We start from the raw sequence: 144,179 nt of genomic DNA, 5'->3' as shown, positions 1-144,179 counted from the left end.
TCTCTGGCCCTCAATGCCGATATCCTGGGTACGCGGGGTCCATGCACCGCTCCCACAAAAACAAAGGAATCCTCGCCCTTTTGCTCAAAGGTCATCATCTTCTTCCTGCAGTCAATAGTAGCTCCATACCTAACCAGCCAATCCATACCCAAGATCATATCAAAGTCCTCCATACTCAATTCAAGCAAATCTACTAACAACTCTCTACCGTCAACTATCACTGGCAATGCTCTAATCCACCTCCTAGATACTACCAGTTCCCCTGTAGGCAAAATAGTCTCAAACCGTGAAGTACAATACTCACTAGGTCTACACGGTCTATCAATCACCTTACTAGAAACAAACGAATGTGTAGCACCAGAGCCAATCAATACAGTAAAAGGAGAGCCAACGCTAGAAAGCTGACCTGTCACTACCGAAGGGCTAGCCTCAGCCTCTGCCTGCATCAGAGTGAACACTCGAGCTGGAGTCAAGTTGTCCACCTTCCCGACATCTCCCTGCTTCCCTGTCGGGCAATATTTCTTGAGGTGTCCCACCACCTCACATACATAACAAGCCTTAGCCCGAAATTCGCCCGAATGGCGTCTTCTGCACCTTGTGCACTCAGGATAAGTCCTCCATGAATCACCGCCTCCCTGACGGCCACCCTGAGTACCCCGACCCCTCCTATCAGGATCAGGAACGGTCGAAGCATCATGGGTCTTCCTCTTTAAATTACTGGGGCCTCCACCCCTACCAGAGCCAGAATATGGAGGCACCGCCCTGCGGCCCTCCCGCCTTGCTGCACTCTCCCTCCAGATCTTATTTTCTGCTTCCTCAGCGGTACGATCCTTCTCTATAGCCTGGGCATAAGTCACCCTCCAGGAACTGTTGTAATCCTCACATATCGGGCTATCATAGCATTAAGCCCTCTAATGAATCTGTCCTGCCTAGCTGCATCAGTAGGCACAAGATCTGGTGTGAATTTCACAAGTCTGTCAAACTTTAGGGCATACTCTGTAACTGTCATGCTGCCCTGAACTAGCCCCACGAACTCATTTATCTTCGCTGCTCTGATGGCAACATTATAATACTTCTAACTGAATAGGTCCTTGAATCCTTCCTAAGTCAAGGAAGTAACATCCCTGGTCTATGATGCCACCTCCCACCAGAGTCGGGCATCCTCTCTCAGCATATACATGGCGCAGGCCACTCTATCATAACCCTCTACCCTCATAAAGTCCAGAATGGTAGTAATCATGATCATCCACTGTTCAGCCTTCAGTGGATCAGGTCCTCCCTCAAAGATCGGGGGCTGCTGCTTCCTGAACCGCTCATACAACGGCTCCCATCTATTCCCAACCTCTACTGGCTGTACAACAGGTACCACTGCAGGTGGCACGATGGGGGCAACACTCCCTGATGGAGCCTACTGCCACAGAATTCAGATCTATTCATCTGGGCTCTATAGCCGAGCCTGCATCTCTGCCATAAGCTGCTGCCAGTTCTCAGGGACTAGCGGAGGAGTCTGGCCCTGGTCATCATCTCTAGTCTCAGACCTACCGGAAGTCGCGTAGACTTTCTTGGACGCATAATTATCCAAGTCAATCTGCAATCAACGACTTGGCAATCAGACTATGATGATAGGGTAATGATCTTTCCATGATCCACCATTAGAACCCCAAACATTCACAAGCAATCAAGATATAGCAATTTATCCAAATATTCATCCACAAGCATATCAATGTTGATAAGCACGCCTCAATATCATCATGCAATAGTCAAGAGCCAAGCCCTATCAGTATCTCATGCTCCCTATTATTCAAGCAGACCTCAACAATCATATCTCATTCAAATCATTTAAGCACATAGTCATATATACACAATTCACCAAACCTTGAGTCGAGCTTGTCTTTTGCTGCGAATGTACATGTCCAGCCAGTCTTCAAGAACCCTTAAACCTAGGACGCTCTGATACCAAGTTGTAACACCCTGGATAGCCAAGACCATTACACTGTGTGTTTATAAAGGTGCAAGACTCGCTAATCAATTCATTTCACCAAAATGTGTTACCAATACTATAGTTGAACTAGGGTTAAAAGATTTCGGTCTCAAAGCTTCATTGTTTTTTTAAATAAACATTCTTTTTTACATGGTGAAATGCCCTGGTTACCCCAGAACTGTTCAGTGAACGGTGAACCAGAAATTTGACCCGCTACCCGAGTCCTTTGGTTAAAAACGTGTTCTAAGTGTTATTAACAGGCTAAGGTGAAAAACCAACAAAAAGAAAGGGATATATTTTATTATATGCATAAAATTGTTTATGGGCCCACAAGAACATTTACAAGTTGTTTACAACTCAAAAAGGTCATTACTGTTTCAAAATTACAGCCCCGCCGACCTAAGGAGCAAAAATAGGGTAAACCCCCTAGTTCCTCGGAGAACTCCTTGGCCATGGTGGTCAAGCGGCAGCATATGTACACATCACCACCTAAGCTCTCCACTCAAGGCTGGGTGAGCTTTTCTTTCCCTTTACCTGCACCACATAGCACCCGTGAGCCAAAGCCCAGCAAGAAAACACAATATTGTACACAAACATTATCAAATGATTATCATTATAATCACACAGAGCTTATAGCTCTAAAATAGATGAGCGAATATCACTTGAGGTTCTAGTAAACCATACTGAGTGACTGACAAGCAAGTCACTAATTTAAATAGAAGAGTGACTGTTGGGTAAGCCACTAGCCTTAAACAGATGAGAGACTGATGGGTAAGTCTCTAAATTAACAGATGAATGACTGATGGGTAAGTCACAGAAGCGCTTAAAGTATTCATCGAACTTGAGGTCGGTCCGGCATTAATGCTCTTTGAGTCATCCAATGCAGATATTGATTAGATCTAATCTTTATTGGCTTGCGTTGAACACGCTAAGGCCGTCCTGACTTATGAGTCAGCATTGTGTGACTAGTGCCCAGTACCACTGCCGAACCTGACTAATGAGTCACATCTTCACAGTTGATACTGACACCTTTGCCAAATCTGACTAATGAGCCAGTACCTTGCACAAGTGAGCAAGATTTGCTAAGCATTCAGTAATCAAACCATATCCACATTTACACAATCAACATGCCTCAAGAATAATCATGCATGTCACATATGGGGTGCAGTTTTCTTACCTCGGGTTCGAGCGAGAAATATAATAAGAACGACCCTTGAGAACGATCAACCTTTTTGTTCCTTAACGGTGACCTGGTCATAACCAATTATGGGATTCCATCAATAAATTGAGTAATAAAATGTTTCCGGACCAAGACATAGCCTCCGGGACATTGAATCCCACTAAACCGGGTAGTAGGATCGATCCCGAGGCCTAAGGTTTGCATCCCTAGGTTGGCCAAAATGACTTTCAAGCGCCGCAGCCCTTCCCCAAAACAGAAACAATCCCCTCATGCCTCTGCTTCAAGCGTCGCGGCCCTTCCCCAAGCGCCGCAGCCCTTCGGCCCCAGTTCAGCCAATACCCTGGTTTTTCTTCCCTTGCGTTTTTCCTTGGAACCAACCTTTCAAACCAAGCTCAAACACCTCTCAAATATCCAATACAACCCCTAAACTTTATCTATATCACACCCTTAGCAAAACCCAAGTTAAATCCCAACCAAAACTTCCTTCAATTCCAACTATCCACAACAAAATCATGAGCTGAAACTAAACAACAAAACAGAGCATACATGCAAACTAATGGCTAGAAACTTACCTCAAATTCAGGTTGTGATGCTCTTCAATGGTGGAACACTCTCCCAAACTCCCAAGGTCTACTTCCCAAGCTAGAATCCTCAACAAGAGCTCAAAAATCACAAAGAGGATGAAGGAGAAGGATGGTACGGGTAAGCTCTTGATCACACTATGTTTTCTCTTCAATTCTACAACTTAACTCAATTTATATCTATCCTAGGGGTAAAAAGACCATTATACCCCTAGGTCAATTAATGATTTCTAAAGGCTCCCAAGGGAAAAAATTTCCTTTCCAACCTATCTCGTTAATCATAATTAACGCTCTCCAATTCCCGCTATTCTCAATAATCACAAACACCAATAATTTATATCCCGTTACCCTTTAATTCCTAGTAATGCTCTAATCATTAAAATCTCCCCGAGACTCATCCTGGGCCTCAAACTTAAACCTGTTATGACTAGACCGATAGTTTGTACTCAAGATCATCTCATGTCGAATAGCTCGAACAAATCCACATTATAATGTGGCCTTATCAATTAATCACAAACATGCACCCAAAATACACAATTACGCCCTCAATGGGCCAAATTACCAAAATGCCGCTGTTATGAAATGTGGACCCACATGCATGTGTTTAACATCATATTGTAATATAATTCACATAAACATGCATATATTCATTTAATGGCATAATTAAGCAAGTATGGCCCTCTCGGCCTACTAATCCCGCTATTAAACCATATCAGAGAATTCGGGGCATTACAACTATCCCCTCCATACAAAAATTTCGTCCTCAAAATTTACTTGAACAGCTCGGGATACTGACTCTGCATATCTGACTCCAGCTCCCAGGTCGCTCCCTTGACCTTGCTGTTCCTCCACAATACCTTAACCAAAGATATCGTCTTATTCCTGAGGACCTTATCCTTTCTGTCAAGTATCTGAACTGGCTACTCCTCAAAGAAGAAATCTGGCTCAAGCTCCAGATCTTCATAACTCAAAATATGGCTCACATCAGATACATACCTTCGAAGAGCTGATACATGAAATACATTATGCACGGCCGACAACGCCGGAGGCAAGGCCAATCTGTAAGCCACCTGACCAATCCTCTCCAGGATCTCAAATGGACCTACAAATCTAGGACTCAGCTTGCCTTTCTTCCCAAATCTTCTCACCCCTTTCCATGGCGAGACTCTAAGGAAGACATAGTCTCCCACTTGGAACTCCACGTTCCTACACTTGGGATTTGCATAGCTCTTCCATCTACTCTGAGAAGTAAGCATCCGAGCTCTAATCTTTTCAATGGCCTCACTGGTCCTCTGAACTGCCTCAGGACCTAAGTATCTCCTTTCACCTGTCTCATCCCAATGAATGGGAGATCTGCATTTCCTACCATACAACATCTCATAAGGTGCAACTCCAATGGTAGACTGATAACTGTTGTTGTAGGAGAACTCTATCAAAGGCAGGTACTTACTCCAAGATCCACCAAAGTCCATCACACATGCTCTCAGCATGTCTTCCAGAATCTGGATCGTCCTCTAAGATTGTCCATCTTTCTGAGGATGATAAGCTGTAGTGAACTTTAGCTATGTCCCCATGGCCTTCTGCAAACTCCCCCAAAACTTGGAAGTAAAAGTAGGGTCCCGATCTGATATGATCGACCTAGGCGCTCCATGGAGGCGCACGATCTCTCTCACATAGAGATCTGTATACTAGTCAACTGTATAAGTAGTCCTCAGTGGCAGAAAGTGAGCTGACTTAGTGTAGCAATCTAATATCACCCAAATAGAATCATGCTGACCAACAGTCCTGGGTAAACCCACCACAAAGTCCATTGTGATGTCTTCCCATTTCCATTCTGGATTATCCAGAGGCTGCAATAACCCTACCGGCCTCTGATGCTCAGCCTCGACTTGTTGACATGTCAAGCACTTAGCCACATACTCCACTACATCCCTGGCCACCAATACAACGATCTCACATCCTGATACATCTTCGTGGTTCCTGGATGCAAAGAGTAAGGTGTAGTATGAGATTCATCTAGAATCTCTCGTCTCAAAGCAGTGTCTAATGGAACACATATCCACCCTTTGTATCTCAACAAGCCTAACTCAGACACTGTATAATCTCTGGATGCTCTAGCCAGAGCATCCTCTCTGATCCTGATCAACTGCGGATCACTCAGATGACCCTCCTTAATTCTTTCCAACAACGTAGACTGTAGCGTAATATTAGCCAACTGCCCCACCAGCAACTCTATACCAGCTCTGGTCATATCATCTGCTAACTCTTTGGCTATCAGCCTCATACCATAAATCTGTCTCGGACCCTTCCGGCTTAAAGCATCAGCTACCACGTTGGCCTTTCCTGGATGATACAAAATCTCACAGTCATAGTCTTTTACTAACTCCAGCCAACGCCTTTGCCTCATATTAAGATCTTTCTAGGTGAAGAAGTATTTCAGGCTCTTGTGGTCTGTATGGATCTCACACTTCTCTCCGTAGAGATAATGCCTCCATATCTTCAAAGCAAAAACCACGGTCGCCAACTCTAAATCATGAGTGGGATATCTCTTTTCATACTCCTTCAACTGACGAGAAGCATAAGCTATTACCTTCTCTGATTGCATCAAAACATAGCCCAAACCCTGATGAGAAGCATCATAGTAAATCAAAAACTTCTCTTGATCTGTTGGAAGACTCAGGACTGGAGATGTAATCAATCTCTGCTTCAGTTCCTAGAAGTTGTTCTCACATTTGTCTGACCACACAAACCTCTGGTTCTTGTGTGTCAGCTCAGTCAAAGCACTAGCAATCTTTGAGAACCCTTCCACGAAACACCTATAATAGCCTGCCAATCCAAGGAAACTTCTAACCTTAGAAGCATTCTTTGGCCTTGCCCAATCTCTGACCGCTTCAATCTTTGCTGGATCTACCTTAATCCCCTCCTTACTGACAATATGCCCAAGAAAGGACACCTGAGATAACCAGAACTCACATTTCTTGAATTTAGTAAACAATATGTGTTCCCTCAGTCTCTGTAAAACCAACCTCAGATGATGCTCATGCTCTGACTCAGTCTAAGAATATACCAGAATATCATCGATGAAGACGATCACAAACTGGTCCAGATAATCCTTGAACACTCTGTTCATCAGATCCATAAAAGCAGTAGGGGCATTAGTCAATCCAAATGACATAACTAAGAACTCATAATGCCCATACCTGGTATGAAAAGCAGTCTTTGGTATGTCTCCTTCCTTGACCCTCAACTGATGATAACCAGAACGAAGGTCGATCTTAGAGAATACCTTCTTACCTTGCAACTGATCAAACAGATCATCTATCCTTGGCAAAGGATACTTGTTCTTAATTGTCAACTTATTCAGTTCTCTATAATCAATACACATTCTCAGAGAACCATCCTTCTTCTTCACAAATAGAACTGGCGCACCCCAAGGTGAGAAGCTAGGTCTGATAAAACCCAAATCTAACAGCTCTTGCAACTGTATTTTAAAAAATTTCAACTCAGCTGGGGCCATTCTATAAGGCGCTCTAGACACTGGCTCCGTCCCTGGTGCCAATTATATAACGAACTCAATTTCCCTGTGCGGTGGCAACCCTTGCAAATCTTTTGGAAATACATCTTGGAATTCACAAACAAGTCTAGTATCCTCTGGTCTCACTGGCATGACCTAAGTGGTATCAACCACACTGGCTAAGAATCCAATGCAACCTTTTTGCAATATATCCCTAGCCCTCAACACCGAAATCATAGGAATGCGAGGTCCATGCACAACACCAACAAACACAAAAGGATCCTCACCTTCAGGCTCAAAGGTGACCATCTTCCTTCTGCAGTAAATGTCTGCCCCATACTTTGCCAACCAATCCATACCCCATATTATATCAAAGTCAGTCATAACCAACTCTATCAAATCCACCGTTAACTCTCTGCCCTCTACCATCACTGGCAAAGATTTGACCCACCTCCTGGATACCACTAACTCTCGATTGGGTAACAAAGTACCAAACCCCACAGCATAAAAATCACAGGGTCTACACAATCTATCAATAACACTACTAGCGACAAAAGAATGTGTAGCACCAGAATCAATTAAGACATTATAAGGGGTTCCAGCACTAAGAAGCTGACCTGTAACAACTGAGGGAGAAGCCTCAGCTTCTGCTTGTGTCAACATGAACACTCGATTTGGGGCCGAGCTGTCTACCTTTCTGGGTTCTTCTTTTCTTACCTGAGGGCAATCTTTCTTAAAATGACTCACTGCTCCACACAAATAGCAGGCCTTTGCCCTACACTCTCCTAAATGACACCTCTTGCATCTAGGGCATTCATGACACGTCTTCCAAGCTTCACTACCCCCTGGACGACCCATTGTAATACCACGGGGCCGCCTGTCAGGACCTGGAACTGGGAAGGTGTCAGGAACCTTCCTCTTCTGATCACTAAGGCCTACACCCCTACCTGAACCCCCAAATGGAGGACCTGTCCTCCTAAAATCCTTTCTGGCTGAACTATCATGCCAGATCCTGTTCTCTGCACTCTCAGCTGTGAGTGCCTTCTCCACCACCTGTGCATAGGTAGTAACCCCAGCCACAGTGGTGATACGAACATCACGGGCTAATCTGGGCTGTAGCCCTTGAAGGAATCTCTCTCTCCTGGTCCCATCAGTGGGCACTAGTTCCATGGCAGATTTCACCAACCAGTCAAACTTCAAGGCATACTCAGTGTCTGACAAACTTCCCTGAAGTAGCCTGATGAATTCCTCAGCTTTAGCTGCCCTGATGGCATCATTGTAGTATTTTTCATTAAACAAGGTCTGAAACTCCTCCCAGCTTAGGGCATTAACATTCTTGGCCTGGGTAATCACCTCCCACCAAATCCAGGCATCCTCCCAAAACATATAAGTGGCACAGGCCCACCACTCATTACCAGTTACCCTCATAAAATCAAGGAGAGTGGTAATCATACTCATCCATTGCTCTGCCTTGGCAGGATCTGCACTGCCCTAAAAAATTGGAGGTTGTTGCTTCCTGAACCTTTCATAAAGAGGTTCCCATTTATTTTCTACCTCAGGTAGCTGCTCTGCTACTGGCATCGACACAAGAGGTGCCTCTGACACACTGGCCACTACAGGCGCTTGTTGTTGCCTCTGGAGACGAAGCTCTTCTCCCTGTTTCAACACTATTGCCTGTAAGTCATTAAACAACTGCTGCCAGTTTGCAGGAGCTGGCTGTGGAATCTGTGACTGGTCATTCTCTTGACCCTGACTGTTATTATTATTTTGGCCCTGATCACTCTGGCGAGCTGAAGTATTGGTTTGCCCTGGATTCATTCTTATCTGTTATACCTTGCTGAAACATTGATCCATACGACCAGTCAGGTAGTAATAACTAAACCTCTTGCCGCCTTGCAGTCCAAGAACAAGCAGACAATTATCATATTCCACAGTCATTCAATTATACAGGCAGATACATGTTTATAGCATTCAACACTTAGCATGTAACACATAATAATTCATAAACAACCATACTGATGAGTATGTTCCAGGAATTTCAGTACTAATTAGCACACGGTTGCAGAGAATATCATATTTCAGGGCACATGTCAACATGGTGTCTCATGCATACAGGTAAAGCATATATACTATATTTAAGCAGTTATACATATAACCACATAAATAGTTACCAAACCATGAGTCGAGCTTGACTTTAGTGATGTGTGTACATGCCCAGCCAGTCTACATGAACCTTAACCTTGGCATGCTCTGATACCAAGTTGTAAGACCCTGGTTACCCCAGAACCATTACGGTGAACGGTGAACCAGAAATTTGACCCGCTACCCAAGTCCTTTGGTTAAAAACGTGTTCTAAGTGTTATTAACAGGCTAAGGTGAAAAACCAACAAAAAGAAAGGGATATATTTTATTATATGCATAAAACTGTTCATGGGCCCCCAAGAACATTTACAAGTTGTTTACAACTCAAAAAGGTCATTACTGTTTCAAAATTACAGCCCCGCCGACCTAAGCGGCAAAAATAGGGTAAACCCCCTAGTTCCTCGGAGAACTCCTTGGCCGTGGTGGTCAAGCGGCTGCATATGCACACATCACAACCTAAGCTCTCCACTCAAGGCTGGGTGAGCTTTTCTTTCCCTTTACCTGCACCACATAGCACCCATGAGCCAAAGCCCTGCAAGAAAACACAATATTGTACACAAACGTTATCAAATGATTATCATTATAATCACACAGAGCTTATAGCTCTTAAATAGATGAGTGAATATCACTTGAGGTTCTAGTAAACCATACTGAGTGACTGACAAGCAAGTCACTAATTTAAATAGAAGAGTGGCTGCTGGGTAAGCCACTAGCCTTAAACAGATGAGAGACTTATGGGTAAGTCTCTAACTTAACAGATGAGTGAATGATGGGTAAGTCACAGAAGCGCTTAAAGTATTCATCGAACTTGAGGTCGGTCCAACATTAATGCTCTTTGAGTCATCCAATGCAGATATTGATTAGATCTAATCTTTATTGGCTTGCGTTGAACACGCTAAGGCCGTCCTGAATTATGAGTCAGCACTATGTGTGTAACGACCCTAATTTGCTAATCGGGCTTAGGGCCTTGATTAGTGTGCCTAGAGCGCAATAAATGATTTATTATGCTTTAATGTGTTAATGGGTGAATTAATGTGGATATATGATAGTGATGCATGTTTAGTGAGTTAAATGTGCATGTGGGCCCGTCTGGATATTAGGGGCATGAATGTGATATATGTTATATATATGTGATATGTCCGTGCAGCAAGATCTGAGACAGTCCTGGGGAGCGGTTAGCCAGAGAGTCACAACGGGGTTGAGATTCCGACTCGGGGCGAGTCGAGGGGTAATTTGGGTATTAGGTGTGTTATGGGATTATCAGGACATGAAAATAAATATTTGGAGATATATCTGAGGATAGAATGTCTAGGCGGTAATACTGGGGGAATTTACCATTTTGCCCTCGGGGACGTTTCAGTACCCCGAGCCTTGAGGTAACCACATAGACTTAAGCTGAATAAAACAAAAAAGGGGAATTAATTGGAAGCTTTGGGGAACCGACTTATATTTCTGTTTCAGCTAAGGATAGCATCTCTTACCATTTTCATCTCTCTCTTTCACTCTCTAAGAAACAACTCAAGGGAATTTGGTGTAAGTTAACTTAAGCAAGGATTTGGGCTGAGGAAACTTGGGATCTTGAGGCTTGGGGAATTGAGGATCAACTTCAAGAATTGAGTTCAGCAAGGGGTAAGTTTTAATTATGGGATTATGCTTAAATTTGCTGCTGGTTTGTAAGAGTTTCATGTTGGTTGAGATTGATCTGTTTTAAGTGCTTTAGTTGAGCTTTGGAGTAGGATTCAATGGGGTTTTGGTGTTGTGATTGAGCTGAAATGATTGTGTTAATTATCTGAGCTTGTTAGATAAGTTTTAAGTGTGTTAGCTTGAGGGAAAAATGCAAGAAAGTGATAGAAATTCTGGGTTCGGTGATGAGGGCCGCGGCCCTAGGAGGGGCGCGCCGCGACCCGTGCGCGCGTGACCATGGGAGGCCGAGAGGATTCAAGTGCGCCGCGGCCCGTGTGGGGGTCAGTGTGGTGCTAGCCTATGTTTTGAGGCTAGTTGCGGCTCTTGAGGGTGGGGCCGCGACCCTTAGTGCCAGTTTGCATTTTTAAGGGTGTTTAGGCTTGGGAATTCAATGGTTAAGGCTCGGGATGGATTTTATCACCCGGATTGATATAATTCAAGGTTCCGGAGGTTAGGGTTGTGGCTCAAAGTTATTCATTGGATTATAACTTGATGACTGGATATTGTTAATGTGTTGTGACTAGGGATTTCGGCGAGGCTCCAGTTAGAGGACTGTGCTCGGGACATCGGTGCTTGGAGAGCTCGAGACTCAGGTAAGAGAATCCTTGTTCCCATAGAGCTTGTGTGCAGGGCTGAGCCCAATGTGTTTGAATGGAATGATATGCAGGGCTGAGCCCAGTGTGTTTGAATGGATTGATATTCAGGGCCGAGCCTAATATGTTAGAGCTGCGGGGTGTAGTCCTTTATTTGATTATGCTAGAATTCTATACTTGCTTGTTATGATATGTGTATTATGATGTGAATGGTCGGCTAGAGCCGGGAATGGTGTAGACCGAGAACGGCGAAGGGCCGGAAATGGTGTTGGGCACGTTGAGTGCAAGGCCAAGAACGGCAAGGGGCTGGGAGCAGCGTTAAGCACATGGAGTGCGAGTTTCCAGGGCGAGTCCCTAGAAGGATACCTGGGATATCCTCACGGCGTGGTCTGCAAATCCAGGGCTTGGTAAATGCCTGGAACGGCTAGGCCGTATGTTTTTAGCCAATTAGTGGCCTATTTATATGGGTGATATATGTGTTGCATATGTTATGTGTGTGTGGGTTCTCTTGCTAGGCTTTGGCTCACAGATGCTCTGTGGTGCAGGTAAGGGTAAAGAGAAGATAAACCAACCATGAGTATAGCAGGCGTGGGGCGGCGTGTACATGTTTGGCCGGCCTGGCTGCCACGGCCAGGGAATTTTGGGAGATGCTTGTAAATAAACTCTTATTTTTTCATCTAGTCGACTTGGTTTAATTAATATGTTGTAAACATTTCTATACTGTATTTTGGGATCCCGAATGTAAACCTTTTATGATTTTCTATGGAAATTATTATTTCTAAGGTTTTCCCTCTGTTTACCGTTTAATTACACTGTTTGATCTAAAACCTCGATTAGTGAGATGAAAGCACATTTTTAAACTCACTTAGTAACGGCTCTAAGGAAGTAGGGCGTTACAATTGGGTATCAGAGTGAGCCAATGTTATTGGTTCTGGAGATTGACCGAACATGTACACACGCAGTCATTGACAGGCTTAACTCGGGGTTGGTTGGTAAGATTGGTTAACATGTCTGAATATGTATTTGAATGCCCTGTTTGCCTGCTTATCTTATATATAGAGCATGATAAATGAGTTAACATATGCATGAGATACTGATAGGGCCTGTCCCTTGACTATTGCATGATGAGATTGAAGTGTGCTGAATAGTGTTGCTAATGCATGTGAATGAATATTGGGATAATGGTTTGCATACTGAGTGTGTGTGGTTAACTGCCTAAATTGAATCCATATGTAATATCTGATTATTGGCCTGTAGGAGGCATAATGAAACATGAGTATACTTAGTTGTGGTATAATTGGGTAGCTAAATGCATGGTATTGTGGATTTGGCTTAATATGCTTTATGTGTGTATGAATATTGTGATTTTTGGACCTGGATGTGGTTTGGTTCGGAGTGTGAACCTCAAGGTAGAAAAGTTTAGTCAGCGGTGGCAGATGAACTCAGATGGTTTGCATCCAAGATGGTTGAGTAGACCTGGCATCGTAATATAGGAGAGTTGTAGATGATGGTTGGGGTTGGAAACTTCCATCTACCCTGAAAGTTTGGAGATGTCCGCTAGCATATGAGTAAATGGTATCGGTTAAGTATAAGGATACAGACAGATAAAGAATGGTAACTGGAAGGCTTAAGAGGCGTTAACCTCTGGTTGGAGAGGAAAGTTTGGGTTGCCTAAGAATTGTTTAGTGGATGGACAAAGCTAACTTTATTTTTGGTTATATGGAGGTGAAAGGCCATAACTAAAGGATTGTGCTAAGTGCTTGTGACAGGAGGATACTAGAAAGTGGTGTTCAGGTTAAGATATTGGCATGTTGGGTTGGAAAGAACCCAAATGGGGATCCGATAAAATAAGTTATAAGGACGAGGAGATTAATTAATCTGTGAGCTTGATTTGAAATGATAAGACAATGACAACCTGTGTTAGTAAGTGTTAGGAGTTGGACACCTCACTTTGGAAATGTATGCAAGTGGTGGTGGTTGGAAATAATGACCCATGTAGGGATTGAATTCTGGAATGTTTCAGGGTGTTAGGGCCGCTCCAGTGTGTTAGATCTTCGGTGATATTTGAGTAGTAGAGAGAGCCATGTTATTTGAGATCTGTGGAATGAGGTAAAGAGCATGAGTGCTACAGGGCAAGGGATGTGGAAGACAATGCTTCTATTGGTAGAATTCAGTAAGGACAAATTCCCAGTTTTTGAGGTAGAAGGACCCCAGACAGTTCTAGGGCACCTGATTTGTGATTGGAAAAGAGCATGATTGAGAAGGTAGTTACCAAGATGGTGACAGGAACTAGGGAGGTTATTTGGGATGCCACCTGAGAGGATGTCGGGCGAAGGCACGACCTCTAAATGAAATAATTCAATATGTTAGGATGGATTTTCCATGGTAAGGGAACGAAAGACTAGAATGCCTCATTACACTCGAAGTTCGAGGCTGATTTCTCGAAGATGAGTATTTAACTGGATGTTTTATGTTTTAATCATGTAACGAGCTGGAGGAACTCAGTGTTGAGAATATTCTGAGAGGGAGTTATATATAGAGAGTTTGCCTCAAGGGTGTTGTGTGAGAAGCTGAGGATAAGAGCATTTATTGAGGAGGAATAAGGAACTTCTGGCAGATGAATTGGGGTACAAGTAATTAAGAAGTTCATAGTGAGAACAATAGAGTTCGTCTTAAGGAAGTCTCAGCATGAGGCAGAGTGAAAGTGGATCTGTTGAGAGACAACCATGGATTATAAGGGATATCATTTCGAGTATTTTAATTAGACTGAATGGAAACTAAGCTAACCAGTGGGTAACCTGTATAGGTACATAAGGAAAGATTGGGGTTATTACAAAGTCGGGCTACAGGTAGATTTGGTATCAGGAATGTTGTGGAAGACGACACTGGCTGACAGAAAGAATTACCTGAAACAATTAAATAATTTTGACCTTGGATTAGTCAGAGCATTATATGGTGAGAATTGTTGGCATCAACGGTTAAGAATGAAAGGTTTGATATTGGGTACAAGATGGGACAATGTCTCCAGGAGTTGATCTAGGACCTTATTATTACCAGCTAGAAATCAAGGAAAAAGGCATTTCGGGAGTTTTTATTTTGTACTGAGAAAGGTGTGAGGAGTTGGTAACAAAGATTCTAGAATGGTTCAAGCTACAGTGGCACAGGTAAGTTCTTAAGTGGAGAATATTAGAACGGTATGGACAAGTCCCCTTCAAGTTCACGAGCAGTGTATAAGGACTACTTCCAGACAAAAATGGAGAGTGAGTGACTGCTATGCTGAAGATGTTAGTACCATGGAAGCAAGGTCACAGGTAAGATTCTACGAAGTGTCAGTTTGGGTTTCGTTGGGGGTACTCAGAGTAGAGCTACAAGAAGAAAGGACAGGTATGAGAAGATTTGGTCTGAAGTCATGAGGAAGTTAATGAAGAAACGTCTGAAGAACAGAAAGCATAACTAGACTGGCAAGTGCGTCGTCTATCGCATAAGTATCTCCGCAGACAACTACATCAGAGATGGGAAGAACAGTAAAACTTGAGGCTAGACGGAATGAATGGTGTCAAATCAGAATTCAGAAGACAAGGTAAGCGTTGATTGGTATCTGGTGATGCAGGAATATGTGTGTGTCATGGTTAAGTATAGAGGGATAGCATAAAGGACCTGATCTATGATGAGTGTATGGAACCGTGTGGGGGTGCACCACAGGTTGGGCACGCCCAGGCTCAGATTGGCGCGAGGATGGGTCGAACCTCGCGGGAGGCGAAAGAATGGAACATGGTTGATATACTTGGAATGTTAAGTTGACAGTTATGCATTGCATAAGGTACTTGAGTGTTGGGTTGTTAGTAAGAAAGATAATCTTGAGACTAAAATTTAGTGGAACGCAGCAGATGGAAAATGTATGTTATAAGTCTTCGACTGTGCGAGGAGGAGATTTAATATGAGGTGGATCTCTTACGTGGAAGGTGTGTGTCAGTTAGAAGAGCGCCACAGGTTACAATGGAATGGAAAGGATAACAATTGAAACTGGTATAGTGTTAGTGTGTGGTAATGGACACATATGTTTTCTTTAGATAATGGAATCCAAAGCTTTGGTTTTGTGGAAACAGGGAAGAGCCCTACGAGTATTATACGAGATAAAGTACAAGAACCAGATAAATGGACCAAAGAGAATTTGGTATGGAGATGGGAATTATAAGTGGGTGTTGTTTCACCTCCTAGGGTTTGTGGTACTGGGAGGTTTTAGCAGATGGCAGAACCTGAGATACTCGAATATTGAAAAGTAAAATAATACGATGATGGATCATAAGAATGGATCACATTAGACGGTAAATAAGGTGTTGGATCAGGGGAGGAGTTGTAACTCATCTGAATAAGATAGCATACCCTGGTTTGTATAAATTGGTAATGAAATAGGGCATTGGTAATGATGAATTGAGACCCTATAGTTTCTAAGCCATGGAAAGGGACCTGAGATCAAGGAAAACAGAGTAGTAGTCTGGAATTACTGATTGATTACAGAAAGGATATCAATCTGAGGGCTAAACAATTATGTTAAGGGTTGAAGCATTGAATGTGCAACTTTTAGAATATCAAAGGAGGTGTATTCTTTGATGAGTCAGTCACGGTATTGGATGCTGGAGTACAGCCAAGGTGACAAGGCATAAGACTTGGTAAGATAAAAGTAAAGAATTAAGAGTTAGTGGACACTGCAGTTCAGTAATAATTCAGAGGAGAAGCGAAGAGGATATTGGAATTCTTAGGGCAGGGGATGTCTGCTTATCTGAAAGTTTATAGGAACCTGTAAACTGTTAACTTTGGAGTGCGGGGTTCCAGAATGGGAGTTGTATATTCCTCCAAGTTATGCAGCGAGGAAGAGTATGATAGTGAGGAAAGAAAAAAAGAGTTATGATTTTCGTTTCGACAAGAGTTCTAAAGTCGTACTAAGGGATGATGATTCATAAATATTTTGACATTGAGAATAATCAATGAAGAGACTGATGTGAACTAAGCAGACACTGGGGTTCTGTAGACTTAATGTATAAGTAAAAGTTAAAGAAAGTATGGTTATCAAACAAGATCTTGTGGAACAAGATTGTTCTCGCCCGTGGGTATTATTAATGACTAAGGGTAAAGGCATTGAACCTTGGGGATTATCATCAGAGGTGTGAGGTATACAGCTTGATATGCTCAAGTAAATTTCAAGAACGAAATTATATTAAGGAGGGGATAGTATAAAGTTTTGCGGGGCAAGACCACTGCCTTGGTGAAAGTGCTGTGGAGAAACAGCAAGATTGAGGAGGCGACATGGAAACTTGAGATAGGGATGAGGGAGTGGTATCCTGAGTTGTTCAAGTAATTTCGAGGACGAAATTCCTGTAAGGAGGGGATAGTTGTAATGACCCGAATTTGCTAATCGGGCTTAGGGCCTTGATTAGTGTGCCTGGAGGGCAATAAATGATTTATTATGATTTAATGTGTTAATGGGTGAATTAATGTGGATATATGATAGTGATGCATGTTTAGCGAGTTAAATGTGCATGTGGGCCCATCCGGATATTAGGGGCATGAATGTGATATATGTTATATATATGTGATATGTCCGCGCAACACGATCCGAGACAGTCCTGGAGAGAGGTTAGCCAGAGAGTCACAACGGGGTTGAGATTCTGACTCGGGGCGAGTCGAGGGGTAACTTGGGTATTAGGTGTGTTATGGGATTATCGGGACATGAAAATAAATATTTGGAGATATATCTGAGGATAGAATGTCTAGGCGGGAATATTGGGGGAATTTACCAATTTGCCCTCGGGGACGTTTTGGTACCCCGAGCCTTGAGGTAACCACATAGACTTAAGCTGAATAAAACAAAAAAGAGGAATTAATTGGAAGCTCTAGGGAGCTGACTTATATATCTATTTCAGCTAAGGATAGCATTTCTTACCATTTTCATCTCTCTCTTTCACTCTCCAAGAAACAACTCAAGGGAATTTGGTGTAAGCTAGCTTAAGCAAGGATTTGGGCTAAGGAAACTTGGGAGCTTGAGGCTTGGGGAATTGAGGATCAACTTCAAGAATTGAGTTCAGCAAGGGGTAAGTTTTAATTATGGGATTATGCTTAAATTTACTGCTGGTTTGTAAGAGTTGCATGTTGGTTGAGTTTGATCTGTTTTAAGTGCTTTAGTTGAGCTTTGGAGTAGGATTCAATGGGATTTTGGTGCTGTGATTGAGCTGAAATGATTGTGTTAATTATCTAAGCTTGTTAGATAAGTTTTAAGTGTGTTAGCTTGAGGGAAAAATGCAAGAAAGTGATAGAAATTTTGGGTTCGGTGATGAGGGCCGCGGCCCGTGCGCGTGCGGCCATGGGAGGCCGAGAGGATTCAAGCACGCCTCGGTGCTTGGTGGGCGCATCGCGGCCCGTGTGGGGGTCAGTGTGGTGCTAGCCTCTATTTTGAGGCTAGCCGCGGCTCTTGAGGGTGGGGCCGCGGCCCTTAGTGCCAATTTGCATTTTTAAGGGTGTTTAGGCTTGGGAATTCAATGGTTAAGTCTCGGGACGGATTTTATCACCCGGATTGATAGAATTCAAGGTTCCGGAGGTTAGGGTTGTGGCTCAAAGTTATTCATTGGATTAGAACTTGATGACTGGATATTGTTAATGTGTTGTGACTAGGGATTTCGGCGAGGCTCCAGTTAGAGGACTGTGCTCGGGACTCAGGTAAGAGAATCCTTGTTCCCATAGAGCTTGTGTGCAGGGCTGAGCCCAACGTGTTTGAATGGACTGATATGCAGGGCTGAGCCCAGTGTGTTTGAATGGACTGATATGCAGGGTTGAGCCCAGTGTGTTTGAATGGATTGATATGCAGGGCCGAGCCCAATATGTTAGAGCTGTGGGGCGTAGCCCTTTATTTGATTATGCTAGAATTCTATACTTGCTTGTTATGCTATGTGTATTATGATGTGAATGGTTGGCTAGAGCCGGGAACGGTGTAGACCGAGAACGGCGAAGGGCCGGAAACGGCGTTGGGCACGTTGAGTTCAAGGTCGAGAACGGCAAGGGGCCGGGAGCAGCGTTAAGCACGTGGAGTGCAAGTTGCCAGGGCGAGTCCCTAGAAGGATACCTGGGATATCCTCATGGCGTGGTCCACAAATCCAGGGCTTGGTAAACGCCTGGAACGGCTAGGACGTATGTGTTTAGCCAATTGGTGGCCTATTTATATGCGTGATATATGTGTTGCATATGTTATCTGTGTGTGGGTTCTCTTGCTGGGCTTCGGCTCATAGATGCTCTGTGGTGTAGGTAAGGGTAAAGAGAAGATAAACCAACCATGAGTATAGCAGGCGTGGGGCGGCATGTAAATGTTTGGCCAGCCTGGCTGCCACGGCCAGGGAATTTTGGGAGATGTTTTTAAATAAACTCTGATTTTATCGTCTAGTCGACTTGGTTTAATTAATATGTTGTAAACATTTCTAAACTGTATTTTGGGATCCCGAATGTAAACCTTTTATGATTTTCTATGGAAATTATTATTTCTAAGGTTTTCCCTCTGTTTACCGTTTAATTACACTGTTTGATCTAAAACCTCGAGTAGCGAGATGAAAGCAAGTTTTTAAACTCACTTAGTAACGGCTCTAAGGAAGTAGGGCGTTACAGTGTGACCAGTGCCCAGTACCACTGCCGAACCTGACTAATGAGTCACAGCTTCACAGTTGATACTGACACCTTTGACAAATCTGACTAATGAGCCAGTACCATGCACAAGTGAGCAAGATTTGCTAAGCATTCAGTAATCAAACCATGTCCACATTTACACAATCAACATGCCTCAAGAATAATCATGCATGTCACATATGGGGTGCAGTTTTCTTACCTCGGGTTCGAGCGAGAAATATAATAAGAACGACCCTTGAGAACGATCAACCTTTTCATTCCTTAACGGTCACCTGGTCATAACCAATTATGGGATTCCATCAATAAATTGAGTAATAAAATGTTTCCGGACCAAGACCTAGCCTCCGGGACATCGAATCCCACTAAACCGGGTAGTAGGATCGATCCCGAGGCCAAAGGTTTGCATCCCTAGGTCAAAGACAGATTTTTGGCCAAAATGAATTTCAAGCGCCGCAGCCCTTCCCCAAGCGCCGCAGCCCTTCCCCAAAACAGAAACAATCCCCTCACGCCTCTGCTTCAAGCGCCGCGACCCTTCCCCAAGCACCACAGCCCTTCGGCCCCAGTTCAGCCAATACCCTGGTTTTTCTTCCCTTGCGTTTTTCCTTGGAACAAACCTTTCAAACCTAGCTCAAACATCTCTCAAATATCCAATACAACCCCTAAACTTGATCTATATCACACCCTTAGCAAAACCCAAGTTAAATCCCAACCAAAACTTCCATAAATTCCAACTATCCACAACAAAATCATGAGCTGAAACTAAACATCAAAACAGGGCATACATGCAAACTAATGGCTAGAAACTTACCTCAAATTCAGGTTGGGATGCTCTTCAATGGTGGAACACTCTCCCAAACTCCCAAGGTCTACTTCCCAAGCTAGAATCCTCAACAAGAGCTCAAAAATCACAAAGAGGATGAAGGAGAAGGATGGTACGGGTAAGCTCTTGATCACACTCTGTTTTCTCTTCAATTCTACAGCTTAACTCAGTTTATATCTATCCTAGGGGTAAAAAGACCATTATACCCCTAGGTCAATTAAAGATTTCTAAAGGCTCCCAAGGGCAAAATTGTCCTTTCCAACCTATCTCGTTAATCATAATTAACGCTCTCCAATTCCCGCTATTCTCAATAATCATAAACACCAATAATTTATATCCCGTTACCCTTTAATTCCTGGTAATGCTCTAATCATTAAAATCTCCCCGAGACTCATCCTGGGCCTCGAACTTAAACCTGTTATGACTAGACCGATAGTTTGTACTCAAGATCGTCTCATGCCGAATAGCTCGAACAAATCCACATTATAATGTGGCCTTATCAATTAATCACAAACATGCACCCAAAATACACAATTACGCCCTCAATGGGCCAAATTACCAAAATGCCCCTGTTATGAAATGTGGACCCACATGCATGCGTTTAACATCATATTATAATATAATTCACATAAACATGCATATATTCATTTATTGGCATAATTAATCAAGTATGGCCCTCCCGGCCTACGAATCCCCCCATTAAACCATATCAGAGAATTCAGGGCATTACACATGGGATCCGAAAAGTAATAAGTTCAAGACTGTTTACAAAAGATTCAAGATTTAGATACAATGATTAGCCACTCTAAGGCAAAATAGACTATTAAATATTTCTCGTCCTGTTCCACTCCTCAGTCGTGGTTGCCGAACAGCTGATTATGTACTTTCGGCCCCGCAGCTCTCCATCTCAGGATTGGTCCAACTTGCCTTTGCCTTTCCTTGCACCACGTAGCACCCATGAGCCAAGGCCCAACAAGAAAACACAATAATAGAGCATAATCATTCAACAGACAATCAGATAACTCATACCGCATAAGCATGTACTCAACAGTTTAAGCATTCATGTTATTCAAGTATTCAGCATACCAAGTATATCATTCCATATCACCAATCAACTCACACATGATAACTATGGTTAACGCCCTTAGGCCGCACCCTCTATTTATCCCACTGACTTCAGCCCTCTTAAATCGAGCTCAGTGAATATTAAGCTGTCCTCAGCTACGAGTGCCCGAGCCACGCCCTGTGCGCAAGTATAATTTATGGCACCCTTAGGCCTTTTATCACATGTCCCATGGCATAATACCGTCTATGACATCATACAGATATAGGGAGCTCTTAGTCCCATCACAAACACATAACCGGGTGCAGCTTTCTTACCTTTGGATTTGCTAGCTTTGTTCAATTTGATCCTCAAGCACGATCCCTCTGGAGCCCTAGCGTACACCTAGTCACAGCCATAGATCAGAATCAACACCAAACCTCAAGTCCAGAACCGAGCCTCGGGACTAATCCCGAGCCATCGGGAAGCCCTAATTGCACCAAACGGGGTGGTGCAATCAAACCCCAAACCCTCGGGCAAAAACCCTTGAAAATTACCCAAAAACCTCTTTCTAGAAACAGGGTAGCGCTACAGCGCTCTAAGGAGAGTGCTACAGCGCTACAAACCGAGCCTAAGGCCCCCAGACCACGTAGCCTAGCGCTACAGTGCCCAATGGCTAGTGTTGTAGCGCTAGTCACAGCACAGCAAACCCTGCATTTTTCCTCCTTCGATTTTTCCCGAGCCAAACCTTACCAAAACTCTTCCAAACTTCAACCAAACATAAAAACAAGCCTATCAAAATCCTCCACTCATCCTAAACATCCCAACCACACATAACTCAATCACATGCACTCCAAATCACAAAATCCACCAAAGCTGAACCTAAAGCTCAAAAACTCAATAAGAACAACAGCTGAAACCACACAACTTAAGCTAGAGTTTCTTACCTTTGATGGATGAGCTTTGCCTAGGTTGTCCTTCTCACTAGCTTGACCTCCACCTCCTCAAAGCTCAGCTTCGATTTCCCTAGAATTCCCCATCAAGACTCAGCTCAAAATCCATAACAATACCAAGTACTAGAAACTGAAAACTACCTTGAACCTTACCTCAAATGAATGGTTTGGTCCTGCTAAATCCTTGCTAATTCTTCAAGCCATACCAAGGACTCTAGCCTCAAGCTTCTACTCTGACTCTCCCTAAGTTGTCGCCCCAAAAGACCTCGAGAATTGATGGAGAAAAAGCTTAAACCGAGAGAGAGAAAAATACACTTCCTATTTCCCTTTTTTTTTTTTGCTTCAGACTTCTAAATCCTTCTACTTATTCCACTAAGGCATAAAGCCTGATAATATCACTTATCCTTTATAAGACAAATGACCATAATACCCTCCCATTATCCCTAAGCCTTTATATCAACTTAGGGGCATTTTGGTCATTACACCCAATTCCTGCTAATTCCTCTAGTGTCTCTAATATTTACCACTTAGTTCCTGACACCTAACAAATCACCAATTATATTCTCCAATATCAAAGTAAACTCCAATATATTCTATAAATTCCCATAAATACGCCCAAGCTCGCCCCCAGCTGGGTATAAATCCCCGCCGTGACTTTTTCGCTAAACTGCTCACTAGGATTGCCTCAAATCACAGATTACAAATATATCCGCATAATAATGTGGTCTCATCAATTTATCACATATATATATACAGTTATGCCCTCAACGGGCCAAAATTACGAATATGCCCTTCTAACCTAATCAGGGCCTACATTCATACTAGTACACATAGTCATGCATCACAGATATTCAAATAATCATATAACATGCGTTTAATCATTAAATCACATATAATCCTGTCATGCCCTCCCGGCACACTAATCAAGGCCCTTAAGCCTTATTAGTAAATTTGGGTCGTTACAGGCTCTCTGACTTGAAAGTGTGCTTCGACCCTAGGGGGGCAAGTCGTGGCTCGCCTCCCCTGAAGCTTAAGGATTGAACCTCTTACTTGGAGGGGGGGGGGGGGGGGGTGGCGCCGCTCATGCCACGACCCGCCAAGGGTTTTTTCCTTAAGTTGGTTTCTAGAATTGGTGAGGCTCGGGGGTTCAAACCTAGTCACTCAGGATAATTTCTACTGCCCAATTTAGCAGAAATCGAGGTCTCGAGGGCTAGTTTTTGTCTCTTAAGTATTTATTTGGCTTAGAAGTTGATGATTACCCATTGGCCATTGTGACTAGGTTTATCACCAAGGCTCAGGACTGAGGATTGTGCTCGAGACCGTTGTGTATCTTCTGCTCAGAATTCAAGGTAAGAAAATTGCACCCTTGTGTGGCTGTGTTTGGACTGAGATTCCCTGCATTTGATTATATGTGTTGGATAACTGTGATGCTATTATGCAAAATATGAAATGATCGGCCTAAGAGAGCCAGGGTTTAGACATGCGCACAGGACGCAGCTCGGCCACTGTGAGGCGGGGTCAGCTAGATAAACATTGGACTCAGCCTAAGCGAGCATGAGCGAGTTGAGTGAACAGAGGGCTCGACCTAAGGGCGCCGACCCCAAGCATTTTCCTATTGATTGAGACCTATTGCTGAACGTATATGTTTATTGTTAATAGTTTGATGCTTTTGACTTGTTGAATTTCTGGATAACTGTCTTTTGATTAATTGGTTGCAATAACTGATTATGTATCTGTTGTTATGGTTTTCTTGCTGGGCCTTGGCTAACGGGTGCTATGTGGTGTAGGTAAAGGGAGGGTAAGTTGGATCAACCATGAGTTGGAGAGCTCTGGGGGTGAGGTGTACATCATCAGCTGCTCGTCCGCCACGGCCGAGGGAAAGTACAGGGATAGAACCTAAAATTTGTGTTTTGCCATTAGAGTGGCTACTGGTTGTATACAACTTTTGAGGATTGTAAATTTGTCTCTTAAACCCTGTTTTTGGGATCCCATGTAACAAACGTCTATTTTAATGAAAATTAACTGTTTATGTTCAAAATCTTTTAAATCTAACCTGGTAATTGACCTTAGGATCACATTACTGTTCAAATGACTTGATTAGCAAGTCCTGTACTATTTGAAAACACACAGTGTAATGATCTTGGTTGTCTAGGGAGTTACAAGACTCGTTGGTCCTCTGGTGCTAGGCATGTTGGTCTTAGTTTGAACGAGTGTGACTTTTACCCAGTCAAGTGTCTTTGGGAGTGTAGGCCGACCACCCTATGAAGAATAGGGTGGGTCAGCCACCCCAAGGGGTTCTTGGGCATGTTTAGCCTGATCACCCCTAGGGGTTGGGGTCAGGCCGAACACCCCTAGGGGGCTAGGGTCAGGCTGACCACCCCTAGGGTGTTTAGGCTTGGTCGACTCCCCTATAGGTCCTGGACCGATCTTTTTTTCTCATCGGTGTTTTTTCAATACTTCATCATTTTCCCCTAATTTGTGATGTCATGTGCCGCTTTCTCATTCACCATGTCATCCCTGGATTTTTAAGGGACAACATTTGCCCCCAAGTTTATTGTAATGTGTTCAACATTACGGTAAACTTGATTTGGCCCAAGAAACATATCGTAGCAGTACTCTAAAAGCTAAGTCCCTTGGAACATTACGTAGTACTTTCATCAACTATCGATAATTTTCTCAGCACTAATTTTTCATGGATAATTTGTAATTCCTAAAAATAACTAGATTTTTAAGGAAACTTAATTTCCTAAAATTCTAGTATATTTTTCAAGGAAATTTAAAGTCCTAAAAATATAATATATTTTTCAAGGAGTTTTGAAATCCTAAAAATATAATATATTTTTCAAGGAGTTTGAATTTTTAACTATACCAGATATTATTCAAGGATTTTGAATTCCTAAAAATATGGTTAGTCTGAGAGGCTATAAGTAGGGTATTCACTTCTCAGTTCTTTGCTCTGTGTACCTAAGCTGTAGGGTTCTCCAAGTATGATTTCTTCAATTCTTCATCAAACTCAGATCTTTACTTGGGTAAGTATTTTCTCCTAATATTTACATCATTTAAATTAAATGTGCTTAGATATAGAAGAATTACTTTGAATCTTTGATGAATCTGTCTGAATCTCCTTATTTTGTTTTATTTTGATCCAAAATAATTGACTTGTTTGAATCAAGTATATGATTTCCCTATGATTTCCTTAGCCTGTACGATTTCCAGGGTTCCAAACCCTACCATAGGAGAGTTCAAGTTTGTAAAACCCTAGGGCGACCATTTCTTTGAGATTCACTATATTGGCGATTTACAGGGTTCCAAACCCTAGCATAGGCGATTTTACAATTGTAAAACTCTGACATAGGCCGACCACTCTTAGGTTCCCTTGGTCTGGCGATTTTTAGGCTTGTAAAACCCTAGGTCGACCATCCTTAAGTTCCCTTGGCCTGGCGATTTCCAGGCTTATAAACATTAGGGTTGGGAAATTTTTAGGGTTTCAGATCCAGGCGTAGCTGATTTCCAGGAATGTACATTCCATCGTGGGTCTACCACCCCTAGGGTTTCCATCATGGGCCGACCACCTCTAGGACTTCCCTTGCATTTCCCTTGCCTTATGCAACTTCCAGGCTTACATACCCCATCATGGGCCGAGCACCTTAGGGTGTACATCATTGGTCGACACCACACTCCCTAGGAAATTTCCAGGGATCCAGGGTCTAGGGGGGTCGGCCCAAGCATAGGTCGACCACCTGGGACCCTAAAAAAAAATTCTCCTCCTTTACTGATCTCTTTGGGGTATTCTTTGTACAATACAATTTATCGGAGACTTGAACCTTAGTCCTTTGGCATTTTTCTGTGGTTTGCATCCCTAGGGTGGTAGGCCGACAACCTATGCCATTTCTTTCACGCTTTGTAAGCTTAGGGCCTAGGTTAACCCTTCTTTGTGACTTCGATCGATTATTCCCTCGATTTCTTTAATTTTTCTCCTTAGTAATAGATATTCACCTAGCTATTTTCTTCATTATGTTGATGTGGTAACTATATTCTTTATTTTTCCTTTGTTGCACTTGTCTAGTTCCTCTTCGTCAGATAAGTCTGTAAGCGAGCGTACTCCCCAGGAGTTCTTGGGAATGGTGGAAAGGATTATCCCTCGGTCCGCTTTATATTTGTTTAGTGAGGAAGACTTCTTGAAAAGGTATAGCCCAATGGTGAGAGTAAAACAGACAACTCGACAACCTTCCGAAGATGATCCTAATATTGCAGGCACATCACTCAGGGCCCTTCTCCTGGCTCTTCTCGGATCTCTTGTAAACATAGTACTCCTCATGGCTCTCCTCTTCTCAGCATATTCTGTCCAGTTAGTGGTACTCCTTGCCACGCCCCTTGAACCGGAATACCATTTGGGTTCCCCATCACTCTTCTTCTCAGTGAGAACATACCGAGGGCTCTCAGGATAACCCAGATTGAGGGAGAACTTGTCGATCAGCTCAAACAGTTTAAAGTTGAGAAGGAGAGGCTAATTGCCGACATGGATCAACTACGGAAGGATGCCCTTGTCGAGAATGAGCAGGAGGTCAAAGCTGTTCGAGACAAGGCTCGATAGGAGTATTCAGAGATAGATTTCTCTTGCTTCTACTTGAATTGGAAGTCCAACAAAGATCTGAACTTGGATTTCCTTCCCCAGAAGACGTGAGAGAAGGAGCTTAGGAAGTGTCTGGCTTGTGAGGCAGTCGAGGCTCTGGGTGGTCTTTCAGATGATAATCCTTGCCCAAGTTAGTCCTCTTTTGGTCTTTTACTCTATTTTTCCTTTCATGTCATTGGTGGGGCACCATGTACATGATAATTTTTACATATGACATTTTATGCCTTTATGCTTTTCTGTTATGAGTACTCGGTGTATTGATTGAATTTTTTTATTTCCAATGCTTACTAAGTATATCAACTCACAACCCTCATTGGTCCAGGATCAGTATACTCTGAACACATGTATTTCACGTGCCATACTAACCTTACTCTTTTATGTTTTTCATGCTAACAACAAAAGTAATGTGAGTAGTATGATACTTCACCAAGTACCATGAACAAAATAGGTTAGGTCGACCACCACATAGGTGATAGGCCGACCACCCTATAGGTTTATGGATTGGCCAACCACCCTATATGGGACATGGCTAGGAGTCTCCTCACCAATGCCTTCTTTGTTTTTGTTGTTTGCATTTTTGGAACGTATGTTGAACAAATGTCCTAGAAAAAATTGAGCTTTCTTAGTACTTAAGGTCACGTCCTCATTGCTTGTGTACACCCCGATCGGTATGTACTATATGCCCCCCAAGTGATCATGGGTTTAAAAGCCTTGGTCACTTGCTACTTGACCATGCCTTTCTTCGAGCGTTTAGACACATAGTACTATCCTTTTCACCCAATGAAGCAAGCAGCAAATGCTTGTCCCTCATTGGTAATCGAGTGATGGTTTCATACTCAGTAGTAATGATACCTATACACATATGAAGACTGTGTAGAAAGTGTCGATCACGATCTACGTAATTCTCGTGTACTCGTTATAATGATTGTAGACAGAAATGTCTAAGTTGGACTCACCAGGTTTAGATGGGCTAATCGACCATGTAACAAGTCTTAGATCAAATTATCAATTGATCCCTCAAAGACCAAATTCAATTATGATATGATGATGGCGACTGGTCCTCAGACCAGTCTCTTTTGCTGATCGTATAGGTCGATAGGTTCCTCAAGAACCAAGATCGAACACGATCAAATAAATTTGCGACACATTCCTCGGACGAGTCTCTTGTTTGGATAGTATGGGTCGATAAGCTCCTTAAGAATCAAGATCGAACATTATCAATAATTTGATGACAAGGACCTAGGACCTGTCTCTCTTGTTGATCGCGTGGGTCGATAGGTTCCTCAAGAACCAGGATCGAACATGATCGAATAGTTTGACAACAAGGTCCTCGGACCAGTCTCTCATTTAGATCTTATGGGTCGATAGGCTCCTCAAGAACCAAGATCAAACAAGAACCATAATTTGATGACAAGGTCCTAGACCTGTCTCTCTTGTTGATCACATGGGTCGATAGGTTCCTCAAGAACAACGATCAAACTTGATCAAATAGTTTGGCGACAAGGTCCTAGAACATGTCTCTTTTTCGGATCGTATGGGTCGATAGGCTCCTCAAGAACCAAGATCGAACATGATCCATCAATTTGGCGACAAGGTCCTTGGACCTGTCTCACTTTTGGATCATATAGGTCGATAGGCTCCTCAAGAACCAAGATCGAACATGACACATTAATTTTGCGACAAGGCCCTAGGACTTGTCTCTCTTTTGGATCGTATGGGTCAATAGGCTCTTCAAGAACCAAGGTCGAACATGATCCATTAATTTGGCGACAAGGTCTTCAAACCTGTCTCTCTTTTGGATCATATGGGTCGATAGGCTCCTCAAGAACCAAGATCGAGCATGTCCATTAATTTGGCGTCAAGGTCCTAGGACCTGTCTCTCTTTTGGATCGTATGGGTCTATAGGCTCCTTAAGAAAAAATATCGAACATGATCCATTAATTTGGCGATAAGGTCTTGGGACCTCTCTCTTGCTGAATGTAATTTAAAGAATTAAGTGAAACATAAGAAATTAAATTCACTCATTCATTGAAGCCCAATTACTATTACATAGATAATTCGAAAATAATACATTTTCCTCCTACTCGGCTATGCTTCTTTCCACCAAGTATTCAACGGGAACATCATTCAGGGAGTTCGTGTCTTTGGCACTGGAAAGCTTGGCTAAGGCATCAGAATTGGCATTCTACTCACTCGAGACTTGTATAATTGAGTATTTCTTGAATTGTATCAACAAGTCCTTCACCTTGTACAGGTACTGCACCATCCTAATTCCCTTGGCTTGATACTCCCGCAGTACCTGGTACACCACTAGCTGGGAATCGCTGAATATCCCCAAGGACTGTGCATGCACATCCCGAGACAAGTGTAATCCTGCTAATAATGCCTCATACTCAGCCTCGTTGTTCGAAGCGTTGAATCCAAATCTGAGAGCAGAATGGATTTGGTGATTCTCCGGAGTGATCAGTATGATTCCCGCGTCTGAGTTGTGTTCATTGGATGCTCCATCAACATATAGCCTCCGTGCATGAGTACCTCCTTCCTTATCGGTATCTCTATTCTCTAATTGGTAGGAAGGGTTTGCAATGTTGGTGCCTTTGATGATGAAGTCTGCCAATGCTTGTCCTTTTATTGCCGTCCTCGAATAATAAGTGATATCAAACTATCCTAGTTCCACTGCCCACTTGATTAATTTTCCCGAGGCCTCTGGTTTCTGAAGAACTTGTCTCAGCAGTTGGTCGATTAGGACTCGGATCGAGTGAGCTTGGAAATATGGACGCAAATTTTGAGAGGCTTTTACTAAAAGATAGGCTATCTTTTTAAGAGGGGGATACCCAGACTCCGCACCTACTAGCCTTTTATTTATATAGTACACAAGGTATTGTACCCTGTTCTCTTCTTTTACCAAAGCAGCGCTGATTTCATGCTTGGTGATTGCCAAATAGATGAATAATACTTCACCATATATTGGCTTCGCTAGGATGGGAGGTTGAACGAGATGCTCCTTCAAGGCTTGGGAAGCTTTCTCACACTCCTCGGTCCATTGGATCTTCTTGCCTCAGTAGGTTAAAGAAGGGGACACACATGTCCGTTGACTTCGATATGAACCTACTTAGTGCAGCTACTCTTCCTGTTAAGGTTTACACTTCCTTGATTGTGGTAGGTGACTTCATGTCGATCAGTTCTTTTATCTTCTCGGGGTTAGCCTCAATTCCATGTGAATAGACTATGTACCCGAGAAACTTACTAGAACCAACTCCAAATGAGCACTTGAGAGGGACTAACTTCATGCTATACTTTCTAAGTATTTCAAAGAATTCCTCCAAGTCTTGAACATTCCCTCCAGCTTCTTTGGACTTGACCAACATGTCATCGACGTATACCTCCATATTTTTTGCAATCAAGTCTCGGAACATGCCATTCACTAAGCGCTGGTAGGTGGCTCCTACCTTCTTCAAGCCGAATGGCATCACATTATAAGAATACTATCCATTGTCTATCTAGAAGCTGGTATGTTCCTCATCGGGAGGGTGCATACTTATTTTATTATACCCAGAATATGCATCCATGAATTAGAGTATTTCATATCTTGCAGTTGCATCGACCAGTTGGTCTATTCTGGGTAGTGGGAAGCTGTCTTTGCATCGACCAGTTGTTCAAATCTGTGAAGTCCACACATGTTCTCCACTTCCTGTTTGGCATTGGGACCAGCACGGGGTTTGATACCCAATCTGGGTAGTAGGCATCCCTTATAAAACTGTTTTCCTTGAGCCTCTCGACCTCCTCCTTAAGGGCTAGAGATCGGTCTTTGTCAAACAGTCTCCTCTTTTGTTGCACTGGTGGGTAGTTCTTGTCCACATTGAGGACATGGCTTATCACGGATGGAGAAATTCCAACCATGTCCTTATGTGACCAGAAAAAGACGTCCTGGTTCTTCTTCAAAAACGCTACCAATCGTGCTTTAATTCCAACCATATCTCGCACTTCTCCCCATACAGATAATGCTGCCAAACATTCAGTGCGAATACCACCGCTGCTAACTCCAAATCATGGGTAGGGTACCGCTGCTCATACTCCTTCAGTTGTCGTGACGCATAAGCTATAAACTTCTCGTTCTGCATCAACACACAGCCCAAACCCAACCTTGACGCATCACAATAGACTACAAACTTTCCTTCCTCCGAAGGAAGACTCAGCACAGGTGTAGTAATAAGTCGCAGCTTCAATTCTTGAAAACTGTTCTCACACTTGTCTGCCAGACGAACTTCAAATTCTTCCGTGTCAATTCTGTCATCGGTGCCACAATTTTTGAGAAGCCTTCCACAAACCGTCTGTAGTAACCCGCTAAACCGAGAAAACACCAAACCTCTGAGGCGTTCCTTGGCCTCGGCCAATCTCTAAATCCCTCCACCTTAGATGGATCCACCTTAATTCCATCTGCACCAAAAATATGTCCAAGGAATGTCACTTCTGGTAGCCAAAACTCACACTTCTTAAACTTGGCTTATGACTGGTGCTCTCTTAACATTTGAAAGACCTTTCGAAGATGGAACTCATGCTCTGGCTCTGATATGGAGTATACTAAAATGTCATCGATGAAGACAATGATGAACTGATCCAAGAAGTCCTTAAACACCCTATTCATTAAGTCCATGAAGGCTGTTGAGGCGTTGGTCAAACCGAACGACATGACTAGAAATTCATAGTGTCCATATCTCGTTCAAAAGGCCATCTTTGGTATATCCTCGTCCTTGATCCTCAGCTGGTGATAACCAGATCAAAGATCAATCTTCGAGAATACCATTCTTCCCTGCAGCTGATCAAATAAGTTGTGAATTCTTGGTAGAGGATACTTATTCTTGATAGTTAACTTGTTCAATTCCCTGTAGTCTATACACATCCTCAGAGTCCCGTCTTTCTTCTTCACAAACAAGACTGGAGCAACCCATGGCGAGTAGCTTGACCTGATGAATCCCAAATCTAGAAGTTCCCGTAACTGTATCTTCAATTCCTTCAGTTCTGCTGGTGCCATTCTATATGGTACCCTTGACACTGGCTCTGTCCCTGGTGCTAACTTGATAACAAACTGAATCTCCCTATGCGGCGGCAATCCTGGTAAATCCTTAGGGAATACATCAAAGAACTCACAAACCAATCTGGTCTCCTTCGGCCCTGCTGGCAACACCCTAGTGATATCCACCACGCTAGCCAAAAAGACTATACATCCTCCCTATAATAAATCTCTAGCTCTCAACGCTAATATCATGGGTACGCGAGGTCCATATACCACTCCCACAAAGACAAAGGGATCCTCGCCCTCTGGCTCAAAGGTCACTATCTTCTTCCTATAGTCAATAGTAGCTCCGTATCTAACCAGCCAATCCATCCCTAAAATCTTGTCAAAGTCCTCCATACCCAACTCAATCAAGTCTACTGATAATTCCCTACCATCAACCATCATTGGCAGTGTTCTAATCCACCTCCTAGAAACTACCAGTTCTCCTGTAGGCAATATAGTCCCAAACCCCGAAGTATAATACTCACTAGGTCTACACAGTCTATCAATCACCTTACTAGAAACAAATGAATGTGTAGCACCAGAGTCAATCAATACAGTAAAAGGAGAGCCAACACTAGAAACCTGACCTGTCACTACCAAGGGACTAGCCTCGGCCTTTGCCTGCGTCAGGGTGAACACTCGAGTTGGAGTCAAGCTGTCCACCTTCTCTGCTTCCCCTTTCTTCATTGTTGGGTAGTATTTCTTGAGGTGTCTTACCACCCCGCACACATAACAGGCTTTAGCCTGACATTTGCCCAGATTGCGTCTTCTGCACCTCGTGCACTCAGGACAGCTCCTCCATGAATCACTGCCTCCCTGATGGCCACTCTGAGTACCTCGACCTCTCCTATCAGGACCAGGCGTGGTCAAAGCATCAGGGGTCTTCCTCTTTAGATCACTGGGGCCTTTGCCCCTACTAGATCCAGAGTATGGAGGCACTGCCTTGCGGCCCTCCCGCCTTGCTGTACTCTCCCTCCAAATCTTGTTCTCCGCTTCTTCAGCGGTAAGAGCCTTCTCAATAGCCAGGACATAACTTGTCCCCCAAGGAACTGTTGTAATCCTCACATCTCAGGCTATCATAGCATTAAGCCCTCTAATACATGTGTCTTGCCTAGCTACTTTAGTAGGCACAAGATCCGGTGCGAACTTCACAAGTTTGTCGAACTTCAGGGCATATTCTATAACCATCATATTGCCCTAAACCAAACCCACAAATTCATTAACCTTCACTGCCCTGATGGCAACATTGTAATACTTGTGGCTGAAAAAATCCTTAAATCCTTCCCAACTCAAAGTAGTAACATCCCTGGTCTGTGATGCCACTTCCCACCAGATGTGGGCATCCTCTCTCAACATATATGCAGCACAGGCCACTACGTCATGACCCTCTACCTTCATAAATTCCAAGATAGCAATGATCATACTCATCTACGGTCCAGCTTTTAGTGGATCTGGTCCCCCTTCAAAAGTTGGAGGATGCTGTCTCCTGAACCGCTCATATAATGACTCCCATCTGTTCCCAACCTCTGCTGGCTGAGCAACTGGTGCCACTACAGAAGGCACAACAAGGGCAGCACTCCCTGATGGAGCCTGCTGACTCAATAAACGGATCTGCCAATCTTGGCTCAGAAGCTGGGCTTGCATGTCTGCCATAATTTGTTGCCAGTTCTCAGGGACTGGCGGAGGGGTCTGGCCCTGGTCATCATCCCTTGCCTCAGACCTACTGTCAGTAAGTTGTATAGATCATCTTGGATGCATAGCTATCCAAGTTAATCTGCAACCAATGACTCGGCGGTCAGACTATGACGACAGGGTAATAATCCTCCATTGGAACTCAATCATTCATAAGCAATCAGGATATAACAATTTATTCAAATATTCATTCACATACACAACAATGCTAATAAGCATGCCTCGATATCATCACACACCAGTTAAGGGCTAGGCCCTGTTAGTATCTTATGCTCAGATATCAGCATTCATATTTCTTTCTAATCATTTAAGCATATAAACATGTATACACAATTACCAAACCCTAAGTCGAGCTTGTCTTTAGCGGCGAATGTACATGTCCAGCCAGTCTTCAGGAACCCTTCAACCTAGGACGCTCTGATACCAAGTTGTAACACCCTGGGTAGCCAAGACCGTTACACTGTGTGTTTATAAAGGTGCAAGACTTGCTAATCAAGTCATTTAATTAGAAACGTGTTACTGAAACTATAATTGAACTAAGGTTGAAAGAATTTTTTCATAAAAGATACATTTCATTTTAATAAACATTTCGTACATGGGATCCCAAAAGAAATAGAGTTTAAAAGACAGTTTACAAAAATTCCAGGTTATATACAGTTACTGGCCTCTCTAAGGGTAAAATAGACATTTAAGGTTCTCATGTCCTGTACCACTCCTCGGTCGTGGCGGCCGATCAGCTGACTATGTACATTCAGCCTCAAAGCTCTCCAACTCAAGACTGGTCCACCTTGCCTTTGCCTTTACCTACACCACGTAGCACCCGTGAGCCAAGGCCCAGCAAGAAAACTATAATGCATAGCATAAGCGACAACCAATAGACATACAATTCACAAATCATCAATCAGATATACAACAGGTCATATTTCTCATATAAACAATGATACCAACCTATAAGCCAATAATTAGTTATTCAGATAACAAACTCGTCACAATTAACATTTTAAACAACAATAAACATATCACACCAAAATCTAGGGTCGAAGACCTTAGGTCGCACCCTCTGATAATCCCACTGTCTTTGGATCGCTTAGGCCGAGCCACGCCCTGTGCGCAAATATTGATTCCTGCACTCATAGGTCGTTTATCATATGTCCCCATGGCATAATACCATCTCATGACATCACATTAAAATATAGGGTGCTCTTAGTCCCAACATAATCACATAACCAGGTGCAGTTTCTTACCTTTGATTACGGGCGCTCTAGTTAATTGAAATGATCCTCGAGCATGATCTTGTCTGAGCCCTAGCATACACTTAGTCACAAATGTAACATGGAACCCTCATTAACATTCAATTCTGCAACCTAACCTCGGGACCATTCCTGAGCCCTCGAGAAGCTCCAATTCCACCAAACGGGGTGGTGGAATCGACCCCTGAGCCTCCAAGCTAAAAACCCTAAGAAAATACCCAAAACCCTCTTCTCGAGGTAGGGTAGCGCTACAACGAAAAAAGGTGGGCACTACAGTGCTACAAACAGAAGCAAAAAAGCACCCAGAACCAAGCATAGCGTTGTAGCACTCTAAGGCTTGTGCTACAGTGCTACAAACATAACCATCAATCCTCTGACTTCTCCCTTCGAATTTCCCCTAGCCAAAACTCCCTAAAACCCCTCCAAACCTCAACTGCACTTCAAAATAGGCCTACCATCCATAACATCTCATTGCACATGGCCCAACAACATCAAATTTGACCACATGCACCATCAAACATAGAAAACAAGAATTGAGCTTGAAAATCAAGAACTCATCAGAAAAACCAGAATCAACCCAGCAACTCAAATGATCAAGCTCAGAAATTCTTACCTTTAGTGGGGATTTTGACCCTAGGTTTCCTTCTAAGCCCTTCCAGCCTTTAGCTCCTAAGTTCCCAAAGCTCAACTCCTTGAATTCTCATCCAAAGTTCAGATTCAAAGATCAACACAACAGAATTCAGCAATCCCAGAAAAAAAAAAAACTAGAAACCTTACCTTAATTGAAGACTAACTCCAGCTGAACCTCCTAGCTTCACCAAGAACAAAGGTCCCTGCTCTAGCCCAAGCTTCCTCTGAGTTACAGCTTTAGAAATCTTCAAGGGAGAGTGAGAGAAAAAGTGATCGATAAGGAGAAAAATGAGTCTTTGTTTTTTCTTCTTTTCTTTTCTTTTAGCTTCCAACATATTCTACAACTTCCACTAAGGTTAAAAGTAGAAATGACCCTTATCCCCTTTTAACCATCAAATGACCATTTTGCCCTCCCATTTAAACCTAAGCCTTTAACCATTCTAAGGGCATTTTGGTCATTCTCTCCCAATTCCCGCTAAATCCTCGAGTCTCCCTAATAATTACCGCTTAAACCTCGTCACTTAACTAATCACCAATTATTTTTCTCAATGTCAAATAGTCTCCAATATATTTCCCAAATTCCCAAAAATACCCCTAGGCTCCCCCGAGCCGGGTATAAATCCCACCGTGACTTTTTCGCTAAACCGCTTACTAAGATAGCCTCGAGTCACAAGCTGTAAATATATCCACATAATAATGTGGTCTAAAAAATTATCCCAAATAATTACGTTTATGCCCTCAACGGGCCAAAATTACAAATATGCCCCTATAAGCTAAGTAGGGCCTACATGCGTACTAATACTCATAGTCATGCATCTCATATATCGATATAATCATATAAGCATGCTTATCACATAATCATGCATTTAATCATTTAAATCACACATAAACCAATTATGCCCTCCCGGCACACTAATCAAGATCCTTAAGCCTTATTAGTAATTTTGGGTCGTTACATAGATTGTGTAGCAAGTGTCGATCATGATCTATGTAATCTCTCGTGTACTCATTATAATGATTGTAGACGGAAGTGCCTGTGTTGGACAACCTGGGTCTAGATGGGCTAATCGAGCCTGTAATGAGTCGTAGATCAAATTATCGATCGGTCCTTCACGGAACATATTCGATTATGATCCGATGATGGCGACTGGTCTTAGGATCAGTCTCTTTTTGGATCCTATGGGTCGATAGGTTCCTCAAGAACCAAGATCAAACATGATCAAATGATGACGACTGGTCCTCGGACTAATCTTTTTTGTTGATGGCATAGGTCAATAGGTTCCTTAAGAACCAAGATCGAACATGATCAAATGAATTGGCGACAAGGTACTTGGACCAGTCTCTCTTTTGGGTCGTATGGGTTGATAGGCTCCTCAAGAACCAAGATCTAACATGATCCATTAATTTGGCGACAAGGTCCTAGGACCTGTCTCTCTTGTTGATCGTGTGGGAGGATAGGTTCCTTAAGAACCAGAATCGAACATGATCAAATAGTTTGGCGACAAGGTCTTAGGACCTGTCTCTTTTTGGATTGTACGGGTCGATAGGCTCCTCAAGAAACAAGAATGAACATGATCCATTAATTTGGCATTAAGGTCCTCGGACCAGTCTCTCTTTTGGATCGTATGAGTCAATAGGCTCCTCAAGAACCCAGATTGAACATGATCCATTAATTTGGGGACAAGGTCCTAGGACCTATCACTCTTTTGGATCGTATGGGTCGATAGACTCCTCAAGAACCAAGATCGAACATGATCCATTAATTTGGCGACAACGTCCTAGGACCTATCCCTTGTTGAATGTAATTTAAAGAATTAAGTGAAACTTAAGAAATTAAATTCATTCATTCAATGAAGCACAATGGTTATTACATAGATAATTAGAAAATAATACATTTGCCTCTAGCTTGGCTATGCTTCTTTCTCCCAAGTATTCAACGGGAACAACATTCAGGGTGTCCGTCTTTGGCACTGGAAAGCTTTGCTAATTGGCATTTTGCTCCCTCGAGACTTGTATAATTGAGTATTTCTTGAACTGTGTCAATCCTTCACCATGTTCAGGTACTGCACAATCCTAAGTCCCTTGGCTTGATACTCCCCCAGTACCTGGTACAACACTAGGTGGGAATCTCTGAATATCCCCAAGGATTGTGCATGCACATCTCGAGACAAGCGTAATCCTGTTAATAATGCCTTGTACTCAGCCTCATTTTTAGAAGCGTTGAATCCAAATTTGAGAGCGCAATGGATTTGGTGATTCTCCGAATTGATCAATATAATTCTTGCACTTGAGTTATGTTCATTGGATGCTCCATCAACATATAGCTTCCATACAGGAGTATCCCCTTCCTTCTTGATATCTCCATTCTCCGATTGGTAGGAATGGTCTTCAAGGTTGGTGCCTCAGACTATGAAGTCTGCCAATGCTTGTCCTTTTATGGCCGTCCTCGAATGATAATTGATATCAAAATATCCTAGTTCCACTGCCAACTTGAGTAATTGTGTCGAGGCCTCTGGTTTTTGAAGAACTTGTCTCAGCGGTTGATCAGTCAGGACTTGGATCAGTGAGCTTGGAAATATGGACGCAACTTTCAAGAGGCGATTACTACACAGTAGGATAGCTTTTTCAAGAGGGGGATACCTAGATTCCACAGCTACTAGCCTTTTACTGATAGATGGTTTTTACCAAAGCAAAGTCGATTGCATGCTTGGTGATTGCCAAATAGATGAATAACACTTCACCATATATTGGCTTCACTAGGATGGGAGGTTAAGCGAGATGCTCCTTTAAGGCTTGGAAAGCTTTCTCGCGCTCCTCGGTCCTTTGGATCTTCTTGTTGTCCCTCAGTAGGTTAAAGAAGAGGACACACTTGTCCGTTGACTTCGATATGAACCTACTTAGTGCAGCTACTCTTCCTGTTAACATTTGTACTTCTATGATTGACGTAGGTGACTTCATGTCGATCAATGCTTCTTGGGGTTAGCCTCGATTAAAAGTGAATTGACTATGTATGCGAGAAACATACCAGAACCAACTCCAAATGAGCATTTGAGAGGGTTTAACTTCATGCAATACCATCTAAGTATTGCAAAGCATTCCTCCTAGTGTCGAACATGCCCTCCAGCTTCTTTGTACTTGACCAACATGTCATCGACATATACCTCCATATTTTTGCTGATCAAGTCTCGGAACATGCCATTGACTAAGCGCTGGTAGGTGGCTCTTGTGTTCTTCAAGCCGAATGGCATCACCTTATAATAGTACAATCCCTTGTCTATCTGGAAGCTGGTATGTTCCTCGTCTGGAGGGTGCATACTTATTTGATTATACCCAGAATATGCATCCATGAATGAAAAAATTTCATGTCCTGCAGTTGCATCAACCAGTCGGTCTATTCTGGGTAGTGGGAAGTAGTCTTTGGGGCAGGCCTTATTTAGATTTGTGAAGTCCACGCATGTCCTCCACTTCCCATTTGGCTTTGGGACCAATCCGAGGTTTGATACCCAATATGGGTAGTAGGCCTCCCTTATAAAACTGTTTTCCTTGAACCACACGACCTCCTCCTTCAAGGCTTGAGATCGATCTTTGTCAAGCAGTCTCCTATTTTGCTGCACTGGTCGGTAGTGTTTGTCCACATTGAGGACATGGCTTATCACGGATGGAGAAATTCCAACCATGTCCTTATGTGACTAGGCAAAGACGACCTGGTTCTTATTCAAAAATTCTACCAACCATGCCTTAATTTCCACATTTAGCTCCTTTCGGACTTTAATTATTTTAGTCGGGTCCTCCTCATCTAGTAGGACTTCGTCAAGATCTTTGACTAGTCCTACCCCTATGACATCATCCCCAAAGTGGGGATCGATTTAATTTCCCCCGCTTTGGGAAACTTTCTATAATAAAAAATCTTTGTTAAAAGGAGCCCTCGGCTCCAGTAGAGTATTTCTTTCAACGACAACTTCCATGTTGACAACCTCATCGGTTCCTTCCTTCTCTTTGCAGCAGGTTACTACAATGGTTGTTAAGCATGGTCCTTTCTTTGCCTTGACCACTGACACATAATAGCATTCTTGTGCCTCCCTTTGATTACTCTTTATGCATCCTTACCCTACGCTTTTGGGGAACTTCAAAGATAGATGCCAGATAGATACTACTGCGTGTAACACCATCAGGAGGGTCTCCTGAGCACTACATTGTAATTCGATGACCAATCTACTACCAAGAACTCTATCATAATAGTCTCATGCCTGGGGGCGTCCCCACCGTGACCGGTAGTCTGATAGCTCCTGCTGGAGCTAGGCATTCTCCTGTGAACCCATATATCACTTGGGAACACTAGGTCAGGTCCTTGACCATGAGCTTCATTTTCATGAGGGATGTTTTGTAGATGATATCTACTGAGCTTCTCATATCCACCAAGCATCTCTTCACTCGGGCATTGGCGATTTAAATGGTAAGGACTAGAGGGGGTACCTCACATGCCTGGCGTCATCCTACGTAAAAGTGAGAGTTTCACTTTCATACTTTGGATTCTTTGCAGACCGCTCCTCGACTGCCATGCACTGGGAAGACTCCCCTACCTCCTGTCTTAGGGTCCTTGCATATCTCTCACGAGCATTGTTACTGTTTCCTGCTATGTGGGCCCCCCCCACATATGGTATCCAGTGTGAAGTCTATGCCCATTGGCTCCAGTGGTGTACTCCTCTGCCTTCAGAATTCTAGATTCCTACTCGGGGTTTTGATCTTGACTCGGTACCTCGAGAGTTTTCCTGATCGGAGAAGAAACTTTATCTCATCCTTCAATTGTTTGTACTCGTTTGTGTGGTGCCCATAATCATTATGGAAATGACAAAACTTATTCTTGTATCCGAGGGCAAGGGTGGTGGCTTTTGGTATTGTACCTCCTGATATGTAGCCAAGTAAATATCAGCCCTTGATGTAGTCAGGACGATATAATTGGTGAACCTAGACTGGTAGGGATGATGCTTAGATTGTTTGTTAGCTGGTGCTGACTTAGCTGTCTTTTCTCCACCCTGATCGGCCCCTGAGGTATTCCTCTTCTTACCGTTGCTCCCATTGTCGCCCAGAGGGTTTACGCCGTTCTTCTTTGCCTTGATAGTGGTCGGATGATTTATGCCTTTTTCTTCTTTCATGATAGCGTCATCTAGCTTCATGTATTTGTTTGCTCGGTCCAGGAACTCCTACAAAGTGTTGATGGGGTTCCTGTGAATGCTATCCCACAAGAGACTATGATAGGTTATTCCTTTCGAGATGGCAATGAACTTCTCTTCATCTCCTATTGTGGATGCTCAGTTTTCCTTTCTTATGAATCTTTGGATGTAGTCCTTCAGGGATTCATCCTTCCCTTGCTTGATGTCAACTAGCTAATTGTCATAAACTGGTTGAATCCGTCTAGCACTGAAGACCTTGCGAAATTCCTTCTTGAATTGCTCCCAGGAAGTGATGGATCCAATTTTGAATTTTCCATACCATTTCTGATCTGAGTCAGAGAGAGTGGTAGGGAATACTCTGCACCTATAATCATACTCCACACCGAGTAACTCCATCTGATCCTCGAACTTTCCAATGTGTCGCACTGGGTCCTCTTTCCCAGTGTATGTTGGGAGTTTCGAGGTCTTGTATTTCAGTGGTGGTTGAGTAGCTTGGGTATCAGTAGTGAAGGGACTCCCACTTCTATGAGCCAGCTCAATATTGAAAGGTTTCTTTGTCATACACTAGACAGACATGACGAGTGCATCTATTTGAGCCTGCACTGCCAGTGGGATGGCTTCTCTAGATGGGGTAGACGTCCTTGGTACCCCCTCCTGAGCGCTGGTCCTCCTGTTGATGACCTCCCTCAAATCCTGAGGTTGTGCATCTTTCTTGAGCCTATCGAACATAATATTGGTGTTGTCCATCAATTCCTTTCCCTTGCGAGACTGAGGGTGTAAGGGTGGTAGGTCTGCCTTGCCCTTGTTAGTGTGACCCTACCCCCAAGCCTCTCCTCCTACATGACTTTGTGATTTTGAGCGGCCATTCCCATTCCTGTCACGCCTCTCAGATGTTTGACCGTCATCTCCTGCGTTATTTTGTTTGTCCCCCTGGGGGGCGGCCTTCGGGATGGTAACACTCTTACTCCAAGAGGAAGTGTTATTCTTCTTAGTCATGGAAGAGGCAGACTTGGATTATGCCTCTTCATCTATCTCTGGGAAAGTGGCTCTGAGAGCGTCATTGGTGTTTGACTCCTCCCCTGGGACTCTCTGTTAGTACTGTCTAGCATTCCTGTTGTTTTGGCCTGAGCCTCCCTCACCGCCTGAGCAACAACTTCAGCATTAGCTCGGGCTAACTGAGTAGCCGTCTCCAAGGCCACAACATCCTCCTGGTGTCTCCGATTAGCATCCTGCTCCCACTGGATCATCCTTTGGACCTGCTCATCTATCCCCCATCGTTGTCGTTCCATAGTTGCCCTCTGGAGGGCAATTTCTGCAGTAAAGGCCTCTTGCCTCACCATAAATTGCGCCATCTCCTCCAGGTGAGCATTCTGTGGATCTTCTGCAACAGGTTGGTCTCCAACCTCCACCTGAGGTTCATTAATGGGATTGGTGAGATCTTGACTAGATTTTGGAGGCATCGTAAAATTGATGAAAGTGTGTTTCTTGATTTTGCACTCTCAATGAAAACACCAAAATGTTGACCTGTGAAATTGGCCAACGGTCGTATGTACAATGTATGACACATTTTGAACGGAATGAATACAAAATATGACAGAGTACAAATATCTTAAACAAACACACATGATTCTATAGTTGTTCAGCCCTGTTCTGATGAACAATAATAACCTAATCCACTTAGTATTTAGTATTGAATCACTCGATTAACAATTACAAACACGAACTGAAGAGTTCACTCATCAAAAATATCGATCCCAAAAAGTCCAAAAAAAGCCAGATCCCCAAGGGAAAAAGAATCTCCAAAGTTCTCTTTATGAAGCCTTGGGTCCTTTATTTATAGTACCCAGGGGCTGTTACATGATCAGTAGTATTGGAGATTGTGCTTTGGTACACGATCACTGTCAATGGAGATACATGTCCACCTCCCAATGATTATGAGATCGTGGGGTCTTTTCTTTGTTTCTCTAGATCGTGGTTGATGATGCATGATTGAAACCTTTAGGAAAAGGCTAAGTCTTGGTTAGTCTATGAGACATAGGTGCTAGGCTCGATGACCCTTTAGAGCTTGGGTGCTAGGCCTGCTGATCTTCTAGGAGCTAGGCCTGATGACCCTCTAGGTTCTAGGCCTGTTGATCTTCTGGGTGCTAGGCCTGATGACCATCTGGGTCCTAGGCCAGATGACCTTCTATGTGCTAGGCTTGTTGATCTCAGATTGAACAAGCGTGAGTTTTACCCAGTGAAGTGTCTTTGGGAGTGTAGGCCGACTACCCTATGAAGGATAGTGTGGTCCGACCACCCCAAGGGTTTCATGGGCATGCTTAGGCCGACCACCCCTAGGGGTTGGGGTTAGGCCGACCACCCGTAGGGGGCCAATGTCAGGCCGACCACCCCTAGCGGGTTTAGGCCTCGTCGACTTCCTATAGGTCCTATACCTATATTTTTTTCTCATCGGTCTTTTTTCAATGCTTCATCATTTTTCCCTGATTTGTGATGCCACGTGTTGCTTTCTCATTCACCACGTCATCCCTATATTTTGAGGGATAACAGGTCCCATTAATACAATACCTACATTCCCGTATTAAGGTGTTTGTTAAGAATTCTTACGACGTGCTTACAACATTAAACTTGGGAGGCTCGGGCATCCTTTCTCGCATCAGGGATGTGTCTTGGCATTCAAGCTAGGCCTTTCCTCCTCCGAAGCACAAGGCAGGTTGTCATTGGGGCGAACCTTGGTGCTTGGGCAAGTTGGACCTAGCTATGTGAGGCCCTTGTTCCATCGGCGCATGCAACATGTGGCCACAAGGATACATACCTTGCCTAGGCATGTTTGGCCTTGCATAGCGAGGCCCTCCTGCCTTTGGAATTTGGGTGCATACATAGGCCTAGCAAGGCCCTTAGCTCTTTGACGACATATAGGCGAGGGTCCCTTGTGCGCGCAGGCGCGGGTGTCTAGGCATGTTGGGCCTTGCATAGCAAAGCCCTCGTGCATTTGGGACTAGGGCACCCATGGAGGAGGCCTAGTGAGGCCCTTAGCTCCTCGGCAGCACGTAGGCATGGGTCCCTTGTGTGCATAGGCATGGGCATCTGTACGAGGACCTCATACCTTTGGGACTTGGCGCATTCGTGGAGGAGGCCTAGCGAGACACTTAACTCCTCTACGACATGTAGGTGAGGGTCCCTTGTGCGCATATGCACGGGCATGTAGGAATGTTGGCCTCGCTTCAAGGCCCTCATGCCTTCGGGACTTGGTCGCATTCGCAGAGGAAATCTAGCGAGGCCCTTAGTTCCTCGGTGACATATAGACGTGGGTCCCTTGCACCCTTAGTAAAGGGTGCCTTGCACCTGGCCTCACATAGTGAGGCCCTTAGTCAGGGGTGCATTGTGCACCCTGTCTCATATGGTGAGGTCCTTAGGCGTCGCAAGGCCAAACTTTGCGACTTGGTGTGGGATGCTTCAAGGGATAATTTCTCGTATTCACAAGAAGATATTAATGAACATAGCATGTTAGGGCAGGTTAAAAACCTGTCATAACAATGATTAAACTTTTTGTTATAATTTTGAGTAAAATATAAATTTTCTTAAATATAGCATGCTGGCAGTGAGAACTTGTCAACGACGTTAGGTCAGAAATTTCAAAGTGTAATGAGAAAATGAAGAACTAAGAACAAACTTAAAAGAAATTCAAAGAAATGTGTAGACCAATAATGGAGAAAGAAGCGTGTATATTGCTTAATAGGGCGAGAGTCTATTTATAGGGGAGCTCTAATGGTTCTTGATACATGGTGGTCCTCTTGGGAATTGTGCCCTGAAAGCATATGTAATAGGCATTGTTTTAATAAACAAATACATAAATTGAATTTGTTATGCATATATATATATTATGGACTATACTATTCTGTTATAATATTAAGTAAATATCAGAAAAATTCCAAGTTCATATATGTGATCTCAATCACGTATTGGTACGGGAGGATTGTGTTTGAGATAAATAAACTTGAATAGTTCGCAGTAAAATAAAGTTATGGAATCTTTAGATTAATTACTGCAAGTACGGTCCACTAGTATTATGAATACATGTGATCTAGATCCGGATCACTAGTGTAGTAGGACACTTTAGTGGAGGTGTTTTATATATTAGAGAATATATAGAACGGGACCAGATATGTTTATTAATACTTAGTTAAATACCGTTTCGAAGTATTAATTAAATATATCAACTGATGATCGTATACAAATAGATCTTAATCTTGAAGTTACTATGAACTGCTGTTTCTGTTATATGAGTTCTTTGATTCACTCGTTAGGGTTTATAAAAAATGATCAAGCTATAAACTTTTGTTTTGGGAACTCATTGATGTAAATGGCTGGGGACATAGTATACAGATAAGAAATCTATATCTTCTCATAAGAGATTGAATAATGGTTCTCTTAAGGGTTGACTTTTGGGACTAAAATGTTATTGAGCTCAAATTCATAATTTGGTTATGAATTAACCTTTACTAGTAAAGTCGATGGTACTTAAGGAAACAAGATATACTAAAAGGGTAAAACAATAATTTTATTCCCAGTTAATTATGAACAATTATTATATGGTTAATTTGTATGTATTGATTATATCAATGGACGCTTTATTATTATAAAGTACTCAGTAAATGAAATGTCTATAATTACAAGAGTGCAGTCTCATATTTATAGTGGAATACTCATGAGATTAATAAATTAAGATTATTTAATTAAAAGTCACAAATTTATTGGAGCTTCGAATTATAGGTCCGTAGGTCCCCATAGCGACTCAATCAACACTATTCAAGGCAAAAGTTGATATAAATGGTCAAATGGTAAAAAGTCATATTTAAGAAGAATTTTGTTCTTCGGGTCAAATATGCAATTATGTGATAATATTGATTAATTAATTACAATTTAATTGTAATTATCAAAATTAATTATTGTGTAATTTTCGAAATTATATAAATAATTAATTTATTATAATTTTTGAAACAATAATAAAATAAATATTAAATTTTCGAAATCAATATTTAATTAAAATTGGTTTTAATTAATTAGTAGAGTTAATTAAATATCTTTATTTGAGTGGGAGATAATAATCTGACAAGTTAAAATTGGATTTGAATTTAAAAGATTAATATTTATTCTAATAATTAATTATATGTGATAATTAATTAAAAAGATAATAGATTCAAATTTGAATTAATTATCAAGTTGTTGGATTTTAGCTGATAAGGTATTTTGAATAAATAATTAAATAATTGTGAAAAAAATCTTGGACCCTATTTTGTAGGGAGCTACACGCACCAAGGAGTCCCAAGGACTCACTTAGGCATGCACAGTAAAGAATCAAGATTGGATTTGTCACTTCTATTTATTTAATTAATTAATTAATGGATAAGTCAAAAGTTAGTTTTGATGTTTACATTATTAAAATAATTAAATAGTAGTTGAGAAAATAAATCCCCTTATTTTACGGGGTACTACACGACATACAGAGTCGTGCAGCTATAGTAATCAGGGAGTGAATTTTTCACTTTTATTTATTTAATTAATTAATTAATGAAAAATTCAAAAAGATAGTTTTGATATTTTCATTGATAAGATAATTAATTAATTAAAAGATAAATTGTAATTGGTTACATATTTATTTTTTCAATTTAAATATTTTCTAAATAAGTTAGACTTTTCAAAAAATAACAAGATACTCAATTATTCGCTGCAAGAAAAGAACGATACTTTCCATCTTTCTCTGAAAAAGATATAGTACCAATCTCAGACCTATTCTCTTAATATCATGTGTTGAGTATATCAAGTTGAATAAGAAATATACCATCCTTGATTCTCTAAGTGCCCACACACTTCTTGAGGTATAGAGAACGTTGTGGAAGATCTTGTTGTGAGTACCTAGGAGAAGCTTGGAGAAGAAGATCATTTATTTTACGAAAAGATAGCAAGGACACTTGATAGGCATCAAGAGGTATGTTCTTCATTATTTTCTTGTGTAATGATTAATGTATATATATTAATGGATTCGCATAATTAAAAGTAGTTTAAATATGTTACAAAAAATTGTGTTGTACAGTAGGCCAACCCATCACACAATTCTGCTGCGTATTAGGAAATTTGTTCCTAACAATTGGTACCAGAGCGGTCATTAATCTCTGCATACATTAAAAACTATGTGGGCATAATATGTATTCTTAAGTTATCATAATATGTGTGAATGGATTGATATATGTATGTTTAAAGTTTATTCTTAAGGGTCATTAATTATATGTGTTTTGGGTTTAGGAATTGTTTTTAATTTTCTAGATGAAAAATGTAAGCCATTTTGGGGCATAGAAATTTTTGTAATTTAATTTTCTGCATTGAAATATTGGAAAAAATTTTGTAAGGCTCGAGCCCTGGGTTCTGTGCCTCGAAGCCCGAGCCCAAGGCTATCGCACGCTGCCATACGGCCCCGTGGCCTATGGCTCCCCAACTGCGCGCCCCTGCGCCTGCATCCACGCACACCCTGCTGGCTCCCTGCTGCAGCCGGCGCACCTTTCAGCCATAGCCCCAGCTACTGGCCCGTGCTCCCTGCGCAATATCCCAGGCCCCGACACCTACTCCAGCGGCGCCAGAACCCCATCGAGCCACTGCCAACCCCTGTCGTGCCCTCCCGCCATGCCTCATGCCCCGTCGGGCCACATAGTCGCCGACCCTAGGGTTTAAAAAACCCTAGGGCTTGCATCTTTGTTATCTATTTAAATTGTGGGCCTAATTTATTTTAAGCCCATAATTAAAATTGTTTTGTTTTGAATTAATTGTTTGAGCCCAAATTCAAAAGTGAGCCTAATAACTTGTTGGGCATTACAGCCCAAGTTAATTATTCTTAAAATTTGTGTAAGATAATTAAAAGTTATTTTAAATAAAAATTAAAATGGATAAATGGTTTAATGAATCAAGACTACTTGTGAAGGACCAAAGTTGAAGATAGAGATATCTTTAGGTTTTATTTAGTTTCTTACATTTTTGTGTATAATTTTGCAAGTGTTGTAATTTTTCTAGAAATACCCAAGACACTCACCCCACATTTATTTATTTAAATGTTTGAATGTGATTAAGTTGTTTAATACTTTATTATGCATTTTTGACATGCCATTCATATTACCCACACAGTATTTAAAATTAGCATGCATCTCATATGAGTATAAACATGTCTTAGGATTGCCCTTTGTGATTATATGCTTTATGTAATGGACCATATAATAATAAATATAGTTTTAACTAGTTCAAGAGCGGAAATAGATTTTAAAAGTTATTTAATTTCTTGTATTTAATAAAATTGTTTTATTAAATAATAAATGATACTCCTAGTAATTATAGAAAATTAAAATTGAATTTTAGGGCATAGTTCTATAATTTTAATTTTGCTTAATTGGATTAATAATTATTAGAATATCATTTGGTAAAAATAGATCACTTTATTTTTACAAACTAATTAAAAAGCATAAGATGTTTTGAGAAAACACATATTTTAAAATAGTGAGTGGGAGAGGGAGTTATGACAATAAGTCCCATGGTCTCCATTATTAGTTAGCACCAAGGTAACATGGAGGGGGCCTCGCGGCACCATTGCTTGTGTTCCCCTAAGGAAGGCTTCAGACTGTGTTATTCTCAAGGCAAACTATTTTAAGAATAGGATGTAATGATGTATTTCAAGTTTGACTAACCCCAAGGCACACTCTTGAGTTAAGTCATTGATCTAAAATAATGGGTTACACTCACAAGGTACATTAGGTTTTCGAGCGGACTAGTGTATTCTTGACCAAACAAGTGGTTGTTTATATGTCAAAAAAGAAATGTTGATTAGAGTTTTCACTTATAAATTTGAGAACTTGTCTCAAAATTAATTTGGAATTAGTCTAACCTACCCTAAGGCTGGTCCATTCATGTTCAAATTAATTAATCGTGGAATTAGTTATTTTTTTTTTATGTGTTCTATAATTGTTGCATTCATGCATCACGTTTAATATTCCAAAAATTACTGATATTTATTATATGCATATGTTGACGCCGTTTTTCATCAACTTAAAAAGGAGAGCAATTAAACAAACATATACCAAAGGAAATGAATAAAAAGGATGAAAACATGATCTTTTTACGTGGTTCAACAGTTAAAATCTGCCTAGTCCACGAGTCTGTGTTATTAGCACTTGGGAGTCTTCTGGAAACTTTCAGAGAATAGTTGCCCAGAGTTTTCTCTCAAGATCTCAGTATTTCGGTCCCTTACAAATGGAGTTTCCTTCTCTATTTATAGAGAAGGTGGTTTCAGAATTCGTTCCCACATATTTCGGGAAGATATTCTGTGAATCAAATAATATAATTCCAATTAATGTGTTATTTGTTACGTGCATGATAGTATCCCATAAAATGTGGGATTAGATAACTAATTACATCATATCCCTTAAACATAAGGATTTTACTACAATAAACACATTCATACGTAACAGACTAGCTCAGATTATGGGGTCATTATGCCTTCGAGACTATTTGTCTATCACGAGCTCGTCATCTTACTTCGCCTATGCTCCCAACAAGTAACCATTGACGAAGGCATCACCTTCGAGCTTACACTTCTCGAGCTCGAACCATCTTGTTTGTGGGCAAAAGATGCATTAGGAAACTTATACCAGTGTTGAACCCTTGGTATCGTGAGTTGCGAGTCCAACTTATAAGCTCGAACCACCTTCGAGGCTACATACTCCTCGAGCTCACGAGGCCGTCATCCACAGCGAAATTGTCTCTGACTGGTGGATCAAACGATGGTTGTGCTTATTTAAAGCTTACACTTAACGAGCCTAGATTTTGAGATCATAATTCCCATGCTCAAAATCTGGGTATAACATTTTACCCCCTCAAAAGTATCAGTTCGAATCCTATGAGAAGGAAACTTTTGAACTGCCCTCCTTGGAAACTGAGTCGTCTAATATACTCAAGAGTGGACACGCGTCTCTCAACTAGAGTACTCGAGTACTTTTGTACCATGCCCACGTCTATTTGCCTGCCAACTTTATGTTGCCATCACCACGCTTGTACCTGACCGTCTGATCAGATACCAAATCTGGCCAATGGCTTAGATCCATTCGACCCTTGATCTCCTCACAGGACACATATATATAACTGTGTCATCCCCTTCTTCTTCATTTTAACTCTTTATGTTTCAGAAAGAAAAACCAGAGCCAAAAAATCCTCTTTCTTCTTTGAATGTTCTCCAAACCAAGAAAACAAAAATCCCTTGGCATTTACAATTCCGTGAAAGCTTTCCTGCAACCACTCCTACAATCGTCAATTTCCCTATATCCGCAAGCCACTGTGTGCAAGTCTCTGTTCTTGACCCCACATGTTCATATATATATATATATATATTTCTTCGTGCATTTCCTTGTTTCTATGGCACCGTGAGCATATTTACTAGTTTTATACTAGGTTATTTGTAGCAATCAGTAACCTTAACCATATTGTTTAGCTGATACTGCGTAGACTTTGGGTTCAAAAAATTTCTGATATCATGGGTTTCAAACACAGATTTAGTGTAAAGGATGCAAATGTAGCTTTTTTATTGTTTTTTAGGCTATGGGTAATGTATCGTGTAAACCAAGAAATGGGGTACTGAATTAGGGTTTTAAATCGCATGTTTCCCAAAATTATCAGCTTTTTGAGTAACCGTCGACTTTTTCCCTGAAAATCAGGGATTCTTAAAATGAATCTGCTTTCCCTTCTTCACATCAAATGCATGCTCGAAGATCGTACCTTACAATGGCTTAGGGGCTCCCTCAAGTTCGTCATGTTCCTTCAAGATTTCGATCTCGATCGAGCTTATTCTGTGATTTCGAGCCTTCAAGCTCAAATCACCTAGAATTTTATTCTTATTTCTTGTTTGCCTGACTCTCACCCTTTTCTTTCTTTCTAGAAGTCGCAGAATCTTGAAAAACGGTGGGGGTGAGTGCTCGCAATTCCCTATTCTCCGACAACTCCAAGCCCTGAATCGCCCTTTACCTGAAATCAGTGGCTAATTTGCGAGCATAAAGTGAGGTGTGAGCAAGAAGATATTCGAGCTCACTTGCGACGTCAAATCGACGAGGTTGAGGAGAGGAAAAGGAAAAAACTTCGGGTTACTCTCTATCCAGACCCAGACCACGAGCTTAAACCAATCCCTCTTGACCCTACACTCAAAGTAACTATTGCCTTCTAGCCTGGTGATCTTGTATTCTCGCTAATGGAGGATTCATCAAACTACCCATCCACTTCGCAACCGGCTGCCATTCCTACCTTGAGAGAGGAATTTTTCGAGGCCGAGCATTACTAGAGCTCGGTTACTTCCTTAGGACAGATTTCTGACATCTTTTCCCGTCACGGTTTAGGATTGTCTGGCTCGCTGAGGTGTCGAGCTCCTTCCTCCAATGACCAAAGCTGCTACGCCCCTGGAGATGGCCGCCCTGATAATAAACTTAAGCTCGTGGCCTAGAGTCGCAAGCATATGAAGGTAGGGGCTCTACTACCCTTGAAGTCCTTTTTAAAGGACTTTTTGGATTTTATGGGGCTCACGCCCTTCCAACTCCAGACCAATTCATACATGGTCTTGTCAGCCCTAAGGTCGCTAGACCACGAACTGAAGCGGGAAGGACCTTCACCAAGAGAGGTCTTGTATCTCTTCTGCCTGAAAAGCAACCCCTCCCAAGCTCGAGGAGGATATGGATTCTATTATTTGTCGAGCTATCCAGGAGAAGAAGATCTTTGAGGACATGCCCAACCATCCCCCCAACTTCAAGCTGGTCTTCTTTTGGACAGATGGCCTGGCTCCTTCGAAGTTCTATTCATTTCAATGAATCCGTAAGTATACGACCTCCTTTCTTTTCATGCTCAATTAATGTTTAGGCTCGTACTAATCATAATATACTTAATTCTTCAGTCAACTATCACCATCCCACCCCCACGGACAGAATGAAGGAGCACAAGGAGGCTCTGCTCTAGCTGCCATACAGTAGGCGTTCCCTATCCTACCTTTTCCACAAAGATAAGCTTCGAGCCTACAGCCTTCTGGATAAGGATCAATCAATGGATGATGCCACCTACCAAAAATATACCATGTGGGAGCATGTACCACTCCCCACTGACAAACTTCCTCTGATGTAGAGATCAACGAGCTCGAGGGCCCGATCCCCAGCCCGCCGTCACAGGAGTCCATGCTCGGGGAATAATGCAAATGACAAGGCTTCGAGCTCGAGTGATAGAGGTAAAGTCATCCTTAGCTCGACCTTGTGGTCTCCTTCCCTTCTAAAATATAGACTCGACACCCAGATCCTATTCTCGGATTATAGGGATAATTTCTATGTATGGTCTTGGGTAGATGATAGGGTCCATAGATTTGATAGTTGGCTGGGGAAATACCAAACCATGTATATTTTGAATGAAGTTTGGGATGGGATAGCCGTTCAATACGGACCAAACGACTATATGGACCTTTCGAGGTTAACTTCCACGTATAGGGAAAGGACTCACCCAGGCTCTTCTAAAGATAGGGGGATAACATGGTCACTGAGCATGAGCTCGGGACAGAGTTCCAGTTAGTTTTCTCGTCACTTGTCCCTTTGTTTCCATTAACTATTTGCTTCACATTTACTTTAGTATATTAAGCTCGCATACTAATGTGTGACTTGATTATGCAGGCGATATGGACTCTGACTTTGAAAACGTTCTCAACAGCCGCTTGGGAGCCAAGCAAAGCAAACGCTCGAGAGCGTCACAAATAGCAGGACGGCCTGCTAAAGTCCCCAAAAGAACTGAGGTGACTCCTCCTCCTTCGGGCCCCCAAGGCCCGAGCCAAGTTGTGACCTTCGACCCCCAGGTCGAGGTTCTTGTAGAAGCCGTTCCTTCCCTGCCTCCTGCCACCCAAACCCTTCAAACGACCGCACCAGCTCTGAAGAAGCCAGTTCCTACTCGGGAGTGCTTGGTGTCAATTTTGTGCTGCGGGGACTCACAGAGCCACTCTTGGCTCAGATGTTTTATCTCAAGTGGACCAAAGCTTCAGTAATCTTGGGGCTCCTCAGTGGTAGTTCCTGATCAACTCGCAAGACTCCAATGTCCTTTATGACAAGAGTACCGAGCTCATCTCCTCGGTAATTTTTCTTACTCTGTTACTCGTTTGAGTTTTACCTGGAACATGTTCTAACTTAATTTGTTTGTGTATTAGGCTCTTGCTGCAATTGCTCAACTGAATTACAAGCTAAACAATGAGGTTCACTCGAGCATGTCTTATGCTCAGGAATCAAAGAATCTCCAGCTTAAGCTCACCGACGAGTTTAAAGCTGCCAAGTTGAAGCTGGAGGCTGAGCTCGAAGAAAAGAACTGGAGAATCAGAGAGCTCGAGGAAAAGAACTCAAGGGTTGAGGAGCTTGAAAAGTTAAACGCTAAGCTCGAGGAGGAGAAAAAGGCCACCTTCGATATAATGGAGGATGAAAAGGCTTGCCTCCTCGAAGAATTCAAGCAAAGGAAGGGTCGAGTAGTGGACAGGGCCATGTACAGGATCTGGGTACCGATCTTGACACGAGCTTCTTGGGTACCTTGGAAGATGAGCTCTTGGCTAAGTGGCAAGGTCGGCTAGAGGCGGAGGAAGCTAAGGAGGAGGCTAAAAAGGTTAAGGGGATGTCAGATGCCACCGAGGGGGATGCTCCTGCTTCTTAGAAGCTCGATCATGGGCTGCGTCCCATTAATTTTTTTTTAATAGTTGAACCTTTTTTTTATATATGTCCCTGGGGAAAAGACAATTTACAGCTCGCTTAAGAGCTATTTTTTGTTTATGCAAATTTATATTTGATATTTTTAACTTTATGCTCAGCTTTAATATAATATTTTTTGCCTCACATTTCTTAGATCGAAATATTTTAAGCAATTTATATTAAAAATTTTCCTTTATGTTTGTTTATTCATACAAACATTTGTTGGATTTTAGCTCGAGTTTTGATGCATTCATGCACAGTTTGCTCGATGTATCCATATCCAATCTCGTTTTTTGTCAAGGTCGGATCTTACTTTTACCACGCACTCGAAAGTACTTAAGTGGTATGTAAGATAGGTAGTTTAGTTATATCTTGCTTTTTCTAGTCATTTTTCCTTTTCCTCAAGTAGTTCCTTGAGGTTATGAGGTCGAAACTATTGTTGCAAAATACTCCAGCCTCAATCTCGACTTAACTCAAAGTAGGTTTATCTTTTTCCTAACTTGTGTCGATTAGTTCTAGCTAGTTTGTTTCAAACCTATTTAGGTCGTCTTTGGTTTGTAATCCATACACATATATTTTTAATATAGTTATGTCCAGATCATATTAGCTCGCGTATCTGGTTATATCCAGACACTTATTTTTTAATAATCTGGTTATGTCCAAATTATCTTAGCTCGCACATTTGGTTATATCCAAACACTTATGTTTTAATAATCTGGTTACATCCAAATTGTCTTAGCTCGAGAATACACTTATAACTTCTATGTCAGGTTAATCATCCAGACATTTTATTTATTTTTTCAAATTTATGGTATTATTGTATACCACAGATGCCCCCTTAATATCCTACAACATATAAGAAAGAAAATGACTTTTGATCAAAATCGAACATTTTATTAATAAAAATTCTGTAAGAAAAAACATGCTTGGTTACAATGAGACATCATTCATACACTATTGATAGTATGGTCGTAGATGCTCTCCATTCCAAGCTCGCGGTACCAATTATCCATTTAATCTGGCCAATTTATAAACTCCAGATCGAATAATGGACTCGATTTGGTAAGGCCCTTCCCAATTAGGCCCGAGTACTCTAGTAGCCGGGTCCCTTGTAGCTAGGAATACACATCTTAATACTAGGTCTCCCAGTCCAAAATTTCTATCCCGAACCTTTTTATTTAAATAACAGGTAGCTCGCTGCTGATATGCTGCATTTTTCAGTTGAGCTCAATCTCACCTTTCTTCAATAAGGTCCAGACTTACTTTGAGCTGGGATTGGTTCGAGGCTTGGTCATAAGCATGTCTTTGGATTCTGGGTATTTCAACCTCAATTGGTAACATGGCATCACACCCATATGCCAGGGAGAAGGGGGTATGCCCTGTCGAAGTGCGAGATGTGGTTCGGTATGCCCACAAAACTTTGAGTAACTCCTCGGACCATTTTCCCTTAGCTTCTTCTAACCTCTTCTTCATAGAACTCTTGAGGGTTTTATTTACTGCTTCGACCTAGTCGTTCACTTGGGGATGGGAAATGGAGGAAAAGCTTTTCATTATTCCATTTTTTTCACAAAAATGGGTAAATAATTCGCTGTCGAATTGAGTACCGTTAACTGATACTATCTTCCTTGGCATTCTGAATCGGCAGATGATGTTTTTTACCACAAAGTCCAGGACTTTTTTCGAGGTAATCGTTGCCAAGGGCTTGGTCTTGGTCCATTTTGTAAAATAATCAACTGCGACCACAACATATCTTACTCCACCTTTGCCGGTAGGAAAGGAACCTATGAGATTGATTCCCCATACTGCAAATGGCCATGGGGAGGTCATCATGGTTAGCTCGGATGGTGGAGCTCGTGGAATTGTAGCGAATCGCTGGCATTTATCACATTTCTTGACATATTCGAATGCGTCTGCTTTGACAGTAGGCCAGAAGTATCCTTGTCTTATAATTTTCTTTGATAAACTATGCCCCCAGTGTGGTCTCCACAAAATCCTTCATGAATTTCTTCTAGGATTTTCTTTGCCTCGGATGGAGTCACAAATCAGAGTAGTGACATAGAATATCCTCTCCGATATTACCTTCCTTCCACAATAGTGTGTCTCAGAATCTGATACATTAATTTCCGAGCCTTGTTCCATTCTGCTGGGAGAATACCAGTTTCGAGGTAATCGACTATTGGGGTCATCCAAGTTGGTTCAGAGTCAATCATGCACACGTCTTCCTCTTCAGGCTTACAGATACTGGGAGTCAACAGGAACTCTATTGGTACTACATTTAGCGTGTCGGCCTTGTTGGACGTAGCGAGCCTAGTTAAGGCGTCTGCATTTGAGTTTTGTTCTCGGGGAACCTGTTCTATGGCATAGAACTCGAAATGTTCGAGTGCAGTCTTAGTCTTTTCTAAATATGTAGCCATTCTTATGCCACGAGCCTGATATTCTCCTAGAATTTGGTTGACCACCAACTGCGAAACACTGTAGTAGTGTATTGCTTTGGCCTTGAGTTCCTTGGCTATTCGGAGTCCTGCAATAAAGCTTCGAACTCAGCCTTGTTATTAGATGCTTCGAAGCTGAACCTTAAGGCGAAGTGAAATCGATTTCCTGTTGGAGTGATTAATATAATTCCTGCTCCCGATCAATTATTGTTGGAAGATCCGTCTACATAAAGTTTCTACAGCTCGTGGGTTGGGGTTATAACTTCGTCATCGAATACTCCTGTACATTCCACGATGAAGTTTTCCAAGGCTTGCCCCTTTATGGTCGTTCTCGGGTGATAAGTGATCTCGAACTGTCTGAGTTCAAGAACTCATTTTAACAATCTACCCAAGGCCTCTGGTTTGGACAAGAGTTGTCACAGTGGTTGGTCAGTCAACACATGGATGGGGTGCGCTTGGAAGTAAGGTCGGAGCTTTCGAGATGAATGGATCAGGTTGAGGGTCAGTTTTTCCATTAAAGGGTGTCTCGATTCTGCCCCTAGTAACCTTTTGCTTACATATTACACTGGTTTTGTACCTTCTTGCCTTCTCAGATGAGCACAACACTAATGGCATGTTCGGTTGTAGTGAGATACAAGTATAAGACTTTTTCTGTGATAGGTTTTGACAAGATCAGAGGTTCCGTGAGGTGTTTCTTTAGATCTTGGAATGCGAGCTTGCATTCCTCTGTCCATTCGAATTTTTTCCTCCTCTCAAAAGGTTGAAGAATGGAAGACAGCGGTCAGTAGATTTAGAAATAAATCTACTCAATGCCGCCATCCATCCAGTTAAACTCTGGACATCTTTATGCTTTTGAGGCGAGGGCATATCAATTAATGCCTAGATCTTGTCAGGATTAACCTCTATCCCTCGTGCATTTACTATAAAGTCTAGAAGCTTCCTCGAAGATACTCAGAAAGAGCATTTTTCGGGGTTGAGTTTCATGTTGTACTTCCGTAATACGACAAAACATTCTTCAAGGTTGTCCACATGGTTATCATTATGTTTAGATTTGACTAACATATCATCAACATAAACTTCCATGTTATTACCTATCTGCTCAGAGAACATTCTGTTCAAGATTCTTTGGTACGTTGCTGCAGCATTTTTAAGCCCGAAAGGCATGACGTTGTAACAGTACATCCCTTTATCTGTTACAAAGCTCGTATGCTCTTGGTCCAGTGCATGCATGGCGATCTGGTTATATCCAGAATAAGCATCAGTGGATGACATAAGATCGTGCCCAGTTGTGGCATCTACGAGCTGATCAATACGAGGTAGGGGAAAACAATCCTTAGGGAATTCCTTGTTGAGGTCGGAGTAGTCGATGTAGGTTCGCCACGTTCCATTGGGTTTCGAAACCAAAACTGGGTTGGCGATCCAATCAAGATAGTAGGCATCTCGTATGAACCGATTTGATTTTAACCTGTGGACCTCTTCCTTTAGGGCTTTCTTTCTATCATCGTCCAGGAGTCTTCATTTTTGCTGCTTCGGGGCGAAGCTCTTGTCAATATTAAGTGCATGGCTTATCACATTTGGACTTATCCCTACCATGTCCGAATGCGACCATGCAAAAACATCCCGGTTCCTCTTTAAGAAGAAAATTGCTATTTTGCCTTTTCAAAAAGGTTTTTTCCCACCTTCACAGTCTTTGGGGGATTGACTTCTTCGAGCTCTTCTGGCGGCTCGAGGTCAGCCCTTTCCTCTATTTTGGGGTCGATTTCTTCATCTATTTTGAAAATTGTCCCGTCCTTGTTCTGAATTATGACAAGTGCTTGTGCACTTGTTTGTTTCTTTCCTCTAATGGAAATGTTGTAGCATTCCCTTCCCGCCAGATGGTCCCCTTTCAAAGTCCCGATGTCATCATAAGTCGGGAACTTGATGGCCAAACGCCTAATAGATGAAAATTCCCCCAGCCCTACTAGGACGGGTCTCCCGAGGAGTACGTTATAGGCCGATGGAAGATCCACTGTGACGAACTCCATCATCTTGGCTATAGAGACTGGGTAATCTCCCAAGGTCACAGGGAGTTCGATGGATCCCATACATGCAATCCCTTCTCCTGAAAAACCATACAATGTAGTTGCACAGGCTTTTAGGTCACAAAGTACAAGTCCCATCTTTTCCAAAGTGGATTTATAGAGGATATTCACTGAGCTCCCATTATCAATTAGGACTCGGTGTACCCTCTTGTTCACGAGCTGAAGGGTGATGACTAGGGGGTCATTATGGGGAAACTGGACATGAGACGCGTCCTCTTCAGTGAAAGTTATGGGTTGAGTTTCAAGCCTTTGTTGTTTCAAAGCTCTGAGTTCGGGTTCGTAGGGAGAATCGTCACCAGTCTTTAACTCACTCACATATCTTTTCTACGAATTCTTGTCCGATCATGCGCAAGATGGTTATGACATCTTCTCCATCAATCGGAGGGGGTCGTTCATCCTCCCAAGCTCGGGAGTTACTATTCTAGGTAGGTGGTGCAGTTTTTTTTTGCTAGTGGAAGCCTGTTTGGTATTCCGGTTCCTTACATATTGCCTGAAATATCCCCTCGAGATCAATCCCTTGATCTCGTCTTTCAACTGTCGACATTCATCGGTTGTATGTCTGATGTCTCGGTGGAATCTACAGTACTTACTAGAGTCTCTTTTTTCCTTTTGGTTCCTCATGGGATCAGGTCGTCTGAAAGGGACCTGGTTTTCATTAGCCAGGTAGATATTCTCCTGAGACTCATTAAGCTCGGTATACACTTTGTATATAGAGAGGTATATTTCCCCTTTCTTCTTCTTTCCCCCATCCGCCTCAAGGTTACTCCCTTCATTTTTCTTTCTTTTTAGAAGGGTTGTCCCCAAGGGTTTTTGAAGTTGAAGGGTTCGCTAAGGTCGAGTTAGGGTTTGCATTTGTTGTTGTAGTTATGGGCTGAGAGATCATATTCAATGCTGACCTTGCCTCCTCTACATTAACAAACCTCTGAGCTCTTCCATTGAACTCGATTAAGGACCTGACAGGTTTCCTTTGTAAGTCTTCCCAGAGAGGACTTCCAGGCATTACTTTGCCTCGAATGGCCATTAAATGACCACTATCATCGACATCTCGAGCTCGAGCAACTTCTAGGTTAAACCTTGTGAGGAAACCTTTTAGTGACTCATTTGGTTGCTGCTGGACATTGGTTAAGGCCAAAGCCTTAGACCTAATGCCGACCATGGCTTTAAATTGTTTCTTGAAATCTCTCGACAATTGATCCCTGCAATTGAATGTCTTTTGAACTTTTTGAACCAGTTTTTTGCTGGTTCCGTGAGAGTGCTTGGGAACAGCATACACCTAAGTTCGTAGCCCACATTGTTGGCTCGCATAATTGTGTTGAATGTACTCAGATGACTATAGGGGTCAGAATTTCTGTCAAATGGCGAGCCATGAGGAATCCTAAATCCTTGAGGGAAGTGAGTGTTAAAGATATGCGGGGCAAACGGCTCGAGTTCTTCATCGAACTCTTCATCCCTTTCCCAGCTACGCTCATTCTGCAAGAGCCTAAATGTTATCTCCAATTGTTCAATCCTCTCTTGGACTGGATCTACAGGAGGCCTGGCCTGGACCTGAAGGGGTTAGTTATCGTTGATAACAATTCCAGTTCCCTGTCTTGGTGCAGGATTGTAAATTGGCTGCTTGCGACTGTTCAAATGATCTCGTAGATTTGAGTTCGGGGGATTATCACGCCCCCGATTATGGTTTAAATGTTCCCGTAGATCTAGGTGATCTCCTCGATTCCCGGTATTTCTTGGCTCCGTGTTATATATACTCACGGACCTAGAGTAATCTGAGCTTTCACTGACATGGCTTGTTTCTCGGTAATTACGAGATGTGTTTCCTGTCGGCCTCCTCTTCTCGAGAGTTTGAGACCGTGACATTTGGCTCCTCGTAGGTTGAGGAGCCATGCACTCTCGAGCAGCTTCTTCATTTCCATGTATACGTCCAGCTCGCCTATGCCTCTCTTGGTGGACAGGTCGCGGAACCCTTTGGACTGGCGAGGGGTGCCTTATTGGCGATGGCGGGTGCCTTATTGGAAAAATTGGCTGCCTTCCATTGTGGGATCTAGATGGTTGCCAATTCACCCGATCAGGTTCCGGTACATTTTGCATGGCACCAGGATTTGGGTCTGAGCCACTGAGGGGGCTCGGTTATTCTCTACTCTTGTTTGTGCCTCTGCGGTCAGATTGGCAACACCCTCAGCCTGGTTACTCCTCCGGGGTCTCGATGGAACAGGATGGGATGCTGGTGGCAGAGCTTGTTCTGCCCTTATGGTTGCCGCATTCTTATGAGGGCGCCCCCTAGGTCTATGAGGTGGATCCTGATTGTCTCGCAGAGGTGGGGCTTAAGTGTCTCGTGGAGTCGCGTGTGCTTCAGCAGCTAGTCTGGCTAGCTCTTCATTGCATTTTGTAGCTTCTGTAAACTGTTTGCGCAGTTGGTGATTCTCAAGTTCCACAATTGGAGCATATCTCTCAGGATTATAGTACATATCCTTGTCGGCTCTGGGAGCAGGTGGTCCCTGAGAGATGAATCACTCCTCTCTTCGGGATCGGGATCCACCATAGGTTTCTTTCCAGGCCGTCAGGGGTATTCGTCTTCATCAAGAATTTCCTCCTTAGGTATATTGGGATCGTTCACAGCCATTGCTAATGTGAGAGGCTCTCTGACTAAATCGACTCACGCACTGTTCAATAGCTCTCAATGAAATCACCAAACTGTTGACGCCGTTTTTCGTCAACTTAAAAAGGAGAGCAATTAAACAAAAATATACAGGAGGAAATTAATAAAAAGGATGAAAACAGGATCTTTTTACATGGTTCAGTAGTTAAAATCTGCCTAGTCCACGAGTCTGTGTTATTAGCACTTGGGAGTCTTCTGGAAACTTTCAGAGAATAGTTGCCCAGAGTTTTCTCTCAAGATCTCAGTATTTTGGTCCCTTACAAATGGAGTTTCCTTCTCTATTTATAGAGAAGGTGGTTTCAGAATTTGTTCCCACATATTTCGGGGAGATATTCTGTGAATCAAATAATATAATGCCAATTAATGCATTATTTGTTACGTGCATGATAATATTCCATAAAATGTGGGATTAGATAACTAATTACATCATATCCCTTAAACATAGGGATTTTACAACAATAAATGCGTTCACACGTAACCGACTAGCTTAGATACTGGGGTCATTATGCCGTCGAGACTATTTGTCTATCATGAGCTCGTCATCTTGCTTCGCCTATGCTCCCAACAAGTAACCATTGACGAAGCCATCACATTCGAGCTTACACTTCTCGAGCTCGAACCATCTTGTCTATGGGCAAGAGATGCATTAAGAAACTTATACAAGTGTTGAACCCTTGCTATCGTGAGTTGCGAGTCCAACTTATAAGCTCGGAGCACCTTCGAGGCTACATACTCCTCGAGCTCACGAGGTCATCATCCACAGCGAAATTGTCTCTGACTTGTGGATGAAACGATGGTTGTACTTATTTTGAGCTTACACCTAACGAGCCTAGATTTCGAGATCATAATTCCCATGCTCAAAATCTGGGTGTAACATTTTTCCCCCTCAAAAGTATCAGTTCGAATCCTATGAGAAGGAAAATTTTGAACTGCCCTCCTTGGAAACTAAGTCGTCTAATATACTCAAGAGTGGACATGCGTAAGTTAGGGGTTGCTCAACTAGAGTACTCGAGTACTTTTGTACCATGCCCACGTCTATTTTCTTGCCAACTTTATGTTGCCATCACCATGCCTGTACCCGACCGTCTGATCAGATACCAAATCTAGCCAATGCCTCAGATCCATTCGACCCTTGATCTCGTCGTAGGACACATATATATAACCGTGTCGTCCCTTTCTTCTTCATTTTAATCCATTCTCTCTCTTTGGGTGAATGAATTCCTGAGCTGAAGAAGGAAGTGAGAACTTGAGGACTAAGGTGAGCAAATGGGGGTATAAGCTTGGGAAAAACTAAAAGGAAGGGTTGTGGATTTCAGGCTAGTCAACCAAAGAATCCAACTAAGGTATTTGAGAGAACTCAGCCATTTTTTTTAGCATGAGTTTGGGTTTTAGGGAAAAGAGGTCTAATTTTTGGTGGTTGCTGGAGGGAAAGGAAGAATTGGTGGCTGTTAGGGACCATCCAGAGGCTAGGGTCGGAATCATCAAAATGACGTAACGATATTTGGCCCTTAATTGTTTTGAGTTTTCTGGTTTTAGTTAGTGTTCTTGAGCTTCAAAGCTCAGTTTTGATTTATGTGTTTGATGAGGTTTTTAGCTAGGTTTTGATATTAGTAAGTTGTTTTGGGTGAGATATGGTGATTTATGAGCTCAATTTTGAGTTTGTTTGATGATTGAGAGGATTTTTGGAGCTTTGGCTCGGGGAGATTCGAAGGGAGAAACCCAAAAATTTGCATTTTTGGTTGCTGCGCTATGTTAGGAGCCCTACAACGCTAGATTGTGAGTTTGGGGGGCTAGAGTCGGTAGCACTACTCAACTTTTAGAACATGGTTTTTGGGTACTTTTTAGGGTTTGTGCTTGGGGACAGTTTCACCACTTCGTTTGGTGGAATTAGAGGTCTAGAGAGAGTGAATTTGGTCCCAGGATTGTTCTTTGGAATTTAAACTCATCGATGTACCATTTATGGTTTGTGACTAGGTGTATGCTAGGGCTCGGAACGGGATTGTGCTTGAAGGTCGTTCTTATTAATCAAAGCACTCGGAATTAAAGGTAAGAAAACTGCACCCGTTTATGTGGCTATGATTGGGAGTAGGGTCACTTATATCTGAATACAATTGTTGTATGATTATGATATGCAATGTGAGCATGAAATAAATGGCCTAAGAGTGTCGGAACTGATATTTGCGCACAAGTGGCGACTCGGCCATTGCCTAAGCAAGCCGGAGTCAGCGAGTTAAACACTGGGCTCGGCCTAAGCGAGAAGGAGTGAGTGGGTTAAACAGAGGATGCAACCTAAGGGTGTCAACCCTGAGTATTGTATGATGATTTTGATAAACTGGTTATTATGAATGTGTTTACTGTTATTAATTTGATGCTTATGGCTTGTTGAATACCTGGACATTAGACTGATGGTTCCTTGTTTGTCATCACTGATTTTGTGCCTGTTATGGCCTTCGTAATATCTGGTTAACATCTTATGAATCATTTGATTGTCTGGATTGTTTATGCTATGCTATATAGTTTTCTTGCTGGGCCTCAACTCATGGGTTCTATGTGGTGCAGGTAAGGCAAGGGTTTGATAGTTCAACCATGAGTTGGAGAGCTCTGGGGGCGAGGTGTACATTGTTAGCTGCTCGTCTGCCACGGTCGATGGATTGTACAGGATGGAAACCTAAAATGTTATTTTTACATTAGAGTGGCCTTGATTGTATATAACCTTAGGAATTTTGTAAATTTGTTCTTTAAACCTTGTTTTTGGGATCCTATGTACTAAAGGTTTATTTTAATGAAAATTATCCGTTTAAGACCAAAATATTTTAAACCTAACTTGTTTATGACTTTAGGACCACATTTTCATTTAAATGAATTGATTAGCAAGTCCTGCACTATTTTAAACACACAGTGTAACAGTCTTGGTTATTCAGGGCTTTACAACTTGGTATCAGAGCGGTCTAGGTTTAAAGGTTTCTGAAGACTGGCTGGACATGTACATTCATCGCTAAAGACAAGCTCGACTCAGAGTTTTGTAATTGAATACATGATATTATATGCTTAAGTGCTAGAATGAAATACGAATGCATTAATTTGTATGTTTAATAGGGAGCGTGAGATTTTGATAGGGCATGGCCCTTGGCTACTGTGTGACGATATTGAGGCGTGTTGACAAGCATTGCTATCGCATGTGGATGAATATTTGGATAATGATTTGTATATTGATTACATGTGGTTAATTGTTTAAATTGAACTTATATGATTTATCTGCTTGTTGGTATATGGAAAGCATGATGAATATGAATGGATTTAGTAGCAATGAAATTTGATAACTAATGCATAGTAATGTAGATTGGTGTTTGATATGCTTTATGTGTGTATGATTATAGTGGTTGTTTGGACCTGCCTGTGGGGTGGTTCTGGATATGAACATCAGGGCTGAGGGGTTAGTCAGTGATGGTAGATTAATTCAAGTTGTATGTGCTCAGAATGGTTGATTGGACCTGGTATTGTTCTAGTGAGGGTCGCAGATGATAGCTAGGGTTGGAATCCTCCATCTTCCCCTGAAAGTCGTAGCAAAGGTTTGCTGGTATGTGAGTAAGGCTGTGAGATCTGATAGAAGAGATTAGATGGGTGAAACAACAGGTTTTTTTTTAGAGAAAAGTTGCTTTGTATACCTTGACAGTAAGGGTATCAGTGTTGGTTTAACCTGAGGGTGGAGATTGATAAGAATTACTGTATGGAGGGCTTTAGAGGCTTTATCCTCTGGTTTTGAGGAGGGTTTGGATTTGCTCAAGAATTGAATATTTGATGGGTATAGCTGATTCAATCCTTGATATTATGAAGATAATAGGTCGTGGCTGAATAGTTGTGCCAAGCATTTGTCGTAGAAGGATGGCTGAAAGTAATGGGAAGTAGTACCCCAGACCCAATATGTTGACATGATGGGTTGGGAGGAACTCAGACAATGTTTTGATAAAAGAGATTACTGTGAAGTAGCTGGAGCTATGGAGACTAATGAGTTTATGAACTTGGTTTAGAATGGTAAAACAACGACAGAATATGTCAATAAGTTTGGTGGGTTGGTCAATCTTCTTTGGAAGTTGACACAAGCGAATGTAGCCGGAAATGATGATCCATTTAAGGATTAAACCCTGTGATGGCCAAGAGCATCATGGTCGCTCAAGTGCATGAGATTTTCATCTATGCTTGAGCAGCAAGGAGGGCCATGTTATCCAAGATATAAGGAATGAGGTATAGAGTGCGAATGTCGTAGAGCAAGAAATTCATATGACGGTATTTCCATTTGTGGGATTTAGTAAGGGCGAATGCTCAGTAATCAGTATAGAAGAACCCCTAACAGTTCTATGGCTCCTAGTTTTGCAGGAAGGGGTATAGTTTACATGTTAGTCGCCAGGATAGTGATGAGGCCTAGTGAAGTTATTTAGTATGCACTAGAAGTAGGAGACGCCATCTGGAAAGATGTCTGGTAAGGACACATTATCTACATGAAATGTTTCAGTACGTTAGGGCGGATTAGGGATTGCCAAGGATTAGAGAATGGACGATTGGGATGCCTTGTTACCTTCAAGCCCGAGACTAGTTCCTCGGAGGTGACCGGTTGACTTGATAGTCCTCGTTCTTGGATATAGAACGAGCTGAAAGAGTTTGGTGTTGCGTATCTCCCAAGAGAAATTCAGATATGAAGTATGTGCCTCAAGGTTATTATACGAGTGGATTGAGATATTACTGCTTGTTGTGGATGAATTAGAAACTCCTTAAAGAAGAATTGGAATACAAGTAGTAAAGGGGTTCATAGTGAAAGTAATTGAGCTCTTCATATGAGAGCCTTGATATGAGTCTGAGTGGGAGCTAATTTGTTAGATAAGGGACAACCATGGATTTTAGGGGACATCACTTGAAGTATATTAGTGGACTGAATGGAAACTGAGTTGGTCAGTAGGGATTCGGATGGGTATGTAAGGAGTTGTTGGGTACGCTTCACGATTTGGCTATGGACAGATTTTGTATCAGGGACATTAGGAAGAATGGTATTAGTTTGGCAGAAAGAATTACTGGTTCAGTTGAAGAAGTATTTGATTTAGGGATGGATTAGACGGAGTAATGTATCTTGGGATTCGTTGACACCGCCTGTTAAGGATGAAGAGTTTAAATGCCCGAATACAAGACATGACAATGTCTTTAGGAATTTAACTTCGATCTGGTTATTACTAGCTGAGGATCAAGGAAAGGGACATTTCAAGAATCATTACTTGTACCAAGTGGGGTGTGATGGATTATTAGTAAAGGTTCGTAACTGACTGAAGCTTCAACAACACAGGTAAGTTTGACAAGTAGAGAGTACAGGAACAATATGGATGAGGCACATCCAGGGTCATTAGGGATGTGTTGATGTACTTCCTAGTTAGAAGCAGAATGCGGACGACTACTACACTGATGATACTAGGACTAAAGAAGAAGGGTCACAGGTAAGGCTCCAGAAGGTGTCAGCTTCGATTTCTCCAAGGGTATTCAAGGTCACACTACAGGAAGAGAAGGGATAAAGTATGAAGAAATTCTATTAGAAGCAACAAAGAAATTACTGAAGAACGCCTGAGGGATAAGAAGCAAAATGAGACTGGTGGACATGTCATCTATTACAAGAGGTATCTTCGAAGACAGCTACACCAAAGATTGGGATGGAATAAGAACTTAAAGTTAGAATGAATGGATAATTTTGTATCAAATTTTCAGAAGACAGAATAAGGATTGGTTAACACCCTGTGGTATAGGAATCTGTGTATAATGGATGGATACGGAAGGGTAGTGTGAAGGACCTTGTCTTTGTTTAAAACATGAAACTGTAAGTGGTCCATCAAAGGCTGAGACACACCCAGATATATAGGCTGAAGGGATGATGGTTTGTGCCTCGTGGTAGGTTAAAGAATGGGAAATGGTTAAGAATTCTACCATCGTAGTATGAACTAAGAGATGAAGATCGGATGAGTGATCAGATGGAATCTGGTGTTGAGATGGAGATCCTAAATGAACATTGTATTACCTCCTTAGGTATATTGTAACCAAGAAATTTAAAAGTATGATAAGATTTAAAGTTCATATATTGGAAGGTAAAATGATATGGCGGGGGATCGTATGAATGGACCACATTAGATTACAAGTAAGATGATTGGACATGGAAGGTTGCAACTCAGCAGATTGAGTTAACACACTTTGGTTCGTGTGAGTGGGTGACGTGGCATGGTAACTGATAGTGTTGGGTTGAGACCCTTAATTTTCAAAGTTCTAGAAAGGAAATAGAGAACGAAGGGAATAAGGTTGGAACGTAGAATTATTGGCTATCTATAGATAGAATGGTAACCTGAAGAACTAATGGTTATTTTAGAAAATTACGCATTGATTGTGCAAGTGTTTGGGATATTAAGAAAAGTATATTCCCTTGATGAAACAGTCTCAGTGATGAATGCCGGATTACAGCTAAGGTGACACGACATAAGATATGGTAAGATAGAAAGCAAGAAGTATTGGTTCTATGTAAGGAAATGAAAGGCAACGAGTATCATAGTTTAGTATTAGTTCGGGGGAAATCAATGAAGTTATTGGAATTATTAGTGCAGAAGTATCTGCCCATCTGCAAGGACATAAGGGTTCACAAGATTCAAGTATCGGAACCACAAAGTTCTAGGACAGGAAACTTGTATTTCTCCAAACATTGCAAACAAGAAAGAGTATAACATTCCAGGGAAGAAAGGGAAGTTTCGACTCTCGATTTAATAAGAGTTCTGAGATCGTATCAAGATTTAGGCCAAGGGCCTAAAAATTAGCCTTACCCTGGTGTGGGTGGTGGCTTATGGGTGGTGCCAATGAAAAGACGGGAAAATGACGCTAATGAGATAAGCAAACCCTAGGGCTTTAGCAGAGTTATTGTGCAAGGAAAGGGTAATGAGATTATAGTTATAAGATAAGATCTTATTGAACAAGATTGTCACTCTAGTAAGAGTGTTATTAAATGATAAAAGGTCAAGAATTGAACTCGGGAGTTATGGTCAGAGGTATGAGATTTATTTCCTAATGTGTTTGAATAAATTTCGAGGACGAAATTGTTGTAAGGAGGGGATAGTTGTAACAACCCAAAATTTCTAATAAGGCTTAAGGGCCTTGATTAGTGTGTCGGGAGGGCATAATTGGTATTTATGTGTGATTTAATGATTAAATGCATGATTATATGGTTATATGGATATGTGAAATGCATGTTTATGAGTATTAAATATGCATGTTAGCCCTGTTTAGCTTTTAAGGGCGCATTTGCCATTTTGGCCCGTTGAGGGTATAAATATAATTATATGTGATAAATTGTTGAGACCACATTATTATGTTGATACATTCGCAGTATATGGCTCGAGACGGTCCTAGTGAGTGGATTGGCAAAATAGTCACGGTGGCGATTAATACCCGACTCGGGGGAGCCTCGGGGTATTTTCAGGAATTAAGAATATATATTGGGGATTATTAGACATTGAATAAATAATTGGTAATTAATTGGATGATGAGATTAATTGGTGGATAATATGAACATTTGAAGAATTAGTTGGAATTGGGAACAAAATGACTATTATACCCCTAGATTGAGTAAAAGTTTAGTTTTGTTTGGGAGGGCAAAATGGTCTTTTGGTTATTAGAGGATATAACCTAATTTTGTTTAGATTATAAGAGAAAGCTATAGAAATATTAAAGGAATGAAAGAAACAGAAAACACTCACTCTCTCACTCATCTCTCTTGCACAGTTTGCTCTTTTCTCTCTCTTTGGGTGATTGAATTCTTGAGCTGAAGAAGGAAGTGAGAACTTGAGGACTAAGGTGAACAAAGGGGGGAATAAGCTTGGGAAATACTGAAGGGAAGGCTTGTGGATTTAAGGCTATCCAACCAAAGAATCCAGCTGAGGATTTTGAGAGAACTCAACAATTTTTTTGAGCTTGAGCTTTGGTTTTAGGGAAAAGAGGTTTAATTTTTGGTGGTTGCTGGAGGGAATGGAAGAATTGGTGGCTGTTAGGGACCATCTAGAGGCTAGGGTCAGAATCATCCAACTGACGTAACGATTTTTGGCCCTTAATTGTTTTGAGTTTTCTGGTTTTAGTCAGTTTTCTTGAGCTTCAAAGCTCAATTTTGATTTATGTGTTTGTTGAGGTTTTTAGCTAGGTTTTGATGTTAGTATGTTGTTTTGGGCGAGCTATGGTGATTTATGGGCTCAATTTTCAGTTTGGTTGATGATTGGGGAGGATTTTTGGAGCTTTGGCTGGCAGGGATTCGAAGGGAGAAACCCAGAAATTTGCATTTCTAGTTGCAGCACTATGTTAGGAGCGCTACAACGCTAGGCTGCGAGTTTGGGGCACTAGAGCCTCTGACTCTAGCGCTGTAGCGCCCAATAGGTAGCGTTGTAGCACTACTCAGCTTTCAGAACTTGGTTTTTGGGTACCTTTTAGGGTTTTTCCTCCCGGGCTCGGGGGACGGTTTCATCACTTCATTTGGTGGAATTAGAGGTCCCGAGAGTGCGAGTTTGGTCCTGGGATTGTTCTTTGGAATTTAAACTCATTGACGTACCATTTTGGTTTGTGACTAGGTGTACGCTAGGGCTCGGAACGAGATCGTGCTCGAAGTTTGTTCTTATTAATCAAAGTGCTCGGAATTAAAGGTAAGAAAACTGCACCCGTTTATGTGGCTATGATTGGGACTAGGGTCCCTTATATCTTAATACAATTGTTGTATGATTATGATATGCCATGTGTGGCATGAAATAAACTTCCTAAGAGTGCCGGAACTGATATTTGCGCACAGGACGTGGCTCGGCCATTGGTAGCTGAGGTTAGCTAAATAGTCACTGAGCTCAGCCTGAGCGATCCGGAGTCAATAAGTTAAACACTAGGCTCGGCCTAAGTGAGTCGGATTCAGTGGGTTAAACAGAAGGTGCGGCCTAAGGGCATCGACCTTGAGTATTGTATGATGATTTTGATAAACTATTGATTATGAATGTGTTTATTGTTATTAATCTAATGCTTATGGCTTGTTGAATACCTAGATATTAGATTGATGGTTCCTTATTTGTCGTCACTGATTTTGTGCTTGTTATGGCCTGCTTAATATCTAGTTAATATCTTATGAATCATTTGATTGTCTGGATTGGTTATGCTATGCTATATAGTTTTCTTGCTAGGCCTCAGCTAACGAGTAATACGTGGTGCAGGTAAGGCAAGGGTTTTATAGTCCAACCATGAGTTGGAGAGCTTTGGGGCGAGGTATACATTGTCAGCTGCTCGTCTGCCACAGTCAAGGGATTGTACAGGGACGAAAACCTAAAATGTGTTTTTTCCATTAGAGTGGCCTTGATTGTATATAACTTTTGGAATTTTGTAAATCTGTTCTTTAAACCCTGTTTTTGGGATCCCATGTACTAAACATTTATTTAATGAAAATTATCGGTTTAAGACCAAAATCTTTTAAACCTAACTTGTTTATGACTTTAGGATCATATTTTCATTTAAATGACTTGATTAACATGTCCTGCACTATTTTAAAAACACAGTGTAACAGTCTTGGTTATTCAAGGCGTTACACTACATGAAATGGAAATCAAACATGAACATTGTATTAATATGTGAGAACCATAAATTTGTCTTAACTGAGGAGTGTCCTAAAGTCCCTCCCGCTACTGATGCCAGAACTGCAAGGGAAAAGTTTGATAAATGGATCTTATCAAACAACAGAGCAAAGTGTTATATGCTTGCAAGTATGAGTGACGTGTTCAGAAAGAAGTTTGAAGACACTGAGACTGAGACTGCTTATGAGATATGGGATTCCATTCAAGATATGTTTGGGCAGCAGTCAGATCAGTGCAGGCATGAGGCCACCAGATCCTACATGACCAAGAAAATGAAGAAAGGAGTTTCTGTTAGAGAACATGTATTTGACATGATCAATATAATGCACGATGTTATTATCCATGGGGCAACCATTGATGAAAGGACTCAAGTGATCATTATACTTGAATCGCTTTCTCCAGCTTTTAAAGGTTTCACAACCAACTATGTCATGAACAAATTAGAATATAACATGACACAGCTGTTGAATGGGTTGCACACTTATGAATCTCTTAACAAAAGGTTTTGAGAAAGAAGGAGAGGCAAATGTTGCTGATTTTGGCCCTTCCTCTTCAAAGGCTAAAACCAAAAAGCGGAAAAATTGATATGGAAAGGACAAAGAGAAAGGAAAAGACGAGAATTCAAAGAAGCCTAACAAGTCATCCAAAGGCAAAGAGAACAAGAACACCAAGAGCTCCAAAAAGAAGACCCCTAATTGGACTTGTTTTCACTGTAGAGTAGATTGTCACTGGAAGAGAAACTGTCCAAAGTATCTCGTGAACTTGAAAGAGAAAAAAAAAAGGTAAATTTGATTTACTTGTGTTAGAAGCTTGTTTAGTGGAAGACAATTCCTCACCTTGGATAGTAGATTCAGGAGCCACTAACCATGTTTGTTTTTATCTACAGATTCTTAGTTCGACGAGGAAGCTTGCTGATGGAGAGGTGACTATGAGCTATGAGGGTAGGCAGTGGTTAGATTGTCTTTGCAGCAGTAGTTGGAACAGACCGCCTGGAATTTGGGAAGAATAAATTTCTTATTTTTGAGAACGTTTAATATATTCCTGGATTTTCTAGAAACTTAATTTATGTTTCTATGTTGCATGAACAAGGTTTTAAAATTTCTTTTAATAATAATTCAAGTGTTATTTCAAGATATAGTTTTAAGATATGTTCTATAAAATCTATTGATGGGCTTTATAAACTGCAAGCTAAAGAGAAATCTACTTATAATTATGAATTATTTAAAACAGCTAATCCTAGATCTATTAATCGACAAAAGGCTGATTCTGATAGTGAAACATATCTGTGGAACTTGAGATTTGGCCATATTGGTCTAGATAGAATTAATAGGCTTGTAAAGGATGGTCCTTTAAGAGAACTATCTATTGGATCTCTCCCTAATTGTGAGTCCTATCTAGAAGGCAAGATGACCAAGAGACCTTTCTCTGCTAAAGGTTCAAGAGCTACAAGACCATTTCAGCTGGTACATACGGATGTTTGCGGCCCACTTAATGTACAAGAAAAAGGAGGTTATGATTACCTTGTCACTTTCATTGACGATTATTCAAGATGTGTTTACCTATACTTAATGCAAAGAAAATCTGAAACTTTTGGAAAGTTCAAAGAATTTCGAGTAGAGGCTAAAAAGCAATTAGGTAAATCACTTAAAGTTCTTCGATCTGATCGAGGAGGAGAGTAGTTGAATTTTGAATTCGAGGACCATCTGCGTGAGCATGGTATTCAACCCCAACTCACAGCACCTAAAACGCCACAACAAAATGGTGTTATAGAAAGACGGAACAAAACATTACTAGATATGGTTAGATTAATGATGAGCTTCTCATTATTACCACTGTCATTCTGGGGCTATGCAATTCAATGTGCTCTATACATATTGAATGTTGTTCGATCTAAGTCTATCCCGAAGACACCCATGGAATTATGGAATGGTTGTAAACCTAGTTTACACCATTTTCGCATTTGGGGGGTGTCCTGCACATGTGCTAAAAGGAAAGATCGGGAAGTTGGAATCACGCTCTGAAGTGTGCATGTTTGTGGGCTATTTGAAAGAGATTAGAGGTTGAATTTTCTATAGTCCAAAAGAAAATAAAACATTTGTATCGACAAATGCAACTTTTCTTGAACATGACTATGTTAATAACCACAAACCTTGTAGTAAGGTTGTACTGGAGGAGATGGTCTCAAATGAAGTTGCAAAGTCACCAGCAACAACCAATGAAAAATGACAAGAGGAAACTGCTAGTTCTAGTTAGAATAGTAGAGAGCCTCGTCGTAGTGGGAGGGTTAGTAAGCAACCCATACACTATGAACACGAAGTTCAAATGCTTGTGTTTGACACAAACAAAGATGATCCATTGACATTTAAAGATGCAATGAATGATTCTGACAAGGACAAATGGTAAGACGCCATGAACCAAGAAATGGAATAGCTGTATTTCAATTTCGTCTGGGTTCTTAAATATCCTCCTGAGAATATCAAACCCATTAGTTGCAAGTGGATATTCAAGAAGAAAAGTGGAGCGGATGGGAAAGTAAAAACTTTCAAAGCAAGGCTCGTAGCCAAAGGCTACACATAGAAAGTGTAATGCTCTAAACTCCAGGGACCGTTACAGTGTGCATTTTGAATAGTGCTAAACTTGCTAATTGAGTCATTTGGCCATAATCATGTAACTAAGTATGATTAGCGATTTAGGGTTAAAAATTTTGGTTAAGAAACAACGTTTATTACAAGAAAATATTTACAACCAGCCGATCTAAGTGGCAAAATAGGGTTTAACCCTAGTTCCTCTTTCAACCCTCGGCCGTGGCGGTCGAGCAGCCACATATGTACACATCGTCACCTAAACTCAAGGATGGTCCAGCTTTTTTTTGCCTTTACCTGCACCACATAGCACCCGTGAGCCGAAGCCCATCAAGAAAACTCAATATGCTCATGAACAGTAATAACATGTCATCAAATCGTAATGTACATGCCTAGCAATAATAGCCTTAATCATGCATGTGATAAGTTCAAATAATGATGGTTGTGGACCCTGCCCTTCTATATGGATGACTATCAAGTCAATCCTAAACAGATGAGTGATTTACACTTGACGTTCTGATAACCATGTTGGGGCTTATAGCCCTAATTAAATGGGATGTGCACCCTTAGATGAGTGACTGATAAGCAAGTCACTAGTGTGGGTTCCGTACCCTTAGCCGTGTGATGATACAGTCACCTAGGCCTTCTGGCCCTTGCTCTGAGTGACTAGCCATAGGCTAGACAAGCGCTTATAGTTTTCATCGAACTTGGGGTTAGTCCGGCATTAATGCTCATGATGAGTCATTCAATGCAGATGTCAATTAGATCTAATCTTTTCAGTTCTGTGTTCATGACGCTTATGCCGCTCCTGACTCTTAGGTTAATAACACACGACCAGTGCTCAGTACTACTGTTGAACTTGACTAGTAAGTCACAGGTTCACAGTCAGTTCTGACACCATTATTGATTCTGACTAGTAAGTCAGTGCCACGCACAAGTAAGCAATGCTACCAGGCATATATCATATGTCAAATATCCAAATGTAGGACATTTAGCATGCTTACTTAACAATTTCTAGCATAATTAGGATCATGCCCAAACACAGAGACTCAAGCTCTAATCAATCTCATATTCAACATTCATGGCATGCCCTAACCACATGTTTCTCATGCATCACATACTGGGTGCAGTTTTCTTACCTCTGGTTCAAGCGAGAAATAACAATTGAACGACCCTTGAGAACGATCGATCCTTTAATCCCTTAGCATTCACCTAGTCATAACCAAATACAACCTCAATTAATGAAAATCAACCATAAAAAGGTCTTGACCTAAACCTCACTCCTGGGACCCCGAATTGTACCCAAACGGTGAGTAGGTTCGATCCCGAGCCTTATGAATTGAAACCCTGAGCCAAAAACCCTTAAAAACACCCAAAACAGGAATCTGATGAATCAGGGCAGCGTTGTAGTGCTACCCCCCTAGCGCCCCAGCGCCCTAAGCACACTTGAAACCCCATAGCTAGCGCTATAGCGCTACAACCAGGCAGAAATGCCCTGGTTCTTCTCCCCTTTGACTCAATCATTTCCAACCTGAAACAAAAGCTTCCAAACCTCATTTTATGTCCCAATTGAACCCAAAAACCATCTACATATGTCATAGGCATCACAACCCAAGTAACCCTAGCCAAAAGCTCCCATCAAATCCCATTATCAAACTCAAAATATAGCTGAAACCCAAATAAAAAACAGAGCAAGAACAAGAGTTTTAATGGCTAAAAACTCACTTCAATCTCATAATCACACCATCTTGAATGGTGGAACACAACCCTAGCTTATCAAATCTTGGTTCCCTAGCTTGGTTCCCCAAAAAAGCTTCAAAATTCAAAGAGAAATGGTGTACGGGAGAGAAGAGAAATGGTGCTCTATTTTGCTGCAGCGTAAGGGTTTATATCTATCCTTAAGGTTAAAAGACCAAAATGCCCCTGGGTCATTTAAAATCCTCATAAGGCCACCAAGGGCAAAACCATCCTTTCGCGCCTATCTCGTTAATCATAATTAACGCCCTCCAATTCCTGGTATTCTCAACATTCTCAAATGCTAACAAATCATATCCCATTACCCTTTAATTCCTGGCAATGTTCTAATCACCAAATCACCCCGAGACTCACCCCGAGCCCCAAAACTAACCCCATTATGACGAGACCGAAAACTTGTATTTCATGATCGTCTCATGCCGAATGGCTCGAACAAATCCACATATAATGTGGTATTATTCATAATTCAACCACATGCATGAAAATACACAATTACGCCCTCAACATGCCAAATTACCAAAATGTCCTTATAATTAAAAATGGACCCATATGCATGCATTTATCATCATATTATAATATAATTCGGATAACATGCATATAATTATTTAATAACATAAATAATCAATTATGGCCCTCCCGACCTCCTAATCAAGGTCCTAAACCTTATTAGGAAATTTGGGGCATTATAGAAAGAAGGGGTTGATTATGAAGAAAATTTTTCTCCTGTAGCCATGCTAAAATCCATTCATATACTCTTATCCATTGTTGCGTGCATGGATTATGAGATTTGGCAAATGGATGTCAAGACAACTTTTCTGAATGGTTACCTTGATGAAACAATTTACATGTCTCAACCAGAAGGGTTCAAAGTAAAAGGTCAAGAGCAAAAAGTTTGAAAGCTTCTTAGGTCCATCTATGGACTCAAACAAGCTTCTAGATCTTGGAATCTTACATTTGATGACACAATTAAAATGCTTGGTTTTGAATAGAATTTTGATGAACCCTGTGTCTATAAACAAATCAGAGATGGTGTAGTAGTATTCCTCGTTCTTTACGTTGATGATATATTACTGATTGACAATGACGTAACATCATTATCAAAGGTAAAGAACTAGTTAGCTGAACAATTCCAAATGAAAGATTTGGGAGAAGCCAAGTATGTCCCGGGCATTCAAATTCTTAGAGATAGATAGAACAAGACTATTGCACTGTCTTAAGAAACTTATATTGATAAGGTTCTAGAACGCTTTAATATGAAAATCTTCAAAAAGAGTGATATGCCAACCCATTCTGGAGTAGCCCATTCCAAGGAGCAGTGTCCCAAAACACCTCAGGAAGAGGAACATATGAGACAGTATCCCTATGCCTCAGCAATAGGCAGTCTTATGTACGTTATGCTATGTACAAGACCTGACATTTGTTATGCAGTAGGGATAGTCAGTCATTATCAATCCAATCCTGGATTGAGTCATTGGATTGCAGTGAAGAATATTCACAAGTATCTTAGAAATACCAGAGATTATATGCTTGCATATTCAGGTGGAGACCCGAACTCCACTAGTTACACTGATTATGATTTTCAATCAGACAAAGATAGTCAGAAATCGACTTATGGATCAGTGTTTACTCTTGGACGAGTAGTCTGGAGAAGTATAAAACAAACCAACATTGCAGACTCTACCATGGAAGCTGAGTATATAGCAACTTGTGAAGCAGCTAAGGAGGCTGTGTGGCTCAAGAAGTTCTATTCTGATCTGGAACTAGTGCCAAATGTGGAAAAGCCACTAGTCCTATATTGCGACAATAGTGGGGCAGTAGCTAACTCAAAGGACCCACGGAGTCACAAGAAGGGAAAGCACATCGAGTGGAAGTATCACTTGATCAGAGAGATAGTTCACCGAGGACATGTAGCAGTTATGAAGATAGCTTCAGGGCATAATCTTGCAGATCCTTTCACAAATACTTTATCCTTGAAATCTTTTAAGGAGAATGTAAGAAACATGGGAATGAGAGAGATGCTTCATTTTCTTTAGGGCAAGTGGGTAATTGTTGGGAGTTGTGCCCTGAAAGCATATGTAATAGAAATTGTTTTAAGAAATAAATAAATAAATTGAATTTTTTATGCATATATATATATATATGTAGTAGGTGTGGGTCCCTTGTGTACATAGGCACGGGCATCTGTGCGAGGCCCTCGTGCCTTCAGGACTTGGGCGCATTCATGGAGGAGGCCTAGCGAGACACTTATCTCCTCTACGTCATGTAGGCGAGGGTCCCTTATGCGCATAAGCGCAGACGTCTAGGCATGTTGGGCCTCGCATAGTGAGGCCCTCGTGCCTTCAGGACTTGGTCACGTTCACGAAGGAAACCTAGCGAGGCCCTTAGCTCCTAGTGACACAAAGACGTGGGTCCCTTGCGCCCTTAGTAAAGGGTGCCTTACACCTGGCCTCGCATAGTGAGGCCCTTAGTCAGGGGTGCCTTGTGCACCCGGTCTCATATGGTGAGGCCCGTGGGCATCGCGAGGCCGAACTTTGCGGCTTGGCGTGGGATGCTTCAAAGGACAATTTCTCATATTCACAACAAGATATTAATGAACATAGCTTGTTAGGACAGGTTAAAAACCTGTCATGACAGTGATTAAACTTGTTGTGATAATTTTGAGTAAAATATAAATTATCTTAAATATAGCATGCTGGCGGTGAGAACTTTTCAACGAGGTTAGGTCAGAAAATTCAAAGTGCAATGAGAAAATGAAGAACTAAGAACAAACTTAAAAGAAATTCAAAGAAATGTGTAGACCAATAATGGAGAAAAAAGCATGTATATTGCTTAATAGGGCGAGAGTCTATTTATAGGGGAGCTCTAATGGCTCTTGATACATGGTGGTCCTGTTGGGAATTGTGCCCTGAAAGTATATGTAATAGACATTGTTTTAAGAAACAAATAAATAAATTGAATTTGTTATGCATATATATATTATGGACTATATTATTCTGTGATAATATTAAGTAAATATCATAAAAATTCCTAAGTTCTTATATGTGATCTCAATCAAGTATTGGTACGGGAGGATTGTGTTTGAGATAAATGAACTTGAATAGTTCGCAGTAAAATAAAGTTATGGAATCTTTAGATTAATTACTGCAAGTATGGTCCACTAGTATTATGAATACATGTGATCTAGATTTGGATTACTAGTGTAGTAGGACACTTTAGTGGAGGTGCTTTATATATTAGAGAATATATAGAATTGTACCAGATATGTTTATTAATACTTAGTTAAATACCTTTTCAAAGTATTAATTAAATATATCAACAGATGATCGTATACAAATAGAATTTAATCCTGAAGTTACTATGAACTCATGTTTATGTTATATGAGTTCTTTGATTCACTCATTAGGGTTTGTTAGAATGATCAAGCTAGAAACTTTTGTTTTGGGAACTCATTAATGTAAATGGTTGGGGACATAGTATACAGATAAGGAATCTATACCTTCTCTTAGAGATTGAATAATGGTTCTCTTAAGGGTTAACTTTTGGGACTGCAAGGTTATTGAGCTCAAATTCATAATTTGGTTATGAATTAACCTTCACTGGTAAAGTCGATGGTACTTAAGGAAACAAGATATAGTTAAAAGGGTAAAACAGTAATTTTATTCCCAGTTAATTATGAACCATTATCATAGGGTTAATTTGTATGTAATGATTATATCAATGGACACTTTATTATTATAAAGTACTCATAAAATGAAATGTCTATAATTACAATAATGGAGTCTCATATTTATATTGGAGTAATCATGAGATTAATAAATTAAGATTATTTAATTAAAGAGTTTAATTAATAACCACAAAATTATTGGAGCTTGGAATTATAGGTCCATAGGTCCCCACAGCAGCTTTATCAACACTATTCAAGGCAAGAGTTGATATAAAGGGTAAAATGGTAAAAAGACATATTTAAGAAGAATTGTGTTCTTCGAGCCAAATATGCAATTATGTGGTAATAGTGATTAATTAATTAAATACGATTTAATTGTAATTATCAAAATTAATTAATAATTAGTTATTGTGTAATTTTTGAAATTATTAAATAATTAATTTATTATAGTTTTCAAAATTATAATAAAATAAATATTAAAATTTCGAAATTAATATTAAATTAAAATTAGTTTTAATTAATTAGTAGAATTAATTAAATATCTTTATTTGAGTTGGAGATAATAATCTGACAAGTTCGAATTGAATTTTAATTTAAAAGATTATTATTTATTCAAATTAAAAAGATAATAGATTCAAATTTTATTTAATTATCAAGTTGTTGGATTTTATCAGATAAGACAGTTTGAATAAATAATTAAATAATTGTGAAAAAAAAATCTTGGACCCTATTTTGTAGGGAGCTACACGCACCAAGGAGTCTCAAGGACTCACTTGGGCGTGTAGCACAGTAAAGAATCAAGATTGGATTTTTCACTTCTATTCATTTAATTAATTAATTAATAAATAAGTCAAAAGTGAGTTTTTATGTTTACATTATTAAAATAATTAAGTAATAGTTGAGAAAATAAATCCCCCTATTTTATGGGGTATTGCACAACACACACAATCCCTGAACTGTGTGTGGCATGCAACTATATAATCAGGGAGTGGCTTTTTCACTTTCATTTATTTAATTAACTAATTAATAAATTTTTTGAAAAGATAGTTTAGATATTTTCATTAATAAGATATTTAATTAACTAAAAGATAAATTGTAATTGGTTACATATTTATTTTTTCAATTTAAATATTTTCTAAATATATTAGACTTATCAGAAAATAACAAGATACTCAATTATTCGCTTTATGAAAAGAACGATATTTTCCATCTCTCCCTGACAAAAATACAGAACCAATCTCAAGCCTATTCTCTTGATCTCATGTGTTGAGTACATCAAGTTGAATAAAAAATATATCATCCATTATTCTCTAAGTGCCCACACACTTCTTGAATTATAGAGAATGTTGTGGAAGATCTTGGTGTGAGTATCTGAGAGCATCTTGGATAGGAAGATCATTTATTTTACGAAAAGATAGCAAGGACACTTGATAGGCATCAAGAGGTATGTTCTTTATTCTTTTCTTGTTTATGATTAATGTATGTATATTAATGGATTTGCATATTTAAAAGTATTTTAAATATGTTACAAAAAATTTTGTTGTACACTGGGCCAACCCATCACACAATTCCGTTGCGTATTAGGAAACTCGTTCCTAACATGTCCCAAGGGGATAGCATAATACTCTGAAGTGCCATAGGTGTCAGGGCACAGAGAGTAGTGGGTTTGAGGTACTGTTGGTCAAAAATGTTTGTAACAGATTACCGAATGTGCAGCAGAATGCACGCTGTTGGGCCTAGGGAATAACAAAAAATTATTTTATTTTAATTTTTTTTTAAATAATGGATCAATTAATATACATACATTAATTCAAACACACATATAAGAAGAAGAATACTAGTTGAAGCCTATCAAGCGTCTTTGCTTACTTCTTGTATAATTAATCGAACATCCAATCAAAAAGATTTGACAAGAACTCAAACCAAGATCTTTCGAACTATTCTCTACACCTCAATACGTGTGTGGCCACAGAGAAACCATGGATGATTTTGTGATTCACAAGATGTTCTCAACACATGAGATATTGTAATAGGCATTGAGAAATTAGGTTTTCAGATTTATGAGAAAAAAAATACTATACTTTTTTCTCTCTGTAAAAAGTCTGAGAAAAGTTTAGCCTCCTTAGAAACTTTTTCTAAAATATTGTTTATATTAATGAATTAAATCAAATTTAAAATATTATAATTATTAAGATAATATTTAAATAATAAAATAGCATAAGACTGAGTCATCCACTCAGTCACATGCCAATCATAGTGTATGAGTGTGATTGGCATGTGACACATGCTAATTTCAAGGCATGTGCCTTAACCATTTTTATTTATTAATTATATTAAATAATCCATTTATCCAAAATTGATAAAATATTTGCTAATTGATAACAAACTTATCAGATAATTAATAATTAGTCAATTGAATAAATATTTGAACCAATTCAAATCCAATTTGAATTATCATATTTATCTTTCACATTTAAATAAAGAAAACATAATTAATAATTTCAAAAATTATATGTATAAAATGGATAATTAATTAATTAATCTCAATGATCATATAATCACATATATGACTCAAGAACAATTTTCTTCCAAATATGTCCTTTCACAATTTTAGCGTTGTTTCAACTCTTACCTTGAACAGTGTTGATATAGCCGGTTAGCAGACCTATGGACCTATAATTCCAAGTTCCATAAAATTTAAATTATCAATTATAACTCCTTTAATATACTGACCTTATGTATTAATCTCAATATTATTCGACTAAAAATATGAGATTGAACTCTTGCAAATATAGACAATTCATTAACTGAATACTTTGTAATACATCATCCTTTAATATAATCATTACATACCATTTAATCCTCCATTAATGGTTAATGATTAATGCAAGGATAAGTTGAATGTTCGACCTATGTAACTATCTCTTAATATCTTTAAGCATCATTGACCTTACTAGTGAATACTTAATTTATAAAACGATTTATGAATTTGAGCTCAATAATAATTTAATTCATAAAGTCAACCCTTAAGGGAAGCATTATTCAATTCCATTAAAGAGTTTTCACCAAGTGATACGTGGCACACATTAAAGACTAATTAAGTCTTCACGAAAGTTACTTAACTCCCCTAGAGCTTACTTGGAGCTCCACGGGAGGTAAGTCTTGCCTTCAATCATAGTTCACCACTACTAGAGGAGTGTGTCCTCGTAGGAATGCTACTTCTCAAGGACCATGTTCCATGACAATGTTCCAAGTGTCAGTGTAAGACTGTTTCTTCTACTCGTGTCCTCCAAGTCTGCGAGAATCATCCTCTGGACATGGAGTAGAGCTGCTAGGTGTCAAGCACAGTGACCCCGGACCACAAGCGACCATCTAACATTCATCGTTACACAGATCGTGGTGTCAATCCCGTACAAGAAACAAGCAGGATGTCTCACAATGCCGACTGACATGGGAAAACGTGTTGCTACCCTCCTAACACTGTCAGGAACGTGTTTCCCAAAAAAGTAGTGGGTTGGTACCTCATATTGGACCTAGTGAGATACGCAACGAGAATAATTGTATTTAGCCCTTTTTAAAGAATTAATTTCCCTTAGCCATCTATAAATAGGGCTATGACACACTTTGTAAATGATCCTAATTTTATTTTCTTCTTTGTAGAATATTGCCAAAATGTGGCCTGAAAATCTCCAAAGAAGCCTGACATTTGCATGATTTTAACATCCTAAATACAAGTGACTTGTGGACTAAGGTTGATTCACAACCTGAACCACGTAAAATCTCGTGTCTCAACTTCTATTTCCTTAAGTTGTGTTTTAATTAGTTCTAAGAAAATTGCTAGTCAACATTTTGGTGCTTTCATTGAGAGATTTAAGAAAGCTTGAGTTGTAGTAATGGTTGTTATAATTGGTTAAATACAAAGGATAAATGTTATTATATAAGCTAGGTATAAAACACTTAGTGAATTTCACATAGTAAAGATGTGAAATTTGAGTTTCAATTATAAGCACTTAAAAATTGTGTTTTTGGGTCCAAAGTGATACATAGAGGTATCTAAGGATCCCCCAAAAAGTTTGATAGCATTTGGAGCAATTTTAGGCCTGTTGGAGGGGTCAAAATTAAGAGGGGGAGGAGATGCGAGCCTCTTAAGAGGTGTTGCATCGCCTAGATGCAAAAGGGCTCAAAAGCCATAGCAGGTGACGCATTGACTGCTAGTAGGCGACACATCTCCTGGCAGGCGATGCATCGCCTACAAACAGGCAACACGTGGCCTAGCGTGTCCCTACGGACACATGTTTTAAGCTCCAAATGACGAGTTATATAGCTCTAATACTATTTGTTAGACCTAATGACGATGCCTACACTATAAAAGGGTCCTCATAGAGATTTGGAAGACTTGATCACTCTCTCAAATCTCTCTCTAGCCTCTCTCTCTCTAGCTTTCAAGAATCTCTAGTTTTCTCCATGAAACTCAAAAAAGAAAGTGTTTGATTTTGTCAGTTTAAGGCTTATTCAATCCCAATTCACATTTCCTCTTAGAAAAAGCCTCAAGCATCTATGGTGGGCTAGGAAATAGAGAATTAGGACAGTGATACAAATCGTGTATAAGCATTTGGCTATGTTTTCCATTGAAGAAGAAGAACTTCAAGGTGGTGGATTCAACAAGGGTTTTGAAGCATCATCAAAGTTGAAGATTTGTGTTCCAACACTAGGATTTGCATCGTCTTTCTCAATCTTTCTTTGGTCTCTATCAATCATAATTTTGTGTAGATTCAAATTATTGAGGAGGTGTAATCTCACTCTCCCCCAAAAAGGGTAGCCATAAGAAGGAATCTCCCTAACGACGTTCCCCCCATGGTCGTTGTGGGAGGAGAACCAAGTCGACCATCTCCACCTACTAATTTGGAGGTGGTTGCCCACGACAGTTACGATGGTAACGACGACAACGATGGAGAGGGCGAAGATGACTGTGAAAGTGAGTATTCACAGTTGTATGATCTCTACACCAACACCAAGACCGCCAAGGAGATTTGGGAAGCCTTGGAAAAGAAGTACAAAGTGGAAGAAGAAGAAGAAGAAGCTACAAATAAATTCCTTATTATTCGGTATATGGAGTTTAAGTTCTATGATATTAAACTCCTTCTTCCCCAAATACATGAATTGCAAATTATTGTGAATAAATTATCTACACTTAATATTGTATTGTCGAGACAATTCCTTGTGAGTACCATAATATCCAAGTTACCTCCATCTTGGAGGGGTTATAGGAAGAAGATCCTCCATAAGAATGAGGGAATTTCATTGGAGGAAATCCTCAAACACTTGAGGATTAAGGAGGAATCTCGTTCTAGAAATAAGAACAAGGAGGAGTCTAATGGAAAGACTTCAAAAGACAATGTGGTGGTTAATCCTCCTAAGGGAAAAGGAATTGGGAAGAACAAGGGCAAGGGTTAAAAACCATTAGGGCCCAAGAAGAATGAGGGACAATTCAAAAGTTCCAAGGGACCTTGCTTTGTGTGTGGCAAGGACAATTCGCTAGAGATCGTAGGTTCAAGAGGAACCATAACAATGAAGCAAGAGTCAACTCAACTGAAAAAGAGCTAGTGGAAACACTAAGCGAAGTCAATGCCATTGATGGAAAGGTGAATGGGTGGTGGTATGATACTTGTGCCACCATTCATGGTACCTATGATAGATCCTTTTTCAAGACCTTTGAATCTTCAAAGGAAGGGCATGCGATACAAATGGGCAATGGGAAAATGTCAATGGGTTGAAGGAAAAGGAACTATTGATTTGTTCTTCACATCCGACAAGAAGGTTCTACTCACCAATGTTTTGTATGTACCAAGAAGGAGTAGAAACATTGTGAGTTGTATTTTGCTTGCCGAACTGGGAATCAAGGTTGTAATAGATTCTGGAAAGCTCACTATGTCAAAGGGGAATGTATTTGTGGGAAAGGGATATGCTTGTGATGGCATGTTCAAACTTCATACTTCTATTGATAACTCAAACAATGAAGTTTCCTCCTCTTGTTGTTATATGATTGACTCAAATTCTATTAATTTGTAGCATGTTAGACTTGCCCATATAGAATTTAGCACACTTAAAAGAGAGCAATTAAATATGGATTGATTGTGATAATGTTGAGCATAATAAATGTGAATTATGTGTTAAATCTAAGATGGTAAATAAATATTTTCCTAGTGTTGAAAGAAACTCTAAGTTGTTAGATTTGATACATAGTGAATTATGTGAACCAAAAGTAATGTTGACTAAGGGAGGAAGTAGATATTTTATTACTTTCATAGATGATTGCTCTAGGTTCACATATGTTTATTTGCTTAAGAATAAAGATGAAGCATTTAATATATTTAAAGCTTATAAAACGGAAGTTGAAAATCAATTGGAAAGGAAAATTAAAGTGCTTAGAAGAGATATGGGTGGTGAGTATTTTTCAAATGCTTTAAAATTGTTTTGTGAAGATCATGGAATAATACATGAATGTACATCCCCTTATACTCCACAAAAAAATTTTATAGCAGAAAGAAAAAATATAACATCTCTTGAGATGATTAATGCTATGCTATCACATTCAAAATTGAGTTTTAGTTTGTGGGGTGAAGCCTTGTTATCCGCTTATCATATCTTAAATTGTGTTCCCATGAAGAAAAATAATATCTCTCCGTATGAGTTATGGAAAGGAAAGAAACCAAACATTGGTTATCTTAAAGTATAGGGATGTCTTGCTTATTTCAAGAATACTGATCCCGAAAGGACCAAGTTTGGTCCAAGGGCTATAAGATGTGCATTAGTGGGTTATGCCCAAAATAGCAAAGCTTATAGAATATTAGACTTGAAGTCTAATGTGATAATTGAATCAATAGAGGTTGAGTTCTTTGAGAACAAGTCATGTGATGACAACAAGTTAATAGAACCAACTGAAATTAGAGAGCCTCAAGAGTAGACTCCTAAAATGGTTGGTGTAACGCCCTACTATCCTAGAGTCATTACCATGTGGTTTTAAAATATCTATTTGACTCGCTAATCGAGGTGTTAGACCCAAAAGTGTAATTAAATTAACGTAAAGGCTCATTTAATAAAACTTTCATATATAACATTTGTACTTTCATTAAGATCATAAAAGAGTTACTTTGGGATCCCAAAATAATGCTTAAAACATGTTTACAATTTAAAAATCAATGTATTGTCGACCTAAGCGACAAAACCAGACACTATACTGTGCTCCTCAAAAATACCCCAACCGTGGTGACCAAGTAGGCCAAACATTTACGCACCGCTCCCTGCCCTCCAACTCAAGGTTGATCAACCTTTTCCTTCCCCTTACCTGCACCATAGAGCACCCGTGAGCCGAGGCCGGCAATAAAATATCACAGCACAAAATACAATAATTTATTTCAATCAATGCATAACTAATCAAACACAACAGACAATCTGCAAGTTTATATTAAAATTCACGACATCGGCCTAAGTAAGTCAGGTTGTGTTACTAGGCACCAATTTCACGGTCTTAACCGAGCGGTCAGAATTTAGCCTCAACACCTCAATACTACACTCAGAGCAGAACAATCATTTGAAAACATAACCAAAAAATCCCTAGGAAATAAGAATTCAGTAAGAACTTTCAACACATAAGAACTTTAAAAAATAAACTCAAAACATAACTTCAAATTACCTCTGGCTGAGCTGATCCTAACTGTTCCCTTAAGATTAGAGTCTTCCAGCACCCCTGAACTTCAATCTCCCCAGAAAACCTTGCCCCGAAATTCAGAGATTGGTGCTTCCCTCATCAATTTTCCTAAAGTCTCCCAAAGAGGGTGAGAGAGAGAGAGAGCAACATGGGAGAGAAAAGGCTTCTAGCCTCAACTAAGGTCAACCAAAAGCTAGAAAAAATACCAAAAATCCCCTAGATTAAAACTTACTCTTTAATGACCCCAAGGGAAATACCGTCATTTATCTCCCTAATCCTCGAGTAGTCTTATAAATTCCCAATTAGTCCCAGCATGCCCAAATAATTACCAAATAACTACCCATTACCCGGTAAATATGAATACAGGCTAAGTTCCCAAAATACTCGTAGGCTCACCCCGAGCCGGGTATTTGACCCAATTGTGACTATTCCGCTAATCCGCCCACTAGGATTGCCTCAGACCACACATCCCTATAACACTAGGGTTTCACTCGTAATACACACATAATACAAATATATCCTCAACATGTCAAAAATTACAATTATGCCCCAATTTACAGAAACGGCCCACGTGCATATTTAATACACATAAACATGCATAACTATTCACATTACCCAATAAATCATTTATACCACATAATCACACGTATATTCAATTAATTCCACATATAAATCTGATTATGCCCTCCTGGTACATTAATCAAGGCACTCAGCCTTAATAGAAAATTTGGGATGTTATAACTATCCCCTCCTTATTGAAATTTAGTCCTCGAAATTTATTCAAACGTCTCAGGACACTAATCCCATGAATCTGACTATAACTTCAGAGTCAAATCCATTACTTCACTATCTCTTTGTAACACCCTCACTAGAGTGACAGACTCATTCTGTAAGACTTTATCTTTCTCCTATCTAGGATTTCCAACGATTTTTCCTTACACATTAAGTTCCACTGAAATTCCAGGGTCTCTTCACCCAATCAGGGGTAGCACTCGGCACTTATTTCCTTGACATAGGCACCAGTAACATCTTACAAGCCTCTACCCATGCTGGGGTAAGGATAATATGTAGGCCTCTAGCCTAATCCTTGTTAGGATCCCATAAGTCTATCAATCTAGAGTCAAAACTCCTCTTTCCTTCCCAAATTATCTTATCATTTTTTGTCCACAATACTCATAGAAGTACAGAGTCCCCAATCCTGGGATTCCACATTCCTATATTTAAGTTTTTTGAACTCTTATGTCCTCTCAATAAAGCAGACACACGTGCTATAACAATCCTTAATAACTTCATTGGTCCTTCGAACAAATTCTGGACCAAAATACTTCCTGTCCTTTGTTTCATTTCCCAGAATAAGTACTTCTCGTTCCCTGTCTCACAATATCTTATTCAAAGTCACTCGTTGACCGGCATTCATCACTGTGACAATCCAATCAGGGGACCATATTTGCCTCACTATCCTGAAAACTTACATATTTGAGGTAAAATGCTTAAATTCTGAATCGTTCCTTCAAGTTATCAGTCTGTCTGAAGGTAACCAATAATTCCAAATCCCAATCTTATACTCATTGCCCTCTCTAACCCTTTTCCAAACTCGGCAAATAAAGGGTCTCAATTTGACGCTATCGACTTCGGTGTCCCAGGTAGACGTACGGTCTCCCTTCACACACTCATTCTTATCATATCTCGCTCACACAAACCAGAGTGTGTTAACCCAATATGTCAAGTCACAACTTCCCGTATCCATTCATCTTACCTGCAATCTGAGGTGGTCCACCCCTACTGTCCATAACTATATTCCTCCATACTCACTCCAAGATCCCCTGGAGTCATAATAGCCTCTCTAGCTTCTGATTATCATTTCTCACTTGTTAAAGGATTAGGCAGTGCGCCTCCTGGTATACAAATTTTAGGTATCAGCACCCACTCAAATTTCCTGGATACAACGATCATGAGGGATTGTCTAAGATTCATCTAGAATCTCTACCTCGACACCAGCCTCCATCGGATCACTCATCCAATTCTCATATCTTAACCTATCCATGCTAAGATGGTAGGATTCTTAACGATTCCTACGAGATCCTTCTTCTGTATTTCATTGTCATAGAGGTATATCTACGAATTATCAATCACAGGTTCTATACCAATCCCAGTAGTTACCTCACCCTAATTGTTACTAACCAGCAATACTGTCAACTTAAAGTCCTATGTAGAGCATCTAGGTTCTTATTCAATCATCCTATGTGAAGCACGAACAATCACCTTTTCAATCTACACACGCGCACACCCTAATCCTTGATGTACCACACTATAACTCCATGTGTTTAAGCAAGGATAGTGGCCATCGCGCCGTCCTCTTGTCCCAGACCATCACATGCATATTCTAATACCATGGCATGTGAATCAACCCATATTTAAACTTCTGAGAATCTGGCACACAACGATCCATTCAGACAAACTTTAGGTTTCTACGTTACTTCAGTCGAGGATATGGCAATCCCCGAAGTTGCTTCAAGTAAAAGCCGAGGTGTCTTATCGATTTCCAGTGCTTCAAACCCCCAAGGAGTTCCTTTAGAAAATTCCTTATTGTTTTTATCTTAATTTACTCATATGCAATCCCATCACTTCCCATAATGCGACCTTGAACATACTTTGGAGAAATTGAAACTTATGTCTTCTTGAACCTTACCTGTAACTCCCCACTTCCTCTGCCTCAGTGGTATCAACAAAAATGTTACTTGTGTTATGTTCTTAACCAGAAGTGATCCAAAATATTGTTTATCAACCCATATACAACTTTTCCACACTATTCCTATATTATCTACTGTTGGTATTAAATGATCAAATCAAAGGTACACAGCGGAATGTATGGACCCATTTTAGTAAATATAAATACCAGCCAAGAACATGTACATATCAAAATATTAAATCACATAAAAATAGATCAGGGATTACCTCTTGTAGCCTATCAAGTGTCCTTGAGTCTTTTTGTATAAATCAACGATCTTCCTATCTAGTGTTCTGAGATGTCACACCCTGATCTTCCATACCAATCATCAAACACACAAGGACGTGTGTGGGCACGTAGGATTCCAAACGTTTATTTATGTGACTCCCTAGATGTACTCAACACATGAGATCTAGAGAGTTTTGACAGAGAGAAGGTTTAGAACAGTTTTCAGGTTTAAAGAAAACTATCACTTTTGAGAGAGTCTGATTATCCATACTTTTCTTGAATATCACGTATATCATATTTATAAAGATATTTAATCTAATTAAATAATCTTTATTTAATTAAAATATAATTCAAAATATAACTGATTGGATATTTTTATTTAATTATCTATTTAAATCGTATTTAAAAAGAATAATTAAATAACTGATTAAGTAAATTTATTTGAAATTCAAAATTCAAATCCCAGGGATAAAAACCATGATGCTAGGCGCCACACACTGTACTGTATAGTGTGTGTCCCCCAGCCCTATTAGGGTTGCCATAATTTTCTCATTTGTTTATTTAATCAACTTTTAAGAGAAGATATTTATTCCAACATAAATATCGGTTAATTCAAAATTAACTTTATCTTAAAATATCAGTTTTAAATTAAATAAATGAATATTATATTATAAATAAGATATTTATTATTTTCTCTTTTTATATTAATCCAAACAAGATTAATATTAATTTTAACCTATAGTTTTTAAAATAAAAACTATATCATTAAATAATTAATTAATTCACAATTAATCAATTGCCGATAATTATCAAATAATTATTTCCTTGCCCTAGAAAGTTAATTCCTTTGTAATTTAGTCCTTTGTCTTAACAAATCTTTCTTTTGACATCCTTACCCTTGACAGTGTAAAATAGAGGTGATCTGGGGACCATGAACCTATAATACGAAGCTCCAATAAACCAAATTATTAATTAAACTCTTTAATATAATAATCTTATTTATTAATTTCATGATTACTTCACTATAAATATGGAATTGCACTCTAAGTATTTATAGAATTATATTTATAGATTTTTCTCTAGTAGTCCATTGATATAATCAATATATGTAGTTTTGTCCTCCATTATTGGTTCATTAATTAGAGCTGGTCAAAATTATTGATTTACCCTTCTAATTACATCTTGATCCTTAAGTATCATTAATTCACTAGCGAATAATTAATCTATAATCTAATTATATATTTGAGCTCAATAACTATTCAGTTCCAGAATCAATCCTTAAGGGAACCAATATTCGATCTGTTAGCAAAGCATGGATTCCAATATTGTAATTCATGTTCCAAGCCATCCATGATATTGAATCTCCAAAACAAAAGTCATTAGCCTCATTATTCTAAGAGACTTTAATGAGTGAATCAAAAGATCCAATAAACATAAACAGGAGTTCATGAATACTCAGGATTTAGACTGATCTACAAATGATCATCTATTATAACAAGAATTAAATATTTACGTCAAACGGCAAGCTTATAAAGATAATTAATTCTCATCAGTCCTGTCATATATAATCTCTATTATATACAACACCTTTACTAAGATGTCTATCCACATCAGTAATCTAAATCTAGATTACTTGCATCTTGTATGCTTAGCAAACTGTGCTAGTAACTATTCATTAAAGATTTCTTACTTTAATATGTTACTAACTATTTTATTCATTATATATGATCTTAATTCTCTCGTGCTAAAAAAAGATTATATTCTCATGAATGAATAGGGAATTTTCTTGATATTATTATATAATTAATTCAAACAATAATTATAACATTCAAATATAATAAAATTGTACTTTTATTTAAAACCAATAAAATGTCTTTACGTGCTTTTAGGGCATTGATCCTAATAATCTCCCACTTTCCCTTAAAGCAAGTGAGGTATCTCCCTCAATCCCATATTGCGCACGTGACCTATGAACGATTTTACAGGAAGTGTCTTGGTTAACGGGTCAGCCAGGTTTTGTTCTGATGCTATCTTCATAACAGTCACATTACCTCTGTGTACAATCTCTCTTACCAGATGGTATTTTCTTTCTATATGCTTCCCTCTCTTGTGGATTCTAGGTTCTTTGGAATTAGCTACTGCTCCACTGTTGTCACAGTACATGATTAGTGGCTTATCCATATCTGGAACAACTTCCAGATCAGTGTATAACTTCCTCAACCAAACCACTTCCTTATCTGCTTCACAAGTCGCTATGTATTCGACTTCCATGGTTGAATTAGCTATGCTGGATTACTTAATGCTTCTCCAGACCACAACTCCTCCACCGAGAGTGAACACTGACCCAAATGTAAATTTTTGACTGTCTTTATCTAATTGGAAATCAGAATCAGTGTATCCAGTAGGGTATTAGCTCACCCCCTGAATAGACCAGCATATAGTCTCTTGTTCTCCTAAGACACTTGAGAATGTGTTTTACTGCAATCCAGTGTTCCAAACTAGGATTTGATTGATAACGACTTACAATCCCAATTGCATAACATATGTTGGGCCTAGTACACAACAGAGCATACATCAGACTCCCAACTGCTGAAGCATAGGGATACTTTCTCATATCCTCTTCCTTCTAAGGTGTCTTAGGACATTGTTCCTTGGAGAGAGAAATTCCATGTCTGGTCGGTAATTGACCTTTCTTGGAATTCTCCATAGAGAATCTTTCAAGCACTTTATCATTATAATTAGCCTGAGAAAGTGTCAAGAGATTCCCAGAACATAGTTTGCCTCGCCTGATAAACGAGCTTTAAGCCTGTTTATGGTCTAGTTTTAGGATGGTTTCATTAGTTTAGGAATATTTTATTGCAGAATTATGTTTGTTTGTTCATGTTTTAGGTTTTCCATGATAAGTTGGTGAAAAGAGTGAAAAGGAGTGGAAGTTAAAGAAAATATAGTTAAGTTGGAGAAAATCTTGTTTTTCAAGGTCGATATGTGCAGGTTTTGACGCTGTCAATAGCGCTACAATGCTATCAAAGGAGCACCATAGCGCTAGGAAGTATATGAAGGAGTTGATCAATTCTTGAAGTGGCGCCCCAGTGCTACAAAGATAGCGCCCCAACGCTACAAAGATAGCGCCTCAGCGCTATCAAGAACTGAAAGGTAGCGCTACAGCGCTACATGGAGGGCGCAACAGTGCTAGTGAACAAAATTTTAGGCATTTTGGCTTAGCGCTACAACGCTCCAGACACAGCGCTCCAGACACAGCACTACAACGCTCCAGACACAACGCTACAGAGCTGTATACGCGTTTTGCAAATTTTAGACCACTTTTTGAAGGGCAAAATGGTCTATTCACTTGGGAATCTTGGAAGACTATTTAAGGAACATTATTCTATGATTTTGGAGAGGAGTCTCAGTTTTTAAAAACCCTAGATTAGAAGAGGCTGCTGTAATTAGTTTTCTATTTTCATCTGAATTCTTTAGGTTGATTTTATGAACAATTATTTGCAGTTTATTTCCATCATGTTATTTATGAACTAATTTCTTTTATCTAGGAATTAATATAGTCACTAGGATTTCTATTTGATTTTATTATAAATTTCTATTGATACTTCTTTTCTATTCTAATCTATATGATGTTTGTTTAATGCTAGTAAATACTTGATCACTATTTACTTGATTTAATGGTTTTGATTCAAAATTCGAAAGATGAGAATTGAATATGCTATCATTGTATAGACATAGGTTGCATATTGGACGAAAGTACCTGTATGACTTGTGTAGTAATTAGGTTTCCATGTTTAATGCCTTTTATATGTTCAAGTTTATCACAAAATGTAGAAAACCTGCATATAGATTGAGATCTTATATCTTGAAAAAGAATAGGAATCGATTATATTAACCTGCTATTAGAATAGAAAGAAGAGATTTAGAAATGATTATTAAAATTAATAGAATGAATAGTTGATGAAATTAATTCCTAGGCTTTTTATTATTGATTTTTAATTAGTTGATTCATTGTTTTGTTTCCAGTTCTTTAATTTTTGTTCATAGTTTATAGTATTCCTTTTACTTTTAATTATTCAATTAAATTTTAATTCACCAAATATAATTTGAAAATCAATTAGTGGTATTTGGAAATCAGCCCTCGTGGGATCGACACTCTATTTATCATATATTACTTGATTCGACCACGTATACTTGCTTGTATAGATTTTCACGATCAAGTTTTTGGCGCCGTTGTCGGGGACTTATATTCCAATATCACAGTTATTGTTATTTGTTCTAATTTGGTTATTTTATTTAATTTAATTTCTGTTAACATTTATTTGGATCAAGGTTCTATTGTGTTTCAGGACTTGTTCGTATATGCGAAGCAATAGACAAAAGGAGATTATACCAATCGATCTGGAAATTGAAAGAACGTGTAGGCAGAACCAAAAAACAAAGAGGAGATTGGAGTTTACCATGGCTGACAATTTGGGAAATGGTGCTTATAATGGTCAAGGGGTTGCAGAGGTTTAAAGGGAGCAAGGACCAAAATTTTGAGAGATTATGTACTTCCTACTGTTACAGGAGTACATTCATGCATTAGACCTCCAACCATTGCTGCAAACAATTTTGAGATTAAGCCCACAATTCTCCAAATGGTCCAAACAACTGTTCAGTTTGGAGGAATGCCAATGGAGGACCCCAATTTACACATAGCCAATTTTCTAGAGTTATGTGCTATGTTTAAGATGAATGGGGTGAGCGATGATGCTATAAGATTGAGGCTATTCCCATTTTCACTGACGGATAGGGTGAAGAGTTGGCTGATATCCTTACAAGAGAATTCTATCACTACATGGGAGGAGTTAGCTCAAAAGTTCCTTGCCAAGTTCTTTCCTCCAACAAAGGCTGCAAAACTAAGGGGAGAGATTAATAACTTTTATCAGATGGAAGGAGAGTCACTGTATGATTCTTGGGAGCACTTTAAGGAGTTGTTAAGAAAGTGTCCACACCATGGAATAGAAAAGTGGATGTTGGTGCATAATTTTTACAATGGGTTGAATGGAACAACTAGGACAATTATAGATGTTGTGGCAAGAGGTGATTTTATGAGTAAGAGTGCTAATGAGGCATATGAGCTATTAGAGGAGATGGAAATAAATAATTACCAATGGCCAACTGAAATGGGACAACCAAAGAAGGTGGCTGGAATGATGGAATTGGACGCTATAGCAATGCTTTTTGCTCAAGTAGCAGCCTTGACAAAGCAATTACAAAAGACTACAATCCCATCTTAAGCTATGCAAGTTCAAAACTTATGTGAATTGTGTGGAACAATCCATTTACCCAACCAATTTCCTGCTCTAGATATGAATAACATGCCCATGGAAGAAGTACAAGCTACAGGGAATTACCCGAGACAACCCAATAATCCCAATTCTATGACCTACACCCCAGCTTGGAAGAAGCATCCTAATTTTTCCTGGTCTAATAATCAAAATACTCTATAACCTTATCCTCCACCTCAGCCACAATATCAACCACATCAAAATAGACCACCATATCCACAGCAACATTCACAACAATACCCTCCACCTAGATATTATCAACCACAAAATAGACCACAACAAATGCCAATGAAACTAGTTGAACCTCAACTTGATGTACTTAACCAATTCATGACTAAAACCAGGGCGTCCATAAGGAGTTTGGAGACTCAAATAGGGTAGTTGGCTACTTTAATGTCTAATAGAGTTCAAGGAAATTTTCCTAGCACTATAGAAGTTAATCCTAAAGAGTAGTGTAATGCAATATCCTTGAGGAGTGGGACTAAGTATGACAGTAGAAAACAAGGGCAAGAAGATAGAGGATCGATATGTCTCTAGTCCAGCACAAGAGGAGGTTACTACAGATTTTCTAAAGAAAGAGAAGTCTAATGAAGAAAATGTTACTAAAGACCTTAGGAAGGAAGAGGAGGTGCCACCTGTAAGTATTGAGCATCATGTTAGAATTCCATATCCACAAAGGCTTAGTAAGCATAATTTGGATAAGCAGTTTGCAAAGTTTTTAGAGGTGTTCAAGAAGCTACATATTAATATATCGTTCGTAGAAGCATTAGAGAAGATGCCTAGCTATGTGAAGTTCATGAAGGAAATTTTGTCAAAGAAAAACAAGCTAGAGGATTATAAGATGATTGCATTAACTAAAGAGTACAGCACAATACTACAGAAGAAATTACCTCAAAAGCTTAAAGATCCTGGTAGTTTCAATATCCCATGTTCTACAGGGAGTTTAGTAGAAACAAAGGCATTATGTGATTTAGGGGCTAGTGTGAATTTGATGCCTCTATCAATCTTTCAGAAGCTGAATTTGGGAGAAGCTCGAGCAACTACAGTGTCTTTACAGATGGCAGACAGGACAGTTAATCATCCTCATGGAGTGATTAAGGACGTATTGGTAAAAGTGGGTAAATTCATCTTTCCTATAGGCTTTATTATTTTAGATATGGAAGAAGATGAAAATATTCCAATAATAATTGGAAGGCCATTCTTAGCGACTGGTAGGGCATTAATTAATGTACAAAAAGGTGAATTAAAGCTACGAGTGCAAAAAGAGGATGTTATATTTAAAGTTTTTGCAGCAATATAAATTCCAACGTGTTGTAGAGTTGAAGTGGTAAACCAAGGAGAGAAAAAGTTTGAAGGCTCTAAGACAAGCTCCATAGTGAAAACTAGAATGAGGAAGGGGCAAAACTGATTAAAAAAAGTACTTTAGTGAAAGAATTCAAATGTTATATGAGTGGAGCTGTAACGACCCAAAATCACTAATATGGCTTAAGGGCCTTGATTAATGTGTCAGGAGGGCATAATTGGTTTATGTGTGAATTTATTAGTTTAATGAATGATTCTGTGATAAGCATGCTTGTGTGGTTATATGAATGTAAAAGTGATTATATGCTATAATTGTGAGGACCACATTATTATGTGGGTAAATCTGCAACATGCGACTTGAGGCGATCCTAGGGAGCAAGTGAGTGGGAAAGTCACTACGGGACCTAATGCTTGACTTGGGGCAAGTCAAGGGGTATTTTAGGTATTGGATGATTATATGGGTTATCGGGTTATGAAAATAAATAATTGGAGATATATTTGATGTTAGGAAGCTTAGGTGGGGATAATGGGGAATTTTACTATTTTGCCCTCGGGGACGTTTCCGGTACCTTGAGCCTTGGGATTGACTTAATTGCTTAAGGATAGACTAAGTAAAATATAGAACACGGTGGAACAAAAGCCAAACTGACCTTCCCTCCTCTTCTCTTTCTCTCCTAAAGGAAATCACAAGGAACCAAGAAGAACTTGGCTGGAATTCAGAGAATTGGAGCTGTGATTTAAGAGATTAGCTCAAGGATTAGCTAAGGATTCAATCAAGAGTTAAGGTAAGCCATAAGTTTTATGCATGGTGGTTAAATTATGTGGTTATGGCTAAGTTTTGAGGTGTTTATGGGCTTTGACATTGAAGGACTGAATTGAAGCTTGGAGCTTGGGAGTTAGCTCAGAAATTTCTTAGAGGATTGGTTCATCAGTGATGGTAAGCTCGAATTTATGATCTAATGTCTAAATCTTAGTGTTTTCTTGACCGGTTTTGATGTTTTTAAGCTTTTGGGTTTCAGAGATTGAAGTGGGATTTTGATGAGTTTCTAGGCTAAGTTTTTGCTAGATTGTGTTGCTGGAAACATGTTAGAAGTTTTGTGATAATTGAGTTGGGGAATTGGTTTGGTTTTGGATGGTTTTGAGTGAGTTTTGAGTGTTAAAAATGGTGGTTTTTTTGGGTTCGAAGGGGTCGGATCGTGGCATAGTTCTTTGTGTGTCGCGGCCCTCTGAAGCTGATGAGTGCTGGAGATGGAGGGCGGGCCGCGGCATGGAGCATGTAGGGCCGCGACCCGTGTTAGTTTCTGGGTGAGGCTGAGCCTCTTGTTGGGGCCATGTCGCGGCATAGGGAGCTTGAGTCACAACCCTTAAGGTAATTTGTGTTTTTGGGATTTTAAGCATGGGAATTGAACCTAGGGTGCTCGGGATCGATTCTGCTACCGTGTTTGGTGGAATTCGATGTTTCGGACTAGAACCTTATCCGGAAGCCTTTTTACAAATTACTAATGGTATCCCTATTCTTGGTTGTGACTGGGTACTAAGCTAGGGCTCGTGAAACGGATCATGCTCAAGGGGCATCTCTCGTAATCAGTATACTTGGAAATTAAAGGTAAGAAAACTGCACCCGGATGTGAATTTATAATGGGACTAAGGGTTCTCTATTTTGTATGCTTTATAAAGAATGGAGTTATGCCATGTGAATAATAAACAAATGGCCTAAGAGTGTCAGGGTTTACATTGGCGTAGAGGGCGTAGCTCAGCCACTAGTTGCTAAGGACAGCTTATTATGCACTGAGCTCAGTTTAAGCGGACCCGAGTAAGTGGAGTAAACAGAGGGTGTGACCTAAGGGCGTTGACCCTGATTATTATGTGATTTGATTAATAATATTGATTGATGGATTTTTCATGCTGAATAGCTTAAGTGTTGGTTTGTTGATTCTCTTTTTGTGTCTATGGACTATATGATTGATGATGTATGATAAGTCTATGATCATGCTTTAAAGATTATTCAATTGTTATCATTGTTTGAACTATAATGTAATATTTTCTTGCTGGGCTTTGGCTCACGGGTGCTACGTGGCGCAAGTAAAGGCAAGGGCAAGCTTGATCAGCATTGAATCAGAGAGTTCTGAAGGCAGCATGTACATGATCAGCTGCTCGGCCGCCACGGTTGAGGAGGAGGCAGGAATAGGAGGACCATAAATGTCTGTTTTGCCCTTAGAGTGGCTAGTGGTTGTTCATACACTGTAAATTTTGTAAACTAACTTTCAAACACTGTTTCTCTTGGGATCCCTTGTACAAAAATGTTTAATTAAATGAAATGTGTCTTTTGTGACCAAAACCTTTTAACCCTAGTCCATTAATGGTTTCAGTGACACGTTTTTAACTAATTGACTTGATTAGCAAGTCTTGCACCTTTATAAATACACAGTGTAGTGGTCTTGGCTATACAGGGCGTTACAACTTGGTATCAGAGCGTCCTAGGTTTAAGGGTTCCTGAAGACCGACTGGACATATACATTCGCTACTAGAGACAAGCTCGATTCAGGGTTTGGTAATGTGTATATGTGCTTTTGTTGTTGTATGCTTAGAAAGAATTATGATTGTTGTTATTTGTTGGAATAATAGGATGCATGAGATACTGACAAGGCCTGGCCCTTGACTGCTCTGTGACAATGTTGAGGCATGCTCATTAGCATTGTTGTGCATGTACATGAATATCTGAAGGATTAATTGCATATTGTATATGGATGATGTCTATATCTTAACTTTTTCATGCTTATTAGCAATGCCGGTGCATGTGGATAAATGCCTATATCTTGATTGTTTGTGATTGACTATGTCCCATTGGTGGATTTTGGAGAAGCTTTTACCCTATCATCATGGTCTGATTGCCGAGTCGTTGATTGCAGATTGACTTGGATAGCTATGGGTACAAGACAATCGACGCGACTAGCCAGCACTACATCTGGAACCGGAGGTGATGACCAGAGCTAGATTCCTCTGCCAGCTCCTGAGAACTGGTAGCAGATCATGGCAGAGATGCAAGAGCGGCTTCAGAGCCAAGATGAATAGATTCGTCTACTGCGACAGTAGGCTCCAGAAGGGAGTGTTGCACCTATTGTGCCACCTATAGTGGCATCATTTATTCAGCCAGTTGAGGTTAGGAACAGATGGGAGCCATTGTATGAGCGGTTCCGGAAGCAGCATCCCCCAACTTTTGAGGGAGGACCTGACCCACTGAAGGCGGAATAGTGGATGACTATGATTACTACTATCACTACACCAAATACCCCTTAGCATAACACAAGAATATAATATTACTGAAAAAGTATTATTATATACATATATGTGGTAAAATAAAAAAATGGCGCTAATTTATTTTGGTGCCCGCCTATAGCTTGTTATATTTTTTTCCCCTTTTTTCCTAGCCCGCCTATAACTCTCCCGTTTTCTTCTTCGCACCCATCTGTGCCTCTCCCTGCTTGAAATCTTCCTTTAAGCATCTCTACCATCCCGACTGCATTCTGCCCTGGCTCGCTCACCATAACTCCTGCCCCGTTTGTCGGTTCCAGTTACCCACAGAGCAAGCCAAGCTGGACTCTTTTGGGTCCCCGGAAGGGGTTTTGAGGTTAGGGGACTTGATGATGGGGGATGAGGACTGGTTTGACGACTGGTAGCGGCGGCTTGTGCCAATTTCCAAGAGGCGCATAAAGCCAGAAGGTATTTGGTTATTTAGGGTTGTTGAGAAAGAAGAAGAGAAAAGAGAAAGAGTAAGAGAAAGCTCTGTACACAGTCAACAATGGCGTTCTCTTCTCTACTCAGATCTACCAACGGAGCTGCTCTGATTGAAGCGTCTAGACCTGAAATCTTTGCGCCTCTTGCTTCCTCCAATCCTCCTCCTAAGGTCTTCTTCACTTTCTCTCTATCTCTAGCTAAGCTCTCCCGTAAACCCTTTGATCATTTTTAGCAATCAATAATCTTTGTTGTGCCATTTGATCGACCATTTTATTGCTATTATTTTGTCTAGTCGAGCTTAACGTGTTTATATATATTCACGTGTGTATATAAATTTGTATGCATTTTTCTTTTATTTTCCTCAAAAACCTATCTCGGTTACATATTCTTTTGAATTTATTCCTCTATTTTACGGTTTAAACTTGTTTATTTTCTTTGAAAGAAGAATGGTAAAGTTGATTAATTCCTTACTTTTTTAATGCTTGGCTCATATAGGTTTTGGTCGGATTGGAAGATTGGTTTTACGAGTAGCAATATTCAGGGATGATATTGACGTGGTGGCAGTGAATGATCCTTTTATTGATGCTAAATACATGGTAAGGATGTCAAGCTAGCTGCAACTTGATGGATTTTAGCTGCCAATGTTGTTGCTATGCTCATGAATAGTCATTATAATATATAAATTAAAATGGCACTACTCAGATGATGCAAAAAAGTTTTCTTATGTTTGTAAGACTGCATCGAGCGTAATATTTGGTTTTCATGTCTTTGCTTACTACCTGGTTAGATGTTTGCTTCATAATGTATAATGATATGACTTAAGTCAAGTTTTTGTGCCATGCTTGCTTGATTTCTTGTTGTGTTAATAGTATGTTGTTGAATGTGGTGATTTTTTTTTTGTCTAAAGTGGCTAAAATGATTCTGCTCTACTTTAATATGGTTAAGGCAAACTATGTTATAAAGTATGTGGAAGAACGTTTAAATTGCATTTTATTTCAGTAGCTATTAATTTTGATAAACACCTCATAGGAATGGAGGTTCTCATTGTGTGTTCTCTTAAGAAATCATCCAGTCTCCTGGACTTGTAATTCACTTTTACGCTATCTTCTCTTCATAGTTTTGACTAAATAATTTCTATTCTCACTGCTATTAAATGTGAGAGATGTCTTAAATCCGGATCATTAATTGCTTTGAAATTATTTTTATCACCTCAAACCCTCTATAAATGTTACCAAGTATTTAGTTGCATATAATTATCTCAATTATCTATTGATCAAAAAATGATTCTATTCTTTCAGATCTAACTTGAATCATGCTTATGCTTGTTGTGTGCAATGCTTGCAGTTTCGATTTTATTGTGATTTTTGTGAGCTTATTTTTATGTCAAGTTGAGAGCATGGCAGCTTGTTAACTTGGCACTTTAAAATTTCTCACATTTTTTGGATTATGGTCTTAGGTGAGTAGTGGCTGTAGTGATGAACCATGGTCATTAATAGGCTTATGATGCTACCTTGAATGACCTTTATATTACATGAAATTATATGTATCTGAATGAAATGAGTTTTTTTAGAGTATTTTATTAAATTGATGTCCTTTGCTAATAGTTCAACTTAAGTAACAGTTACTCCTAATTCTCTTCTAAGGTCATCCCATTATGTGAAAATGGTTATGACATTTTCTATTCTTTATCCAGGCCTACATGTTTAAATATGACTCTACTCATGGATTATTCAAAGGAAGCATTAAGGTTGTAGATGATTCAACCTTAGAAATCAATGGGAAGCAGATTAAGGTTGTGAGTAAAAGGTAATTTTCATCAGATCTTAGCATGAAAGTGTATACATATTCTTTATTTGCTTATAGCACTTGCAAATGTGGGTGTTTTTTGTTTAAAGCTTAATGTATTACGACTGGTTATGTCATAAAAATAGAGGAGATCAGATGGGCATATATATTTATATGTGGTCTATGCTTTATTGTATAGGTATATAGCTATGAACTTCAACTGCACAGTTCCTAACAATCCAAAGTTCCAATGGAGCAACAATTGCTACAGAGTGGATCTAATTTGCTTCCATCTCAGGCACAACAACCACAACAGCAAATTGTGTCAGAGATTCAGTCACAGCCGCAGATGCAGCAACAGTTGGGTTTGCAACAACAGCCAAATCCACTACAACGTGAAATGAGGCTTCAACCATCAGCTCAAAATGTAATTGATCAACAAAAGCAGTTATATCAACCACAGAGACCTCCTCTAGAGACATCATCAAGTATGTTGTTTCCTTGTATAGTTTTGCATTGTTTTAAAGGTTTCTATAATTAGCAATTTTGCATTTCTCATATGATATTATGTGAACATCCTTTTGTAGCATCTGTCGATTCAGCTGCAACTGGACATGCGAGTGGTGTTGATTGGCAAGAAGAGGTTTGCCAGAAGGTAATATGACTTGTTCATCAAACTAATTCCACCTATCAAGCTAGGATTCTGTAGCTGTTATGGAAGTAATTAAGATAATTATGGATGACCAAGAATGTGAAACATACATGCAGTAATAAACTATAAATATCTGATTGGGAGGATAAAAAAACGATGAAGACATTATGTGAATGACAGAAATTATGGTTGTTATTATATTTCATAAAAGCATGTACTATGTAGCTGACTGATGCATGTTAATTTAAGTTATCGGCACCTGAAAAAGTTAAAGTTAACTGTTTTTTTTTCCATTTGTCGGCAGATCAAAACAATGAAGGAACTGTACTTACCTTAACTTCATGAATTGTATCAGAAAATTGCTGGCAAATTACAGCAGGTACATTCTCATTTTTACTTACAAGGATCTATTCAAAAATATATGAAATTTAATTAAAATAAACAAATTAATGAAAACCCATAGTATAAAAGTAGAAAAGGGAAAGAAATTGAAACTTTTTAGCTTAAGTGAACCTTTTCTTATACTGTAAGCTTACTTGAGTCTGTTTTTTCTTTTGCCAGCTTACTCGATCGTTTAATGAAAGCGGTTAGTCATTGCTTTTTCCTTTCACTTGATAATGTATTCATTTTTGGTGGTTCCTCATTTGTTGTTGGTTAATGATTTATAATAATCTCTGGTTTCCAGGTAAAATCTATGTCACCTAAGGCATTGAGTGCTTCTGTCAGGGACATTGGCTCTGTTGTCAGCATGGTTGATAGGTTTGCAGGATCAGCTCCCGTTAATGGATCTAGAGCTGCAGTTGGTGAGGATTTAGTTGCTATGACAAACTGTCGTTTACAAGTAAGAAATTTCATGAGCCAAGACAGAACTAACGGGACAAGGAAAATGAAGCGCTACACTAGTGCCATGCCATTAAATGTCGTATCAATAACCAGTAGTATTAATGATTCGGAAATATCAAAACTAGAGTCAACTGCAACATCTGGTATCAAGAGGTGTAAGTTAGAGGTATTTGTCTTTTGCTGAAATGGATGTTTGTATGAATAGGACCTATTTTAAACATGGTTCTAGCTTCAAAGATCCATGTTTGACATTCAGCTCAATCTTAGATCTGATTTAGTCACTTGACTGATAGTGGAAGTGATTTTGGTGACTTTCTAATAGCATATACTGAGACACATAAAGATATGCTTATTATGAGTGTGCTGTGCTGAGAGTTCATTTTATCATATCCATTCAGAAACTTATACCTGTGAAGTGACTATGGTGATCTTATTGTAGGAAATTCATGCTCTTAAAGACGAAATTAGGGAAATAAATCATCGTCTTATTGACACTGTTATTGATATTAGTGAGGAATCAAGTGTTGTAGCAGCTGCTGCTGAAGGAGATAAAGGGACCATTGTCAAGTGCTCTTTCAGCGCCGTGGCACTCAGTCACCATAATTGCTTAATATGGTTTTTTTTTCTAGGTTATTGATCTCTTATGTAATTGAAGTTAATTTTATTGACTCTGAACTTATATTTATGTGAATTTCCATTTGTTTATGATAGTTTTTAGTAAATTCTCTTACATGGTTAAATTGTGTTTACTGACTGCATAGTCAATGCATTACTTCATAAGACAACTCAAGATAGTTTTATATGTAGTTAAGGAGTCTAATTAGTTAGCATCAGGATTAGGACTCCTAGTGAGACTAATTAGGCTCTTGGGCTTTCATTAAAATTTTCAACCTTTATTTTGAATACTTGTGCTTTGTAACTGTAAATTTTCTATATATAGGGAGCTTTGGAAGACGAACTATCCGCAGCAAAGAGCCAGCAAAAACCTTAGACACAGTATTAAGATGGTAAGCTAAAGCTTTACTACATAATCATGAGGTGGTTATCCTAACTTTTCTATTGAATATGATGATTGATTTAGTCACCATATTTCAGCACAGGAAGATGAGAATCTACAATAATATCTATTACTGATGTATTATTTCTGTCTTATTATATTTTACAATTCTCTACCAACAATTGGTTTCAAACTACTATGTTATCTGATTTCTAGGGCAGTGCATTGGGGTTGGACTTTAGGGAGGGCACCTGTATATGATGTTAATATGTAACTTGCTTCATTGACTTTGCAGTATTTTGACGGATATGGGTATCATAGTACCTCATTTGAGTAGACATATCGATGTTACCCTTCATCCTTTATCGATAAGGTTAGTTTTGCTCCTCACTCGGTTCAGACTTCTTCTAGAATGTTTCACTGTTAGATGTTCTGTTTTTATATTTCAACAACCTCCTGCATTATTCAGTGTTTAAAGTCTATTGTAGCTGTGATTTAGAGTCTATTGTAGCTGTGATTTATGTGATGTTTAGAATAGCCTACCAAAACCTTCATTAAAGTAAGGTGTTGTGGATACAAAGAATCTAGAACATTACCTTCTAAGTTCATAAAAATTCTATGTAGATCATTTCCTCTGTTCGTATGGTTGCCAATTTTCCACCCATCCTTCACAGAATCTTTTACATTAATTAGCCAAGTTGTTGGTGTTAAAAGTTGGTGCTTTTCCCCAAATTTCCAAATTGTTTAAAGGTTCTTTCTTTGATTCTGTAACTTAATATATTGTTCTATATTATGACATAATATAATTGGTTTGTCTTTAACAGTCTCCAATAGGAGATGAAGTTTCAATAAGAATGGATTAGTGCCCCCAATCCGGTTTTTCAAGGTCAAATTCCCCGGTCTTGTAAGTCAACATACCTCTATAATTTTTTAGGCTAATGAGTTCTTATGAATATTGTTGACTGTTTTTAATAATAGATACTTTTTTTAATTGTTTCATCTTTCTTTTGTCCAAGTAATCTATAGTGATTACTTTCTTTTTTAATAGTTCAGGGTATTTATTGGTTTTGTTTATGGTAGTTTACAATCACCATGCTTGAATTTTATGTGTTTATATGCATTATTTTTTACTAATGATATATAGAGATGTTGTGTTTCCTGTTTTGTTAGACATATCCCGTAAAATATATGTTAGTTGTTGGAATTTTAATGAAGCAATAATACTTCAGGAATTTTAATGTTAGTTATAGCAAAGTCTATTCTTTCCTTTTGGTCAACTGCTGTAAGTGATCTGTGTTTTCCTTTCCTTTTAACTTCTGTAAAGAGATTACAGCCTTCTGTTTTCTGGTTAATGAATTGTTTAAAAATAATGATTTTTCTTCTTCTTCTTCTTCTTCTGTACAGTTTCTGAATCACTCTGCTTTTGGTTTGAGCAAGTGTTGATGGGCTGTACTTGAAGCATATATAATAGCTATTTTTGGCCAGCCATTATGTTGCTATTGCCAAGTCACACAATTATCTTGCCATATTTTACATTTCAGGTTCTCAATGAAGCTTATTAGCATTCATGTATTTTCTCAATATATGTACGCTCTTCAATGTTTCTGGCTTGTAAGTGAATTTACTTGCACCTGATTCTTAAATTTTATTTTATTTTGTTTTAACTACATGATTTTGATACGTACATTACAAAAAATGAAGAAGCTATTCAAATTGATCCTCGCTTTGCTGAGTGTTATGGAAACATGGAAAATGCTTGGAAGGTAATCTTTAGTATCTTTTATGGTTCCACTGTCAAGTATTTAGCCTGCAAGCATCTAATAGAAAATTATTATGTTTCTGCTGCAGGAGAAGGGCAACATTGATGTTGCAATCAGCTACTATTTAATTGCTATCGAGGTTTCTTACAGCCATCAATCTAGTCCATATGTGGGGTTTTTTGTGTGATGTGTTTACAATATATACTTTTTGAGTTCAAATTATATATTTTTTTTTTGTCTTACAGTTATTAGTTAACTCCTGATATATTATTTCCACTGGTGTGGGTGTTTATGTTAATTGAAAGTGTTAATAATCAATTCTTTAGCTGACGTAAGTTGGTGCTTGCTTAAATTATTACTTTAGTGTTGATAAATTCCAGTGAACACATGTATGTGTGTTTTTTCATAAACACATGTTTGCATAATAATCTATGAAGTTTTTTCAGATTCTCTTGATGTGATAATGTGTGCATAGAATCTGTTTGATTAAATTCCTGAATGACTTGTATTTTCTTTAACACATTGCTTCATCTTTCCTAGTAGTACACATTGCTGCTCTGAAATATGTTTTTGTTCATTAGTGTCCTACTTGCTAGTAAAATATAATGTCTGTCTTTGTTTTGTTTTGGTAAAAGTTAAATCCAGAACATTGACATATATAACTCAGCATTGTTGAGTTGTGCATTGAAAAAATTATAGAGCAGTTACTGAGTTGTGTATTTTCTTCTCTACAGGTTTCTATTCTGTCGGGTAGTGCATGCATTACATGCTCCTACCTTCAATAAGGATGAATTCATACCAAAATCTCTGCCTGCGCTTCCCTGCGTGAGACCAGCTAGCTCCATCCAGCCTTCTTCTTCCCTGCGTGAAGGTGAAGAAAGATTCAACCTTTTTCATTTGGGGAAGTCGACAGTATCGAATATTTGGCACTAGATTGGTGGTTATTAGGATAGATACTCATTGTCTTGTACGTTGGTTGGAAATTGTATAGCATGTTAGTTTTACCATGTGATTTAAGATTTATTGGTTTAAGTTTTCGGGTCTTTGTCTCCTGAGAGCTATAATATAATTTGATGACAGTGTTGAATGTTTTAAACTAATTTGTGGATTGTTAATACAATGTTGAATGTTCTTACTTTTTGTTATTTGAAAATCAAGTTCATTTGATGATGCTAGTATATATTAAAAAACTAATTTTAATTATATAAAAAAAATTAAAATATAATAGAATAAATTAGTGTTATATAAATAAAATATATAATGAGAATTTAAACTTATCTAAATATTAAAATAATACAAAAATTGTGTTATAATATCTATTACAATAACACTTTTTATGCAAAGAATTGTGTTATGCAAACTTCATTATATAACACAAATAATGTGTTATACTAAAGTGTAGTATAACACAAAAAAAGTGTTATACTAAAGTGTAGTATAACACAAATTTATAAGTATTGAAATGTGTTATATAATCAACTATAAATAACATAATTAAACACTTATCTATATATTAAAATAACACAGAAAGTGTGTTATTGTTGACAGTATAATAACACATCTGTATAACAATGATAAAGTGTTATGTAAAGTACCCCGACCTACGATAACATAGTCGGTCTTAACACATCAAAAAGTGTTATGGTATGTTTTGATAACACATTTTTGGTGTTATTAAAAGCATTTTTTCTTGTAGTGTATCCTGGACTTTATGAGGATAGATGGATATGACAGGGTGGCCTGTGTCACTTATATGTTGAGAGAGGATACCCGCATTTGGTGGGAAGTGGCATCACAGACCAGGGACGTCACTGCTTTGAGTTGGGATGGATTCAAGGATCTGTTCAGCCAGAAATACTACAATGTTGCCATCAGGGCAGCAAAGGTTAATGAGTTTGTGGGGTTGGTGCAGGGCAGTATGACAGTTACTGAGTATGCCCTAAAATTCGACAGACTTGCAAAATTTGCACCAGATCTTGTGCCTACAGACGTAGCCATGCAAGACAGGTTTATTCGAGGGCTTAATGCTATGATAGCCCGGGATGTGAGGAACACGACAATACCTAGGAGTACAACTTATGCCCAGGATGTTGAGAAGGCTCTTACCGTTAAGGAAGCGGAGAACAAGATTTGGTAGGAAAGTGCGGCGAGGCGCGAGGGTCGTAGAGTGGTGCCTCCTTATTCTAGGTCGTAGAGTGGTGCTGTAATGATAAGTGAATGTTAATTACTGGCCATTTTTAGCATTTATTAAGTTAGATCTAGCTTGGAAAAGGGAAGTCTAGCTGAACCCATTCAATTGATGCAAGAAACTTACCTAGTTTTAGGTGATTTTGAGTAGTGGAATAGGACTATTTTGCTGCCTTGCATAACCTAAAGATTTGGTGCTTGATGAATTGTTTATAGTATGTTTTAATACAGGAATGTATTGAGGAGGGTTATAGACAATAGATATTAAGTTTTGGGAAAAACTTACTGGGTTTTACGAAATCTGTTAACTGTGACATAAATTGCTGACCCATTGCTGAGCCATTGCTGTAGCAACTGGAACGAACCGAGGGGAATTAACCACCCAAATCTATTTTTCTCATATCTGAAATCCACCCAGAATTCTTTCATTTTAATCTCTGATTTTTAGTTTAATTAATTTGCTCATTTACATTTATTTTCATAATTAATTACACAACTTTTCTCTTGATTTGGTTACTGAATTGTAAATTGTTATTAGTTGATATTGCATTTATTTAGTTTAAAAGTCCCTGTGGAGATGAACTTTGATACTGTATCACTGTATTACTTGTTGTCGACTGTGTATACTTGCACATATTTTAATCGTTAGAAAATTCCACAACAAGTTTTTGGCGCCGTTGTCGGGGACTTTAAAATTAAATTATGTTTTATCAACTATGTTACAGTTTATTTTCATTGTTTTTAACCTTGTTGGTTCGGGTTGTGCAAACTCAGGTACCTACAGTGTATGAACCAGCAAGAGGATAGTGAACTTGCTCCTATTGACCCCGAGATCGAACGAACTTTCAGAAAAAGGAGAAAGGATCAAAAGGCTAAAAGCCGAGGCACTATGGCTGAACGTGTTGATGATGAGGGGGATGGCCAGCAAGTTACTAATCCCATTGTTTTGGTGGATGACAGAGCCAGAGAAATACGGGAATACGCTACCCCCATGTTTAATGAGCTAAATCCAGGCATTGTGAGGCCAGAAAGACAAGCAGCTCAATTCGAGCTCAAGCCAGTGATGTTTCAAATGCTCCAAACCGTGGGGCAGTTCAGCGGGATGCCAACGGAGGATCCTCATCTCCACCTTCGTTCATTTTTGGAGGTGAGCGATTCCTTTAAGCTTCAAGGAGTGAGTGAAGAAGCATTAAGGCTGAAACTATTTCCGTTCTCTTTAAGGGACCGAGCTAGATCATGGCTCAACACCCTTCCTCCCGATTCCGTTACAAATTGGAATGACTTGGCTGAGAAATTTCTAAGAAAATACTTCCCTCCCACCACAAATGCAAAGTTTAGAAGTGAGATTATGTCGTTTCAGCAGCTTGAAGATGAGTCCACTAGTGACGCGTGGGAAAGATTCAAAGAGCTTTTAAGAAAATGTCCACACCACGGTATCCCACATTGTATACAAATGGAGACATTCTACAATGGTCTCAATGCAGCCTCTCGAATGGTCTTGGACGCTTCAGCCAATGGAGCCATTCTTTCCAAGTCTTACAATGAAGCATTTGAGATTTTGGAAAGGATTGCAAGTAATAACTATCAATGGTCAAACACTAGAGCTCCTACAAGTAGAAAGGTGGCGGGAGTTCTTGAAGTAGATGCATTAACGACTCTAACAGCTCAAATGGCCTCAATGACCAACATCTTGAAGAATATGAGTTTGGGAGGAAATATTCAGCCAGCTGCTGCCATTCAGAGTGCAGAAGTATCATGTGTGTATTGTGGGGACGGGCATACTTTTGAGAATTGCCCTTCCAATCCAGCCTCGGTTTGCTATGTGGGTAATCAGAATTTCAACCGCAACAACAACCCATATTCTAACACCTACAATCCAGCGTGGAAGAATCATCCTAATCTATCATGGGGGGGGGGGGGGGTCAAGGAGAAATTTCAAGCACAGCACCAGCACAAGGAAGACAAGCATATCCACCAGGTTTTTCACAGCAGCCAAGACCTTCACAACATGTTCAAAACTCCCAGCCGAACTCTTTGGAGAATATAATGAGGGAGTATATGGCTAAGAATGATGCAGTAATACAGAGCCAAGCAGCTTCTCTTCGTAATCTTGAGATGCAGCTCGGCCAGCTAGCCAATGAAATGAAAACTAGGCCGCAAGGACCTTTGCCTAGTGATACAGAAAACCCAAGGAGAGATGGGAAAGAACACTTAAAAGCTATTCAGCTGAGGAATGGTAAAAATATGGGAAATTCTGAGGAAATACAGGGTAGTGGAGAGCCCACTTCAATCCAAAGAGAAGGAGAAACAAGTAACAAAACTGCCCAGGAAATTGCTGAAACTGGCCCAGTTGCTACAGCAAAGGGTCAGCAAACTGCTCCAGTAAATTCTGGTCCTAAACCGCCCCTTCCATTTCCGCAGCGATTTCGTAAACAACAACAGGATGGTCAGTTCAGAAAGTTTTTGGATGTACTGAAACAGTTGCACATTAATATCGCCTTGGTCGAAGCATTGGAGCAAATGCCGAATTATGTCAAGTTCTTAAAGGATATTTTGACAAAGAAAAGGCGATTGGGGGAATTTGAGACTGTAGCTCTCACAGAAGGATGTAGCGCGATGTTGAAAAGCAAGATCCCTCCTAAGTTAAAAGATCCTGGCAGTTTCACGATTCCGTGTTCTATTGGAGGTAGAGATGTTGGAAGAGCATTATGCGATTTGGGCGCTAGCATCAACCTTATGCCTATGTCAATCTTCAAAAAGTTGGGTATTGGTGAAGCACGACCCACTACTGTTACATTACAGCTTGCTGACAGATCTATGGCTCATCCAGAGGGCAAAATCGAAGATGTTCTAGTGCAAGTTGATAAGTTCATTTTTCCGGCCGATTTCATCATTCTTGATTATGAAGTGGATAGAGATGTTCCAATTATCTTGGGTAGGCCATTTCTAGCTACTGGGAGGACCTTGATTGACGTGGAAAAAGGGGAGCTCACAATGAGAGCTCAAGAAGAACAAGTAACTTTCAAGGTATTCAATCATATACGTTCTCCAGATGAAGTAGGAGATTGTTTGGCCATCACTGTCAAGAACTCTAATATGGACGAAGAGGTACCCACAAGGTATAGCAAGAAAGTGAGGATGAGGCTATCTCTTAAAGAATTTGAGAGCAACAACGAGCTAGGGGCAAGTATAAACAAGGCATCGTCTCATTTGCAAAAGCCACGTAGAAAGAAGAAAAAGAAGTGTGGTAGGAAAGCTCATTCCCAAAGGTTTGAAGTGGGGCAGCGGGTGTATTTCTCTAATTCTAAAATGAAAGCAAGTTCCAGACAGCCAGCATCAAGTTTCTCTGATTCCTTCTTGATAATTAAAGTCTTTCCTTGTGGTGCATTGGACTTGCGTGATGAAATTTCAGGAAGAGAGTTTAAAGTGAATGGCCAGCAACTTAAGCACTACCTTGGAGGGGAGGTCGACAGAGAAAAGACCTCTGTCATTCTGAAGGATGTTTGAAGGAGACAGACTTTGGGTTGCCATGCATTTCTTGTATCACACGTGGGCAACCCATGAGTAAAAGGCAGATTGTAAATATACAATAAATGTAACTAAGTTTGGGGTGTAGCAAACTTATATATATAAAAAAAAACTCAAAAAAAAAAATATATATATAATAATGATAAATAAAAAAATTTGGTGTGCGGGAAGGCTTTAAAGCTGGGGAGTTAAATGAAGAAGGGTGAGAAGGCAGCGAAGTTTTTCTGGAATGGTGGGGCATTGCCCAGTTGTTACAGCATTCATTTAGCATTCTGGGCAGCAATCAGAAGAGGACTCCGAGTAACAGGGGGTTTCCCTTTCCTATTAACTATTTTTAGTTTTTGTACTGTGTTTTGCATTTTTGTTCAGTCTGTTAGTTGTTAGTTATCTAGTGTCCAGTCACTTTTTTTTGTGGTTCTGTTTGTGTGTGTTGTCCAATGTGTCTTTGAGAGATTTGATGATTTAGTCTGGCTTAGTGTACTGCTCGATGATGAATTTTTTCCGCTCACTCCATTTGTGTTTGCTGCCTGGATTTTATATGTTGTTTATGCTTGATGATTTGCTAGGATATCATTTATGCTTCCTCTTAGTCTCTAATCAATAGTGATGTACTTTTGTTATCCCGCCGTGTTTTGGGTTTTTCAAATGACTGCTGTTTGTGAAATTTTAAGCATCTAGAATTGGTTAGTGCACCCCTTGAGGCGAAATCCTAGCTAATCTTATCCCTTAGAAATGATCTAGGCCATTTTTGGACGCTTGAGCCTTTCTAGCCTCCCTTATATAACAAGTTCCCTTAGTGACCCCGTCTTAGAGCCTATAAGCCTATTTTTCTTGTTTATCCCGATCCTGCATGCTACATATCCCCTCCTAAACATGAACCTTCCACACACCTCCCAACCTAGTTGCTTTCACTTGTAAAAAAATAATTCTTCCCACTAAGTTTGGGGTGAGTGAGGTGAGTGTAGCTTTGAGGTGAGCTAATCCGAAATTTCAATATCAGCCACATTGGGGACAATGTTGGGATGTAAGTTTGGGGTGGGGGAATTAGCTCACAAGACAAACACATATATACAATCAAACCAATTCTCTTGCTATATTTTATACAGTTTATTTTACTTTTCTTTAGTGTTTTAATGCATATAAAAAAAAAGAAAAAAAAAAGAAAATAGAAGCATAAAAAAAAAAAAACAACAACAACAACAAAAATATAGTAGAAAAGTTCAGAAGTAATAGCAAGAGAAGTACATTAGAGCAATATGTCTTTGTGAGTATAAAGAAATGTTGGGGAAGTGAGTGTGAGAGATATGAATCATAGTAAGGAGGCTCGGTTCTTGACAAGTGAGGTGGTTAGGTTATGAGCTAGTTAAATGACATCCTTTACCGTACCCTAACCCAAGCCTTACATTACAAGCTTAATAAAGTCCTTTTGATCGAGGGGATAAGATTAGACTACATTAGTGGAGAGGAGTGCACTAATCCAACTTCTGGGAGCAATAGTTAATTTTGAGGATCAAGGGGCAGTTGTTAGAGGAATTCAAGGTGTAGGTGGGAAGCATTTGTACATACTATTGGCTAGGTGACTTTAGGGAGGTATTACTGATATCCTGGGTACTGAATTTGAGAAAAACAGCATATAAAGTCAAGGCATAAACACTGCTTCATTTCATTCCATTCCACTTTTCTGAGAGCAACTTGTTCACTAAGCCATATTGAATTATTTAGATCTCTCTCTCATGTTTTATGGCGTTTGTGTGTGTGTTTGGTTTTGTGTGTGTGTTTTTATTTATTTTTGTTTTATCATTACTCGAGGACGAGCAATAGGCTAAGTTTGGGGTGTTGATAACTCTAAGATTTAGAGTTATTTTCATATCTTTAAACTTAATTTTCAAACCAAACAAAAGAGTAATGTGTTTGTATTTCGTGTGATTGTGTATAATTTAGTGTGTCTGTGTAGCTAGGGACCTTGTGTTTGCATTGTCATATTTTTGAGTGATTTATGTAGTTTAGTGTATGTGTTAAACAGGAAAGGAAGCTGGAATAGGTGATCGGGAACTTTGGATCAAGAAGGGGAACAAATCTGGAAATAGCATGTTGCTGTTCTATCAATGCTGTAGCAACCACAACGTAGCAATCGGCAGGGACCAGTGAAGAAACGTGACAAATTCCAGCTGGACTTAATGAAGAATAAGTGACGCCTAGGTGGCGAGAATGTTGTACAATGAGTCAGCTGGATGGTGTGGCAAAGGACAAGAAGGCACAATTGACTTTGACTTACTAATTAGGGTAAACCAAGTACCCTAAAAAGGGAGCAGCCGAAAAAGAGAAAGAGACCCATCATTTTAGAGAATTCTGGATATTTTCACTAAGAAAAGTACAGAGAGAAGCAGAAAGAAAGAAGAAGAAGGGAGTACGAAATAGGAGAGAAAAAGAAGGCAGACGCCTAAGGGGGAACTAGAGCTCAACACTCAATTCTCTCTAATCTCTATTTCTCTTTAATTTTTTATTATTTTCTCATCTCAATTTCTGTTCAAACTTCATGGAAATATTCTGTACTGGTTTTATGTTTATAATTTCAGCTATGAACTAACACCCTAAAGATTTGGGTGGTTATGAACCCTGATGTATGAACTAAATTTCTAAATGCATGGTTAAGTTGTTTATGTCATAGTTCAATTGAATGTGCTGTAATGATAAGTGAATGTTAATTACTAGCCATTTTTAGCATTTATTAAGTTAGATCTAGCTTGGAAAAGGGAAGTCTAGCTGAACCCATTCAATTGATGCAAGAAACTTACCTAGTTTTAGGTGATTTTGAGTAGTGGAATAGGACTATTTTGCTGCCTTGCATAACCTAAAGATTTGTTGCTTGATGAATTGTTTATAGTATGTTTTAATACAGGAATGTATTGAGGGGGGTTATAGACAATAGATATTAAGTTTTGGGAAAAACTTACTGGGTTTTACGAAATCTGTTAACTGTGACATAAATTGCTGACCCATTGCTGAGCCATTGCTGTAGCAACTGGAACGAACCGAGGGGAATTAACCACCCAAATCGGTGGTGATAGGTCAACTTTCTAATGCTGGCTCTCCTTTACTATATTGATTAACTCTGGTGCTACACATTCATTTGTTTCTAGTAAAGTGATTGATAGATTGTGTAGACCTAGTGAGTATCAGACTGCGAGGTTTGGGACTTTATTGCCTACTGGAGAACTGGTAGTTTCTAGGAGGTGGATTAGGGCACTGCCAGTGATGGTTGATAGTAGGGAGCCTTCAGTAGATTTGATTGAGTTAGACATGGAGGATTTTGACATGATCTTAAGAATGGATTGGTTGGTCTGGTATGGGGCTACTATCGACTGCAGGAAGAAGATGGTGACTTTTGAGCCTGAGGGAAAGGATCCTTTCGTCTTCATGGGTGCAGTATGTGGACCCTGCGTACCCATGATATCAGCATTGAGAGCCAGAGACTTGTTGCAGGGAGGATGCATAGGTTTTCTGGCCAATGTGGTGGACACTACTAAGGTTATGCCAACAGGGCCAGGGGGAGACCAGATTGGTGTGTGAGTTCTTGGATGTATTTCCTGAGGATCTACCAGGATTGCTGCCGTGTAGGGAGATTCAATTCATTATTGAGTTAGCACCGGGGACATAACCAGTATCAAGAGCACCATATAGGACGGCACCAGCAGAGTTGAAGGAATAGAAGATACAGCTATAGGAACTTCTAGATTTGGGATTTTTCAAGCCTAGCTACTCTCCCTGGGGTGCTCCAGTTTTGTTTGTTAAGAAGAAGGACAGGACTCTGAGAATGTGTATAGACTAAAGAGAATTGAACAAGTTGACCATCAAGAACAAGTACCCTCTACCAAGGATTGATGACTTGTTCGATCAGTTTTAGGGAAAGACGATATTCTCAAAGATTGATCTTCGATCTGATTATCACCAGCTGAGGATCAACGACGAGGACATACCGAAGACATCCTTCCAAACGCGGTATGGGCACTATGAGTTCTTGGTCATGTTTTTTGGTTTGACCAATGCCCTGACACCTTTCATGGATCTAATGAACAGGGTGTTCAAGGACTTCTTGGATCAGTTTGTCATTGTCTTCGTCGATGACATCTTAGTGTACTCCAGTTCAGAGGCAGAGCACGAGCGACATCTTTGACAGGTTTTACAGAGGTTAAGAGAGCATCAGTTATATGCCAAGTTTAAGAAGTGTTAGTTGTGGTTGCCAGAGGTGACTTTTCTTGGGCATATAGTTGGCGCAGAGATTAAGGTGGATCCGTCCAAGGTGGAGGCAGTGAGAGATTAGCCGAGGCCAAGGAACGCCTCGGAGGTGCGGAGTTCCCTCGCGTTGGCGGGTTATTACAGGCGGTTTGTAGAAGGATTCTCAAAGATTGCTTCACCGATGACAGAGTTGACACGGAAGAACCAGAAGTTTGTTTGGTCAGAGAAGTGTGAGACCAGTTTCCAAGAATTGAAGCAACGAATTATTACTACACCTGTGTTGAGTCTTCCTTCGGAAGAAGGAAAGTTTGTGGTATACTGTGATGCATCGAGGATGGATTTAGGTTGTGTGTTGATGCAGAATGAGAAAGTTATAGCTTATGCATCGCGCCAGCTGGAGGAGTATGAACAGCGGTATCCTACCCATTATCTGGAACTGGCAGTAGTGGTATTCGCACTGAAGGTGTGGCGACATTACCTGTATGTGGAGAAGTGCGAGATATACACTGACCATGAGAGTTTGAAGTATTTCTTCCCCTAGAAGGATCTGAACATGAGGCAGAGGTGTTGGTTGGAGTTGGTTAAGGATTATGATTGTGACATTCTTTACCACCCAGGGAAAGCCAATGTTGTGGCAGATGCATTGAGTCAGAGGGGCTCGGGGCAGTTATTTAATTCTGTTCAGATCTCTAGGGAGTTAGCAGATGAGATGACCAGGGCAAGGATAGAGCTGGTGGTGGGTTGGTTTGCCAATGTTACCTTGCAGTCGACCCTGCTAGAGCGGATCAAGGATGGTCAATTGGTAGATGCGCAGCTACAGAAAGTTCAAAAAAATGTCTTAGCGGGGGTAGCTAAGGATTATTCTGTTTTTGAGACTGGTATGCTTCGATATCAGGGACAGATTTGTGTTCCTACAGATGAAGGGATCAGACGAGAGATACTGGATGAGTCTCACACTACGCCATACTCGCTTCATCCGGGTACCACGAAGATGTATCAGGATCTATGGATGTTATATTGGTGGCCCAGGATGAAGAAGGATGTGGTGGAGTATGTGGCCAGATGTTTGACATGTCAGCAGGTGAAAGTTGAGCATCAGCGACCAGTAGGGTTGCTTCAACCTTTGGGTATTCCTGAGTGGAAGTGGGAGGACATTACCATGGATTTTTTGGGAGGCCTACCCAGGACAGTGGGACTTCATGACTCGGTGTGGGTGATAGTGGACAGATACACCAAGTTAGCTCATTTTATGCTAGTGAAGTCGACTTACATAGTGGAACAGTATGCAGAGTTGTATGTGAGGGAGATAGTTCATCTCCATGGGGTTCCTAAGTCTATTGTATCTGATCGAGACCCTATCTTTACATCCAAGTTCTGGGGAGCTCTACAGAGAGCCATGGGGACTCAGTTGAAGTTTAGCACAACCTTTCATCCTCAAACTGATGGACAATCTGAGAGGACGATTCATGTGTTGGAGGATATGCTTAAGGCGTGTGTGATTGACTTCGAGGGATCACAGAGTTAGTATAACCCGTTGATTGAATTTTCGTATAACAATAGTTATCAGTCCGCGATTGGAGTGGCTCCTTATGAGATGCTATATGGAAGGAAGTTTAGGTCGCCCATCCATTGGGATAAGATGGATGAGAGAAAATATTTGGAGCCAGACATGGTTTAGAAGACAAATGAAGTTGTTGAGAAGATCTGAGCCAGGATGCTTGCTTCACAGAGTAGACAGAAAAGCTATGCTGATCTCAAGCGTAGAGACGTGGAATTCTAGGTTGGAGATCACGTGTTTCTGTGAGTTTCACCACTGCGAGGGGTGAGGAGATTTGGAGTAAAGGGCAAGCTGAGCCCTCGGTTTGTTGGACTTTTTGAGATTCTAGAAAGGATTGGACAAGTGTCTTACAGGTTGGCCTTGCCACCGTCGTTGTTGGGAGTTCATGACGTATTCCATGTTTCTATGTTGTTGAAGTATGTCTCAGATACGATGCATGTGCTGAAGTATGAGGACTTAGAATTGCAGACAGATTTGTCCTATGAGGAGCGACTGGTTCAGATTTTACATCAGAAGGACAAAGTTCAACGGAATAAGACAATTCAGTTAGTTAAAGTATTGTGGAGAAATAGCGAGGTTGAGGAAGCGACCTGGGAGCTTGAGACGGTGATGCGGGATCAGTATCCTGAGCTATTCAGATAAATTTCGAGGACAAAATTCTCAGTAGGAGGGGATAGTTGTAACGACCCAAAATCACTAATATGGCTTAAGGGCCTTGATTAGTGTGTTGGGAGCGCATAATTGGTTTATGTGTGAATTTATTAGTTTAATGCACGATTCTGTGATAAGCATGCTTGTGTGGTTATATGAATGTAAAAGTGATTATATGCTATAATTGTGAGGACCACATTATTCTGTGGGTAAATCTGCAGCATGCGACTTGAGGCGATCCTAGGGAGCTAGTTAGCGGGAAAGTCACAACGGGACCTAATACTTGACTTGGGGCAAGTCAAGGGGTATTTCAGGTATTGGATGGTTATTTGGGTTATCGGGTTATGGAAATAAATAATTGGAGATATATTTGAGGTTAGGAAGCTTAGGTGGGGATAATGAGGAATTTTACTATTTTGCCATCGGGGACGTTTCTGGTACCCGGAGCCTCGGGATTGACTTAATTGCTTAAGGATAGACAAAGTAAAATATAGAACACGGTGGAACAAAAACCAAACTGACCTTCCCTCCTCTTCTCTTTCTCTCTCAAAGGAAACCACAAGGAACCTAGAAGAACTTGGTTGGAATTCAAAGAATTGGAGCTGTGATTTAGGAGATTAGCTAAGGATTCAATCAAGAGTTAAGGTAATCCATAAGTTTTATGCACGGTGGTTAAATTATGTGGTTATGGCTGAGTTTTGAGGTGTTTATGGGCTTTGACATTGAAGGACTGAATTGAAGCTTGGAACTTGGGAGTTAGCTCAGAAATTTCTTAGAGGATTGGTTCATCAGTGAAGGTAAGCTCGAATTTATGATCTAATGTCTGAATCTTAGTGTTTTCTTGACTGGTTTAGATGTTTTTAAGCTTTTGGGTTTCAGAGATTGAAGTGGGATTTTGATGAGTTTCTAGGCTAAGTTTTTGTTGGATTGTGCTGCTGGAAACGTGTTAGAAGTTTTGTGATAATTGAGTTGTGGAATTGGGATGGTTTTGGATGGTTTTGAGTGAGGTTTGAGTGTTAAAAATGGTGGTTTTTCTGGGTTCGAAGGGGTTGGGCCGTGGCATAGTTCTTGGTGTGTCGCGGCCCTCTAAAACTGATGAGTGCTGGAGATGGAGGCGGGCCACGGCATGGGCTATGTAGGGTCGCGACCCGTGTCTGTTTCTGGGCGAGGCTGAGCCTCTGGTTGGGGCCATGCCGTGGCATAGGGAGCTTGAGTCGAGACCCTTAAGGAATTTTTGTTTTGGGGATTTTAAGCATGGGAATTCAACCTAGGGTGCTCGAGATTGATTCTACTACTGTGTTTGGTGGAATTCGATATTCCGGAGACTAGAACCTTATCCGGAAGCCTTTTTACAAATTATTAATGGTATCCCTTATCTTGGTTGTGACTGGGTACTAAGCTAGGGCTCGGGAAATGGATCGTGCTCAAGGGGCATCTCTCGTAATCAATATACTTGAAAATTAAAGGTAAGAAAACTGCACCTGGATGTGAATTTATAATTGGACTAAGGGTTCCCTATTTTGTTTGCGTTATAAAGAATGGTGTTATGCCATGTTAATAATAAACAAACGGCCTAAGAGTGTCAGGGTTTACATTGGCGCAGAGGGCGTGGCTCAGCCACTGGTTGCTGAGGACAGCTTATTATGCACTGAGCTCGGTTTAAGCGGATCAGAGTAAGTGGAGTAAACAGAAGGTGCGACCTAAGGGCATCGACCCTGATTATTATGTGATTTGATTAATAATATTGATTGATGGATTTGTCATGCTAAATAGCTGAGTGTTGGTTTGTTGATTCTCTTGTTATGTCTACGAACTATATGATTGATGATGTATGATAAGTCTATGATCACGCTTTAAAGATTATTCAATTGTTATCATTGTTTGAACTATAATGTTATATTTTCTTGCTAGGCTTTGGATCATGGGTGCTACATGGTGCAGGTAAAGGCAAGGGCAAGCTTGATCAGCCCTGAATCAGAGAGCTCTAAAGGCATAATGTTCATGATCAGCTGCTCGGTCGCCACAGTCGAGGAGGAGGCAGGAACAGGAGGACCATAAATGTCTGTTTTGCCCTTAGAGTGGCTAGTGGTTGTTCATACATTATAAATTTTGTAAACTAACTTTCAAACACTGTTTCTTTTGGGATCCCTTGTACAAAAATGTTTAATTAAATGAAATGTATCTTTTGTGACCAAAACCTTTTAACCCTAGTCCATTAATGGTTTCAGTGACACGTTTTTAACTAATTAACTTGATTAGTAAGTCTTGCACCTTTATAAATACATAGTGTAGCGATTTTGGCTTTCCAGGGTATTACAGGGGGAAAGTACCACCAATTTCTAATCACAAGAAGCAAGGGCCAACTCATGCTACTATGGCTCTAAAGGATGAGCGGGGTGGTCTTGACCCGACCTGAAGTTTAATGAAGGAAGTGAGCGTCTAGTTGGAGACGTTAAAGACAACGCTCTTAGGAGGCATTCCTATGTTTATTTTTATTTATTTTGTATTTTACATTTATGATTTTTGTTTTTATTTGGTTTGGAACAATGTTTAGGGAATTTGTTTAATGATTATTTTTAGTTTTAATTAGGAAAATTTTGATGTATATAATGAACTGTGAAAAACGTGAAAAAAATGCAAGGGTTTGCAAGAAAAAAGGTTAGAAAATGTTCATTTATCCTTAAGTAGCGTTATAGCACTTGTAGGGAGGCACTATGGCGCTTGTTACAGAGAAGATTGGGGATTTTATTCGAGCACCAGCGCTACAGTGCTATTAATAGGGCGCTATGGCGCTAATCTCAGAGCCAAAAGGGTTTTTTTTTAACGTTTATTAGCACTACGGTGTTGTATTGCTAGTGCTACGGTGCTCTTTCCAGAGACAAATAGCCCAGAAACTTTATGTAGTGCTACAACACTAGACATGTAGCACTACAGCGCTTTATAACATAATTTTTTTTTTAAAAACCAGGGGGTTTCGAATTTCATCTCCTTCAAACCCTCATTTTTCATTCTCTTCCCGTGTTCTCTCTATCCCAACACCCCAAAGCCTCCATAGATCTTCCATTATAGCCTCTTACCCAAAAATTTGACCATATATTCCAATAATTTTTCTTCATTTTTCTCTTCTGTCTTAGCCCTTTTGTCCTTTGTTCAATTTTTTCTTCTAGAACCAATCTCAATTCCTCAATCACCTTTTGGAACCCTAAGAATTCAGAGTTTTAATTTCTTGAAGAAGATTAACATTTTCAAGGGGCTTTATTCACTCAAGCACAAAGGAGTCCATTTCAAGGGTTAGTAAGTGTTTTCAATCCCTCTTATTCTAAAATTTTTGTTGCATTTGGGATTGGGTTCCATTATTGTTTGTTTTTGGTGGATATTAATCTTTGTGATGTGCTTGGGAGAATTTGGGTATTGTGTTTTGTGAAATTGAATATATAGGGTGGTTGTGAAGAGGAAAAGTGTTTAATTTAAGGGGAGGTGCTGTAAAAAAAATTTATCGGTTGGTGTTATTGAGAGTCTCAATAATGGCTCCTAAAAGTAGAGCGGGAAGGAATAAGGATAAGGGGAAAGGTCAAACTTCTGCTTCCCAACTAAGGGATGATAGTTCGGAGCAAGAGTATGATGAAACTAGGTTTTTAAATTTCCATGCTCAAGAGCATTATGAGAAATTTGTTAGAAAACCCTTGATTCCTGAGCGTGAGGTGGAATATTAGTCTGACCCTTTTAATCATCAGACTTTTGAGTTAGTTAGAGCAAATCTTATGGCTAGGAAGTGGGAAAATTTTGTGACAAAATTGGTGTAGGCCAACGTATCATTGATGTATGAGTTTTATGCCAATTTAAGAAATAAATACAATGATACACTTTTTGATCAAGGTAAGCGAGTGCCTTTTACTACAGAGTCCATTAATAAGGTTTTCAAGGTCCCGCACATAAAAGAGCAGGAGGAGGAATACACTAAATTTTTTAAGGGATATATAGATTATATTGATGTGGCTGGCAAATTATGTTTTGAAGGTGCTCCTTGGACCTTATCTGGCTCTTTACTTAAAAGTATAGCGTCTTGTCAACTGAATATTGAAGCCAGATTTTGGGCTTTCTTTGTTTGTGCTCGATTCATGCCAGTAAGTGATGTGTCTAACATGACTAAGGATCGAGTTCTTCTGATGTATGCATTGATGACAGGGATGACTATTAATATGGGTTCATGGCTTAAGGAAAACATTGAGTTCATTGAAAAGGGCCATACCACTGGAGGTTTGGACCATGGATCTGTCATCACCATGTTATGTTATAAGGCTGGAGTTCCAGAGTTTGTGACCGATATTTGTCAGTTGTTGCAGCAGCCTTTATCGATTATTCTGATGAAAGATTATCCCGAGCCTGCTTTATATGTGTCGCAAGCTAGGAAAAAAGGCTAAGCGACGTGTCGAAATGGAGGTGGAAGAAGAGGCTGATCCATTGCTGCAGGGAGGTAGTAGTGATCAGACCATGCAGCATGTCAGTGATAAGTTGGATTATCTTATCCAACAAAATCAATATATGGTTCAACAACAGCACATGATGAATCAGTATATGGGCCAATAGTACGAATATGAGGTGAACCATGTGGCTCGTTTAAACAATCTGGTGAGTTGGTGGTCTTTAAATGAATCAGATCAAACTTATTTTGCTCCACCACCACCATATCTGCCTTATTCTCCATTCTACTCTCCGCCTTCGCCTCTGTCATTTGCTATTTTTCCAGGGCCTCAGCCTCAGCAGTCTCAACAGTTTGAGGGACCTTCGTCTCAGCCGCCATAACCGCCATACTGATGTGGCTGGTCATGTAAGTCTCTATTCTCATTCTTTGAGTACTTAAATTGGGGACAATGTTTGGTGTTAAGTTTGGGGGAGAGATTTATTTCTTGTGTGTTTTTTGTTTGTTTTTAATTTTCATTAGTTGTTCATTTTGTGTCATGCTTTAGATTATAAATTAAGTTGATAATTATTGCCATTTGAATATGATTGACTGTTGCGTAATATAATCCAAAGGAAAAATTGATGTGCTTCTAAAAACAATCTGTGTGCTTGGTTAGATTACTTTGTTTTTCACTGTGATTTATTGACATTAGAGATCTATTTCTTATCCATTGTAAATGTTATACTTGAGTTATTTTATGCATGTAAAATTTGGATTGTGGATTGAAAAGTTTGAAAAAAATTCTAGAACTTACTTGCTTACTATTTGAGATTAAATTTAAAACAGTGCACATTTAGGAAAATGATATAGGCAATTTTTGGACTGGTTGTGCCTTTCAAGCTAACCCTATTAAATTTTATCTTTAGTTAACCCTTTTTGAGCGTTATAACTATTTTCTTGATTAACACATTCTTTTGAGCCTAACTGTGAAATAAACTACCATTTACTCTTTTTGACCCATACCATGAGCATGAAAATTACTATATGAGGGGAGTGAATGTGTAATGGGATGTTTGTATTATGTGTTATTCAGAAATTTACTTATGATTGAGAAAAAAAAGAAAGAAAAGAAAGAAAGAAAGTGAAAAATGATTATGCTCCCAAATAGTTATCTATTGAAAAAATCAAAGTTTGGGGAAGTGTATTGAAATATATATATATATATTCTCAATCATGGCAGAGAAAAACGGGTAACAAGGGATGAGATGTGTGAAATTTCTGGGAAAGTTTGTTTAGCTGGAATGCTTGTGGTATGATTAAGCCTAAAAAATTGTCTCTTTATCTACCTATACCTAAGCCTTCTATTACAACCCTTATAAAGTCCTATTGATTCTTATTTGTGCATTTGTTTATATTAATGGAGAATAGTAAGTAATATAGGCATATGGAAATATTTGGTTATGTGGTTAGTTGGTGAGAATTCGATGTGCATATAGTGGTTTAATTATTTTATTTGCGAGTTATGAGTAAATGAGCTTTGGTCTTGATAGATTGCAGTGAAAGGGTGAAGTGATTGAGACTGAAAATCTAGATTAATGTTTTACATAGTATGATTGTTTTTCCTGCGGATTATATATGCATAGCAGTATTGAGTGTTTGAATAGGTTAGATATGTCAACTTGATTTATTTTGGTTTGAGTCTAGTTAGATTCTTTACTCGAGGGCGAGTAAACGTTTAGTTTTGGGTAGTTTGATAAACGAGTTTTAAGCTCGTTTATGGTCTAGTTTTAGGATGGTTTTCATTAGTTTAGGATTATTTTATTGCAAAATTATGTTCGTTTGTTCATGTTTCAGGTTTTCTGTAACGACCCAAATTTGATAATAAGGCTTAAGGGCAATGATTAGTGTGCCGGGAGGGCATAACTGGATTATATGTGAATTAAGTGATTAAAAGCATGTTATATGATTATTTGAATATCTGTGATGCATGACTATGTGTACTAGTATGCATGTAGGCCCTAATTAGGTTAGAAGGGCATATTCGTAACTTTGGCCTGTTGAGGGTATAACTGTATATATTTGTGATGAATTTTCGAGACCACATTATTATGTGGATATATTTGTAATTTGTGACTCGAGGCGATCTTAGTGAGCGGTTTACCGAAAAAGTCACGGCGGGGATTTATACCCGGCTCGGGGAGAGCGTGGGGGTATTTCTGGGAATTTAGAGAAAATATTGGGGTCTATTTTGATATTGAGGAATATAATTGGTGATTAGTTAGGTGTCGGGAAGTAAGCGGTAAATATTAGAGATATTCGAGGAATTAGGGGGAATTGGGTGTAATGACCAAAATGCCCCTAGGAGGTTTAAAAGCTTAGTTATAAAGGGGAGGGAAAATTGGACATTTGGCTGATAAGGGATAAGTATTACTAGACTTTATACCTTAGTGGAGTGTGTAGAAGGCAAGAGAGGTCTGAAGAAAAGAAAAGAAAGAGTAAAGAAGAAAGGGAAAAGCAAGGGTTTTCTCTCAACGGTTTAGGCTTCTCATCACCAATTCTTGTGGTTTCTTGGAGCTAAAACTCAGAGGGAGTTTCGGCAGGAGCTTGAGGCTAGGATCCTTCATTTGTCTTGAGGAATTGGCAGAGGTTACTCATCATTTGAGGTAAGGTCTTGAGGTTGTAACTCAGTGTCTAGTTCTTAGTATTGATATGGATTTTGAGTTGAGTTTTGATGGGGAATTCTAGGGAGTTGAGGCTGAAGCTTTGAGGAGGTGAAGCCTAAGCTAGTGTGGAGGATAACCTAGGTTGAGCTCATCCATCAAAGGTAAGAAACTCTGGTTTCAGTTCTGTGATTTCAGTTGGTTTCTGTTGAGTAGGTTCAACCATGGTGAATTTTGTGTTTTGGGGTGCATGTGATTGAATTTCTTGTGGTTGGGTAATTTGGGGTGAGTTGGAGATGTTGGTAGGCTTGTTTTTATGTTTTGTTGAGTTTTGAGAAGGTTTGGCTCAGGAAAATTCGAAGGAGAAAAAGTTGTGCTGGGTTGTGCTGTGACTAGCGGTACAACGCTAGTCACTGGGAGCTACAGTGCTAGGTCCTAAAGTTCTAGCGCCTTTTGGATCTGTTTGTAGCGCTATAGGGCTCTCCTTAGGGCGTTGTAGTGCTACCATGTTTCCAGAAAGGGGTTTTTAGGTTATTTCTTAGGGTTTTTGCCCGGGGGCTCGGGGTTTGATTCCACCACCCCATTTGGTGAAATTAGGGCTTTCCGACGCCTCGGGATTGGTCCCGAGGCTAGGTTTTGGATTCTAGGTTTGGTGATGATTTTGATCTATGGCTATGACTAGGTTTACGCTAGGGCTCGGACGGGATCGTGCTTGAGGATGAAATTGAACAAAGCTAGCAAAATCTAAAGGTAAGAAAACTACACCCGGTTATGTGTTTGTGATGGGACTAAGAGCTCCCTATATCTGTATAATGTCATAGATGGTATTATGCCATGGGACAAGTGATAAAAGGCCTACGGGTGCCGTAAATAATACTTGCGCATAGGGCGTGGCTCGGCCACTGGTAGCTGAGGACATCTTTATATTCCTTGAGCTCGGTTTAAGCGGGCCGGATTCTGTGGGATAAATAGATGATGCGGCCTAAGGGTGTTAACCCTAGTTATCATATGTTAATTGATTAATGATATGAGATGATGTATTTGAACAACATGAATGTCTGAACTGTTGAGTATATGTTTATACTGTATGAGTTATCTGGTTGTTCGCTTAATGACTATGTTCTGCTATTGTGTTTTCTTGCTGGGCCTTGGCTCACAGGTTCTACATGGTGCAGGTAAAGGCAAGGGCAGGTTGGAGAAATCCTGAGATGGAGAGCTGCGGGGCTGAATGTACATAGTCAGCTGATCGACCGCCACGGCCGAGGAGTGGTACAGGACGAGAAAAGCTTAATTGTCTGTTTTGCCTTAGAGTGGTTAATAATTGTATTTTAGTCCTAAAATTTTGTAGACTTTCTTTTAACTCTACTACTTTTGGGATCCCATGTAAAGAAAATGTTTGTTTATAAGAAATGAAGCTTTTGAGGCCAAAATCTTTTAACCCTAGTTCAACTGAAGTTTTAGTGACACGTTTCAAATTAAACGACTTGATTAACAAGTCTTGCACCTTTATAAACACACGGTGTAACGGTCTTGGCTATCCAGCGCGTTACAACTTGGTATCTGAGCATCCTAGGTTTAAGGGTTCCTGAAGACTGGCTGGACATGTACATTCGCCGCGAAAGACAAGCTCGACTCAGGGTTTGGTAATTGTGTATACATGACTATATGTTTAAATGATCTGAATGAAATATGATTGTTGATATCTTCTTGATTAATAGGGAGCATGAGATATTGATAGGGACTGGCCCTTGACTATTGCATGATGATATTGAGGCATGCTTATCAGCACTGCTATGCATGTGAATGAATATTTGGATAAACTGTTATATTTTGATTGTTTGTGAATGTTTGGGGTTCTAATGAAGGATCATGGAAGGAATATTACCCTGTCATCATAGTTTGACTGTGGAGTCGTTGATTGCAGATTGACTTTGATAATTATGCGTCCAAGAAAATCTACACGACTAGCTGGCAACAGGTCTGAGACTAGAGATGATGACTAGGGCCAGACCCCTTCGCCAGTCCCTGAGAACTGGCAGCAGCTTGTGGTAGACATGCAAGCTCGTCTACAGATCCAGGATAAACAGATCCAAATTTTGCAACAGCAAGCCCCATCAGGGGGTGTTTCCCCCATTGTGCCACCTGCAGTGGCACCAGTTGTACAGCCAGTAGAGGTTAAGAATAGATGGGAGTCGTTGTACGAGCGGTTCAAGAAACAGTAGCCCCCGATTTTTGAGGGAGGACCTGATCCACTGAAGGTTAAATAGTGGATGACCATGATTACTACCATTCTAGACTTTATGAGGGTAGATGGACATGACAGAGTGGCCTGTGCCACATATATGCTGAGAGAGGATGCCCGAATCTGGTGGGAGGTGGCATCACAGACCAGGGATGTTACTACTTTGACTTGGGAAGGATTCAAGGACCTATTCAGTCAGAAGTACTATAATGTTGCCTTCAGGGCAGCATGACAGTTACAGAATATGCCCTAAAGTTTGACAGACTTGTGAAGTTCGCACCCGACCTTGTGCCTACCGATGTAACTAGGCAGGACAGATTTATTAGAGGGCTTAATGCTATGATAGCTCGAGATGTGAGGATTACAATAGTTCCTGGAGGGACAACTTATGCCCAGGCTGTGGAGAAGGCTTTTACCGCTGAGGAGGAAAAGAATAAGATATGGAGAGAGAGTGCAGCAAGACGGAAGGGTCGCAGGGTGGGGCCTCCATATTCTGGTTCTGGTAGGGGCGGAGGCCCCAATGATTTAAAGAGGAAGACCCCCGACGCTTCGACCACTCCTGGTCTTGATAGGAGAGGTCGGAGTACTTAGGGTGGCCGTCAGGGAGGCGGTGATACATTGAGGACTTATCCTGAGTGCACGAGGTGCAGAAGACGCCATTCGGGCGAGTGTCGGGCTAAGGCCTGTTATGTGTGTGGGGTGGTGGGACACCTCAAGAAAGACTGCCTGATAGTGAAGAAGGGTGATGCGGGGAAGGTGGACAACTTGACTCTAGCTCGAGTGTTCACCTTGACGCAGGCAGAGGCCGAGGCTAGCCCCTCGGTAGTGACAGGTCAGCTTTCTAACGCTGGCTCTCCTTTTACTGTACTGATTAACTCTGGTGCTACACATTCATTTGTGTCTAGTAAGGTGATTGGTAGACTGTGTAGACCTAGTGAGTATTGTACTTCAGGGTTTGGGATTATTTTACCTACAGGGGAACTGGTAGTATCTAGGAGGTGGATTAGAGCACTGCCAGTGATAGTTGACGGTAGAGAGTTGTCAATAGACTTGATTGAGTTGAGTATGGAGGACTTTGATATGATTTTAGGTATGGATTGGTTGGTTAGATATGGAGTTACTATTGACTGCAGGAAAAAGATGGTGACTTTTGAGCCGGAGGGCGAGGAGCCCTTTATTTTTGTGGGAGCGGTGCATGGACCCTGCGTACCTAGGATATCGGCGCTAAGAGCCAGAGATCTGTTACAAGGAGGGTGTATAGGTTTTCTGGCTAGTGTGGTGGATACCACCAGGGTTTCGCCAGCAAGACCGGAAGAGACCAGATTGGTTTGCGAGTTCTTGGATGTGTTTCCTGAGGACTTGCTGGGGTTGCCGCCGCGTAGAGATATTCAGTTTGTCATTGAGTTGGCACCGGGGACAGAGCCAGTGTCGAGGGCAGCATATAGGATGGCACCGGCAGAACTGAAAGAATTGAAGATACAATTGCAGGAGCTTTTGGATTTGGGGTTCATCAGGCCTAGTTACTCGCCATGGGGTGCTCCAGTTTTGTTTGTGAAGAAAAAGGACGGGACTTTGAGAATGTGTATAGACTACAGGGAATTGAACAAGTTGACTATCAATAATAAATATCCCCTACCAAGGATTGACGACTTGTTCGATCAGCTGCAGGGTAAGACGGTGTTCTCGAAAATTGATGTTCGATCTGGTTATCACCAGCTGAGGATCAAGGACGAGGACATACCGAAGATGGGCTTTCGAACGAGGTATGGGCACTATGAGTTTCTGGTCATGTCGTTTGGTTTGACCAACGCCCCAACAACCTTTTTGGACCTAATGAATAGAGTGTTCAAGGACTTTCTGGATCAATTCGTTATTGTCTTCATCGATGAAATTTTAGTGTACTCCAGTTCAGAGACAGAGCATGAGATTCTTCTTCGACAGGTTCTGCAGAGATTGAGGGAGCATCAGCTGTATGCCAAGTTTAAGAAATGTGAATTTTGGTTACTAGAAGTGACATTCCTTGGACATATCGTGGGTGCAGATGGGATTAAGGTGGATCCATCTAAGGTAGAGGCAGTTAGGGATTGGCCGAGGCCAAGGAATGCCTTGGAGGTGCGAAGTTTTCTTGTTTTAGCGGGTTACTACAGACAGATTGTGGAAGGCTTCTCGAACATAGCGGCACCGATGACAGAACTGAAACGGAAGAATTTGAATTTTATTTTGTCAGACAAGTGTGAGGACAGTTTCCAAGAGTTGAAGCGATGGCTTATTTCCACGCCTGTGCTGAGTCTTCCTTCTGGGGAAGGGAAGTTTGTTGTCTACTGCGATGCATCGAGGTTGGGTTTAGGTTGTGTATTGATACAGAATGAGAAGGTCATAGCTTATGCATCACGACAACTAAAGGTGTATGAGCAACGATATCCTACCCATGATTTGGAGCTAGCATCAGTGGTATTTGCACTGAAGATTTGGCGACATTATCTATATGGGTAAAAGTGCGAGGTATACACTGACCACAAGAGTCTAAAGTATTTATTTACACAGAAGGACCTGAACATGAGACAGAGGCGTTGGCTGGAGTTGGTGAAAGACTATGATTGTGATATTCTTTACCATCCGGGGAAAGCCAATGTAGTGGCAGATGCATTGAGCCGGAGAGGCCCAGGTCAGTTATATAGTTCCACCCAGATCTCAAGAGAGTTAGCTGATGAGATCGTCAGAGCAGGGATACAATTGCTGGTGGGCCGGTTGGCCAATATTACTCTGCAGTCGACCCTGCTAGAGCGGATTAGAGAAGGGCAATTGGTAGACGCTCAGTTATAGGAGGTTAGAAAGAATGTCTTAGCGGGAGTAGCTATGGACTATTCTATCTTTGATGTTGGTTTGCTTCGGTATCAGGGGCGGATTTGTGTTCCGAATGATGAGGGGATCAAATGAGAGATACTGGATGAGTCTCATATGACGCCGTACTCACTTCATCCGGGTACCACGAAGATGTACCAGGATCTACGGACGTTATATTGGTGGCCTGGAATGAAAAGGGATGTGGTGGAGTACGTAGCCAAATGTTTAACCTGTCAGCAGGTGAAAGCTAAGCATCAGCGACCAGTAGGGTTGCTTCAATTTTTGGGTATTCCTGAATGGAAATGGGAGGATATTACAATGGATGTTATGGGAGGTTTACCCAGAACTGTAGGTCTTCATGACTCAGTGTGGGTGATAGTGGACAGATACACCAAGTCAGCCCATTTTCTTCCAGTGAAGTCGACATATACTATGGATCAGTATGTTGAGTTGTACGTGAGGGAGATCGTACGTCTCCATGGGGTTCCTAAGTCTATAGTGTCAGACTGGGATCCTATCTTTAACTCCAAGTTTTGGGGTGGTTTGCAGAAGGCTATGGGGACTCAGTTGAAGTTCAGCACAACCTTTCATCCTCAGACTGATGGACAGTCTGAGAGGATAATTCAGGTGTTGGAAGATATGCTCAAAGCGTGTGTAATTGACTTTGAGGGATCATGGATTAAGTATCTCCCGCTGATTGAATTTTCGTATAACATTAGTTACCAATCAACGATTGGAGTGGCTCCCTTTAAGATGTTATACGGAAGGAAGTGTAGATCACCCATTCTTTGGGATGAGATGGGTGAGAGGAAGTATTTAGGGCCAAATATGGTTTAAAAGACAAGTGAAGCTATAGAGAAAATCTAAGCTAGGATGCTCGCCTCATAGAGAAGACAGAAAAGCTACGCTGATCCCAAGTGTAGGGACGTGGAGTTCCAGGTTGGGGACCATGTATTTCTCCGAGTTTCACCATTGCGAAGGGTGAAGAGATTTGGAAAGAAGGGCAAGCTAAGCCCTAGGTTCATCAGACCTTTTGAGATCCTGGAAAGGATCGGTCAGGTGGCTTACAGGTTAGCCTTGCCACCATCATTGTCAGGAGTTCATGATGTGTTCCATGTTTCTATGCTCCGGAAGTACGTCTCAGATGCGACTCATGTGTTGAGGTATGAATGCTTGGAGTTGCAGAAAGATCTGACTTATGAAGAGCAACCGGTTCAGATCTTGGATCAGAAATATAAAGTACTACGGAATAAGACGATTCCTCTTGTTAAGGTGTTATGGAGGAATAGTAGGGTCAAGGAAGCAACCTGGGAGCTTGAGACAGCGATGCGAGATCAGTATCCCGAGTTATTCAGGTAAATTTCGAGGACGAAATTCTCATTAGGAAGGGATAGTTGTAACGACCCAAATTTGCTAATAAGGTTTAAGGGCCTTGATTAGTGTGCCGGGAGGGCATAACTGGATTATATGTGAATTAAGTGATTAAAAGCATGTTATATGATTATTTGAGTATCTGTGATGCATGACTATGTGTACTAGTATGCATGTAGGCCCTAATTAGGTTAGAAGGGCATATTCGTAATTTTGGCCCGTTGAGGGCATAACTGTATATATTTGTGATAAATTGTCAAGACCACATTATTATGTAGATATATTTGTAATATGTGACTCGAGGCGATCTTAGTGAGCGGTTTAGCAAAAAAGTCACGATGGGGATTTATACCCGGCTCGGGGCGAGCTTGGGCGTATTTTGGGAATTTAGAGAAAATATTGGGGTCTATTTTGATATTGAGGAATTTAATTGGTGATTAGTTAGGTGTTGAGAAGTAAGCGGTAAATATTAGAGACATTCGAGGAATTAGCGGGAATTGGGTGCAATGACCAAAATGCCCCTAGGAGGTTTAAAAGCTTAGTTATAAAGGGTAGGGAAAATTGGTCATTTGGCTTATAAGGGATAAGTATTACTAAACTTTATACCTTAGTGGAGTGTGTATAAGGCAAGAGAGGTCTGAAGAAAAGAAAAGAAAGAGTAAAGAAAGAAGGGAAAAGCAGGGGTTTTGTAACGCCCTGGTTACCCCAGAACAGTTACGGTGAACGGTGGACCGGAAATTTGACCTGCTACCCGAGTCCTTTGGTCAAAAACGTGCTCTAAGTGTAATTATCAGGTTAAGGTGGAAAACTAATAAAAAGGAAATGGATATTTTCATTACAAACTGCTCTGCAGAGCTAATCAAAACATTTACAAGTTGTTCTCAGTACAAAATGGTCATTACAGTTTTAAATTTACAATCCTGCCGACCTAAGCAACAAAAATAGGGTAAACCCCCTAGTTCTTCTGAGAACACCTTGGCCATGGTGGTCAAGCGGCCGCATATGTACACATCACCACCTAAGCTCTCCACTCAAGGCTGGGTGAGCTTTTCTTTCCCTTTACCTGCACCACATAGCACCCATGAGCCAAGGCCCGGCAAGAAAACGCAATAAAGCATGATATAATATCAACGATGATCATAATAATCATTCAGGACCATCAGTCCAAACAAATAGGTGACTATTGCAAGAGTCACTAATTACAGGGATAGCACCCTCTAGCCATGTGACGATAGGGTCACCAGGGCTTAACAAATAAGTGAGCCTTTCATAAGTTTTAACAGGATAGGTGTATGGTGAATAATCACCAACATAACCTCCCTCATGACCATAGAGTCATAACTTTAGAACAGTGTTCCCTAGCCATGTGACAAACAGTCACCGGGCCCATATGCCCTGGCTCTGAATATCTGGTCTTAGACCAGACAAGCGCTTATAAGTTCATCGACCTTAGGGTCGATCCAGTGTTAATACCCCATATGAGTCATTCTTTGCTGATATCGATTAGATCTAATCTTCATTTTGCTCGGCATTCATGACGCTATGCAATTTCTAACTCCTTAGGTCAGTGTCCCTGACTAATCAGTACATATACAAGTATTCAACATTTGCTAGCATTTAATAAGTAATCCATGTCCACATTTACCAATCAACATGCCTCAATAATAATCATGCATGTCATATATACACAGGGTGCAGTTTTCTTACCTCTGGTTCGAGTGAAAATTAATATAAGTACGACCCCTGAGAACGATCAATCTTTTGGTCCTTTAGCGGTTACCTGGTCATAACCAATCATGGGATTCCATCAATAAAAATGATAACAAAGGGTTCCCAAATCAAAACCTAGCCTCCGAGACATCGAATCCTACTAAACCGGGTAGTAGGATCGATCCCGAGGCCTAAGGCTTGAATCCCCAAGCTAAAAACATATTTCTGGCCAAAAATGCCCTTATGGGCCGCGGCTCACCACAGCCATGTCACGGCTCACCTCTCTGACAAAGGCATTTCTGCCCCAAAATGCCAACTTAGGCCGCGGCTCACCATAGCCATGCCGCGGCCCTTCACGTAAACTAGCAAACACCAACTTTCTTCCCCTGCATTTTTCCTTGAAACCAAACCCTCAAACCAGTTCCAAAACTCATCCCAACACTCAATCCAACCCCTAAACATCATCTATATCAAACTCTCATCAAAACCCAAGTTAAACATCAATCAAAACTTCCATTAATCCAAACTATCCCCAACAAAATCATAGGCTGAAAACTAAAAGAAAACAGAGGAAAACCAAAAAACTTATGGCTAAAACTCACCTCAAACTTGAGATTAAATCCCCTTCAATGGCTGAACCAACTCTATGAACTCAACCCCTTGATTTCCTAGCTTGATTCCTCAATTTGGGCTCAAAAACTTCAAAGGAGAAATGAGAGAAAAGGATGTACGGGAAGGAAAGTTCTTTGCTCTGTTTTTGTTCTGTTTTCTACAGCCATCTAAAGTCTCATATACATCCAAACCAAATGACCTAAATGCCCCTAGGTCACTTAAGGTTTCTAAAGCCTTCCCAAGGGTAAAATTGTCCTTTCCAACCTATACCGTTAATCATAATTAACGCTCTCCAATTCCCGCTAATCTTGATAATCTCCAAGACCAATAATTCATATCCCGTTACCCTATAATTCTCGGTAATGCTCTAATCATTAAAACCACCCCGAGACTCACTCCGAGCCCCAAGCTTAAGCCTGTCATGACCAAACCGATAATTTATATTTAAAGATCTTCTCATGCCGGATAACTCGAACCAATCCACATTATAATGTGGCCTCACAATATATCATTGACATGCAAACAATTATACAATTACGCCCTCAATGGGCCAAATTACCAAAGTACCCCTGTAAATAAATGTGGGCCCACATGCCTGCATTTAACATCATATTAAAATATAATTCTCATATACATGCATAATCTCATTTAATGGCATAATTAAACAAGTATGGCCCTCCCAGTCTACTAATCCCGCCATTAAACCATATCGGAGAATTCGGGGCATTACAGGTTTTCTCTCAACGGTTTAGGCTTCTCATCACCAATTCTTGTGGTTTCTTGGAGCTAAAACTCTGAGGGAGTTTGGGCAGGAGCTTGAGGCTAGGATCCTTGATTTGTCTTGAGGAATTGGCAGAGGTTACTCATCATTTGAGGTAAGGTCTTGAGGTTGTAACTCAGTTTCTAGTTCTTAGTATTGATATGGATTTTGAGCTGAGTTTTGATGGGGAATTCTAGGGAGTTGAGGCTGAAGCTTTTAGGAGGTGAAGGCTAAGCTAGTGTGGAGGATAACCTAGGTTGGGCTCATCCATCAAAGGTAAGAAACTCTGGTTTAAGTTCTGTGATTTCAGTTGGTTTTGAGCTCTAGGTTTAGCCATGGTGAATTTTGTGTTTTGGGGTGCATGTGATTGAATTTCTTGTGTTTGGGTCATTTGGGGTGAGTTGGAGATGTTGGTAGGCTTGTTTTTATGTTTGGTTGAGGTTTCGTTGAGTTTTGAGAAGGTTTGGCTCAGGAAAATTCGAAGGAGAAAAAGTTGTGTTGGGTTGTGCTGTGACTAGCGCTACATCTCTAGTCACTGGGCGCTACAGCACTAGGTTTTAAAGTTCCAGAGCCTTTTGGCTCTGTTTGTAGCACTATAGCGCTCTCCTTAGGGCACTGTAGCGCTACCCTATTTCCAGAAAGGGGTTTTTAGGTTATTTCTTAGGGTTTTTGCCCGGGGGATTGGGGTTTGATTCCACCACCCCGTTCGGTGGAATTAGGGCTTCCCGATGGCTCGGAATTGGTCCCGAGGCTAGGTTTTCAATTCGAGGTTTGGTGATGATTTTGATCTATGGCTGTGACTAGGTGTACGCTAGGGCTCGGACGGGATCGTGCTTGAGGATGAAATTGAACAAAGCTAGCAAAATCTAAAGGTAAGAAAACTGCAACCGGTTATGTGTTTGTGATGGGACTAAGAGCCCCCTATATCTGTATAATGTCATAGATTGTATTATGCCATGGGACATGTGATAAACAACCTAAGGGTGCAGTAAATAATACTTGCGCACAGGGCGCGACTCGGCCACTGGTAGCTGAGGACAGCTTAATATTCACTGAGCTCAGTTTAAGTGGGTCGGAGTTAGTGGGATAAATAGAGGGTGTGGCCTAAGGGCTTTAACCTTAGTTATCGTATGTGAATTGATGGATGATATGAGATGATGTACTTGGTGTGCTGAATACTTGAACAACATGAATGTCTGAACTGTTGAGTATATGTTTATACTGTATAAGTTATCTGGTTGTTTGCTTAATGATTATGTTCTGCTATTGTGTTTTCTTGCTGGGCCTTGGCTCACAGGTGCTGCGTGGTGTAGGTAAAGGCAAGGGTAGATTGGACCAATCCTGAGATGGAGAGCTGCGGGGCTGAATGTACATAGTCAGCTGATCGGCCACCACGACCAAGGAGTGATACAAGACGAGAAAAGCTTAATTGCCTGTGTTTGCCTTAGAGTGGCTAATAACTGTATTTTAGTCCTAAAATTTTGTAGACTGTCTTTTAACTTTACTACTTTTGGGATCCCATGTAAAGAAAATGTTTGTTTATAAGAAATGAAGCTTTTGAGGACAAAATCTTTTAACCCTAGTTCAACTGTAGTTTCAGTGACACGTTTCAAATTAAACGACTTGATTAGCAAGTCTTGCACCTTTATAAACACATGGTGTAACGGTCTTGGCTATCCAGGGCGTTACATTTTCCATGATAAGTTGGTGAAAAGAGTGAAAAGGAGTGGAAGTGGAAGAAAATATAGTTAAGTTGGAGAAAATCTTGTTTTTCGAGGTCGATATGTGTGGGTTTTGATGCTATCAATAGCGCTACAGCGTTATCAAAGGAGCGCCATAGCGCTAGGAAGAATATGAAGGAGTTGATCAATTCTGGAAGTGGCGCCCCAGCGCTACATAGGTAGCACCCCAACGCTATCAAGAACTGAAAGGCTGCGCTACATCGCTACATGGAGGGCGTTACAGTGCTAGTGAACAAAATTTTAGGCGTTTTGGCTCTAAATTTTGTGCTACAGCGCTCCAGACATAGTGCTACAGCGCTGTATACGTGTTTTGCAAATTTTAAACCACTTTTTGAAGGGAAAAATGGTCTATTCACTTGGGAATCTTGGAAGACTATTTAAGGAACATTATTCTGCAATTTTGGAGAGGAGTCTCAGTTTTTAAAAACCCTAGATTAGAAGAGGCTGCTGTAATTATTTTTCTGTTTTCATTTGAATTCTTTAGGCTGATTTTATGAACAATTATTTGCAGTTTATTTCCATCATGTTATTTATGAACTAATTTCTTTTATCTAGGAATTAATATAGTCACTGGGATTTCTATTTGATTTTATTATGATTTTCTATTGATACTTCTTTTCTATTCTAATCTATATGATGTTTGTTTAATGCTAGTAAATACTTGATCACTATTTACTTGATTTAATGGTTTTAATTCAAAATTTGAAAGATGAGAATTGAATATGCTATCATTGTGTATACATAGGTTGCATATTGGATGAAAGTATCTATATGACTTGTGTAGTAATTAGCTTTCCATGTTTAATGCATTTTATATGTTCAAGTTTATCACAGAAATGTAGAAAACCTGTATATAGATTGAGATCTTATATCTTGAAAAAGAATAGGAATTGATTATATTAACCTGCTATTAGAATATAGAGAAGAGATTTAGAATTGATTATCAAAATTAATAGAATGAATAGTTGATTAAATTAATTCCTACGCTTTTTATTATTGATTTTTAATTAGTTGATTCATTGTTTTGTTTCCAGTTCTTGAATTTTTGTTCATAGTTTATAGTATTCCTTTTACTTTTAATTATTCAATTAAATTTTAGTTCACCAAATAGAATTTGAAAATCAATTAGTGGTATTTGAAAATCAGTCCTCGTGGGATCGACACTCTATTTATCATATATTACTTTATTCGACCACGTAGAGAGAAATTCCATGTCTGGTCAATAATTGACCTTTCTTGTAATTCTCCACAGAGAATATTTCAAGCACCTTATCTATTTAATTAGCCTGAGAAAGTGCCAAGAGATTCCCAGAACATAGCTCGCCTCGCCCAAATCTTTCATTTGGAACTTTTCAACTAACCCTTTCTTTACATTTGACAATGTATCTACATTGTTCCCAATGAGCCAAATGTCATCAACGTAAAGAACTAAGAAAACGACCACTTTTCCTTTGATATATTTATACACACATGCTTCGTCGACATTCTGTTCAAAGCCATATGTTTTAATTGTTTCATCAAAAGTGATATTCCAAGATCTAGATGCTTGCTTTAATATATAAATGGATTTTGGCAACTTGCACACCTTTTGAACTTCCACTTTCTTTATGAACCCTTCTTGTTGTACCATATAGATATTTTCATCAAGATAGCCATTCAAAAATGTTGTCTTAACATCCATTTTCCATATCTCATAATCATTTGTAATCGCTATGGATAAGAGGATACGAATGGATTTGAGCATGGCCACAGGAGAAAATGTTTCTTCATAATCAACACCTTCTCTCTGAGTGTAACCTTTGGCTACAAGCCTCACTTTGAAAGTCTCTACTTTCCCATCTACACCTCTTTTTTTCTTGTATGTCCACTTACACCCTATGGGCCTGACATCTTCAAGTGGATCCACAATTTCCCAGACATAATTGGAATACATCGATTCAATTTCTTGGTTCATGGATTATTGTCATTTCTCCTTTTCAGGATCATCCATTGCCTCTTTAAAGGTTAATGGATCTTCCTTGTCTGTATCAGAAATAGGGACATGTGCTTCCTGTTCGTAGCGAACAGGTTGTCTCACAATCCTCCCACTACGACGTTGCACCGGGGTTTCTTTTCCAAGAATCATGGTTTCCTCAGTTTGTCGTTTCTCATTTAATGATGAAGATGATCGTGATGGAATCTTATCAGCTGTGAGTTCCTCCAATACTACCTTGCTCCAAGGTTTATAGTTATTCATATAGTCATGTTCAAGGAAGGTCGCATTTGTTGAAACAAATATCTTTTCATCTTTGGGACTATTGAAATAACCACCTCTTGTTTCTAGAGCGTAGCAAACAAAAATGCACACCTTCGACCTTGATTCAAGTTTCCCTGATTTAGGTCTAAGAACATGAGCAGAACAGCCCCAAATGCGAAAATGGTGCAAACTAGGATTCTTTCCATTCCACAGCTCCAGTGGCGTTTTATTAATGGTCTTAGATGGGACTACATTCAAAATGTACGTCGCCGTTTGAAGTGGATATCCCCAGAATGAGAGAGGAAGTGAAGAGTAGCTTAACATAGATTTGACCATGTCCAACAAGGTCTTGTTTCTTCTTTCAGAAACATCATTTTGCTGTGGCGTTCCTGGTCTAGCAAGAAATCTTTGAATTCTAAATCCAAATATTCTCTACCTCGATTAGATCGAAGTGTCTTAAGAGTCTTACTTAACTGCTTCTCAGCCTCAGCTTTGAATTCTTGAAACTTACCAAAGTTTTCAAATTTCTTAAGCATTAGGTAAGTATGACCGTATCTTGAGTAATCGTCAATAAAAGTGACAAAATACTCATACCCACACCTTGCTTGTACATTGATTGGACCACAGACATCGTTGTGAACAAGCTCCAAAGGTTCTTTGGTGCTATTGCCTTTTTCTGAGAAAGGACATTTGGTCATTTTACCTTTTAGACAAGATTCACAAACCGGAAGAGTTTCAACTCTTAGTTCTCTCAAAGGTCCATTTTTTGTTAACTGGTTTATCCTATCTAGACCTATATAACCAAGTCTATGATGCCAAAGATATGTGTCATTATCGTTTGAAACCTTTTGTCTTTTGTTACCTTGCGGTTTTGCTACTTTAAATAATTCTGAATTATTGAGCGTTCGTTCATTTGGTTTGAGCATATACAGTCTGTTATTTTGTTCTGCTTGACATATTTTGAAACCATTTTTTGAAATAACAATCGCATTATTATTAAAAGAAATATCAAAAAATTGTTCATGCAACATAGATAAAGAAACTAAGTTTCTAGAAAATTCAGGAATAAAATAAACATTGTTCAAAACTAAATAATTGTTCCAAAAAATTAAATGGATTGTTTCCTTTGCTCTTGCTGAAATGAGCGCTCCACTTCCAACTCTCATGGTCACCTCCCCATCTGTCAACTCCCTTGATGACTCAAGTATCTACATGGAAGAACAAACATGGTTAGTGGCTCCTGAATCTAAAACTCAGGATGACATGTCGTCTTCCACTACACAAGCTTCAAGTACAAGTAAATCATATTTACCTTTCTTTTTCAGCTCAGAGAGATACTTCTTGAAGTTTCTCTTCCAGTGACCTTCAACTCCATAGTGGAAACATTTTCCTTTTGGTTCTTTCTTCTTGGAGTTGTTGTCAATTTTGTTCTCCTTGGCTTTTGGTGCCTTCTTTTCTTTATTGGACTTTTTGCCCTTTCCCTTGTCCTTATTATTGTTCTTCTTTCTCTTCTTGGATTTCTCCTCAGAGTTTGAAGATTTCTCCTTTACCACATTTGCTTTAGTCTCTGTAGTAATGGATTTGTTAAGAGACTCAAATGTATGTAGTTCATTCAACAACTGGGTCATATTGAATTCCAATATATTCAGAATATAGTTGGTGGTGAACGCAGAAAAGGCAGAAGTGAGCAATTCTAGTATGATGCTTACTTGTGTTCGCTCATCAATGATGGCCCCATGTATTTCTACTTCATGCATCACATTAATCATGTTTAAAACATGTTCACGTACAAAAACACCTTTCTTAATCTTAGTAGTCATGTAGGCTATAGTAGCCTCATGTCTACTTTGATCAGATTGCTGCCCAAACATGGCCTGGAGAGAATCCATTATACCAAACGCATTTTCAATGGTTTCATGCTTTGTTCTCAGAACATCATTCATGCTCATAAGCATATAACACTTTGCCTTATTATTGGATTGAATTCAAACATCATACTTGTCCTGAACATTCTTCGGGGCAGTGACAGCGGGCTCTTTAGGACATTCCTCAGTCAGGAAAAATTTGTGGTTCTCACAGATTAACATAAGGTTAGATTTGATTTTCATCTTATAAAATTATCACCATTAAGTTTTTCAAGTGATAGTAAAGCGATTATTGGATTGCCACTGTTCGACATTACTGAAATAAATAAATAAAATATATATTATTATTTGAAAATATATCAATGTTTTGGAAAGTAAACATGATGCATGAATGCAATAATTAAATCACATAAATTAACATTTACTTTTCCACGATAAAACTACCCAACAAATAAAGTGTCGCCTTAGGGTCGGTCAAGTTAAATTCAAATAGCTTATAAGACAATCTTATCTTTAAAATTTAAAACTTAAAATAACTCTTTATTTTCTCTTTTAAATATAAAGTACTGCTGGTTTGGTCAAGATGTAATTATCCACCGCAAAAGCTTAATTGGTATTGATATGTCTTCGTATGAAGCCAACATTGGTATTGATATGTCTAGAAACCTTCCTTAGGGGGACAAAAACAAAGCCGCCTCAAGGCCCTATTCATATCTCACAGTGTTGTACTAATAATGGAGACCATAGGTCACATTAAGATGTTCACCTTCTCCCACTTACTATTTTAGATTAAATGTGTTTTATAAAACTAATCAAATAATTCCAAATTAATTACTAGTTTGTTAATAACCTTATGAATGTAATTAATTACAAAAAAACATAATTATAAATTAGCTTCTTTCTATAATTAATGTGATGTAAATAATGACTCATTACATTCATCTAACTTTACTAAAACGCTTTTTACATAAAGTTGTTTATCTTAAAGGCCTATAAAAAACTATTTCCTTTATTATGGTGTGAGTTACCAAGTTTTAACCAATTTAATACTGAGTAGTTTACATGAAATTGATTTCACCAAAATTAATTCATATAAACAAATAGGACAATCCTAGATAATCATGTTTCTAAAATATACATGATTAATGAGAAACTGTGTGGGGTTTCATGAATGGCATGTAATTGACTAATGCATGATCATGTTATCAATCAAACATCAATGAACATTTATTTAAATAAATATAATAAATAAATAAACAATAAATGATGAATTGAGTACTAATGGGTATTTCTAAGATTTACAACCCTTTGAAAAGATTGGAAATAAAATTGCAATCTAAGTAGCTTTCAAGATTCTCCAAGAATGCTCCTCCTCTCATTTAGGCTTTCTTGCTAATCTTTAGGAACTTTGTTTTGCCCAACTTATTAATTAGAAACAAATTTTCTAATTAATTTATTTAATTAAGACTAACTTTTAATTAAATAACCATTTTTCTCATCTTTTTAATTTAGTTGAATTTAACTAATTAAATAATCAAATTCAAATAATTATTTAAACTTATGACATTAAAATATCTTAACCAACTAATAGATATTTTATTTTCTAATAAAATAAAAAGATAATTAAAACTTTAAATTCAAATAATTTAAAAATTAATTAAATAAAATATATTTTATAATAAATTAGGAATTAGGTTTTGGGCACCAAAATGGTGCCCTGGGGCCGGCGGCACAAGGAGCCAAGGGATCGGGATGGGCGGTAGAATGGCGTGCAATGGCTCGGTTAGGGGCCAAGCGCACAAGCCTCGTGCTCGCGGAGATAGGCGGGTCCATGCACGCATGGACGTTGGGTGCATGCTAGGAGCCATGGGTCTGCACGCTGGGGAGCATATGGCGCGCGCGGCAGGAGGTGGATGCTCGGGCCTAGTCGTGCGCTAGGGTGAGCAGGGGCTCGGGTCGTGTGCCTCTTTGGTGCATGGCCCAGGTTCCTCTTGTTTTTCTTTGTGTACAGATTTTTCAAGTTAAAATTCAAGAAATAATATTACAAAAAATCATATGCCCTTTATGGCTTACACAAGATCTAGAAAAACAATAAAATTCTTAACTCAATAGCACCATATAATTAATGATCCATCATGCAACCATACATTCAAAAAACATATCAGTCCATCCAATATACATTTCAACACACATACAACAAATGCAAGAAACCCACACAATATTTAAGATACATATATGTATAAACTACTCTGGTGCCAATTGTTGGTATTAAATGATCAAATCAAAGGTACGCAACAGAATATATGGACCAATTTCAATAAATATTAATACCAGCTAGGATCATATACATATATAAATATTATATCACATACAACTAGATCAAGGATTACCTCTTGTAGCCTATCAAGTGCCCTTGAGTCCTTTTGTATAAATCAACGATCTTGCTATCCAGTGTTTTGAAATCTCAAACCATGATCTTCCATACCAATCATCAAACACACAAGGATGTACGTAGGATTCAAAAAGTTGATTTATGTGACTCCCTAGATGTACTCAACACATAAGAACTAGAGAGTTTTGACAGAGAGAATGTTTAGAGCAGTTTTCAGGTTTAGAGAAAACTTTCGCTTTAGAGAGAGAGTCTGATTATCCATACTTTTCTTGAATATCACGTATATCAGATTTATAAAGACATTTAATCTAATTAAATAAATTTTATTTAATTCAAATTAAAACTAATTAGATATTTTCATTTAATTATCTATTTAAATCATATTTAAAAAGAATAATTAAATAACTGATTAAACAAATTTATTTGAAATTCAAAATTCAAAGCTCAGGGATAAAAACTATGATGTTAGGTGCCACACACTGTACTGTACAGTGTGTGTCACCCAGCCCTATTAGGGTTGCCCTAATTTTCTCATTTGTTTATTTAACCAACTTTTAAGACAAGATATTTATTCCAACATAAATATCAATTTATTCAAAATTAACTTTATCTTAAAATATCAGTTTTAAATTAAATAAATAAATATCATATTATAAATAAGATATTTATTATTTTCTCTCTTTATATTAATCCAAGAAAGATTAATATTAATTTTAACCTATAGTTTTTCCAAATAAAAACTATAGAGTTAAATAATTAATTAATTCACAATTAATCAATTACCCATACTTATCAAATATTTATTTCTTTGCCCTGTAAAATTAATTCATTTGCAATTTAGCCATTTGTCTTAACAAATCTTTCTTTTGATATCCTTAGATCTGGGGACCATGGGCCTATAATACAAAGCTCCAATAAAAAAAATCATTAATTAGACTCTTTAATATAATAATCTTATTTATTAATTCCATGATTACTCCAATATAAATATGGAATTGTACTCTAAGTATTTATAGAATTATATTTACAGAGTTTTCTCTAGTAGTCCATTGATATAATCAATATATGTAGTTCTGTCCTCCATTATTGGTTCGTTAATTAGAGCTGGTCAAAATTATTATTTTACCCTTCTAATTACCTCTTGATCCTTAAGTGTCATTAATTCACTAGCGAATAATTAATCTATAATCTAATTATAGATTTGAGTTCAATAAATATATAGTCCTAATATCAACCGTTAAGGGAACCAATTATAACGACCCAAATTTGCTAATAAGGCTTTAGGTCCTTGATTAGTGTGTCGGGAGGGCATAATTGGATTATATGTGAATTAAGTGATTAAAAGCATGTTATATGATTATTTGAAGATCTATGATGCATGACTATGTGTACTAGTATGCATGTAGGCCCTGATTAGGTTAAAAGGGCATATTCGTAATTTTGGCCTGTTGAGGGCATAACTGTATATATTTGTGATAAATTTTCGATACCACATTATTATGTGGATATATTTGTAATCTATGACTTGAGGAGATCTTAGTGAGCGATTTAGCGAAAAAGTCACGGCGGGGATTTATACCCAGCTCGGGGCAAGCCTGGGGGTATTTCTGTGAATTTAGAGAAAATATTAGGGTCTATTTGGATATTGAGGAATATAATTGGTGATTAGTTAGGTGTCAGGAAGTAAGCGGTATATATTAGCGACTTTCGAGGAATTAGCGGGAATTGGGTGTAATGACCAAAATGCCCCTAGGAGGTTTAAATGCTTAGTTATAAAGGGGAGGGAAAATTGGTCATTTGGCTTATAAGGGATAAGTATTACTAGACTTTATACCTTAGTGGAGTGTGTAGAAGGCAGGAGAGGTCTGAAGAAAAGAAAAGAAAGAGAAAAGAAGGAAGGGAAAAGCAGGGGTTTTCTCTCAAC

General features: G+C 39.7%; 2 protein-coding genes and 2 non-coding genes across 5 annotated transcripts; 2 read left to right on the top strand and 2 right to left on the bottom strand.

Moving 5' to 3' along the window:
• Positions 1-93,750: 93,750 nt before the first annotated feature.
• Positions 93,751-93,857, bottom strand: LOC133820128 (small nucleolar RNA R71). The gene has a single exon (XR_009886561.1). It is a non-coding gene; the product is annotated as a small nucleolar RNA R71 (small nucleolar RNA).
• A 5,857-nt stretch (positions 93,858-99,714) lies between these two features.
• Positions 99,715-101,426, top strand: LOC133816341 (uncharacterized). The gene is made up of 3 exons (XM_062248890.1): positions 99,715-99,818; positions 100,916-101,028; positions 101,207-101,426. Exons 1-3 carry the CDS (start codon positions 99,816-99,818, stop codon positions 101,409-101,411), a joined length of 321 nt encoding a protein of 106 aa, XP_062104874.1. The 5' UTR covers positions 99,715-99,815; the 3' UTR covers positions 101,412-101,426.
• A 292-nt stretch (positions 101,427-101,718) lies between these two features.
• On the top strand, positions 101,719-103,171 carry LOC133816340 (mediator of RNA polymerase II transcription subunit 15a-like). 2 transcript variants are annotated; one of them, XM_062248888.1, is made up of 4 exons: positions 101,719-102,038; positions 102,221-102,245; positions 102,345-102,668; positions 102,942-103,171. In XM_062248888.1, the coding sequence occupies exons 1-4, from the start codon at positions 102,001-102,003 to the stop codon at positions 103,137-103,139; spliced, it is 585 nt and encodes a 194-aa protein (XP_062104872.1). In that variant the 5' UTR covers positions 101,719-102,000; the 3' UTR covers positions 103,140-103,171. The 2 variants fall into 2 exon arrangements, with proteins under 2 accessions (XP_062104872.1, XP_062104873.1); XM_062248889.1 differs by lacking the exon at positions 102,221-102,245.
• Positions 103,172-108,776: 5,605 nt separating this feature from the next.
• LOC133820138 (small nucleolar RNA R71) lies at positions 108,777-108,883 on the bottom strand. The gene has a single exon (XR_009886568.1). It is a non-coding gene; the product is annotated as a small nucleolar RNA R71 (small nucleolar RNA).
• Positions 108,884-144,179: the final 35,296 nt, after the last annotated feature.

Source organism: Humulus lupulus, chromosome 2 (genome assembly GCF_963169125.1).
Source record: "Humulus lupulus chromosome 2, drHumLupu1.1, whole genome shotgun sequence".
NCBI classification, from domain to species: domain Eukaryota; kingdom Viridiplantae; phylum Streptophyta; class Magnoliopsida; order Rosales; family Cannabaceae; genus Humulus; species Humulus lupulus.
This window is presented reverse-complemented; position numbering and strand designations above follow the sequence as displayed.

What these genes read in the sequence shown, in the direction of transcription:
- LOC133816340 (XM_062248888.1), top strand. Translation starts at nt 102,001, where the DNA reads ATGAATTGTATCAGAAAATTGCTGGCAAATTACAGCAG. An exon ending in TTGCTGGCAAATTACAGCAG is followed by an intron (nt 102,039 to 102,220) that starts GTACATTCTCAT and finishes TTCTTTTGCCAG; the next exon opens with CTTACTCGATCGTTTAATGA. An exon ending in TCGATCGTTTAATGAAAGCG is followed by an intron (nt 102,246 to 102,344) that starts GTTAGTCATTGC and finishes TCTGGTTTCCAG; the next exon opens with GTAAAATCTATGTCACCTAA.
- LOC133816341 (XM_062248890.1), top strand. An exon ending in ATTAAGGTTGTGAGTAAAAG is followed by an intron (nt 101,029 to 101,206) that starts GTAATTTTCATC and finishes TTTATTGTATAG; the next exon opens with GTATATAGCTATGAACTTCA.